The sequence below is a fragment of the Hemiscyllium ocellatum genome, chromosome 35, assembly GCF_020745735.1.
Source record: "Hemiscyllium ocellatum isolate sHemOce1 chromosome 35, sHemOce1.pat.X.cur, whole genome shotgun sequence".
Taxonomy (NCBI): domain Eukaryota; kingdom Metazoa; phylum Chordata; class Chondrichthyes; order Orectolobiformes; family Hemiscylliidae; genus Hemiscyllium; species Hemiscyllium ocellatum.
This window is the reverse complement of record NC_083435.1, coordinates 13,390,006-13,534,184: the sequence shown is the minus strand read 5'-3', so window position 1 is coordinate 13,534,184 and position 144,179 is coordinate 13,390,006. Positions and strand designations below refer to the sequence as shown.

Genomic DNA, 144,179 nt, shown 5'->3' with positions numbered 1-144,179 from the left:
AAGTATCCTGTTTTGTTATGGTTTCATCAGGTCATTGGTTATTCTACATGACAGATATCAAGTTGTTGCACCAGCACCACCATTTATTGCCAAGTTGGAATGTGGGAATCATTACCTATGCCAGCATTTATTACCCCTCTGCTATCCAAAGTTGCCTTGGAGAGGTGGCAGTGTGCCTCCCTTTTGGCAAATAAGTGGTTTGCTAGGTTGTTGGGGTAGGCTATTAAAGGTCGAGAACATTGTCATTCTACTTTCAGGGAGCTATGGACTTGAACCCCAAGATCCCTCTGTACATTAGCGCTGTTCAGGGTACTGCCATTAATTGCATATCTTTCCTTCACATTTGATCTCCCTAGGCACAACACTTCATACTTAGATGGATTAACCTCCATCTGCTATTTCTCTGCCCACATCTGCAACTGTGTCCTTTGACTACATTCTACATAATCCACAACCCAACTGATCTTTGTATTATTTGCAAAATTAATAACTCACTCGTCTACATTTTCATCCAACTCATATGTATATCACAAACAACAGACGTCCCAGTGTAGGTACCCGCAGAACACCACGAGTCACAGACCTTCAGCCTGAAAAAACAACCTTCCACTACTAACCTATACCTTCCATAGGCAAACTAATTCTGAATCCACGTAACCAAGTCACAGCAGATCCCGTGCATCTTAATTTTCTACATGAGCCTATCATCAGGAACCTTGTCGAAAGTCTTACTAAAATCCATGTAGACAACATCCACTGCTCTACCCTCATCGATCACTTTTGTCATGTTCCTGATAAATTAAAATCAGGTTAGTAAAACATGACCTGCTCTGCAGAAAGCCATGCTGACTACCCCGAATTAAGCCATACTTTTCCAAATGTATGCAAATCCTGTCTCTAAGAAATCTCTCCACCAGCTTCTCAACCACAGATGTGAGGCTCACTGGTCTATAATTTCCTGCAATTTCTCTATTTCCCTTCTTTAATAGAGGAACAACATTGGCCACTCACCAGTTCTTTTGGACCTCTCCAGTGACTGGTGAGGATGCAAAGATCTTGGTCAAGGTCCCAGTAATTTCCTCTCTTGCGTCTCTCACTTACTTGAGGTGGATACCATCGGGCCGTGTGGACTTATCCATCTCGATGCGCTTCAATAGAACTAACACTACTTCTTTCTTGATCTCAAAATGCCCTAGCATATTAGCATGCTCCACATAAATGTCACTCCCCTCCATATACTTCTTCTGGGTGCAAATCACTCATTTAGGATCTCACCGACATCTTCTGCCTCTAAGTGTAAGTGCCCTGTTTTATCCTAAGTGATCCTACCTCCTCCCAACAGTTATCCTTTTGTTTTTAATGTATATTTGGAATACCTTGGGATTATGTTTAATCCTACTTGCTGAGGTTATTTTATGGCCCCTTCTTGCTCTCCTAATCCCCTGCTTCAGTTGTTTCCTGCTTTCTTTATACCCTGTTTTCCACATGAGCCCTGACTGCTTTTAACTTCTTGAACCTGACCTATGCTTTTTTTTCCCTTTTCAATAAATTCACCACCTCCCTCGTTTATCCAAGAATCCCTCACCTTGCCATCCATGTCATCCTTACTGAAACATGCCAGTCTTGAACTCTTAGCAACAGGTCTTTAATTGATTCCCACATTTCAAATGTGTGCTTGTTTAATAACAGCTCCTCCCAATTAACATTCCCTAGTTCCTGCCAAATACTGATGTAACTTGCTCTTTCTCAAGTTAGTATATTGCTACATGGTTCTGAATTATTCTTAGCTACCATAAAACTTAAGAAGATGCTGTTTCCAAAACTCTCCCCCACTGAAAGGTAGGTCATCTGATCAGGATTATTAACAGTACAAGGTTCAGTATGCTCCCTCCGCCACGTCTCTCCACCCCGCTTCCCCAAGTTGGACTATCCACATACTGTTTCAAGAAACCCTCTTGGATGCACTGCCCCGTCCTAGCCTCTTACTCGAAGAGAGTCCAAGTCAGTATTGGGGAAGTTATATTCAACCACGCTGACAAATCTGTTTTTATTGCATCTTTCCAAAATCTGCCTCCATATTTGTTCCTCAATATCTTGGTGCTGTTGGTCGGAGGTGGGGGGGTGGGGGGGGGGAGGTGGTTGGGGAGGTTGGAGGGACAGGGATACGGCGGGGGCTTATAGTATAATCCTATCAGAGTGATCATACCCATCTTATTTTTGACCTCTACCCATACTGCCTAAGTCGATGAACCCTCCAGTATGTCCTTTTTGAACGTAGATGCAACATTCTCCCTAATTAGTAAAGCAAATATTCCAACTCTTTTACCTTCCTCATTATCTTGTCTAAAACATCAAACGCTGAAACGTTGAGCATCCAACCCTTGCCTTTATCTCAACCAAGTCTCTCTCATAGTCCCATGTACTAATCCAGGTTGGAGGCTCATCTTCTCTACCTATAATACTCTTGCATTGAAATAAACACATTTCAACCCGTTAGTACCATCGTGTTCATTGACCTGACTCTGCTTTTCCTTTCTTTCTGATGTACTGATCGTAACATGTACCATCTTCTCAATCCCTGCATTTGTTGACATCTGCTGTAGTTCCCAACCCCCGCCACACTGTTTAAACCCTCCCGCATAGCACTAGCGAACCTCCCTGCGAGGGTATTGGCTCCCCTCTAGTAGGTACAACCTGTCCCTCTTGTGCAGGTCACCTCTGCCTCAGAAGCGGTCCCAATGATCCAAGAACGTGAAATCCTGCTCCTTGAACCAGCTCCTTATCCACATATTCATCACTATCTTACTGTCCCTTGCCTCAGAAGCACTTGGAGATAATTACCCTTGTGTTCCTGCTTTTCCGCCTCTTTCCTAACTCCCTGTACTCACTCCGTAGCACCCCAACCCTCTTTCTATCTATGTCGTTGGTACCGATGTGCACAACAACCTGTGCACAATGTGCACAGCTGCTCATCCTCCAAGTTTCCATTTATATGTTTCTTTTGGGGTGGGAGAGGCACAGGGTTCAAGAGTGGATCAATCTCCAGTGAAAGTGACAAATTTACCAATTACTGTGACTCTTGTGCCTTCTCCGGTTCCAAGCCCATAGTTCAAGACTTTGACCTGGCAGTAATAAGTTCCTGTATCGTTCAGTTTCATCCTGTTTATTGATATAGATGCTAGTTTCAAGTTGAGAAAGGCAGATTTGCCTGCTTCTTGGACACGTCCGATATATCCTGTGCAGTTGTTACAAACATTACTCATCTTGTAATCTTTGTACCACGTGTAGGCACCAACCAGCGTGTTTTCTGAATGGGTGGCATCCACACTAAATTTGCAGTGCAGATTCAATGTGTCACCTATGGCAACGTTAATCCAGGCCGGGGTTTGCTTGACTGTGACTTTGGAGTCAGTGATTCCTGGAAAGACAAGAACTCATGGATAATCACACCGTTTTACATTGTGTGTAGCAGCAGATAGCCTCAGTCAAAAAATTCTACTCTGAATGAAATAACAGCAACCCCGCGGGTAATGAAGATAGAAGCCGTTTGCTAAGTAATGAATAACAAATTTCACTTCCTGAGTTTCAACCATTATTGATGCCCTTTGATTTGCCGGCAGACATTGCCTGAACTACTGACTATTTCCAGTATTTTCGACCTTTTACTCAGATTTACGCACAATGAGAAACTTGGTTTTCTGCCCTAACTCGGGTCCATAAACATACTGGGGAATGGGGTTCCAACTGTCTTGATTTGTGGACACTAAACGAACAGTTTCCCTTTCACAGACAAACCAGTGGCTGCCTTAAAACAATTAAAGCTGCTTCTGTAAAATAGTCGTTCATCCACTTTGTTGCACAAAAAAGCGCTCATTTCACGCTTTAATCCTAATTAGTTTTTGCATTTATTTTGCAGCTTGAGTTATCGATGCCTCATGAATCACACTGGGCGGTAAGGGGTGCACCCTGATTTTCCATTCGCGAACTTGATCACAAGTGGTGCAGCTCTCGGAACGTTCCGATTCTCTGATCTATTTGAAGCATGTTGACTGGTTTGTTTTAAGTTTTTTTTTATTCTACTAACAATTAAATGAACCATACCGAATTGTATTTATATCGTGTCTTTATGTTAAGAAACTTCGAGATCGGCTTCAAAATAGGCTCAGATTATTTGCCAAGAAAATCGATCCGCAAATTGTGTAGCTGTGCAATTTGTCTCAGTGTCGGTGTGGACCGGGATGACACGAGTGACAGGAGTGTCACGGACCTGGATTTGATTCCAGTCTCAGATGTACGCACGTGCGCACTTTCTCCCCGGCTCGGCTTTCCTCCCAGGTTCCAGCAGCGTGCAACTTAGGTGAATTTGCTGTGCCGAGATTGTCTGTAGTGCTCAGGGATCTGCTGGCTAGATGGATTAGCCATGGTAAATACCATAGAGTCATAGAGATGTACAGCACAAAAACAGACCCTTCGCCCCACGAGATATATTAAATTAATCTGATCCCATTTGCCAGCAATTGACTCATGCGCCTTTAAACCTTCCCTGTTCATAAACCCATCCAAGTGCCTTTTAAATGTGTAAGTTGCACTAGTCTCCACCATTCCCTCTGGCAATTCATTCCAGACAGGTACCAGACAGTATGAAAGCATTGCCCCTGAGATCTCTTTCATACCTTTCTCTGCTAACCTTAAACCCTTTAGTTTTGGACAACATCCCACGTCCCCCTCCCCCCATCCTAGGAAAAATAATCGCCTTATCCATGCTACTTGATTTTATAAACTTTTATAAGGTCACCCTTCAGCCTCGATGCTCCAGGGAAAATAGCCCGAGCCAGGGTATAGTGAAGGGCTAGGTGTGGATGGGATGCTCTTCGGAGAATCGGCGCGGACTCGATGGGCTGAATAGCCTTCTCTCTTACTGTAGGAATTGAATGATTCTGTCCTGATTTCCTGAGCATTGATTGAACTAATAAATGGAAATGACGGCTATGGAACCGCGAAATCCTTGAAAGCAGAATGAACGGAGAAAACACTGGAAGAAGACAGCCAAGTTTACCAATGGGGGGGCACCGTCGGGGTTGGATTCTTCGTTAAAATGAGTCGTTTTAAAACTCGCACGATTTTCTATTAGACTCCCCGACGCTGGGGCACATTGCATTGCCACATCTCCTCTGGAGCAACCTGACCGCTCAGGATTTCAGGAAGTTTGGAAATGGCCAACTCCTGTCTCTTGTATAATCCTAATCCACGAGGGATTGGACGGTCACTGAGACAAATTACACAGGTATGCAATTAGCGGAGGGATTTTTTGAGCAATTAATCTGAATCTATTTTGATGCTGCTCGGAAGATTTCTTATCTTAAAAACACTATATACAAATAAATACAAATATATACTTAAATACAAATAAATTTGTTGGTTGCACCTTGTAGTACAGAATTAAAGATTTGCTTTATATGTGCGTGTATGTATAGGTTATATGTGTCTGCAAAACTGCATATATTATCTGTGTGCGTGTATGGATATGTGCGTTGGTGGGATTCCCTTCAAATATAAAAATGTCCATGATTGTGGATTACTCACTCGGGAACATCAGCAAGAGCCAAATGAATCGATTCCATATCATAGTCCCTCGGCTGCCTATTAATAACAAAAGAGTTTATTTTAAGAACATTTTAGCTGATATCCATTCTACATCGTCAAAAAAAATTTAGTGGTGTACCTAATCATTATCTTTTATTATCTTTATCTTACAACAATCGGGGAGAAAGAAAGATAAAAAGATAAGAATCCTACATAAACTTAAAAATCACACAACACCAGGTTATAGTCCAACAGGTTTAATTGGAAGCACTAGCTTTTGGAGCGCTGCTCCTGCTTCTAATTCACATGTTAGTAGAAAACACGGCAGAAAGTGCGTACACAGCAAGCACCCGCTAAAAGGGCTAATATTTGATTAGATTCCCTACAGTGTGGAAACAGGCCCTTCGGCCCAGCGACTCACACCGATCTCTGAAGAGTAAACCACCAGGACCAGCTTCTCTTTGACTCATGCACCTAACATTGTGGCAATTTAACATGGCCAATTCACCTGAAATGCACATTTTTGGGCTGCTGGAGGAAACCCACGCAGACACGGGGAGAACGTGCAAACTCCACACAGACAGTCACCCGAGGCTGGAATCGAACTCTGGGGCTGTGAGGCAGCAGTACTTACCACTGATCCACCGTGCCGCCTTTTTTCTTTTCCTGCTGCTTAAGGGAGAATTATTCCCCCAGGACACTGAGGGCTCTCAATTCGCTCTCCATCCCAATTGGCCACGCACACCTGAGAAAGCGGACAAAGGCCGTACTGGACATGAATCTGAATGAAGGCACCTCCGACAGCTCAAAACCCCTTACCACCTACACATGTCAGTGTGAATATTAGAGATTAAGCTTTGGATCGATACTTGGACCTTCAACCTTCCAACTCAAAGGTTTGTGTGTGTGTGTGTGTATGCAACTAACTGAGACACGGCTGACAGAGCCGTAGAAATTTTGCAGCACGAGAAAGATTTTGGGCCCATTGTATCCGCTCGTTGAAATTCAAGAATAAGCCACCGTAGTTAGTATTTCAAATTATCATAATAATAATCATTTTTAGCTTAGGTATAATAGAGCATTCCTGCATTAGATCTATCAAACGAAAGAATCTCGCCGCTCGGTCGAAATGACTGCTACATTGCTCACAGACTGAATGAAACAATACCTTCCGATGACAACTGCAGCACCATAACTTCAGTTGATCTCAAAGGTAGAATATTGATCACTCATTGATATAATTGTGACAGGTTCTTTCGACGTCATTTCCGGTTACAGTGTTTGTCCTGTTTACGCCTGCGCCGTTTTGGACAAGTTCGCGGTGCGTCAGTTTAATGAATGAATCCAAGCGTCGGGATGCCAACACAAATTCAAAGCCTGTGTGATCGTGGTCATCGTTTAGATCACGTGTTGTTATCGAAATTTGCTCTTGATCATTTCTGACCAGTTAAGAGTATCCCTATTTATGTCCCTATTTATTTTTGAGATGTAAGCAACATTTAGATTTCTGAGACATATACAATGTTCTAGTGCGTTACACACATCTTGTACCTGCTGCCTACATTTATTTAATATTATCACTTGTTCATTTATTCTTTCACCTTAAAATTATGCCCCCATGTCTTGAACTCCCCGACCCTATGGGAAATGACACCTGCCATTCACATTATCTGTACTCCTCATGATTTTATAGACCTCGTTAACATCAGCCTCCTATGCTCCAGGGACCTGGCAATGTGCTCTTTTACTGCAGCCACTGCGCCATCGCTTCCGCATCCACCACCCCCGAGCTGGAGACGGTCAAGCTGCGCGGATTCAGCACCTCCTCCGACTGACAGGTCCTGGCTCCGAATGAACACTCGGGATCCTGTCGCCACCCAAGATGGAGCGGGGATGGAGATACCGGGGACCCCAGCCTCTCGCAGGAGGGAGTCAGGAACCGGTCCCAGGGCAACCAAAGCAAAATAAAAACGTTACGGAACTGGAAAGACGGCAATGAAGCCGTTTGGATGCGGCAGAACCTGCCGCCCGAGCCCTGAGCCATGTTCAAGAGTCAAACGCTGCAACCCGCCGTTACCACTATCTTAGAAGCAATTCATTAATCCTCTTCAGTCGCACAACGCCAGTATCCTTTTTTGTAAGTCAAGATTATCCAGAAAATTCGGACATTAAAAGTTCTGTGTTTCTGTCACTTCAAATCTCTTTGAACCTTCAATGTTTAATTTCTTTTACAGGTGAAAATGATTTATCATTTTTAGATCCAGATTGGGTGACTTCACATTGAATTAAAATTGAGCATTGTCCGTTCAACTATCTGTTATGATCCCTTTATAACTTCATAACCCCAGCAAAATCCATAACAATATTTCTAGCAAACATTTGTACCATTGACAATTATTGGATACATGGCTTTCAATCCCATCGTCCAAGTTATTGATTAATGCAGTCAATGGTTGAAACTTAACACATTCCCTATCTCATTAATCTGAAGCTACTATCATGATTACTTCAGATAAATTACAGCATGCTTACAGCCAACAATGGTACAAAGCCTGATGGGGAAAATATGCAATATACCATGATCTGTACTTGTTGCTCTGCTCTGCCTCAGTTCTCCTTCCTTCTTATTGTTTTTGGGCTCCCCTGTGGAAACTACTATTTTTCCAATTGCCCCACAAATTGGCACCTTGTCCTTGTTTCTTTAGTTCAGAGGAGAAAATAACCATTGAAGATCATTGGAAGAAATGCGCTTGATGACTTTGATAGATTATTTCTTCGTCCAAGTACTCAAATTCTCGAGCATAATTTGTTACTAACCATTTCCTGTGCCTCTTACATGTCTCCCATCTTTTATTCCAGCAACCCACAACGTCTGGAAGTCAATTCATATTCAGCACCAAGAGACTATGGCAAGGACTGAATGACATGACAGGTTCTAAAAAGAGACAGTGCAAGATAGTAGACGACGCACATCCCTCCCAGATCGTCTCAATAACTTCGATGCTCGATCTGAGTAGAATTTCAGAGGAGAGATAACGCCTATTCTGACAAGTCCTGACGAACCTATCCCAACAGTCACTGCATCAGAGGTCAGATCAGTTTTCCTTTGTGTGAATCCAAGGAAAATGATGGGATCAGATGGAGTACCAGGCCATGCACTCAGAGCATGTGCAGATCAACTGGCAGAGGTCTTCTCAGACATCTTCAACCTCTCCCTGCAGCAGGCCACCGTTCCTGCCTGTTTCAAAAGGAACAACATCATCACTGTGTCTAAGAAGGCTCATGTAACATGCCTCAATGACTACTGCCCAGTCGTCCTAATTTCGGTGGTCATGAAGTGCTTTAAAAGGCTGGTCATGGCATTAATTAACTCCTGGCCTCCCCACTACTCTTGACTCACTCCAATTTGCTTATCGGACCAACATACCCACATCAGATGCCATTTCACTTGCCTTTCACTCCTCCCTAGAAAATCTTGACACCAAGAACAGCTACGTAAGAATCCGACTCATTCTCTACAGTTCAGCCTTCAACACTATTATCCCCTCGAGACTGATTACTAAACTTAGTGATTTCGGGCTAAGTCCCACTCACTGCAACTGGATCCTCAGTTTCCTGACCCACAAGCCACAATCAGTGCATATTGGGGACAATATTTCATCCTCACTAAATTTCAATACTGAAGCCCCCCATGGGTGCATACTCTGCCCCTACAGTACTCACTGTATACCCAAATACCAGACGAATGCCATTTACAACTTGCTGATGACACCACCACAATCGTTCGAATCTCAAATGATGATGAAACAGACAACAGACGGGAGGTGGAAGACATGGAAAAAAATGAGAACAGCATAGAATATAGAACATTACAGCGCAGTACAGGCCCTTCGGCCCTCGATGTTGCGTCGATCTGTCCTACCAATCTGAAGCCCATCTAACCTACACTATACTCATGTCCAATGACGACTTAAATGTACTTAAAGTTGGCGAATCTACTACCGTTGCAGGCAAAGCATTCCATACCCTTACTACTCTCTGAGTAAAGAAATGACCTCTGACATCTGTCCTATAGCTATCACCCCTAAATTTAAAGCTATGGCCCCTCATGCTCGCCGTCACCATATTTGGAAAAGGCTCCCCCTGTCCACCCTATCTAACCCTCTGATTATCTTATATGTCTCTATTAAGTCACCTCTCAACCTTCTTCTCTCCAACGAAAACAACCTCAAGTCCCTCAGCCTTTCCTAGTAAGACCTTCCCTCCATACCAGGCAACATCCTAGTAAATCTCCTTTGCACCCTTTCCAAAGCTTCCACGTCCTTCTTATAATGCGGTGACAAGAACTGCACACAATACGCCAATTGCAGCCGCACCAGAGTTTTGTACAGCTGTAGCATAACCTCATGGTTTCGGAACTCGATCCCTCTATTAATAAAAGCTAAAACACTGTCTGCCTTCTTAACAACCCTGTTAACCTGGGTGGCAACTTTTAAGGATCTGTGTACCTGGACACCGAGGTCTCTCTGCTCATCTACACTACCAAGAATCTTACCATTAGCCCAGTACTTTGCATTCCGGTTACTCCGACCAAAGTGAATCACCTCACACTTGTCCGCATTAAACTCCATTTGCCACCTCTCAGCCCAGCTCTGCAGCTTATCTATGTCTCTCTGTAACCTACAACATCCTTCGTCACTATCCACAACTCCACTGACCTTAGTGTCATCTGCAAATGTACTAACCCACCCTTCTACGCCCTCATCCAGGTGGTTTATAAAAATGACGAACAGCAGTGACCCAACACCGACCCTTGCGGTACACCACTAGTGACTGGACCCCAGGATGAACATTTCCCATCAATCACCACCCTCTTCCTTCTTTCAGCAAGCCAATTACTGATCCAAACTGCTATATCTCCCACAATCCCATTCCTCCACATTTTGTACAATTGCCTACTGTGGGAACCTTATCGAACGCCTTGCTGAAATCCATATGCACCACATCAACTGGTTTACTCTCATCTACCTGTTTGGTCACCTTCTCAAAGAACTCAATAAGGTTTGTGAGGCATGACCTACCCTTCACAAAACCTTGCTGACTATCCCTAATCTAGATTATCATAAATCCTATCGCTTAAACCCTTTTCTAACACTTTACCAACAATTGTAGTAAGGCTCACTGCTCTATAATTGCCAGAGTTGTCTCTACTCACCTTCTTGAAAAGTGGAACCACATTTGCTATCCTCCAGTCTTCTGGCACTATTCCTGTAGACAATGACGATTTAAAGATCAATGCCAAAGGCTCGACAATCTCCTCCCTGGCTTCCTAGAGGAACCTAGGATAAATCTCATCCGTCCCAGGAGACTTATCTTCACACTTTGTGGGATTTCTAATACCTCTTCCTTGTGAACCGCAATCCCACCTAGTCTAGTAGCCTGTATCTCAGTATTCTCTGCAATATTTGAACTTCCAGCTTTAACTCCTTATTTAACTTAAAACAAAGAAGGTCTTCACTGTGTAACTTTAACTTTACTTTATATGTTTTACTATAATTACTGCAATATTAAACTTTTAACGTCGTTCTTTCTTTCTACCTTGCTCTTAAGGTCTGTACCTAGGTACTTGTACGTTAGATAGCGTCTTGTACACTTTTCACTGTACTCCTGTACTTTTGTACTTGAGCACGCATGACAACAAAATTAAAAATCTTCTGCATTCTACTGAAGGCTGTTATACCTTCGAAATAAACAAGTCCATGATCAGCTCCACATCATGAGCTATGCTGTAAATAACGTCAGCATTTCCTATGAGTTTTCTCATGGCTGAAGATTCTGATGCAGAATTAGCCATCTTCTGGGCACAGCAGATATAGGAGCTTGGTGCAAAGTCACAATATGGTTGGTCTTCTTTTGGATATACGTCAGGCAGTGAGCTTGTCCTGAGGGTCACCATGCCCCAGGCGAGGAATGAGGTTGAGAAGGTTGAACACTCATGGTAACTCAGCCGGTGCTGGAATTAAACTCACTCTGTTGGCGTCTCTCACTCTCTCTGGCATTGCAAATCAGCCATTCAACCAACTGAGCACATTGAAGTTTATGAAACGTTTACAGGGTGTTACAGGGCAAACATTGGCTATTTCCTCTGGCTTCTGATTCTATAATCAGGGAATGCAGTCTCATAAAGAAAATAGTCAGGCTGAGATAAAGAAGGATCTCTTTACTTAGAGGATGGTGACTGTTTGGAATTTTCTACCCCAAAGTGACATGGAAGCTCAACCATTCAGCAGGTTCTGGATGCAAATCAATCAATTTATGGAGCCTAATGTTAGTATTAGATAAGGAGATATTGTTGGAAAGTGGCATTGAGGTAGATGCAAGCCATGATGTAATTGAATGATAGGTCAGGCTCGATGGGTTAAATGATCACCAGGGTGAAGTGTTAGGCAATGACCTTTACTCCATGATATCGTTAGAAGTGGAAACATTTGCAAATGATTGTACAGTGTTCTGCACCAATTGCAACTCCTCAGGTACCAAAGATATTCATGCCTAAATGCAGCAGGACCTGGACAATATCCAGGTTTGAACTGATAATTGGTTAATAATATTTGCCTCGTGAGTGACAGACAATGTCTTCCCAACAAGAAAGATTCTAACCATTGCACAATGAAATTCAATAGCAGTGCCATCTCTGAATCTCCGAATAGTAACATTCTGGTGTTGCCATTGACTTGATACTGAATCGCATTCCCATATGAACATGATGGCTGCAAGAGCAGGTCAGAGGCTAGGAGTCCTGCAACGAGTAATTCATCGACAGACTCCTTAAAGCTTATCTATCTTCGACAAAACACAAAATTGACATGTATTGGGATGCTCCCAACTTGCCTCAATGTGTCCAGCACCGTCAACACTCAAGAAGGTTGATACCGTGAGGAAAAAAAAATCAGCTCCCTTGATTGGTGCCTCATGGGCAAACATTTATTCCCTCTCCTAATAGCCCTAATAACAACTGCACATGATATCTACAACATGAACTGCAGAAATTCACTAATCTCCTTAGAGAGCACCTTCCCAACACATGACCACTACCATCTACAAGTAAAGGACAATAGATACGTGGGAATATCACCAACTGAAAGTTTCCCTCCAAACCACACACCATCCTGAATTGGAAATATGTCACAGTCCCTTCACTGTTGCTGAGTCAAAATCCTCGATATCTTTCCCTCATGGCAAAAAATTCATTCAATTCAATCCCAGTTTATCTTTTTTTGGTATTTGAACTTGAGGTCTTTGCTTCCTTGATAGTATAATCGCTGAACTATGCAATCAGCTATGCAACACGGGAAGACATGAATACACTCTTGCGTTCACTCCGGCGCTCAAATCTCCAGTCAAGCAAAAAGCATTGTGGATAATATTGTTCACTCGGCTTCAGTACCGCAACATTACCACCAGAGGTCACCACATTATCATTACTCCCGCTTATTTTGAGCCATTCTTTGACTGAGGCGGTTGGAAAACGGTATTTTTTATCGGGGTAAGAATGCTACCACACGATACACAATCTGCTAATGTTTTCATGGGGTGAGCGGGGTGGTGGTGAGGGGAGATGGGGAAATGGGGGAAATATGTGCTGCAGACGTTTCGTCCCCTGTCTACGTGACATCCTCAGTGCTTGGGAGCCTCCTGTGAAGCGCTTCTGTGATCTTTCCTCCGGCATTTGTAGTAGTTTCAATCTGCCGCTTCCGGTTGTTAGTTCCTGCTGTCCATTGTAGTGGTCGGTATATTGGGTCCAGGTCGATGTGCTTATAGATTGAATCTGTGGATGAGTGCCATGCCTCTAGGAATTCCCTGGCTGTTCTCCTGACCGACCACTGCAGCAGACAGCTGGAACTGACAACCGGAAGCGGCAGATTCAAACCACTACAAATGCCGGAGGAAAGATCACAGAAGCGCTTTGTAGGAGGCTCCCAAGCACTGAGGATGTTACCTAGACAGGGGACGAAACGTCTGCAAACAGAACCACAACAACGAGCATCCGAGCTACAAATCTTCTCACAAACTTTGAATGGGGGAAATAGTTAGAGATTCACAGATGCAGCATAGATGGATCGTCCTTCGATCAATCGAGTCTTTACCACCAAAAATACATTGTTAACTACACTAGTCCCATTTTCCACACATAGCCTTGATTGTAATGACAATTAATGGAAGTTAAAGTTTGGATAGACTTTAAATCAAGGAAAACGTATGTTTTGGGCATTGCCTTTCCTCAGATACAAGTAGCAACAGGGTTACCAGAAGACCCATAAGACATAGGAACAGAAATTAGGTCATTCGGCCCATCGAGACTGCTCTGACATTCAATCCTAGCTGATAAGCAGAACGGTGGCTCAGTGGTTAGCACTGTTACTTCACGCTATCAGGGTTCGATTCCAGCCTCGGGTGACTGCCTATGTGGGGTTGTACATTCTCTCCCCGTGTCTGCGCGGGTATATTCCGATTTCCACTCTCCCGCAGCTTGGGTGAATTGGCTGTGCTAAATTATCTACAGTGTTCAGGGATGTGTCGGTTGGGTTAGGGGTTAAATGGGGAATGGGCCTGGGTGGGTTACACCTCAGAGCGTCTGTGTGTATTTGTTGGGCTGAAGGGACTGTTTCCACATTGTAGGGTTTCTAAAGGTTTCATTTTCCTGTTTGCTCCATGTAACTTTGATACTCAAGAATCGGTCTTTCTCAGTTCTAAATATACTCAATGACCTGGCCTCCACCTCCTTCTGTGGCAATGATTTCCATAAATTCACCACTCTGGTTGAAGAAGCTTTTCTTTATCTTCATTCTATAAAGATCTTCCCTCCACTCCAGTTCGATCCCCCACTCCACTCCTCCCCCCCCCCGCTCCACCCCTCCCCCCACCCATCTTTTTAAACTTGATCGAGTGCAAACCTCGAGTCCTCAAAAGTTTCTCAAAGATAACCTTTTCATTCCTGAACTATTCTCATGAACCTCCCCTCAACATGCTTGAGGGCCAGTGCATCCTTCCTGAGAAGTGGGGCCCAAAACTGCACACAATACTGTACTCTAAGTATGGCTTGACCCCAGCCTTATCGAGCCTCAGAAGTGCATTCCTTTTTTTTTATTCAAGTCCTCTCAAAATAAATGCCATCATTGCATTTGCCTTCCTTTCTACTGACTCAAACTGCAAATTTACCTTGAGAGAATCCTAGATTAGAACTAAGTCTCTTTGCATTTCAGATTTCTGAATTTTCTCGTCATTTAGAAAATAGTCTATGCATCCTGCCAAAATGCATGACCTCACACTTTCCAACGTTGAACTCTATTTGCCACTTCTTTGCCCACTCTCCTAACCTATCCAAATCCTTCTGCAACCTCCTCGCCTCCTCAATGCTACCTGTTCCTTTAACCTATGTTTGCATTGTCTGCCAGCTTAGCCAGATGCCATCAGTTACTTAGCGATTATGAAAAACAGATATTATTGAATGGGTGCCCTTTTAGACACCACACTAGCGACTAACAAGAAAGGGGAAACATTTTTTAAAAACGCTGCATCAAATTATCATAAATTTCATGAAAGGACTATGTAAACAATACCAATAATTAATGTTGGAAGAGTATAAGGCGGCACGGTGGCAACCACTGTTACCTCACAGCCGCCAGAGATCCGGGTTCAATTCCCACCTCAGGCAACTGTCTGTGTGGAGTTTGCACGTTCTACCCGTGTCTGCAGGGGTTTCCTCCCACTGTCCAAAATTGTGCAGTTTAGGTGAATTGGCCGTGCTAAATTGCCCATAGTGTTAGGTGAACTGGTAAATGTTGGGGAATGGGTCTGGGCGGGTTGCTCTGCGGAGGGTCGGTGTGTACTTGCTGGGCCTGTTTCCACACTGTAAGTAATCTAATCTAATCAGATTCGTCTAAGTTTCGACTGAACGAGGGTATAAAGAAAGTGAAAGGGAATCAGATTCTTTCTGAGGCAACTCTTCTCGAGAATTGATTAGGGAGGCATTGCAGAAATGACTCCTTCTGTCGGTGACGTGATTGACTGCAAAATGGACGGAAAATGTTCATTCCACTATCCGTCCTCGACCCCCACCATTGTAGTTTCTGCACGTTCGCATTGATTTCATCCTGTATATCCTATACTATACTAAACTGCTGTGGCAGTAGAATTTTCTGGCCAAATATCTCTTTAAATTCCCTTCTTTTCACCGAGATAAGCAGCAGGGAGTCGACAGCACGTGGTTGTCATGCGTCAGCCAATCTATTCAACTGACCAGAAAACCGCATTCTGTTGTTAGTTGTGCACCACAGATGCACATTTCAAATAATAGCTAGGTGTTGTGAACTTAAAGCAAATGTCTCACTGGTGCTCACTCGACGGGTGATGCATTAACAAACTCAGTGTCCTGTAACTTCTAGTTGTCAAATTACCATAATCAAATTACCATTAACAAATCATCAAATGCAACCGACTGGCGAGTTGTTTGGGTCCTGCTATTGACTTTAACTGATAGACTGGAGCTGTTTGCTGGTTAACATCAACATGTTCATTATTCAACACAAATAGGTCATGGTGGTAGTGTTTTTAGACTGGTAGAGCTTAATATCTGACAGAAGCACCTCTTCCCACTTTGATGGGTAAAAAGCAAAATAAACCATTTCATGGTGGAAAAATCCCAGAATTTCTAAAAGGAAATTCTGATCCAATAGTGACCACGTGGCCACCTACCGATTTTTTTAAATGAAATCCATCTGATTCACTAATGTCCTTTAGGGAAGAAAATCTGTCACCTTTAGTTGGAGTCACCTCTCTGTGACTCCAGACTCAGAGAAATGTGATTGACACTTAACTGACCTCTGGACAATCAAGGATGGGCAATACATTGTGGCCCAGCCAATGGCACCCACGTCTCATGAGTGAATAAGGAAATATTTGTGTGAATCTTGTGCTATTAAAAGTAAAGTACCCTTCTAAATTCCTACCATGCAACCAATCTCAGCTTTTAAGGGGTGTAGGGCTAGGGGTTCATTAGCTCCAAAAAGATAAACCTTACCAAATATATCAACCTTATCAGTTGATATATTTGGTAAGAAAAATGTGGAAAGACAGTATTTACCAAAGATTTAAAAGGGTTGCAGTAGCTAAGAGAGTTAGAGCAGTTTGAAAACTTATTGCTCAACTTACAAAATCAAAGCATCAAAGAAGTACTGAACAAACTCAACAGCTCCGATAGTATCTGTACAGAGTGAAAGAGAATTAACATTTTGAGTCCACTATGACTCTTGTTGGGGAACACAAACAAAGGGAGTCCTGGTGGCTCAGCAGTGCTCTTGTTGGGACATGCAGCACTTGGTTCCCAGCCAGCCTTCAGAAAGTAACCTGCCGAGATAGGGTGATCTCTTTGGACAGTGAGCAGGCCACTCCAATAGCAGACCTTACCCTTCTCCATTGGAAAACAGACCCTACTGGCTTTTCAGTGAAAGAAGAGGCTTCCAGGCCTACTGGAACAGGCTGTGGAACTTTCAGAGAAATCAATGTATCAAGGAACCATCTGAATGTATTTTCCTTGACCCCACATGGTCGTCACTCCAACCCATCACTTCCATCTCTGCATGGGATGGAAAATCAGCTCATAAAATACAAATTAAAGAAGCTATGATAAACTTTTGTAGTACACTGCTCAGCCTTAAGTGCTATTTTGGATGAAACACTTTAAGAAGATTGGCAAGGCCTTAGAGAGAGGAAGCATGAAGGAGATGGAATTGCAGACATGGATGAGAGGTTTCATTTATGCAGAGCGACTGGAGAAGTCTGGATTCTTACCTTCAGCAGTGAAATTTAAGAAGAAATTTAATCAAGTTCATCAAAATCATGGATAGTTTTGGAAACTTAATCAGGAAAAAAAATATTCACAGTAGCAGATGGTAACAAGGCAAAAAATAGGTTGTCATGTTTCAGTGATGTGCAACACCATTAGAAGCAATGTGAAAAATCATGTCATAACAAGCCAAGTTTTAAGATCATGAATATTTGGTCCTCTACTTGGACATTCCCCTGTAGTGGGGCAGTCAGGATTGTATATATTACTTGAACTGAAGTCTAACAAGTGTCTTATACAAGTTCAGCATAACGTCCTCTATGCCCCTTTTAATAAAGCCTAAGATACTGCATACTTCATTTAGCACTCTCTCCACCTGTCCCGACGTATGCACATATACAGAGTCTAGATTAGAATGGTGCTGAAAAAGCACAGCAGTTCAGGCAGCATCCGAGGAGCAGTAAAATCTATGTTTCAGGCAAAAGCTCTTCATCAGGAATACAGGCAGAGAGCCTGAAGGGTGGAGAGATAAATGAGAGGAGGATGGGGGTGGGGAGAAAGTAGCATAGAGTACAATAGGTGAGTGGGGGAGGGGATGAAGGTGATAGGTCAGGGGGAGGGTGTGTGGAGTGGATAGGTGGAAAAGAAGATAGGCAGGTGGGACAAGTCATGGGGACAGTGTTGAGCTGGAGGTTTGGAACTGGGGGGAGGTGGAGGAAGAGGAAATGAGGAAATGAGGAAACTGATGAAGTCCACATTGATGACCTGGGTCAAAGTGTTCTGAGGCGGAAGATGAGGCATTCTTCCTCCAGGCGTCTGGTGGTGAGGGAGCGGCAGTGAAGGAGGCCCAGGACCTTCATGTCCTCAACAGAGTGAAAGGTGGAGTTGAAATGTTGGGCCATGGGGCGGTGTGGTTGATTGGTGTGGGTGTCCCAGAGATGTTCCCTAAAGCACTCTGCTAGGAGGTAGCCAGTCTCCCCATTGTAGAGGAGACCACATTGGGAGCAACGGATACAATAAATTTGTGTTGCAGACCTTTTGTCCCCTGTCTAGGTGACATCCTCAGTGCTTGGGAGCCTCCTGTGAAGCATTTCTGCGATGTTTCCTCTGGCATTTGTAGTGGTTTGAATCTGCTGCCATGGGTTGTCAGTTCCAGCTGTCCGCTGCAGGGGCCGGTATATTGGGTCCAGGTCGATGTGCTTATTGATTGAATCTGTGGATGAATGCCATGCCTCTAGGAATTCCCTGGCTGTTCTCTGTTTGGCTTGTCCTATAATTGTAGTGTTGTCTGGAAGTGGCAGATACAAATCACTATGAATGCTGGAGGAAACATCTCAGAAGTGCTTCACAGGAGGCTCCCAAGCACTGAGGATGTCTCCTAGACAGGGGACGAAACGTCTGCAACACAAATTCCCAGCTCGACGAACAGAGCCACAACAATGAACACCCGAGCTACAAATCTTCTCACAAACTTTGGATACAATAAATGATATTGGTGGATGTGCAGGCAAAACTTTGATGGATGTAGAAGGCTCCTTTAGGGCCTTGGACGGAAGTGAGGGAGGAGGTGTGGGTGCAGATTTTGCAATTCCTGCGGTGGCAGGGGAAGGTGCCAGTATGGGAGGGTGGGTTGTAGGGGGGCCGTGGACCTGACCAGGTAGTCAAGGAGGGAATGGTCTTTGCGGAAGGCGGAAAGGGGTGGGGAGGGAAATATATCCCTGGTGGAGGTGACGGAAAAATCAGCAGATGATTTGGTTTATGCGAAGATTTGTAGGGCGGAAGGTGAGCACCAGGGGCATTCTGTCCTTGTTACAGTTGGAGAGGTGGGGTCTAAGGGCAGAGGTGCGGGATGTGGAGGAAATATGTTGGAGGGCATCTTTAACCACGTGGGAAGGGAAATTGCGGTCTCTCACGAAAGAGGCCGTCTGGTGTATTCTGTGGTGGAACTGGTCCTCCTGGGAGTAGATACAGCAGAGGCGGAGGAATTTGGAATATGGGATGGCATTTTTGCAGGAGGTAGGGTGGGGAGAGTTGTAATCCAGGTAGCTGTGGGAGTCAGTGGGTTTGTAAAAAATGTTGGTGTCAAGTCAATCATCATTAATGGAGATGGAGAGGTCCAGGAAGGGGAGGGAGGTGTCAGAGATGGTCCAGGTAAATTTAAGGTCAGGGTGGAATGTGTTGGTGAAGTTGATGAATTGCTCAATCTCCTCACGGGAGCACGAGGTGGCACCAATACAGTCATCAATGTAGCGGAGGAAGAGGTAGGGAGTGGTGCTGGTGTAATTATGGAAAATGGACTGTTCTATGTAGCCATCAAAGAGACAGGCATAGCTGGGGCCCATACAGGTGCCCATGGCTACCCCTTTGGTCTGGAGGAAGTGGGTGTAATAAAGGGGGCACAGTGGTAGTCTGGTGCACTGACCTCTACACTTCCCCTTGACCATGACTCCAGCCCCATCACCAAACCATCATTTCCCAGACCATACAGAACCTCATCACCTCAGGCGATCTCCCACCCACAGCTTCCAACCTCATAGTCTGGGAACCCCGCACTGCCGGTTCTATCTCCTTCCCAAGATCCACAAGCCTGACCACCCTGGCCGACCAATTGTCTCAGCATGCTCCTGCCCCACTGAACACATTTTGACCTACCTCGACACTGTCCTATCCCCCGAGTCCAGGAACTCCCCACATACATTCGAGACACCACCCACACCCTCCACTTCCTTCAAGACTTTGTTTCCCCAGCCCCCATCTTCACCATGGATATCCAATCCGTCTACACCTCCATCCGCCATGACCAGGGCGTCCAAGCCCTCTCTTTCTTCCTCTCCCGACGTCCCCAGCAGTATCCTTCCACCGACACTCTCATTCGTCTGGCCGAACTGGTCCTCACCCTTAACAATTTCTCCTTCAAATCCTCCCACTTCCTCCAGACCAAAGAGGTAGCCATGGGCACCCGTATGGGCCCCAGCTATGCCTGTCTCTTTGTTGGCTACATAGAACAGTCCATCTTCCGTAATTACACCGGCACCACTCCCCACCTCTTCCTTGCTACATTGATGACTGCATCTCCATTAACGATGACCAATTTGACTCCGCCAATTTTTATAAACCGACCGACTCCCACAGCTATCTGGATTGCACCTCATCCCTCCCTACCTCCTGCAAAAATGCAATCCCTAATTCCCAATTCCTCCGCCTCTGCTGTATCTGCTCCCAGGAGAACCAGTTCCACCACAGAACACATCAGATGGCCTCCTTCATTAGAGACTGCAATTTCCCTTCCCACGTGGTTAAAGATGCCCTCCAATGCATCTCATCCACATCCTGCACCTCCGCCCTCAGATCCCCCCCCCCCCAACCGTAACAAGGACAGAATGCCCCTGGTGCTCACCTTCCATCCTTCCAACCTTCACATAAACTAAGTCATCCGCTGACATTTCCGCCACTTCCAAACGGACCCCATCACCAGGGATATATTTCCCTCCCCACCCCTTTCCACCTTCCGCAAAGACCGTTTCCTCCGTGACTACCTGGTCAGATCCACGTCCCTTACAACCCATCCTCCCATCCTGGCACCTTCCCCTGCCACTGCAGGAATTGCAAAACCTGTGCCCACACCTCCTCCCTCACTTCCGTCCAAGGTCCTAAAGGAGCCTTCCACATCTATCAAAGTTTTACCTGCACATCCACATCATTTATTGTATCCGTTGCTCCCAATGCGGTCTCCTCTGCATTGGGGACACTGAATGCCTCCTAGCAGAGCACTTTAAGGAACATCTCTGGGGCACCCACACCAATCAACCACACTGCCCAGTGGCCCAAAATTTCAACTCCCCCTCCCACTCTGCCGAGGACATGGAGGTCCTGGGCCTCCTTCACTGCTGCTCCCTCACCACCAGACACCTGGAGGAAGAATGCCTCATCTTTCACCTCGGAACACTTCAACCCCAGGACGTCAATGTGGACTTCAACTGTTTCCTCATTTCTCTTTCCCCCACCTCTCCTCAGCACTGTCCCCATGACTTGTCCTACCTGCCTATCTTCTTTTCCACCTATCCACTTCACACACCCCCGACCTATCACCTTCATTCTCGCCCCCACTCACCTATTGTACTCTATGCTACTTTCTCCCCATCCCCACCCTCCTCTCATTTATCTCTCCACCCTTCAGGCTCTCTGCCTGTATTCCTGATGAAGGGCTTTTGCCCAAAACGTCGATTTTATTGCTCTTCGGATGCTGCGTGAACTGCTGTGCTTCTCCAGCACCATTCTAATCTAGATTCTGGTTTCCAGCATCTGCAGTCATTGTTTTTACCTTATGCACATATACATAAGTCTCTTTATTCCTATAATTCCTTAAGAGTTTTACTCTATATTGTTTGCATTATCACTGTATGTTGTTACAACTGAAGTGTCACCTCACCCTTCACCTGACTGAAATTCATTAGTTACCTAACCAGCTCCTCCATCAACTTGTCAATTGCACATTTACGGTTCTAGATTAAGAATACATTTCAGATTTAGATTTCACCTTTAACTTCTATGATGACTGTAAATTGATGTGGAATCACTGGAGGGAGATTGGATTACAGCATGTCATAGACTCATATATTCATACAGCATGGATAGAGACTATTCAGTCCAACTCGTCTATGCTGACCAAGGTTTTCAAATGATATTAGTCCCATTTGCGTGAGTTTGGCTGATATCCTTATAAATCTTTCACATTCACATACCTGTTGAAAATGTCTTTTAAATGGTGTAACTGTGCCTGCATCTACCACTTCCTCAGGCAGTTCATTCCGTATGCAAACGACCATTGTGTGAAAAGGTTGCCCCTCAAGTCTTATTTAGATCTTTCTCCTTCCACCTTAAAGATATATCCTCTAGTCTTTAACTTTCCTACCATAGGTAAAAGGCCTTTGCTATTCATCTTATCTATGCCTCTCATAATTTTATAAACATCTATAAGGTCACCAAGAAAGCAAGTATGTTTCCATTTCTAGATGACTACACAATTTAATCTTCAAGTTTCTTTATGTATGACTTCCCTATTCATTATTTTGAGTGCATTCTGAAAGATTTCACTTCTCTGTGCACCAAAGTGCACAGAATTCTTAACATCAACTCAGCTTTTCCTGCTTCCATTAAAGTAGGACACAAAGTATCTTTTTAAACTTTAAACTTTTTAAAGCCTGAAGTTGTCCATGCACTCACAAGTGAAAATTTCCAACACTACAGAGTTTGCTCACGCTTCAGTGGGTTGCAAACTCACCTCTGAGTCTGACAGTTCTGGATGCAGTGTGCCACTTCTGAGACTTGAAGTTGCTCAGTGTTGCATAACCATGGATATTCTCTTTAGAATTATATTTTAAATTGCTGCTCAGTTTGGCACTTTGTATAGACATAAATATCCACCAGTATGCTTTTGAAGAAGAGCCAAGATCGTTTGTGTCCTTATGTCCTGGCATGTTTTCAAACCCCAAACACCAAAGAATAATGACTTAGTAATTTATCACATTTGTGTGTATGTGTGTGAGTGCGTGTTGGGGGAGGTGGCTTGGGGGGGGGGGAGGTATGCTGTGGGAGTGGGGGAGGAGTTGGGTGCTCTCCAGCGTGTACCTCGGGTCCCTGCAAATGTTGCTGAACAATCACATGTTACAAAAACAAACCATAAAGGTTATTCACTTGCACAAATGTACTATTAACATTAACCTCTTTTTACAAATTAATTGACAAGGCTCATCTGTAATTTCTGGAACATATCACCGGTCAGTTATAAAGTCATAGAGCCAGAAGGAGGTACAGCACGGAAACAGACCCTTCGGTCCAAATCATCCCTGCCAATCAGATGCCCCAGTTCAATCTAGTCCCACCTGCCAGCACCCGATCCATATCTCTCCAAACCGTATACCCATTCAAATGCCTTTTAAATGTTGTAATTGTACCAGCCTCCACCACTTCCTCTGGCAGCTCATTCCATACATGTACCACCCCCTGCATGAAAAGTTGCCTCTTAGGTTTCTTTTATATCTTGCCCCTCTCACCCTAAACAAATGCTCTCTAGTTCTGGTCTCCCCCACCCCAAGGAAGAGACTTTGTCAATTTATCCTATCCGTGCCCCTCATGATTTTACAAACATCTATAAGGTCATCCCTCAGCCTCCAACACTACAGTGAAAACAGCCTCAGCCTATTCAACCTCTCCCTATAGCTCAACTCCTTCAACTCTGGCAACATCCTTGTAAATCTTTTCTGAACCCTTTCAAGATTTGCAACGTCCTTATAATAGGAAGGAGACCCGCAATTGCAAACAATATTCCAACAGTGGCCTAACCAATGTCCTATGCAGCCGCAACATGTTCTCCTAACTCCTGTACTCAATACTCTGACTGATAAAGGAAAGCGTACCAAACACCTGCTTCACTATCCTATCTACCTGCGATTCTACTTTCAATGAGCGATGAACCTGCACTCCAAGGTCTCTTTGTTCAGCAACACTCCCCATGACCTTACCATTAAGTGTATAAGTCCTGCTAAGCTATGCTTTCCCAAAATGCAGCACCTCGCATTTATCTAACTGTAACTCCATCTGCCACTTCTCACCCTTTGGACCATTTGATCAAGATCCCGTTGTAATCTGAGGTAACCTTCTTCGCTGTCCGCTACACCTCCAATTTTGGTGTCATCTGCAAACTTGCTAACTATACTTCTTATGGTCACCCAGTCAAACAAAAGAAGTTTTTTTTTCAGGTAGTGCATGTTTTGGGTCCGGTTTGCACTGCCTGGACATGGGGTGGAGGCAGATTCAATCAAGGCGTTCAAGGGATCTATTTGATGATTATATCAACAGAAATAATGTGCAGGTTTACTTGGGAAGGATAGCACTAAATCATGGTTTTCATTTGGAGAATCAGGGAGAAAGGACCATGGGCAGATTGACCTTCTTCTGCACTGGAACAGCCTTATTCTGGGATCATGTGTTGGGCCAGGTAAAGATAGAGGAATGTATTGTGGACCATTGATTCATTATTGAGATTGGTGTTCAATGCATTCTTTCTTTGGTTGGACTTAGAAGCCACAGAGTAATGGACAAATTTGGGCCCCTGACACTAGTGCACTGACTTTACAATTGTACCCACCATTTGAACAGAGTGAATCTGGTTGTGAAAGAATATGTTCCCAAGTTGACTTGCTCTTTACGGGGGACACTTCTCCTCTATGTTGAACAACTAATATTGAAAACGCACACAGGTTTCAATATCTCTGTGCAGCGGAACTGATTAAAGACCACATTTTGTTTTGACATGGCTAAGCAAAACAGGATCCTCATAAACACCAATAAAGGGGGGGGGGGGGGGCTAAACCCATCTCAGTGAAGTGACAGCAACACATCGTTGACACGATGAACACGTTAGCGACTCATGTCGAGCAGTTGTACCTTTACACCTGAGATCGCAACCCACCTGTTCTACCTGTCTGACGAAGTTGTTGGGAAATGTCTATTTTAACCTGAGCTGTTGCCAATACTTCGCCACTGGAGTGTTTTAACTAAATCGATATTTATATTGATTCCCAACAACCCATTTTTCCTGATTCTTATACCATGATCTCTCTCTCTCTCTCTCTCTCTCCCTCTCTCCGTCACAAATTTCCCATTCTTGTGCACCCTGAACTCAATGTTTGGCTTTCAACTCGTTCTCCCCCAGATTATTGCTGTTGGAAGCAAGTTTCTACCAAATACCTTGGGAACTGACAGTTATGGCTTTTTTCTCTTGTTCTGTTGCTTCTGCCTTCCCTTCATCCCGAACTACAGCTTTGAAAATACCAATCCTCCAAATCGTTAAATTTCGCCTAATTTTCTCTAATATTTCAACCCTGGCAAGTGCTCCACGTTGTTTACCCCAAGATCCCTTGCAAACGTTGCTGACTAGCCACACTTTGTAAGACCAAATCCCAAAGGCTGTATACAGTTGACTTGAATGTACTGTCAACGCCAACCCCTCACTTTACAAACCTACAAATGCCACGCTTTTGCGGTTCTGGTGTATTGTTTTTATTTGGGGGGGGGGGGGGGGAAGGAGGTGGGGATCGGTAGACTAAACGGTTGGTTTGCAATGTACAATTACACCGTGAGTTCAGTTCCCTTACCGACTCGGTTTACCGTGGGGATTCCACTTTTTCATCCTCACCCCTGACGTGAGGCGTGGTGACCATCTCTCTCTCTCTCTCAGAGCTCTTGACTTTGACTTTGCTTTTGGTTTTCAAATGCTTTTAAGGTTTATTTTCAATACCTCCCTTCTGATTTTCACTTCCCTCTTTCCGCGCTGGTGCTCAGAAACAATCTAGGTTCACCGAAGGTAAGTTGGTTTGTGCAGAGCATATAGGAGGCCAACTTTTCATCTAGGTTCGTATTAATCTTAATAATCGGAACAACCTGGAGATTCTAGGTGAGGTAAAAGGTAAAGAGAGGATTGGTGGTGCTTTAACCTGAGGGCCACCACAACACAGGCGGAGGGTGTGGGTGGGCAAGGAGTTTGATACCGTTCTCCTGGGAGGAGGCGAGAGAAACATTCATTGAAGTGTTTAAAATGATGACACGTTAGACCGAGTAAATAGGGAGAAAATGTTCCCACTCTTTGAAAAATGGAGAGCAAGAAAGCAATTTTTTTTTAAAAAAGTAAAAGTGGAGGAAGTAAAAACATTATAAAGAAATCAATTTTCATGCAGCGAGTAGTTAGGGTCTATCTGAGAGTGTAATGGAGTGCACTTGGAGCAGAGGAGGGACCTCACTGAGCTGGAGTTACTTTAATCAATCTGTTTAATGATATGATAACAAACCTCTGGAGCAGGTGGGACTTGAACCCCGGTCTCCTAGTTCGGAGGTAGGGACATTACCATGAAAAGTTTTCATGATTGACAGTCAGTTATCGTGACCTCAGCCAGGCTGAATTGAAGTGAACCCACACTGTCAGCATCACCCTTCATCGCAAACCCCGGTATCCAAGCAAACTGAGCTCACCAATCCCCTCAATACCTACTGGAATGCATGAACAGTAACGATTAGATTCCCTACAGTGTGGAAACAGTTCCTCTGGCCCAACAAGTCCACACCGACCCTCCGAAGAGTAACCCACCCAGACCCAATTCCATCTGACTGACGCATCTAACGCTATGGGCAATTTAGTATGACCAATTCAGCTGACCTGCACGTTTTTGGACTGTGGGAGGAAACCCACGCAGACACGGGAAGAATGTGCAAACTCCACACAGACAGTCACCCGAGGCTGGACTCGATCCCGGGGCCCTGGAGCAATGAGGTAGCAGTGCTAACCACTGAACCACGAACAATAATTTTGACTAGTTTATTAACGCTCTCAGAGTATTCGGTGATGCCTGTGTGATAATCAAATCCTAATCCGTCCTCATTGTTTATCGCTCGGATCACATTGGGGGGATGAATACGTCTGGCCTGTTTGGGATTAAACCAAACGCCGCTTGGTTTTATTTCCATTCCGGCCAGCATCAGCATTATGTGCCACTCCGCTTTCCTGTAGATGACATGCGAGTTCTTATTACCGTGCAGAGCAAGAAACAAGATGCAAACCGTTCTAAGGTGGATGTTGCTGAATGTCATGACCGTTTCCCTACAGACAGGTGAGTCTCTGCCCTGCTATTATCGCGTATGTACATGTGGGGCTTTAATACGGGCGAAAGGACAAACTAAAAGCGAAAGAATGAACGTGGTGAATGCTGTGAATCAGAGACCCAAAAAACCCCAGAAATTGCTGGAAAAACTCCGCAGGTCTGGCAGCATCTGTGGAGAGAAATCAGAGTTAACGTTTCGGGTGCAGTTCTGAGGTAGGGTCACTTGACCCGAACCGCCAACTCTGATTTCTCTCCGCAGACGCTGCCAGACCTGCGGAGCTTTTCCAGCAATTTCTGTTTTTGTTTCTGAAGGGACAATCTGTTACCTTCGAGGAGAGCTGCTTCTTATTAAGCAGTTCTAAGCCATCGAGGATGACTTCCTTCCACTCCGGTGTTGTGAGCCCTGAGGTGACTAAAGTACCCAATATTAGAGCAAACAAAAAACACTGAAGCTACTGGAAAAACTCAGCAGGCCTGATCGCATCTGTCAGAGTTATCTGCCAGTTTTGAGGAAGGGTCTTCGGCCCCGAAAAGTGGGATTCTCTCCACAAATGCTGCCAGACCTGCTGAGGTTTTCCGGCAACTTCTGCTTTTGTTTCTGCTTTGCAGCATCCACAGTTCTTTTGGTTTTTGTCCAATACTGGACCCTGGGGTGATTGCTGAACCAAGTTAACGGTTAATCAAGTCACAACGTGTGTAGGAGAGAAAATGTTTTGATTAATACTGTGGAGTGATACATTTTGGTGAGAAGAGGGTTGAGAGGCATCACTAAGTGAAGTCTACAAGAGGGTGCACATGTGCATGTGTCATTAAAAATGGCAAGACAGTTTGAGTGTGGCTAGCGTAGCAAACAGTACCCGAGGCCTTTTTAATGCAATAAGGGCAATTGCAAAGAAGTTATGTAGAAGGTGGATAAGACACTGGTTCAGCCTCAGCTGGAGTGTTATAAGTTAGGGAGGACGTGAAACCCTTAGAGAGAGTTCAGAAGTATACAAAACAGTTCCAGGGATGAGGAATTTCAGTTACGAAGGTAGATTGGAGAAGCCAGAACTGTCCTCTTTGGAGAAAGAAAGGCAGAGGGAAGAATTGATTGACGTGTTTAAACTCATGAGATGTTGGGAAGAGTAACTAGGGAGAAAGTGTTGCCATTCGTGGAAAGATGGAGAATAAGAACGCAAGAGTTAAAGCAATTAGTAAAAGAAGCAAAAGTATTATAAAGAAAGGAATTTTCCTGCAGTGAGTAGTTAGGGTGTAGAGTAAACTGCCTGAGAGTGTAATGGAGTACAGTTGGAGCAGAGACGGGACTTGATTGAGTTGCTTTAATCAACCTGTTTAAAAATACTATTACACACTTCTGGAGCAGGTGCGACTTGAACCTGGGTCTCTGGCTCAAAGGTAGGGACTACCGTACCACTGAAGTTTCTCCTGATGTGTTATAAGAGTATGAGGGTGGTGAGAGGGTGTAGGAGTAGCAGTTATTAACCCCTTAGGTTAATGGTGAAGAACCAGGGGATATTATTTTATGGTGAAGGATGTGACGTTTCGAAGGGATTTGAAGCAAAACGTTTTAACCCAGAGGGTGGTGGGAATCTGAAATGCATTCCTTTGGCGGTTAGCTGCGGCAGGAAACCACGTAACCTTTAAAATGCATTTGTTTGAGCAATGGAAATACCATAACATTCAAGGTTGTGGGCCAAGTACTGGAACATGGGATTACTATAGATTTAGAAATTTGGTTGTCGGGTACAGCGTTAATGGGGCGAAGAGCCTCTTCTTTACTGAGTGATTCTAGCATTCCAGAGAAATTAACCAGCGGGGTTAGACTGCTATCGAAAAGGGAACAACGGGCATGCTTATGGGGAGAAGGCAGAAAATAGAACACGGAGTTGCAAATATGGGGAGCTGGTGCAGAAGTGATTACAAATCACAGAACAGTCCGGATGCAGAAGGAGGCCGTTCGACCCTGCATTGTATCTGCACCATCTATCCTATAAGCCTCGTCACTTTCTACCTTCCCCCTTAATCTTGTGCATAGTTGCCATTTAAACAAATATCTATCGATCTATCAAATGCCTTAATTAAACCTGCCATCTTCACACTTCCAGCCAGTGGACGTGAGACTCAAACACTCATTCTGTGAAAAAACTTTGCACTGTCACGGTTCTGGAACTGTTTTTGTAGATGTGTTCCGCAATCCTTCCAATGCATTCTCGTCCTTCCTGTAGTTTGGTGCCCAAAACTGTATACAATACCTCAACTGAGACTTAAAAATGCATACGTCCATTACGGGCCATATGATACTTTCATACAGAGTTACAATTCTATTATGAACAGTTTTATCATAAACTGAAACAGTGTGGTTGAGGTCATTTGGCCCACGGTTCCTCCGGTGGCTCTTTGAAAGAGTTGTTTGATTCCCTACAGTGTGAAAACAGGCCCTTCGGCCCAACAAGTCCACACCGACCCACGGAAGAGTAACCCATCCAGACCCATTCCCCTCTGACTTGCACTACGGGCAATTTAGCTTGGTCAATTCACCTAACCTGCAGTTCTTTGGGAGGAAACCGGAGCAAACGCACGCAGACAGGGGGAGAATGTGCAAACACCACACAGTTGCCAAAGGCGGGAATTGAACCTGGGTCAATTAACCATTTCGCCACCGTTCCACCCTGCTGCTGTCTTCCTACGTTCATTTAACTGATTTTTTTGCAAGTTTTTAGCCAATTATTCTTATGGGGAGCTGTATTCTTATTGCTAACTGGTGAATTCCAGGTTTCATATGTTATGTATATTAACCATTCTCATTTTAGAAAATTCTGAGGATAGCCACGAAAGATTAATTTCAGTAGTTCTGGAAATAACCAAACCCTTGGACTCCTAACAGAATTTTTAAAATGCAAATACAAAAATACTGTGGAGATCTGAAATTGAAAATAACACAAATTGCTGGAAATATTCAGCAGCTCTTGTGACATGATCTGGGAAATAATCAGACTTCAGGATGAAACCTAATTTGGGAGATCATATCCCTCATTTTTGTAGTTAATTAACATTGTGGTTTCTCACTGAAACATGTTGCCATGTATCTGCAGATATTATTTCGAACAACAATCATCTTTTTACACTAATGAAAAATAAAAGGCACAGCTAGCTAGGACGATTTTAATTCTAACACCAAAACAAAGATTCAATCTGTTTTCCAAAGTCATTGTTGCACAGACTCAATCCCAGAGATATGCCGTTCCTATCTCAGATTTTCAAAATATTACTTAATTCACAGCAAATGGAGAAATGTGAATTTGCCGATTTTGGCAGGAAGAATAAAAAAGTAGCATACTATTTAAATAGGAAGGGTTTGCAAAACTCACAGGCTCACAGTGATATTGGCACCCGATACATGAATCACCAAAAACTACTTTGCACATATAGCGAGTAATTAGCAAGACGTTTGGAATTTTTTTTTCTGGAGGGGAATGAAATATAAGAGTTAGGAAATCTGACTATGGAGGCTATTGATGAGGTCACATCTGGCACATTATGTACAATTTCCATCTTGGGCTCTGGGCATCACTGGCAAGCTTGGCATTTGTTCAAGGTTTGTGCTTGTTGCCAAACCCAAATTAAATTTGCTAGGCTATTTCAGAGAGCACATCCAGCCCCACCCACCCCCCCCCCCCCCTATTTTTCTTTCCACCCTCGAGGCTTCCAGCCACATTCCTGATGAAGGGCTTTTGCCTGAACTTCGATTTTCCTGCTCCTTAGATGCTATCTGACCTGCTGTGCTTTTCTAGCGCCACATTCTTGACTCCATTTCAGAAGGCAGTGTAGAGTCAACAGAATTGCTTTGGATCTGGAGTCAGATTTCCTTCCCTAAAACATATTAGTTTTACAAACATTTCAGATACTTCAACAGTCACCATTATTCAAAAGAATTAATAATGTTTGGATTGCTTTTATTAACGATGTGTTGAACCCATGTTCCAGGAGCATTACCTTGCACCTTTGGATTACTAATCCAGTAAGCATTTTTAAATGTAGCCTATTATCCTAATGTTATGGCACATAGCTAGAGCTGGTGAGACTTGACCCTGGTCTCTCAGTTTTGGGGAAAATAGAGTACCACTGCACCACAAGAGGCCCCAACCCAATGAGCTTTACATTTAAATGAAAAGTCTCTCAACCTTCTAATTAACTGATACTTCACACTCAAATATATAGGGGCACTGTTTATTCTTTATTGGCATGCGAGCATAATTGGCAGAACTGACATTTATTTCTGAATCTTAATAACACCAGAGAGACTGATGATTGGACATCATTTTTAATAAGCTATGCTTCTGGTGCTGTTTAGGACAGAGTTCCAGAATTTTGACCTATTAACAGTAAGGAAGAGTGATATAGTGCCAAGTCAGAAAGATGTTTCTCTTGGGAGGGAACGTGTGGTTTTCCTATACCTTGCAGCCACTATCCTTCTATCTGATAGAGATCACAGGTTTGGAATTTGATGTTAAAGGAGACTTAGCGAGGTACAGCAGTGCATTTTGTAGATGGTTATTTCTGCTGCCACTTTGTAATGTCACAGAGAGCTTGAATATTGAAGCTTGGATGGGGTGCCAAACTATCTGTCTGCTTTGTCTGGGCTGATGTCTGAATCCTGAAATGTTGAAACTGTAACTGTTTGAGCATGTGAACAGACTTGAATCGCAGACCTCTCCTATATCCCACATGTTAGAGGAAGGCTTTGGGGAATCTAGAAGTTAAGTTGTTGTTTCAAACAGATGTGAATGTTGGGAATTCTCCATCTCAGAGAGGAGTGGATGCTGAGCCATTGAATATGAAAGAAATTGATCAAAGTTTGGATATCTTAGGATTGAATTTCTTGAGAATTATTCTGAAGGTGTTCTTGAGGTAGAAAATCATCCATTATTTTAGTTACTGGTAGAGCAAGCTCCAAGTACTGACTGCTACTGATCATGTGTCCTTATGAAATTGCTCCATTGTACTCCAGACAACGTGCTGATGAGAGAAGTCAAAGTGTTGCAGTCTCCAAATGTTCATGTGACAGAAGGTGAATCTGTGCAGCTGAACTGCACCTTTGACGAGCTGAACGCTGTTGGACGAATTGTTTGGAGGCGTGCCATTGAAAACATGGAAATTTCGAACAGTAATCCTTTCTATAAGAGACGGCTGGAGAAGTCGGGGGCTGAGTTATTTCTCCAGGGCAAGGCTTTCATTAAACTCAACAGAGTATTGAAATTGGACTCGGATTTTTACTACTGTGAAGTGGAACTCCCGGCAATTGGGAGAGGCAACGGGACCGCAACGCACCTTGTTGTAACTGACAGTAAGTAAACAACAAGGATTGATTTTAAGAGATTTTTTTCCCAATATCCTGGCATTTTCATAGCTTATGTTCAAGCTATTCCCCCGATTGCATGCGGGCATCATCAATTATATTCGTGGATTTTGATCAGTTTTGGCAAGTTGCAGGGACAAAAGTAAATCCAATAAGAACCATATCTACCCGGTGGAGAATTAATAGCTCATCCTGTTGTTCTTGCTCTAACTGATACCATGGGTATCCATTCCCCTACTGTGCTCATTCATCCGTGCTGAGTCCTCAGCTGCACAACTTGTGACATTTCTCCATGGAAACCCTCTCCCTATTGTCATCCCTTCTGCCCCCGGGGGTTCTCTATTCCTTCAATTCTGGACTCTTATGCAAACCATCATTTATAGAAAAAGGACTAAAGAACAAGACAGCATGGTAGCAAGTCCTTCAAACCACTAACCCTTGATTTGACACATAATAATGTACTAAATTGAAAACCTTTTCCCTTAGTGTGGTCCACTTTCCTGTATTCCTTGCTTATTCAAATATCTGTCAAGATACCTTTTAAATATCACAATTGTACCTGCTTCTACCACGTTCTCTGTCAACGTCCAAGCACTTACCACCCTCTGTGTTAAAGAAAAACTTGCCTCTCACATCTCCTTTCTACTATCCTCCTTCTACCATCAACCTATGCCCCTCAGTAATTGACATTTCTATCCTCTTTCATTGCAACATTCAGGATCCTGCCTTCAGCTCCAAAGCTCTGGAAACTACTGTCTAAACTTCTCCCTCCATCTAGACCCCATTCACCCTCTTAATGCCCCAGGTCTTTACTATTGTATCTTGCATGAAGTGTTTTATGAGATTGTTGATGCATTGGTTTTAATTTTCCAGAATTTCCAATATTCCAGATAGATTCAACTGGATAGAACAGGGAAAATATAACTCATTTAATCAAAGAGAGAGACAGAGAGAGAGAGAGTCAGAAAACATGAACTACAGGTCAGTTAGTTAACATGTGTCACAGGAAAGATGGTAAAAGTTATCACTAAATATATTATAGCAGTACATTTTGAAAAACGCAAAGTAATCAGACAGAGTTAACATGATTTTGTAAAAAAGAAACCATTTCTCACCAACTTATTATCTTATTTGTGTTGTCAATAAAAGAGAACTGATGGATTTTTAATGCTTATCTTTCCAGAAGGCATTTCAGAAGGCATCACATCAAAGATTATTGCGGAAATGAAAAGCATAGTGACATGGATAGCAGTTTGGCTAGCTAACAGGAAAGAGTAGGCATAAATGGGTCACTTTTCAAAAGTGTGCACCAGGGGTTAGTGCTGTGCTCTCATATTTTTATAAATTATCCAAATGACTTGGACAAAGGGACTGAAGGTATCTTAACCAAATTTGTTGAAAACGCAAAACTATGCCAGAAAATAAGTCATGAAGAGGACACAAAGGAGGTTACAAAGTGATGTAGAGAGCTTAAGAAGTTGGACAAAAATATGACGGATGGATTATAATGTGGAAAAAAATATGAAATTGTTCAGTTTGACAGCAAGAACATTGTAGAAGTGCATCATCCAAACTGTGAGAATTTACAGAGTTTTGAGATGCGTTGGGATCTGGATGTCTGGTGTATGACTCACATTATGTTAGTATGTGAGGAAAGCAAGTAACAGGAAAGCTAATAGTATATTGTTATGTATTGATAAGGGAATCTAATGCTTAAATAGGAAAATAATGTTTCTGTTATCCATGACACAGCTGGAGTTACGTGTCCTTTTTTAAGAAAGGGTGTAAATATTTTGGATACTGTTCAGAGAAGATTTGCTTGACTAATACGTGTAATAGGCAAAAGTGAGGACTACAGATGCTGGAAACGAGAGTTTAGATCAGAGTGGTGCTGGAAAAGCACAGCAGGTCAGGCAGCATGCGAGGAGCAGGAAAATCGATGTTTCAGGTAAAAGCCCTTCATCAGGAATAGAGGCAGCAAGCCTCCAGGGTGGAGAGGTAAATGGGGGTGGGGGGAGCTGGGGAGAAGGTAGCAAAGAGTACAATAGGTGAATGGGGGTGGGAATGGAGGTCATAGCTCAGAGAGAAGGGTGGGTTAAGGTAGCAAAGAGTATAATGGGTGAATGGGGGTGGGGATAGAAATGATAGGTCAGAGGGGAGGGTGGGGGGAGGTAGCAAAGAATATAGTAAGTGATTGGGGGTGGGGATGGAGGTGATAGGTAAGAGAGGAGGGTGGAGCAGATAGGTGGGAAGGGAGGTTGGCAGGTAGGACAGGTCATGAGGACAGTGCTGAGCTGGAAGGTTGGAACTGAGGTAAGGTGGGTAGAGGGGAAATGAGGAAACTGATGAAGTCCACATTGATGCCCTGGGGGTTGAAGTGTTCTGAGGCATAAGATGAGGCATTCTTCCTCCAGGCGTCGGGTGGTGAGGGAGCAGCAGTGGAGGAGGCCTAGGACCTGCATGTCCTTGGCAGGTCGGAGGGGGAGTTGAAATGTTGGGCTACGGGATGTCCCAGAGATGTTCCAGAAAGTGCTCTGCGAGGAGATGCCCAGTCTCCCCAGTGTAGAGGAGACCACATTGAGAACAACGGATACAATAATTGACATTGGTGAACGTGCAGGTGAAACTTTGATGGTTGTGGAAGGCTCCTTTGGGGTCTTGAATGGTGGTGAGGGAGGAGGTGTGGGCGCAGGTTTTGCAATTCCTGCGGTGGCAGGGGAAGGTGCCAGGATGGGAGGGTGGGTTGTAGGGGGGCGTGGATCTGATCAGGTAGTCATGGAGGGAACGGTCTTTGCGGAAGGTGGAAAGGGGTGGGGAGGGAAATATATCCCTGGTGGTGGGGTCCGTTTGGAAGTGGCGGAAATATCAGCGGATGACTTAGTTTATGCGAAGGTTGGAAGGGTGGAGGGCGAGCACCAGGGGCGTTCTGTCCTTGTTACAGTTGGAGGGAGGGGTCTGAGGGCGGAGATGCAGGATGTGGATGAGATGCATTGGAGGGCATCTTTAACCACGTGGGAAGGGAAATTGCAGTCTCTAATGAAGGAGGCCATCTGATGTGTTCTGTGGTGGAACTGGTCCTCCTGGAAGCAGATACAGCAGAGGCGGAGAAATTGGGAATAAGGGATTGCATGTTTGCAGGAGGGGGTGGGATGAGGTGTAATCCAGATAGCTGTGGGAGTCGGTGGGTTTATAAAAATTGGCAGAGTCAAGTTGGTCATCATTAATGGAGATGGAGAGGTCCAGGAAGGGGAGGGAGGTGTCAGAAATGGTCCAGTTAAATTTAAGGTCAGGGTGGGATGTGTTGGTGAAGTTGATGAATTTCTCAACCTCCTCGCGGGAGCCCGAGGTGGTGCCAAGGCAGTCATCAATGTAGCAAGGAAGAGGTGGGGAGTGGTGCCAGTGTAATTACAGAAGATGGACTGTTCCATGTAGCCAACAAAGAGACAGGCATAGCTGGGGCCCATACGGGTGCCCATGGCTACCTCTTTGGTCTGGAGGAAGTGGGAGGATTTGAAGGAGAAATTGTTAAGGGTGAGGACCAGTTCGGCCAGACGAATGAGAGTGTCGGTGGAATGATACTGCTGGGGACGTCGGGAGAGGAAGAAAGAGAGGGCTTGGAGGCCCTGGTCATGGCGGATGGAGGTGTAGAGGGATTGGATATCCATGGTGAAGATGAGGCGTTGGGGGCTGGGGAAACAAAGTCTTGGAGGAAGTGGAGGGTGTGGGTGGTGTCTCGAATGTATGTGGGGAGTTCCTGGACTAGGGGGGATAGGACAGTGTCGAGGTAGGTCAAAATGTGTTCAATGGGGTTTATAACCATCTAGAATAGAATAATCTGATCAGGGACAGTCAGCACAGTTTTGTGACGGGTAGGTCGTGCCTAATGAATCTTATTGAGTTTTTTGACAAAGTGACTAAACAGGTAGATGAGAGTAAACCGGTTGATGTGGTGTATATGGATTTCAGCAAGGCATTCAATAAGGTTCCCCACAGTAGACTATTATAGAAAATGCGGAGGAATGGGATTGTGGGAGACATAGCAGTTTGGATCAGTAATTGGCTTTCTGAAAGAAAACAGAGGGTTGTAATTGATGGAACATGTTAATCTTGGTGTCCAGTTACTAGCGGCATACCGCAAGGGTCTGTGTTGGGTCCACTGCTGTTCATCATTTATAAAACCGTGCTGACTGTCCCTGATCAGATTATTCTTTTCTAGATGGTGATAAATCCTATCTCTTATAACCTTTTCCAACACATTACCAACAATTGAAGTGAGACTCACTGATCTATAATTACCAGGGTTGTCTCTACTATCCTTTTTGAACAATGGAACCACATTTGCTATCCTCCAGTCCTCAGGCACTATTCCTGTAGACAATGATGATTTGAAGATCAATGCCAAAGGCTCAGCAATCTCTTCCCTTGCTTCCCAAAGGATCCTAGGATAGATCCCATCCGGCCCAGGGGACTTGTCTATTTTCACACTCTGCAGTATTTCTAATACCATTTCCTTGTGAACCTCAATCTCTTCTAGTCTAGATGCAAGTATCTCTGTATCTTTCACGCCAACATTTTCATTTTCTATAGTGAACACTGTCGAAAAATATTTATTTAGTGCTTCCCCTATCTCCTCTGACTCCACACACAGCTTCCCACTATTATCCTTGATTGGCCCTAAAATTTAACCCTCGTCATTCTTTTATTCCTGACATACCTATGGAAAGCCTTAGGGTTAACCCTGATCCTATCTGCCAACAACTTCTTATGTCTCCTCCTGGCTCTTCTGAGCTCTCTTTTTAGGTCTTTCCTGACTTCCTTGTAACCCTCAAGCACCCTAACTGAGTTTTCAAGGTCTGATTGGAAACAGAAATAGAAACGGATGGGAAAGCTCAGCAGGTCTTGTAGCATCTGTGGAGAGAAATCAGTGTTAACATTTTTGAGTCCAGTGACCTTCCCTCACAACTGGTCTGACTGGGATATCTGTTTGTGGACAACAAGGACTGAAGGGTCTGCTTCCATGCTGTGTGACTCTATATAGGATCCCGGAGGAGCTTTGACAGGGGATACATGGAGAGCGGGTCTGGAGAGGAGAATCATGAACTTGGCGTCACTGTTTTCAAGTTAAAGGTTCACCCATTTATGAAAGTGAGGAGGAGAATTTGCTTCTTTTTAACAGTGGGACTTGAGTCTTCTCAGAAGGTGTCAAATCTGAGTCCTTGAATCATTTTAAGGCAGGAGTGGACATGCTATTGAAAAGCTGCAGGCTGAAAGGTTAACAGCAATAGTTAGAGATGTGGTGTAATCAGACCAGCCATAGCCTTATTGATTGTTGGAACAGGTTCAAATGGCTGAGTAGCCTACCGCTGCTCCTAATTTGAACAGTCCTCTGTCAATTACTCATTCTATTTGACCAAGCTTTCGATACCCTTTTCTAATAACCCCTTCTAATGCCCTTCCTCAATTTTCTATGTTAATGCTACTATTAATTGCCTTAGGACATACAAAATGCTATACAAATGCAAGATGTTCTTCTTGTTGGTAAAGTGCTGTAAGGGACATTAAAGCACTAAGTCCTCTCTCTCCACTCCCTATCCCTATGACCCCCAAGTGACTGATGTCCAAACTGAGCAATGACTTGCACTTTCCCACTGAATAAGGGAGTGGGGATCATATGTAATCAAATACTGCAGCCTGGATTTCTACTGGGATTCAAGTGAGAAAATAGTTGTTTATAAATGTCACTGTGTTTTTAAATATATTTTGATTCAAGAACTTTACTAATAAATCTGAAAGTGATCAGAAATCTTATCTCCACTCCAATCCATATCTCTAACTTTATAGTTTAATGTCAGTAATGATCTTGGCCCAAAGTTAGTTGCAATGAGTTACTTACCTGTTCAATTGCCTGGACAGTTTCAAAGCTGTACTGGGATGTTGCTCTCTGATACCTTCATGTGTCATGTTGTTGTTACAAGTCATCACCTCCAAAGACACATGCAACATGTGGAAAAGGGAGAGATGTTCCCTCCTGCATTCACCAAATGCAAGAATGACAAATTTCAAATGATCGAAGTCCTGCTTGTGCTCATAGCTACACGACCAACCAATTTAAAACTATCAGATAAGTTTCTAACAGGCTCATTTACCTTTACTAAGTACCATATGCATTCACACACTGGGACCTAATTTCTGATCAAAAAATGTTCAAGTTGCACCTTTTTTAAAATTGTCAGAGAGTTTGAAGAACCTACATTTCCCCCTTGCTTTCTGCATGGAACATTCTCAACCAATCAGAGTCGATTGACAGATAATCAGCTCCTTTTTCTTCTGTGGTATAAATTATTGTGATAGCTTGAAATTTGGAAATCTTTCATTAGTCCTATTGAGTTCAAGATAAAACATTTTGGCAACCTTTCCTCTTTTTTTCAGCCATCTGCAAGTCCTCTCCTATGAGTGACTGTTCAGAAATTGAATAGTTTAATTGAGATCTTGTGGCTAACCGACAGTGGGCTTTGAGGTGGGGGGGGGAGCGGGAGTTTAAAATTTTATTCTAACCCACCAGTCAGGGATATAAGTTTCCACTTTGTTGAATTACTGAACTTGAGGTAATTGCATTGATTGAATGTTACTGGAAACTTTAGCTGTATTTAGTTTATTCCTTCAGGAATATTTAACAAGCTGTATTGAGTTCATAGACACTGCAATATTTACTAGCATGCTGTTGTGAATTATCTTAAGAATGTCTAACTTGATTTTATTGGAATACTACATGTACACCATCATTCTCCCATTGCCTTTTCCGAAATGCTTCAGGTTGCTATGTAAATTGCTCAATCATGCATAGTGAAATGAAACATCTTTGTTGTCCTTCACCAGAAAATAGAGCTGATCGTCCTCTATTGAACTTCGGTCAATTATTTTCACTGATGCTGGGACTCCTGGGATTATTCACTCTTGTGATCATTGTCTTACTCTCTCGACTATACTGTCAGCATAAAGGTATGGTGAAATGCAGAAGCAGTTATATGTTTTCTGCTATTTCTGATAACTATAATTGTACAGTTGTGGCGAGCTTGGTGTACATTATTGTGAGTTACATTTATTTACATATGTATTTACAATAACTTAAAAACTGTAATTAGCAGAGAGACATAAGAAAGTGTCTTAAATTTCCCTAATTTTATGAACTTTCCTTTTAATTTAGCTTTATCAAGGCTAAAAGAGTAAGTATGGAATGTTTCAGTTTTCACTACAAATTGGCTTTTACAACATAGCAATATGCAATCTGTAATTGTCTTCAACATAATCTTGTCTTGCAGGTCACACATAGTCACACGGATGAAAGGAAATGACTGTTTATACGGTAATTTTTTTTAAGTCCGTTTCTTATACTCAGACAATTTTCTGGTGAAATGTTGAACCTGCTGTTTTTTTTGGACTAATTTAACTTTGCTGCTATGTTGCACTTCATAGTGGTGCTTAAATATCTATTCTATAAATAGCTGTTTCACATGGGTGTGAAATTACTTATGAACAGTCTGTAAAATTACAATCTCACCTGAAAGAAAACCCTTCATTGTCCTTGATCTAGGGCAATAAAATGAACTCTTGCCTCTGTCTCAGAATGTTCAGGTTGCATGTCCCACTCCTTAAAGTGAAGGAAAAAACCTGAGGATGGCACTTCCCTTAATTCTGAGCTGTTTAAGATACTGTCTTCCAGACACTATCTGAAACCAATGCTGAGTTGGCCTGCTCAGTTGGGCATAAAAGACCCTATGGTGATGCAGTTAGGGGGTTCTTGCTGATATGCTGTCCAGATCTCTAGCTCAGCCATTTCCATGGTCACCACATCCTCTGTCGCTGAACTACAGCATGCAGACAAATGCTTGCACTCACTCCAAGCCAACATTAACACAGGAACATGTACAGCAGCACAGCCCTTATACTAAACGTTCATAAGTTACTCAACTAACCTGTCCCTGGTTATCAAAATGTGGCACTGGACAACATGGAGTAGTCTCCATAACTTGGGAGCCAACTGTCAACTAGGTCAGACATCAATAATGTTCAACAAAATCTTCACTGTCTCAGTGCAGTACTTGCTCACTTGAGAAAGACAGTGTTTGAAGACCAGAACCCCCATAACTGGCAACAAGCTTATTGTCTGCAGAGCAGTAGCAATACCTGCCCTCCTATATGGCTCAGAAATGTGGCCTGCGCCCAACAGGAATGTCAAAACCCTGGAGAGTTACAACCAAAACTGCCTCAGCAATATTCTGCAAATCCATTAAAAGGACTGGCAGACCATTTTTAAAACATTCATTCATGGGGTGTGGGCACCATTGGTAGGCCAGCATTTATTGCCCATTCTTAGGTTAAGAGTCAACCAACTTGCTGTGGGACTGGAGTCACATGTAGGTTCGAATGGCAATTTCCTTCCCTAAAGGACCTTAGCAAACCAGATGGGTTTTTCCCAACAATCAACAATGGATTTATGGTCAACATTAGACTCTCCCTTCCAGATATTGATTGAATTAAAATTCCACTATCTGCTGTGGTGGGATTCGAACCCAGATCCCCAGAACATTACCTGGGTCCCAGGATTAACAGTCCAGCGATAGTAGCACTAGGCCATTGCTTCCCCGAATGTCAACATTTGTGTTGAGTCCCATATTTGCAGCATCGAAGCTTTGACAAGCCATGATCTGCTCTGCTGGGCGGCCACACCATCTGTGAATCTGACATGAGGCTCCCGAAGAAGAATTCGACTTGGACCTTCAGTGTGACAACTGATCCCCAGGAAGGCAGAAGAAATGCTTCAAGGGTACCCTGAATGCCTCCCTGAAGAAGTGCAGAATCCCATTGGTGCAGTGGAAAGTCATGCTCAAGACATAAGAAGTGGAAGGAAAGCATCTGGGAAGGGTCCACATGCCTGAAGTCTCATCACTGATGGCAAGCTGAGGTCAAGCATTGACGGAGAAAGGAATTCTAACATGCCCCCCAACCAGCCTCTATCCCCCCTATGGCAGAGACCGAGTCATGCTGTGGACTCTTCAGTCACCTGAGAGGTCATTTATAGCAGGAAGGCAGGTTTCCTTGACCATAGGGGACTGCCTAAGAAGAAGAAGAAGAAAAAGAATAAGGCGGGCCATTTCAGATCCATCTATCACAGTGCTGTATTTAGGAGTAACTGTTGTGGTTCTGTTCGCCGAGCTGGAAGTTTTTGTTGCAAACGTTTCGTCCCCTGGCTAGGAGACATCATCAGTGCTCTGGAGCCTCCTGCGAAGTGCTTCTTTGATGTTTCTTCCGGTATTTATAGTGGTCTGTCCTTGCCGCTTCCGGGTGTCAGTTTCAGCTGTCTGCTGTAGTGGTTGGTATATTGGGTCCAGGTCGATGTGTTTGTTGATGGAGTTTGTGGATGAATGCCATGCCTCTAGGAATTCCCTGGCTGTTCTCTGTCTGGCTTGCCCTATGATAGTAGTGTTTTCCCAGTCGAATTCATGTTGCTTGTTGTCTGAGTGTGTGGCTACTAGGATAAGCTGGTCGTGTCATTTCATGGCTAGTTGATGTTCATGTATGCGGATTGTTAGCTGTCTTCCTGTTTGTCCTATATAGTGTTTTGGCCACAACCTTGTGGCCACAACCAAAAGGACTAGCCACACTACCATACATCAGGAGCGTTTCAGAACTGACAGCCAGACTACTGCGACCCTTAGGACTCATAACGGCACACAAACCAACAGCCACGCTCAGACAACAACTTACTAGAACAAAGGAGCCAATACCCAACATGAGCAAAACTAATGTAGTTTACAAAATACCATGCAAGGACTGCACAAAACACTACACAGGACAAACAGGAAGACAGCTAACAATCCGCATACATGAACATCAACTAGCCACGAAACGACACGACCAGCTATCCCTAGTAGCCACACACTCAGACAACAAGCAACATGAATTCGACTGGGAAAACACTACTATCATAGGGCAAGCCAGACAGAGAACAGCCAGGGAATTCCTAGAGGCATGGCATTCATCCACAAACTCCATCAACAAACACATCGACCTGGACCCAATATACCAACCACTACAGCGGACAGCTGAAACTGACACCCAGAAGCGGCAAGGACAGACCACTATAAATACCGGAAGAAACATCAAAGAAGCACTTCGCAGGAGGCTCCAGAGCACTGATGATGTCTCCTAGCCAGGGGACGAAACGTTTGCAACAAAAACTTCCAGCTCGGCGAACAGAACCACAACAACGAGCACCCGAGCTACAAATCTTTGCACAAACCTTAGGAGTAACTGCATCAACTGTCCACTGTGTTCCCTACACTATGATGTTGACTACACTTCAAAGCAATGATGTCCTGGGAATCACATTTTCACATCAAGGGTGTTGGAACCTTGTCCTCGCAAAAAACCCGAATGGGGAAATTGAAAATTCAAAATTGAATTGGACAGATTTTTCTTTGTCAAGTGTGGCCATGCAGGTAAGTCGACAGAGCAGCCATGGTCTAGCTGAATGGGGGAGCAGGATAAAGGGGCTGAATGGTCTCCTCCTAGTCCATAGCCTGGGTGACTTGGAAAAATTATGGGGTTGGTGATTCTCAATATGTACCTGGACAGTGTGAAAGGAACGTTGTGCAGAGAATTCTGAACTGTCTGCTTAAATTCCATGTAAGAGGAATGTTCATTTGCATGAAGTATAATTGCAAAGTGAGCACTCCGAGAAATGTATCCAACCCCAGTGCCAGTATCCTTATGACAGGAATGAAGGAGGGGTTGAGGAGAGGAAGTGGAAAGTGTGCTCAGTTGTTTGAGGGCAAAGATAACTAATTTGCATTTTGTAACTGTGCATCCCTGTCTGTTTCTATTTCAGACGAAATTGAAGCTCAGGTAAGAACATTTTAAAATTGTTATTTGAAATAATGTTACAGACTTACTTACTCGGACCAGTTGAACAATTTTTTTGCCTCTGAGTAGCAAGGTCCTTGCCTTAATACTTTCAGCTATCAAATAGGTGTATTTTAAATCCACAAATGTAATGTGATCAGAATTTATTGCTTGCGTCTTAGTGTCTTTAGTGTGAAGCCTCTTTAGTTGACAGCATTCAAAGTGATGCAAGTATGTCCAAAGGACTGTGGATGAGGGAATACTTGGATTTTGACCCAGCGATAGAACTGCATTATAGGACGGAGAGCAACTTGGAATGGGACTTGTGGTGATAGTGTTCTCTTGTGTCTGCTGTCCTTTTTTTAAAAAAGTTGCCAGAGATTTGAAAGATACTGCTAACAGGAAATTGTGGCATCTGCAGTAATTTTCTCCAACATTGTGGTTATGGGAACTTGATGGGTTGCTGCATCTTATAACTGGTATGCACAGCTGCCACTGTGCCTGTGATGAAAGGAATGAATGCCTTCGGTAGTGAATGGTGTGCCAATCAAGCAGGTTTCTTTGTATGGATGGTCAGCACTTTTTGAGCGTTGTTGGGATTCCCTCATCTGGGAAAATGAGTGGTTTTCCATCACATTCCTGACCTGTGTCTTGCACATGGTGGACAGACTTTGGAGAGTCAGGAATGACCACAGAATGCCCAGCCTCTGATGTGCTCTGGCAACCACAGCATTTATGTAGTTGGCACCGTTCAGTTTCTTGACAATGACAACTCCCCAGAATGTTGACTGCGGAGGATTCAGGGACGGGAACAGCACTGAATATGAAGGGGAGATGGATGTATCACCTTTTGTTAGCGATGGTCACTATCCAAAAATTGTGTAGTGTGAACACTATTTAAATCTGAATGTTGTCCAGATCTTGTTGCATATGGACGTGGAACACTTCAATATTTGAGGACCTTCGAATGTTACTTAGCATTGTGTAATCAATTCTTGGCAGTGTGGAGGGACAGCGGGATTTTGGTGTTCAGGTGACATAGATCACTTAAAATTGCCATCCAGGTGGACAGGGTTGTTAAGAAAGCATGTGGTGTTTTGCTTTCATTAACAGGGGGATTGAGTTGAAGAGCTGTGAGACCTTGTTGCAGCTCTCTAAAACTTTGGTTAGATCGCACTTGGGATACTGTGTCCAGGTCTGGTCGCCCTATTATAGGAAAGATGTGGATGCTTTGGAGAGGGTTCAGAGGAGGTTTACCAGGATGCTGCCTGGAATGGAGGGCTTATATTACAAAGAGAGGTTGACTGAGCTCAGACTTTTTTCATTGGAAAAAAGAAGGAAAAGAGGGGACCTAATTGAGGTGTACAAGATAATGAGAGGCATAGATAGAGTTGATAGCCTGAGACTTTTTCCCAGGGCAGAAATTGTTAACACAAGGGGTCATAGTTTTAAGCTGTTTGGCGGAAAGTATAAAGGGGATGTCAGAGGCGGGTTCTTTACGCAGAGAGTTGTGAGAGCATGGAATGCATTGCCAGCAGCAGTTGTGGAAGTGAAGTCATTGGGGATATTTAAGAGACTGCTGGACATGCATATGGTCACAGAAATTTGAGGGTTCGTACATTAGGTTTACCTTACATGAGGATCAGTGGTCGGTACAACATTGTGGGCTGAAGGGCCTGTTCTGTGCTGTATTGTTGTATGTTCTATGATCCATGTTCTAACAGTGAACTTCCCTATTTCTGATCATATATTGGAAAATTGATCTGTAATACAGTGGCTTTGGTCCAGAACACTATGTTGAGGAGCTCAGGCAGCAGTTGCCATGGGTTAGAAGATAATTGAAAACAACCACAAACTATGATTCCTACTAGTAATAAGTTTCCCTCCTGAATAGCATGGGTTTCAGTTTTTCTGAGGCTCTTTGAGGTTTCTGTGAGTGTTTCTAAAGATTGACTGTGCCTGGAGGATCATCAATTCTATGAAAAACACTCTTCAGTCTACTTGAAACTTGTTGGTCTTCCAGAGCAGGGAGTTGACCTTGACCGAGTTTTGAAGACTGGCACATTCCAAGGTCCAGGGCTGCATGCTGATAGATGCAATCCAGCTTGGCGTAGCTGCTGCCAAAGCATCATGGGAAAGAACACCACCTAAGGTGCTTCTTCTGAAGTTAAATAGGGCTGCATTAAGTTATCTGACCCTCCCAGTACCTTAGTAAATGGTATCTTGCATAAATAAGAAATACCCTAGGTTTTGTTTGACCTCCTTGCAAAGACTGTAGAGTGGCTATGTTTGTATATAAAGATTTTTTTTATAAATGGAGTCTACTTTTGAAAATTAATAAAACATTCTTCCTAGGAAATATCTACAGGTCCAAGGCACGAGACAGTTCTGCCATTCAAAAGCCAAATCTCCTGTGTACCTGTGTACAGCACAGTGCTGAGTGCTGGTACAGAAACCACCTCTTCAAGTCAACATGTCTCCTATGGCCAAGCCATCTTTCATTAGGATTCCAAGAACTATTGAAAAAACTGCACGAGGGCTCCACGAGGAATGACCAAAGTGGTAAAGTGCATGACATGAAGTCAGTTTGTATCTAAGAAGTCTTCTCAGGTTCTCTAACACATCTCAGTCAGATCAGAAACTGATATTAAAGATTGCCCTTGATAAACATTCTCCTTTCAATGTTTCTAGCGTTTGTTATGATGGTGATTTTTTTTTGTTAATGAACTTATGTTTAAACAATTGTGAAAATTGTTCTGTTTGAAAATCTGCAAATTTTTCAAGAATGGACACTTTGGATTATGCTGGAACACTTGACTTACATTTGCTCTGGATGTAAGTTTGCTCACTGAGCTGGAAGGCTCATTTTCAGATGTTTCATCACCATATGAGGTAACATCGTTAGTGAGCCTCTGGTGAAGCACTGGTGTTGGTGATCCATTTTCTATTTATGTGTTTAGGTTTCTTTGGGTGGGTGATGTCATAACTGATTCTTTTTCTCAGAGGATGGTAGATGGGGTTCACATCAATGTGTTTATTGATAGAGTTTCAGTTGGATATCATGCTTCAAGGAATCCTCATGTGTGTCTCTGTTTGGCTTGTCCTAGAATGGATGTGCTGTCCCAGTCAAAGTGGTGTCCTTCTTCGTCTTATGTAAGGATACTAGTGATAGTGGGTCATGTCCTTTTGTGGCAAGTTGATGCTCATGTATCTTGGTGGCTAGTTTTCTACCTGTGTGTCTGATGTAGTGTTTATTACAGTCCTTGCAAGGTATTTTGCAAGTTATATCCGTTTTGCTTGTCGTTAGTAGAGAGTCTTTTAAGTCCATTAGCTGCTGTTTTAGTGCGTTGGTAGTTTTGTGGGCTACCATGATGCCAAGAGATCTGAGTAATCTGGAAGTCATTTCCGAGGTGTCTGTGATGTAGAGCAAAATGGCTAGGGTTTCTGGGCACGTTGTGTTTGCTTGTTTGGGTTTGTTGCTGAGGAATCAGCAGACTGTGTTTATTGGCTACCTATTCTTCTGTTCTTCACAATTCCTTAGTGCTGCAGTTTGTGGTGGCTCATTGAAATAATGTCCTATTGCAGCTTCATTTTTTAGTGTTGGAATGATTGCTTCTGTAGTTAAGTGTTTTGTCTGTGTGTGTTGTTTTCCTGTAGACACTGGTTTGAAGTTTCCCATTGACTGTTTGCTTTAATGTGACATCTAGGAATGGCATTTTGTTATGGTTCTCCTCCTCTTTTGTGAATTGTATGCCAGTGAAGATATTATCGAGGGTATTGTAGGTTTCCTCTAATTTGATTTTTTTGGTGATGTCAAAGGTGGCATCCACGTAGCGGATCCAAGTTTGGGTTGGATGGTGGGGAGAGCTGCTTTTTCTCAATCTTAGCATGACTACTTCTGCTAGGAACCTAATATTGGTGATCCCATGGGTGTTTCATTGATTTCTTTATAGGTCTTGTTATTGAATGTGAAGTGGGTGGTAAGGCACAGGTCCACTAGCTTGACAATGTTACTTTTGCTGATGAAGTTGATGCTGGTTGTTGTTTGTGCCTTTGGTTCGTTTAGTAATGTAGTCAGTGTTTCTTTGGCCAGGTTGACGTTAATGGGTGTGAACAGAGCTGTTACATCAAAGGGGACCATTATTTCATCCTCTTCTATCTTGGTGTCTTTAATAATGTTCAGGAATTCTTGGTTGGAGTGAATGGAGTGGCGTGAGCCCTCTACTATGTGCTTTAGTCTTTTGTGGACTTCCTTGACTCGTCTGTATGCTGGTTCCGCTCCGTTGGGCCAACTGTAAGCCAACACCGAGACCATTTGTGGAGGAATCGCACATCAGCTCCTGATCTCACGTGGGATCAAAACTTAGAAAATGATAGCTGCTTCTTCACTTCCCTGAAGGTTAAATTCTGGTTACGAGGCAATGTCCAAGGCTGAGTCTCTCTCAGTTGCAAATGTAAGGGTGCCAAGATGGAGGTCATGGTACGTAAGAACTTTCCATAATAGTTCACCAATTGAAAAAAGACCTAAGCTCCTAACTACTTTTGACCATCCTCACTTCTTCTTCCAAATGTTGTAAAATGGTTTTGTTCACTCTGTAGTCTAGTAGGTCATTTAGGGATGCTAGGAACAAACATGTTTCTTCTCAGGTGTACACGTGCCTTGGAGAAATGTCTAAGTTCTCTACATGCTCTTTATTGGTTGTCCCTGTTATTAGCATATAATAACAGGGTTTCCTGACACAATATGTCGACAGGCCAACAAGAGGGGAGGCTATATTGGATTTGGTTCTAGGTAATGAACCAGGCCAGGTGTTAGACTTGGAGGTAGGTGAGCACTTCGGGGACAGTGACCACAACTCGGTGACTTTTACTTTAGTGATGGAGAGGGATAATCGTGCGCAGCAGGGCAAGAGCTATAGCTGGGGGCAGGGAAATTATGATGCAGTGAGGCATGACTTAGGTTGTGTGGATTGGAAAAACAGGCTTCAGGAGAAGAACACTAATGAGATGTGGGGATTGTTCAAGGAGCAGCTACTGCGTGTCCTCGATAGGTATGTACCAGTCAGGCATGGTGTAAAGGGCCTTGTGAGGCAGCCGTGGTTTAGTAAGGAATTGGAGTCCCTTGTGAAAGGGAAGAAGGCGGCATATGTAAAGATGAGGCGTGAAGGTTCAGTAGGGGCGATTGAGAGTTATAAGGTAGCCAGGAAGGAGCTAAAGAGGGAGCTAAGAAAAGCGAGAAGGGGACATGAAAAGTCTTTAGCTGGTAGGATTAGGGAAAACCCAAAGGCTTTCTATAGGTGTGTCAAGAATAAAAGGATGACTAGGGTAGGTATCGGTCCAGTCAAGGATAGTAGTGGGAAGTTGTGTGTGGAGGCGGAGGAGATTGGAGAGACATTAAATCAGTACTTTTCATCAGTATTCACTCAGGAACAGGACACTGTTGCTGATGTGAATATGGAATCACAAATAATTAGAATGGATGCCCTGGAAATATGCAGGGAAGAGGTTTTGGGAATATTGGAAAGGATGAATATAGATAAGTCTCCTGGGCCTGATGGCATTTACCCCAGGATCCTATGGGAAGCTAGGGAGGAGATAGCAGAGCCATTGGCCTGGATTTTTATGTCGTCATTGTCAACGGGAATAGTACCAGAGGACTGGAGGATAGCGAATGTGGTCCCATTGTTCAAGAAAGGGAGTAGGGATAGCCCTAGTAACTATAGGCCAGTGAGTCTGACTTCAGTGGTGGGCAAAGTCTTAGAGAGAATGGTAAGGGATAAGATTTATGAACATCTGGGTAGGAATAACGTGATCAGGGATAGCCAGCATGGTTTTGTGAAGGGCAGGTCGTGCCTCACAAACCTTATTGAGTTCTTTGAGAAGGTGACTATGGAAGTGGATGAGGGTAAAGCAGTAGATGTTGTGTATATGGATTTTAGTAAGGCGTTCGATAAGGTTCCCCATGGTAGGCTAATGCTAAAACTTCGGAGGTATGGCATTGAGGATACATTAGAGGTTTGGATTAGGAATTGGCTGGCTGGAAGGAGACAGAGGGTAGTAGTTGATGGATTATGTTCATCTTGGAGCGCAGTTACTAGCGGTGTACCACAAGGATCTGTTTTGGGACCATTGCTTTTTGTTATCTTTATAAATGATCTAGAGGAAGGACTTGAAAGCTGGGTAAGCAAGTTTGCGGATGACACGAAAGTCGGTGGAGTTGTGGATAGTGAGGAAGGAAGTGGTAGGTTACAGCGGGATATAGATAAGTTGCAGAGCTGGGCGGAAATGTGGCAAATGGAATTCAATGTAGCTAAGTGCGAAGTCGTTCACTTTGGTAGGAATAACAAGATGTTGGATTACTGGGCTAATGGTAGGCTACTTGGTAGTGTGGATGAGCAGAGGGATCTTGGTGTCTATGTACACAGATCTCTGAAAGTTGCCACCCAGGTAAATAGTGCTGTGAGGAAGGCATATGGTGTACTGGGCTTTATTGGCAGAGGAATTGAGTTCCGGAGTCCTGAGGTCATGTTGCAGTTGTATAAGACTCTGGTGAGGCCTCATCTGGAGTATTGTGTGCAGTTTTGGTCGCCATACTATAGGAAGGATGTGGAAGCTTTAGAACGAGTGCAGAGGAGGTTTACCAGGATGTTGCCTGGAATGGTAGGAAAATCTTATGAGGAAAGGCTGAGGCACTTGGGGCTGTTCTCATTGGAGAAGAGAAGGTTTAGGGGAGATCTGATAGAAGTGTATAAGATGATTAGGGGTTTAGATAGGGTAGATACTAAGAACCTTTTACCGCTAATGGAGTCAGGTGTTACTAGGGGACATAGCTTTAAATTAAGGGGTGGTAGGTATAGGACAGATGTTAGGGGTAGATTCTTCACACAGCGGGTTGTGAGTTCATGGAATGCCCTGCCCGTATCAGTGGTGAACTCTCCTTCTTTATGTTCATTTAAGCGGGCATTGGATAGGCATTTGGAAGTTATTGGGCTAGTATAGGTTAGGTAGGACTCGGTCGGCGCAACATCGAGGGCCGAAGGGCCTGTACTGCGCTGTATCCTTCTATGTTCTATGTTCTATATCATCTAGATAAATAGTGACCTGGGGTAGATCTTGTACAATGTTCTCCATTGTCCACTAAAAAAAATTGCATAGGCTGATGATACGCCAAATGGCAGTCTTGTATATTAATACAATCCCTTATAGGTCTTAATTTTAGCATACTTCAGGGAATCCTCAATTTACCAGAATTGCATGTACACGTGGCTCATGTCTAGCTTTGTGAAGGACAGTCCCCTCCCCACCAACTTTGCATATATGTCCTCGATGAAAGGGATTGGTTATTTATCCAGCAGCAAGAAGCAGTTTACCAATTGTTTAAAATCGCCCACGGAGGTGAACTGAGCTGTCAGGCTTTACAGTCAGTATGACCCATACTGTCCATTCCATACACTGTACTGGTTTGGTGATTCTTTTACTTTCCAGTTTCCTGATTCCTGCCTCTAATTTTGGTCGTAAGGCAAATGGCACTGGATAGTCCTTGCAAAACCATGGAATTGCTTCCTGGCCAATGCAGGCTTCTGTGATAGTTCCTGGACCTTCCTGAAAAACTTACAGGTTTTTAATTAAGATTTCAGACGAGCAGCTATATCCTGCTCAAAAGATGTTAGGCTAATCAAGATGGATCTCTCTCAACCAATTTGGCCCCAACAGGCCTGTGTCTGAGCCTTTTACTATAACTAGTGGTAACTGAATCAGATGCTTCTCATATGAGACTGGAACTGAAATCGTACCTTTAATCTACAAAGGTTCCCCTGTATAAGTTCGTAGTCTAGCCGCAGTCTTACATAAACTTAAATGCTGAAGTCAAGAGTGAATTTTGTTAAAGACTGGTTCTGCAATCACTGATACAGCCCTGTTGGTATCAACCTCCAATAGAACTGGGTGACCGTTTAGCTAGGTATTTGTTTTGATTGGCTCTGATTTGAATGTTGGTAAACTACCTAACTGTTCCAAGCCAGATATAGGTGTGCTTTCCAGGGTGTGCATTCTCCTGGTTGCTGGCATGTGAGTTATCGTTCTCAATCTCGGTCTAGTGGGACTCTTTCACTCTTTCAGGCCTCCTAGGCATCTATTTAAGGAAAATTAGCAATTGCTTTAAAATACATGTGGAATCCACAATTGTTTTTAATGAATATTTGTAGCTTTTATAAACAGTTTGCATCAACTGTAAATGCATTTATTGCAATTGTGAATGACAGATAATAGTTGTTATGTGACCTGATGACTCTTGGCCTGTATAGATCAGTGTTGTAGATGGCAAAGGAGTCCCGCACACAAAAGAGCATTACAGCAGAAAGGAGAACACAGAGAAGCACAAGGAGCTTAAAACAGCTCATAAAGGACTGAAATCCACAAGCAAGGTTACCGTAGACATGGAAAATTTGACAATTCCATTTTTTTCTTTGGTTTTGCCAGCCTGGATCCTGAAGAAGATGTTAACCATTTGGCTGAGGCTCGGCTTTGTTTTGGGGTTTTGCTGTGGGCTGACCTACAATCCATATGTTCATGATATGTCCTGAGTGAGGCTATGCAACTAACTTCAGTCAAGTGGTGTCCCCCAAGCGCAGTCACCTGGCAAGGGTGTCCACTTCTCCTGGCATACCCTGTAACTCATATGCTCCAGTTGCAATATTTTTGAATCACAAAGTCAGTTGTAGTCAGGAGTGTGATGCTGGAAAAGCACAGCAGGTCAGGCAGCATCCAAGGAGCAGGAGAATCGATGTTTTGGGCAAGAGTCATGAAGGGCTCTTGCCCAAAACCTCGATTCTCCTGCTCCTCACATGCTGCCTGACTTGCTGGGGCTCTTGCTTGAAATATTGATTCTCCTGCTCCTCAGATATTGCCTGACCTGCTGTGTTTTTCCAGCACCCCACTCTTGACTCTGATCACCAGCATCTGCAGTCCTCACTTTCTCCAAAGTCAGTTGTAGTGCCTGTTTGAAGTCCAGTTGGGTTTCAGAGAGTAGCTAGCAGCTTTTGCATGGTTATATGAATAATCCCACAATCTCTCAGAATTTCATGAAGGGTCAAACCAAAGTCATGTACCTCTGCCAGTCATCATAACCTCATCAAAAACCCTGACACAGATTCCCCTAGCTCTTGAATTGCCGAGTAAATGAGAGGAGGCTTGGGGGTCATAATATTCCTTAACTGAATCCGTCAACTCTTGACAGTTTGTAGTATCCAGTGTCTCAGGAAATGTTGGGTTCCGAATAACTGAAAAAGCTGTGGGCCCGCAAGCTGTCAAGAGAATTATTTGTTGCTTTTCATATGCCCTAATGGCATTTGCCTGGGAAAAAAAAAACATTCTTTCCGCAAACTGGGCCCAGTTTTTGACAGTAGGATTGAATGAGTCAAGCTTCCCAAAAGATGGCATGATGCCAGAAATGCTTTCTCCAACTCAAAGATGACTGTTGTGAACAATTGCTTCAGGAGCATTTTTTGTTCCTCTCTTATTTCCATTGAAATAGCTCCAGAGACGCTGGTATCCCATCACAAAGTCACCCTTTATTTAAATGTGTACAAAATTTGACACTGGTCTGGCTTCCGCAGAACCAGCTCTCAGCGTGAACAGAACTCCTGATGAAGGGCTTTTGCCCGAAACGTTGAATTCGCTGCTTCATGGATGCTGCCTGAACTGCTGTGCTCTTCCAGCACCACTAATCCAGAACTCCTGATATGCCTGTCTATGTATAATACAAGCAATTATGCTCTGAACCATATCGGGAACCTAAACCAAAATCATGAGATTCACTAGAAGGCCCATGAATGTGGAAATCTCCAACTTTTCACAGAACTTATTTTAACACCAGTCAAAATAAATGTAAGTAAAGCATGAATTAACTGGCAAATAACAGCCAGTGCAAACTACAAATTACCCATGGAGTTGTGGATACAACAAACACTATCTTGTGAGACCACAAACCTTTGTACCACATCTGTCTTTTCAGCTTGATTTCTGGAATGCAGGATCTTACACTTTTCTCAATTCGGATTTCGTCCTTGAGTCACCTGCGATGTTGCTCCAATCCAGCAGAATCACCTAACGATAGTTGTCTCTCTAATGTAGGTTCACATCAATCCTGACAATGCATATTTCCCCCAGGGACCTCTTTACTGGATCCCCTTTAATAAACATCACAACCCAATCTGGTTGGCTTTGGTAAAACCAAAGAAAGCAATGGAATGGTCAAATTTTAGATCTCCATTGTAGATTTAAATTTTAGATCTCTTGCTTTTGGATTTCAGTCCTTTTTTTGACTGTTTTACACACAGCTCTTTGTGTTCTCCTTTCTGCTGCAATGCTCTTTTGTCTGCAGGACTTGTTTGTCATCTCCAATATTGATCTATCTGATTGGTACTATTTCCAGGTCAAGAGTCATCAGGTCACAAAATTAGTATTTCTTGTCATTCTCAATTGCAATCAATGCATTTGCAGTTAATGCAAACTGTTTATAAAAGCTACAAATATCTATTAAAAACAATTGTGTATTCCACACGCATTTTAAAGCAATTATTAATTTTTCATAACTAGATGCCTGGTAGTACAGAACTTAAAAAATGCTCAAAAGAGACCAGGAGCTGAAGCTTTTTGTTTTGTACTCCTCCGAACTAAGATGCAAGGAACCAGTCTGAAGAAAAGAGACATTGTTTGAAACAGTGTGATAAAAGAGGGTTGTCCATTTGTTTGTGCGCATGATAATTGACATGGAGATAGGCAAGAACAATTGACCATCTATCTTTATTCTCCAACAGGCAGGTAAATTCTGATTGGCCAGACTGTTGCCATGGTATTGCAGCAGTTTGGCTGTCTTAATGATCCTTGTTTTGCAAAAGGGTCAATGTATATACAAATTCCTTTATCGACAGAAAACAAGGCCTTGAGTATTTATGTTTTAGCCTCTGGCATGTAGAAATCTATATCACTGCTGACTCAACTGATGTTTTAAATTTTATTTTGGTGTAACTCAGAACCATTCTTTTTTTCAAATTTGTTTTTTGTTTCCTGGTTCTAATAATGAAAAGTTACAACTTCTTGTCTCCCTTCAGCAATGATCAATCTTCCTTGCTATATTACTTTTGGCTGAGCCATTATCTTAATTTGGAGAGATTAGATTTCCAACAGTGTGGTAACAGGCCCTTCGACCCAACAAGTCCACACCAACCCTCCAAAGAGTAACCCACCCAGGCCGATTTCCCTCTGACTAATGCACCTCACACTATGTACAATTTAGCATGGCCAATTTACCTGACCTGCACATCTTTGGACTGTGGGAGGAAATCAGAGTACCCAGACATGGGGAGAATGTGCAAACTCCATGCAAACATAGATCCAAGGCTGGAATTGAACCGGGAACTCTAGTGCTGTGAGGCAGCAGTGCTAAGCACTGAGCCACCATACCATGTAGAAGAGAACTCTTAGAATGATGCCATGGATGAGTGACTTCCGTTATATGGAGACATTGAAGAAACTGTGGTTGTTCTCTTGACAGCCAGAAAGGTTGAGTAGTGCATACTCAACTGTAGATTTGTGGTGCATAGAATAAACAAGGTGGAAAACTATTTCTAGTGGCAGAAAGGTCACTAATTAGAAGTCACAGGTTTAAAATTGATGCAAAGGGTGACAGGAGATGTTTGTTTTAATGTGAATTATTGAAATATAGGATGCAATGCATGAAATGGAATATAAAAGTTGCTTCAAAAGAGATTTGGACAGATATTTGAAGGACAGAAACATTTATAGGGTTGTGGTAAACATAGGGAGTGAAATTTATTTTGATAACTTTGAGAGTAGAGTCACAGATAGACAGGATAGTGAAGGCATTTGGTATGCTTACATTTATTGGTCAGCGCATTGAGAATGGGAATTGGGAGGTCATGTCGCAGCTGTGCAGCCCTGTGATTACTTTTGGAATAATGCGTGCAGTTCTGGTCTCACTACCATTGGAAGGATATTGTGAAACTTGTAAAATATTTTCTGAACCTTTGAAAGATGTTTCCAGGATTGGACGTTATGACCTATAGGGAGAGGCTGAATAGGCTGGTGTTATTTTACCTGGAGCATTGGAGGCTGAAGGGTGACCTTATAAGGTTATAAAAATATGAGGGGCATGGATAGAGTCTTTTGCCTAGGGTAGGGGAGTCCAAAACTAGATGGTATAGATTTAAGTTGAGAGGGGAAAGATTTAAAAGGGACCTAAACGCCAACCTTTTCATGCAGAGTGTGGTGCACGTGTGGAACTAGCTACCAGAGGAAGTTGTGGAGGCTGGTACAATTACAACATTTAAAAGGTATTTGAATGGCTACATGAATAGGAATGGTTTAGAGGGATGTAGGCTAAATGCTGGCAAATGGGACTATATTAATTTCTGATATCTGGTCGACATGGATGATGGCTTCATAATTGGACCAGGTTAACAGGCCCAAACAGGGAGTCATATTCTAAAAGATTCTTCTAGCTGTCTTTGTTACAACCACTACACCTTCCAGAATTGATTGTAATACAGTGAAGTAGTAATTACATTTCAAAAGAATTTGATTGGGTCTAAAACAGTTTGAGACATGTGGTGATCATGCAAGTTTTCAAATAAATATAAGCTTTCCATTGCTTTTCCAAAGTAATTAGTATTTGTTGTTGCTACATTGTTTTGCTCAGTGTCTAACACACATGTTGGAATCAGTAAGTTGAGGATTTAAGTCTAAAGCCTTAAATCTCGAATAACACCACAGTGGAACATAGAACATAGGAGCAAGAGAAGGCCGCTCAGCCTCTGACTCTGCTCTGATATTCAATAAAGTCATAGCTGATCTAGCTGTGATCACAACCATTATTTCCTGTCTACCCCCAACAAGATTAATTCACCCGCATATCAAAAATCTATCAAACTCAGCCTTGATTTTTTTTTATCCCAGCCTCGAGTGTTTTGTTGGGAAGAGAATTCTAAGCACTACCAATGCTGTTTAATAAATAAACTTTGCTAATCTCTGTTTTAAAAATAAAATCCCATTTATTTTTAAATTGTGTCCTCTAGTTCTATTGTCTCTTACAAGAGGAAACGTCTTACTGCAATCCATCCTACATATTCCCTTCAGAATTTTATGCATTTCAATAAGTTATATACTATCAACCAATTCTTAATCATTGTTAAATGGAGACATTGTCTTGCACTCATCAGGATGTGGATACAAGTAACTAGATTTGGAAAAGGAATCTTAACGTAAGAAGAGTTCTAATTGGTTCTGCTATCATTGATAAGGAGATATAATTTAAATCATGAAGTGTTATTCTTTCTTCTCAGGACAGACAGGCAGACTAATGATTTGATTATAGATTTAACTTGTGATCCATGACTACAGTGCAATTATATGAGACTTCTTTAATTCTTCAGCAAGTTGAATCCTTACACACAAAGATCCTTCCACATCTTTGTGAATTCTTAGAAATGTACCTTAAGACTTCTTCTGCACACTACTGAACATCTGAACAAGAATTTACAATGGCATAGGCAAGATACTGGAGGGAAATTGGCCTTTTGTGAATTTCAAACAGCCAGCTTTCTTCTGGCATTTTTGAAACATTAATAGAATGATTCTCTGACGTTCAGGCAGGAACAGATTTTCATTCCAGAACAAATATAAAGGTAACAGGGAGACAAGAAAACTGAAAACTAATTCAAGCAGAAGAACTTCCTAGATTTGCCATAAATTTTAAACAAAAAGGTAATGGAGTAAATAACAAGACTGAAAGGAAAAACATTTTGTTGAACTGTGTTTTCACCTCAGGATATCAAACTAAATTGGTAAGGATATTACATATGCATTTATCCCATCTTGCAACACTCTGTTGCCTTCAAATTGGAAATTTTAGTGTCATTAATTTAATATGCAAATTTGAAAATCATTACCCTAGTACCCATCTTTTGTAAGTTTGCAATTGGAAGTCTTGAATTCTACATTTTAAAAGGAAAATTAATGTGTTATAAGCAGTTCAGAAAAGATTCCCAACTGATACCCACAATAAGGCATTTATCTCAGGGAGGAGAAAGTGAGGTCTGCAGATGCTGGAGATCAGAACTGAAAATGTGTTGCTGGAAAAGCGCAGCAGGTCAGGCAGCATCCAAGGAACAGGAGATTCGACGTTTCAGGCATAAGCCCGATTCCTGAAGGGCTTATGCCCGAAACGTCAAATCTCCTGTTCCTTGGATGCTGCCTGACCTGCTGCACTTTTCCAGCAACACATTTTCAGCATTTATCTCATGGAGACATACTTTACAGTTTTGGTATGTTTCCACTGGAGGTGAGAAGAACAAGAGGCAATCTTATTGAAAGATACAAAATCCTTAGAGGCTGGACATAGTGGATACTGAATGGATGATTAATCATAAAAAAGATTAGAATAAGACAACACAATGTTCCGTAAGAAAGGTCCCACTCAAGATATTGCTGAGGATATTTTCCTTTTGTGATGGTTGAGAGTCTGTGGATACTTCCCCAGAGTGTGGTGAAGGTCATTAAATATTTTTAAACTTCCTCATTAGGCAGGAATCAGAGGGTACCCTGTATAGACAAGAAAGTGGAGTTGAAATCAGCCAAACTCTAAATGGATGGCAGACTAGTCCTGAGCAGCCAACTGGCCTATTCTTGTTCCTAATTCATATATTAACAGTCACAAAGGACTGATTGACTGATCACTTGGGTATATACCAACAAATCAGATGGAGTGAACTTAGACTAATAAAGACTTGTACATGGTGAACTAATATCAGTAGTTTGCTACTCAATTTAATAACGGAACTGGACCAAATAAAGGCAGACCTTATGATAAAGTTATAGGCCATAACTGGAGTACTGCTGTCAGTTCTGGAATGCATCTGACATCATTAAGGCTTTACTGGGTTTGAAGAGATTTCCATAAAGGTTTGTGGGGATAATTGTAATGACAATTTGGGAAGACAAGGCTTACAGCGCCTTGAAAACTGGGAAGATATGCATTTTGGATGCAAGAAATTTGATAATTTGAATTTTCTTTTTCTCTGATGATCAGAGTCTAAAACTAGGGGGCATAATAGGGGGCCTTCAATAGTGCCAAGATATTCTGGAAATAGATCAGAATAAAGGACTCCATACCAATGCATGAAAACTTGGAGCACTCTCTGTAAGAAGCTGGTGAGGCTCAGAGACAATAAGAATATCACAACTGAAATATTTAGCATATGAAGTGAAAGTAAGTTACCCCAGGGGAGGAAGGAAGGCTCAAGTGTCAAAATTAGTTTTGCCAAACACACAAAGCTAACCGAAAGGGGACAATAATATTCAATACACACTGGACACTTGAGGCAGATTCTCATTTTTATTAAATCAGAAGAGTTGCTTACAAAGGAGACACTGTACAAAAGCTGAATTTCAGGCATCAGAATAAAAGCACCAAGTGATCTGACTCTTCTTCCATTCCCAATCCGGGGCGAGAGGAGGTAACACACTGGAAGTGGATTAGGCTGCATGAAAGTCAGGGGTGTGGATAAACTAAATTGATATATTGGAGTGCTATTCACTAAACTACAGGTAGTGCACAGACCTTGGCTGGAGAAAGGGGAGTGGATTGAAGAGGGGAGACAGAGGACACACACACTCTCTCTAAATCACAATGGGTATGCAGTTTAAACCAAGACAGCTGTTGGGAGCTCTGCAATTGGCTAAATTGACTCATTCTTATTAAGGATTGGGGAACCATAGATGAGCCATGGTTTCCACTCAAGCTCAACTTGCAGGAAACACCAAGTGTGGGGCTCCCTGTACATCTGCCAGGCATTCAATATACACCGGCTTTGACCTGACTGCCCAAGAAAATGGCCACTTAAGGTTGTGGCACGAAAGTGAAGTTCCCAGGGAGTCCCTTCCTTGGTGGTCTGATACACAACATGGCGGAAGTTCTGTAGAACTGTGGCTACAACTATTTTCTTTGCAAAAACAAAAGGAAAGGGCTCCATTTATACTGTAAAGTTCAATTTCTCAGCACGTAGTTTAAAAATCCGTATTTAAAAGTGAAGAGAAGAATATTTTCAATTAGGTGTTGTCCAGATTCTGGTTTTACCTCATTCTGCAGCATTACGACATGCGCTGTTTGTCCGCATTAATCCTATCAAAAGGAACTCTCCTCGGATTTTAATTACTTTGTCGGCAATTAAAACAAAATAAAACTCCCCGTTTGTTTTAGGAACCCAAGAGGAGCAAGGTAGGTGAAAGTGTGCTTCTATAATATTATTTTGAACTCTAGGCGGTGCTATTGTTGCACAAAAATGGCAGGCAGATATAGACTTGTTTCCCCCCCAAAAAAGTCCTTTTAAAAGCCAAATTGAAGCCCTCTTTGCTCGCGGGGTAATGGTAGTTTTCAAATTGGCTACTGAGTGTAAAGCAGGCATTGTCGGTTCCCGGAACTGCCCCATTATTTGCGCGCCCGTTTGAAGTTAAATACTCAATAGGGGCAAAAAAAATTTGCAACGCTATTTAAAAAGTTAATTGCTTCTCTCCACTGGAAGCGTAAATCTCTCTTGCCCCTCATCTTGTTATGGATGCGGACGGATCCGGATACCTTTAGCGATGGATCCATCCCTGTTAAAATAAATCGGTGTTCAAATAATGAGGTGCATAAAAACACACAACTGATCAGCAAAGGTGCTCCCGACATGAACTAAGCTCGAGATCTTCCTCTTAGCTCTGGTTTTGAGAAAATCTTTTAAAAATTCCAAAGGCACAAATTGACGTAAGGTGACAATCCCCAGTTATGTATTTTTTTTGTTGCATCAATTATATTAACCATCTGGTGAACGATTAATACTTTTTTTTAAAAAAAGGAAGGCTGTTTCTCAATAATGTTCTAAAACAGTAGAGGACGATACTGTAAAGCATTCCTCAGTTTATTTCGATACTGGATTAAGCCAGAGTGGGTTTGACCACAGCTGGGTTGGGGATGACTCCTAGTTTGAGGAATTTGACATTTTGTCTCTTCCTCCTCACATATTTATTTCAGATTTCGCCCAGTCAGTTGCAGGCGAGAAAATGAATAACAATTTTTTTTTTAAAGAAAAAGGCAGACCCGATGGCTACGTTGTTCTCGGAGAAACCAACAGTCGAGAGAAAACTAGGGTGGGAGAGAAGGGGGTGGAATAGACAAGATGGAAGTCTGGTCGAGGATGTGTTGCACAGGATGAGAGTCAAACACCTCTCAAAGTAAAGATTCGTCAGTAATCGAACAACCCTGGAAAAAGCACACGCGAGGAAATCGAATCGCGGAAGGAAGGCAGGGTTTCAGGAATTGTTCTGAGAGGGTGATTAATCCCTATTTGAGGCACTGGGTTGGACCCGGAGGCAAGAAAATGCTCCTCAGATTAGAGCTGTATTAATACCGATGTTTCACCCCTAGGTGGCGTGGGTAGACCCACCGTCATGAACAGCAGCTTTGCTCTGCATGTCGAGCCCTGTTTACATTGAAGATGAGGACTTGGTCTCTAGCCCCATGGAAGAATTCCACCTCACTTCTGGGATTGAGTTGAGGCGGGTTGTCCCTGATGCAAAAATTCCAGTACATGCCTCGCATATCCGTCGATTCAGAGTCGTTTCTATTGTATTCCACCATGGAATTTAAGGCAGTTGTGGATTAAGCACCACTCCCCTTCCATTGCCCCACAACTTCCCCCTCCCTCACACCACACACCCTCCCATGTTGACTCTAATATTCAAACTTCTTATTGATTAAAATGGAACAGGAGCTCAGGGATGCTCCCAGTTTAGCCACTTCCGTGCAGGACGCTGGAATCAATGTGTAGTCTGGAAGCTTCTTGAAGACCTGGAAATAAAGATGGGAGGGGAAAAAAATCCTTATTATCAAAAACAGAAATGCAATGCCCATTTGCAAGAGCAGAACTCCCTGACAAACTAATTCCCCTCAGCATTCTTTAAGTACCTGTTAGATTACTCAGAATGTCCAAAGAATACACAACAGAAGCAATGTGTAAATTTTGACACTGAGCTCTTTAAGTCACCCTCTGTATGTGGGTAATGTCATTATTTACTGCCCATATCCAATTCTGCTCAGAAAAGGTGGTAGTGAGTTATATTTTTGAACCCCCATGTGTTTAGACTGGTGCAGGAACACCCACAGAACTGGCAGGGAGGGAATGCTTGAATTTTGACTCAGTGACAATGGAAGGACAGTGATATAAGTCCAGGTATTGCTTGCAGAGCAATTTGCAGGTACTGCTGGTATTCCCATACTACGCACTTCTAAGTAATGAGATGTCAAGACATCACAATGGCTCAGTGGCCAGCACTGCTGCCTCATAGCGCCAGGAACCGGGTTTTGATTCCATCCTCGGGTGACTATCTGTGTGGGTTCCCACTGGGTGCTCCAGTTTCCTCCCACAGTCCAAAAATGTGCAGTTTCGGTAGATTGGCCATGCTAAATTGCTTGTGGTGTCCAGGGATGTTTAGGTTAGGTGCATTAGCCATGAGAGGGTAGGGGGATAGGTCTGGGGGGGGGGGGGGGGGAATGCTGTTCAGAAAAATCAGTGTGGCCTCGTTGGGTCAAAGGGCCTATTTCCACACTGTAGGGATTCTATGTAAAAGGATTCTAAAAATGTAGTAGTACATGCAGGCTTTAAAATAAGATGATGAAATGAGAGGCTGGAAGAATGGAGGGAATCTCACAATTTAATGCCTCTGCAGTTGAAGGCCATCAATGGTGGAGAGTAGGAAGTCAGATGTAAAGAGGTCAGAATTGGAGGAGCACAGAGATTTTGGTGGGTAATAGGGCTGGAGGACTTTACAGTGATACAGAGAAGCAAGACCAGGTGAGAACTTAAAAAATGCAAGCGATGCTGGACAAGGAGCTAAAATAGGTTAGAGGCCTAGGAATGGTGGGTGAACAGGACTTGGTCAGAGTTACATTCCAGGCAACAGAGTTTTGAATAAGCTGAAGTTTACATTCCTTGTGGTTCCTTCCTCACAGTTGAAAATAGAAAGACAACCCATTCAAGTCCATTCAATAACTATTTCAAATATTTCAGATTTGTTCTGATGATGCTGCACTAATCGCTCTGCCTGGAGGGGAAGGGAGTCCCATTTTACAAATGTCTGACAGTCAGATTCGGTAAAGCATCGAGCCCCGATGAGTGAAAGAACCCCCACCCATATTTCACATGAGGTACAAAAAGCAGAAGACAGCGTTCAGCAGAGGAGGAGGAGACTCAGCTCCCTGCTCAGCAGCCCAGAGCTAAAGGACATTCCTGGCATACGTTCCTCAGTCAGACCGACCATACGCTCAGCCTCCTGACAGGAGGTGTTAGTATTGCAGAGATCATATACACACGTCAACATCAGAAATCTGTGGGCTCAAGTCTCACTCAAGACTGAAGTGTCAAACATACAGGTTTATAAAATCATGAAGGGCATGGATTGAGTGAATAGCCAAGGTCTTTTTCCCAGGGTAGGGACTCCAAAACTAGAGGGCAAAGGGACAACTTTTTCACACAAATGGTGGTGCGTTTATGGAATGAGCTGCCAGAGGAGGTGTTGGAGGCTGGTACAATTACAGCATTTAAAAGGCATCTGGATGTGTAGATGAATAGGAAGGGTTTAGAGCAGGGGTGGGAACCTATGGCCGCCTAGGCCGTTGTGTGTGGCCTTTTGAATGAATGCAAACTTTGCAGAATAAATCTTTTATGTTTTATTAATATGGTTTTTTCGTCCTTTATTATTTTTATTTTAATCTTAAAATGAATGTATTTAGAATACCAGAGAGTAAAAGAAAATTCAACAAAATAATCCTCACAGACTGACCGCTACAATTAAAAAATTGGTAAGTCATAAGGGCTATTTCAACATCTGCTATGCTCATGATTTAGTTATAATGCGACTCTAGAATGTACACTATCTTCCCTGCCTGACTGGTGCCACTTTTCAACCACTTATTGCGGTGAATCTACATTCTCCTACTTAACCAAAATTGAGACGCCCTTAAGGTCACAAATGATGGATACCCATCTAGAGGGTCAGCTAAAACTGCAGATCTCCATGCTGCAACCAAATATTCAAATGCTTTCCTACAAAAAGCAGTCACAACAAACTCATTAAAAAGTTATTTAACTTTAAAAAAAGGAAACAAAATGTTAATTATAAAGTTAGTTAGTACATAGTAGTTAGATTTTTACAAAATAATGTGAATTTTGAAGAATATATAATTGAAGTTTCTTGGATGCGGCCTTATTAAATTACAACTAACATAACGCGGTCTTCCAACATGAAAAGGTTCCCCACCTCTGGGTTAGAGAGATATGGAGCAAATATTGCAAATGGGACTAGATGAATTTAGGATATCTGGTCATTATGGATGAGTTGGACCAAGGGGTCTGTTTCTGTGCTGTATATCTCTATGAATTTATGATACGGCCAGCGGCATTGTGAGGGAATGCTGCGCTGTCAGAGGTACTGCCTTTTGGATGAGGCTTGGCAGAAAGGCCTTATCTGCCAAATCAGCAGAAAACTCTCAGTACTCTCTTGAAGAACGGGGGTTCACCCTACCACCCTATATTTTCCCTCAGTCAACATCACTAAATTTAAAAAAAAAACATGGACCCAGATATTTACCTATTGCAGTTGGGAATCCTATTTTGCATGAATTGGCTGCTGCATTTCCTGATAGTATTTTACAGTGAATTATGCTTTGGGACTGAGGCTGAAAGCATTTGCTCTATATACTTTCAAAGAATGTGGTAGCAATGAAGACCATTCAACTCAGCCCAACTGTGCTTGCTTCTTGCAAGAACCCTATTCAATTTAATCTCCCATGCTGGCTTTCACACACCCAATACACTTTCCCATTCCCAACCATAAGATTCAACCATCTTCAAATATATATATCCAATTATGTATTGGGGTGGCAGTGACTCAGTGGTTAGCATTGCTGCCTCACATCACCAGGGATACCTCCTTCTGTGCTCTCGATCCCATGATTCTAACCAATCAAACTCAAGGGAAAGCAAATCATCCTGGATTCTGGAGGACTACTCTAAGAGAGGGACTGCTCTCTGAAGAAATTTCTACTAGTTTCCCCTTTCATTCTTTTTCAGAATTATTTAAATTCAGTTACCTCTGAGGTAGTTCATCCTTACTTGCACGATGAGAAACCTTTGCCTTTGAGTACATCTTATCAAGTCTTCCCCCACCCCAAACTCTTTGACTTCTTGCCTTTAGCCTGTTACTATTCCGAATAGATTGACCATTAAGTAATCTGGGCCAGGGTTAATACTGCTGCACAAGAAAACCCAGGAATGTTCAAATCCACTGTGCTGAGATTTTTCTGCTGTGTTCACCTCTGCCCTTGAGACAAAAGCTCCTTAAAAAGTAACTAAAGCTGCCAGCATCTTTTACACGTATACCCTCAGTTCCCATTCATCGCTGCTCATTCTACAGAGCCAAGGGCAAAATGACAGCCAACTTGCTTTTGTGTGTTTTAAAACAAAACCAAGCTCAATGTAGATCGATCCAACCATCAAAATCAGGCCGGGGCGGGGTGAGAGAAGCAAAAAAGAAAGACTTTAAAAATCTGATCACATACCCCAGTAGTTCAGAGTCTCAAGAACAAACCAAGGTTGCTTAGTCCATTCACACATCAACAAAAAAAAAGACATCTGGTTGGGCATATGAATAGGAAGGGTTTTGAAGCCAAATGCTGACCAGGTCAGTTTAAGATATTTGTTTGGCACGGACAAGTGGGACCATAGAGTCTGTTTCTGTGCTGTATGACTCTAAAAAACAAAATGGTCACCGGGGTTAGATTGGGCCCCGTTTCCTTAGCGACGGTCCTCAGCAGCAGGGCAATGATCCGACAGGCCTGGCAGTAATGTCAGCACATGCTCCTTCTATGTGTAGGCAATTCTCAGGTCTATAATTTGCTTAGGCAACTGTCACTTAACAATTAAAAGTGCTCCCATGGGCCCTTTTTTTAAAAAAAAGAAAAGCAGCTGTTTGATTTACCTACTTTAAATGGCATCAGGATAAATGTAAGACATCAGCTGGTTCCAGGCACTTTCACTAACACAAGAATCAGGGTGGGAAGTGAAAGGAGACTCTGAGTGCAGAGTAAACTCAATAGATCATATATTGTAATAAACTTCACAAGGCAAGGAGGAGTTAAAGCACCGAGGTAACTGGGTGGGCGGTGGCAGTGGGGATGCTTCATTGAGTCAGATACAATCAATCCTTTCACTACAAGGCCTCTTCAGAAAGAGTTCAAATCAAAATACAGCCGGAGGAAGAGAGGAAAACACAATTACAGAGAAGGGGCAGAGAGAGAGGGAGAGAGACAGTGAAAAAGAGGGTAAATTAGAGAGAGAGAGAGAGAGAGAGAGAGAGAGAAACTAGGGTGGGGTTGGAGACAGAGAGAAAGCACAAGCAAAAGAGGAACACAGGCAAAGTGCGGGGGGTGGGGGAGAGAGAGGGAGAGAGAAAAAAAGAACAACACACACATAAAAAGGGAAAGAGTAAGTGGAACACAGAGCACAAACCAGGGACAGAGAAAGAGAGAGAGGAGAGAAAGTGGTACACGAAGAGAGATAGAAGGAGAGAGATGGAGAAAGAAAAGAGAAAATGTGGAGATGGTCATATATGAAAACAATGGAAAAAAATGTAATACTGGGAAATGAACATGCTGGAGCTCTATTTTGAACTACAGGCGACAAATTGGACCAGTATGTGTCACTTGTTAGTTTTTCTGTGTTTTGCAGACAGAGGAAGGGTGGGAGACAGAAACACAGAGACAGACGGGTTGGGTGAGATGGGGAGCGGGGGTCGTTGGGGAGTGGGTGAAAGCAAAGCAGGGAGCTCGAGACAGAGAGAGAGAGAGAGAGAGACAACTGACGTGTCTGCACCATGTTTCCGCACTGCTTTCAAACATCTGTGAAGTATTAAACCAATGTGCAGACACGTTGCAGCTGTGGTGCTAATTCAATGCCGCCTCAGTCACAGAATGTAGTGAAGTTCTTTTTCAGCATAAAATTAACAGTTTTCAGAATATGCACAGCCCGTCCCTCACGTCACCAGACCCAGAAGAATAGTGGCTAGAAGCTCTTTAAAGGTAAGCTTGGAGCAGAGGCATTGTTAAGCAATGTTAAATTAGCCTACTTTCTCCCCCCTGAAATAGGCCCCCCCCCCCATCCCTTTCCTTGCAGTACTGCTCTCCTCCCACCAGGGGCTGACATTGGACCCAGGAGCTGGTGTAAACATGAACAATTTTTAAAGGGAAATGCGAACTGGCAACTGACCTGTTTTAAAGGGCCTCCTCATGGAATCAAAAGCTGTTCATTTCCAACTGTTTGCACGTTTTAGATTTTAACACTGAAGGATCCCCTCCTGCCAGGACACTCCCTCCCCCCTCCCCATCAAACTCTGGGCCGTGACCCAATAAAACAAGACACGAAAAATAGAAGACCTTGGAACTTTCCGGAAACTCATCCGCTGTCCGGTGGACCAAGGCATTGCATTTGTTGCCAACGCGTGCATAGATGCAGTTGGCCGCAGCGTCATCTGGTACGCTCAGTTTGTCGTACTGATAGTCCGTTAGCTGCTCCATCGCCTGAGGGCAGAAAGAGGAAAACAACGAGCATTAGAGCACATGTTCTGAAAACCACAGGCCCCCGTGTCAGTAACCACCCACCTCACACTGAGTACCGTGATAGTCACACACTCAATAACAGACAGATACAAAGCGATTCGCCCAGGCTGTGCCCATTCTGCACCTGGGTCTCTGTAAAGGAAGCTCCGTTCTGTATCTAACCGGTTCAGTGCCAGGTAGAGTTTGACAGGGTCACAGTTCCCTCTACCCTTTTAAACTGAAATTAAAACTCATTCTTCTCTTTTAAACTGAAACTACACTAAAAGACTGAAGCGACTGGGCTTGTATACCCTTGAGTTAAGAAGACTGAGAGGAGATCTGATTGAGGCATATAAGATTATGAAAGGATTGGACACTCTGGCAGCAGGAAACATGTTTCCCCTGATGGGTGAGTGCCGAACCAGAGGAACACAGCTTAAAAATACGGGGTAGACCATTTAGGACAGAGATGAGGAGAAACTTCTTCACCCAGAGAGTGGTGGCTGTGTGGAATGCTCTGCCCCAGAGGGCAGTGGAGGCCCAGTCTCTGGATTCATTTAAGAATGAGTTGGATAGAGCTCTCAAAGATAGTGGAATCAAGGGTTATGGAGATAAGGAAGGAAGAGGATACTAATTAGGTATGATCAGCCATGATCATATTGAATGGCGGTGCAGGCTCGAAGGGCTGAATGGTCGACTCCTGCACCTGTTGTCTATTGTCCTCTGTACTGTTCCCATCAAACATTCCCAGAACAGGGTCAGCATGGGGTTAGATACAGAGTAAAGCTCCTCTGTACTGTCCCCAGCAAACACTCCCAGAACAGGACAGCACAGGGTTTGATACAGTGTGAAGCTCTGTCTATACTGTCCCTATCAAGCACTCCCACGATAGGCACAGCACGGATTCGATACAAAGTAAAGCTCTCTCTGCTCTTTTAAACTGAAAATTAAGATTCATCAATGCTGTCCTCGCCCAAACACTCCCAGGAGAGGTACAGTACAAGTTAAATACAGAATGAAGCTTCCCTCTACACTGTCACAAACACTGGCTGGTATTTGATAGCTAGTCACAGGAACTGCACCTCCAGCTCACTGGAAGGACCAACAGTATTGGTGCCATCAGGAAATACGTTTTAATGCAGTCACTCATCATGATCGTGAATACATTGCAGTGACTGAGATGGAAGCAGATACAGCTGAGCTTTCAGAAGGGAACTGAATAAGTATCTGGAAGTGATAACATTGTCAGAGCCACAGGGAAAAGGCACGGAGTGGAACTGCATGAATTGCTCTTTCAAAGAGCCAGCATGGACATAGTGTACCAATGGTTTCCATATGAAGGCTGCAAACAATGGTTTTGTTTCCCTTTATTCTTCCATGGGATGTGTGGCTAGGCCAGCATTTGTTGTCAATCATAATTACCCTTGAACCGAGTGGCTTGTTGGGCCATTTCAGAGCATAGATAAAATTCTGGCACGTGTAGGCCAGAGCAGGTAAGGATGGAAGATTTACTTAGACTCACCGAGTCATAGAGATGTACAGCATGGAAACAGACCCTTCTGTCCAACCCGTCCATGCCGACAAGATATCCCAACCCAACCTAGTCCCACCAGCCAGCATCTGGCTCATATCCCTCCAAACCCTTCCTGTTGATATACCCATCCAAATGCCTTTTAAATGTTGCAATTATATTAGCCTCCACCACTTCCTCTGGCAGCCCATTCCACACACGCACCACCCTCTGCATGAAAACAGTTGCCCCTTAGGTCTCTTTTATATCTTTCCCTTCTCACCCTAAACCTCTACCCTGTAGTTCTAGACTCCCCACCCCAGGAAAAAGACCCCCTTTTCTATTTACCCTATCAATGCCCCTTATGATTTTATAAACCTCTCTAAGGTCATCCCTCAGCGTCTGACACTCCAGGGAAAACAGCCCCAGCCTATCCAACTTCTCCCTATAGCTCAGATCCTCCAACCCTGGCAACATCCTTGTAAATAGTTTCTGAACACTTTCAAGTTTCACAATATCTTTCCGATAGGAAGGAGACCAGAATTGCTTGCAATATTCCAAAAGTGGCCAAACCAATGTTCTGTACAGCCGCAACATAACCTCCCAACTTCTGTACTCAATGCTCTAACCAAGAAAGGAAAGCATACCAAATGCCTTCTTCACTTTCCTATCTACCTGCGACTCCACTTTCAAGGAGCTATGAACCTGAACTCCAAGGTCTTTTTGTTCAGCAACACTTTCAAGGACCTAATCATTAAGTGTATAAGTCCTGTTAAGATTTGCTTTCCCAAAATGCAGCACCTCTCATTTATCGAAAATAAATGCATCTGCCACTCCTCAGCCCATTGGCCCATCTGATCAAGACCCCATTGTAATCTGAGGTGATCTTCTTCAATATCCACTACATCTCCAATTTTGGTGTCATCTGCAAACTTACTAACTATACTGCTTGAGCTCACATCCAATGATGAAAAGTAGTGGACTCAGCACCAATCCTTGTGGCACTCCACTAGTCACAGGCCTCCAGTCTGAAAAACAACCCTCTACGACCACCCTCTTTCTTCTACCTTTGATCCAGCTCTGTATCCAAATGGCTAGTTCTCCCTGTATTCCATGAGATCTAACCTTTCTAACCAGTCTCCCATGGGGAACCTTGTTGAACACCTTACTGAAGTCCATATAGATAATGTCTACTGATCTGCCCTCATCAATCATCTTTGTTACTTCTTCAAAAAAAATTCAATCAAGTTTGTGAGACATGATTTCCCACACACAAAGCCATGCTGACTATCCATTAGTCCTTGCCTTTCCAAATACATGTACATCCTGTCCCTCAGGATTCCCTCCAACAACTTGCCCACCACTGATGTCAGGTTCACTGGTCTATAGTTCCCTGGCTTGTTCTTACCACCCTTCTTAAATAGTAGCACCACAGGAGCCAATCTCCAGTCTTCCGGCACCTCACCTGTGACTATCGATGATACAAGTATCTCAGCAAAAGGCCCAGCAATCACTTCCCTAGCTTCCCATATCTAGGGTACACCTGATCAGGTCCTGGGGATTTATCCACTTTTATGCATTTCAGGACATCCAGAACTTCCTTCTCTGTAATATGGACATTTTCCAAGATGTCACCATGTATTTCTCTACATTCTGCACCTTCCTTGTCCTTTTCCACAGTAAATACAGATGCAAGATACTCGTTTAGTATCTCCTGCAGCTCCACACAAAGGCCGCCTTGCTGTTCTTTGAGGGACCTTATTCTCTCTCTTGTTACCTTTTTGTCTTTAATGTATTTGTAAAAACCCTTTGGATTCTCATTAATTCTATTTACCGAAGCTCTCTCATGTCCCCTTTTTGTCCTTTTGATCTCCCTCTTAAGTATACTCCTACTGGCTTTATACTCTTCTAAGAATTCCCTCGATCTATCTTGTCTAGACCTGACATATGCTTCCTCCTTTTTCTGAACCAAGCCCTCAATTTCTTTAGTCACCCAGCATTCCCTGTACCTACCAGCATTTCCTTTCACCCTGACAGGAATATACTGTCTCTGATTCTTGTTATCTCATTTCTGAAGGCTTCCCATTTTCCAGCTGTCCCTTTACCTGTGAACATCTGCCCTCAGTCAGCTTTTGAGTGTTCTTGCCTAATACCATCAAAATTGACCCCTCTCCAATTTAGAATATCAACTTTGAGATCTGGCCTATCCTTTTCCATCACTACATTAAAAACTAATAGAATTATGGCCACTGGCCCCAAAGTGCTCCCCCACTGACACCTCAGTCATCTGCCATCCCTTATTTCCCAAGAATAAGTCATTTTGCACCTTCTCCTATAGAGGAATATATATATATATATATATATATATATATATATATATATAGGAGGAGTATACTTAAGCATCCAGATGCTTAAAAACCATCTGGATGGGTATATGAATAGGAAGGGTTTGGAGGGATATGGGCCAGGTGCTGGCAGGCGAGACTAGATTGGGTTGGGATATCTGGTTGACATGGATGAGTTGGACCAAAGAGTCTGTTGCCACGTTGTCCCAGTCTCTGTTTGGAAAATTAAAATTCCCTACCATAACCATCTTGTTATTCCCTCAAGAGCATTTGTGTATCACATGGCTTTTACAACAGCTGACAATGATCAACATTATTGCTGCTAGCTTTATATTAATTTGTTGGCTATATCAACTGATTTTGAATTCCAACAGCTGCTGGATTTGAACCTGTGTCCAAAAGACCACTAACTTGGGCCGCAGGAGTGCTATTCCAGTGATATCACCACGACGCCACTGTCTTCCCAAGTTAACCATATCCAGCCCTGTTCTGGGATAAAGTCCCAATCCTGGACATTATCCAGTTAGTCTTACTGTAAAAGCACAGGAGAAGGGGGAGATGATGTATGGCTTGGCCAAGATACAAAACCAGAGAAATGTTACAGCACAGGAAGAAGTCGTGTGGCCCATTTCATGGCCAAAAACAAAACTAGCCACCATCTCATCTCTCAGTATCTGGACTGAAGCCTTGCAAGCCACAGCATATATATTCCTGCTTCTGTCTGTGCCACCAAACCAGGCAGTGACGTTCAGACTGAATTAAAATGATTTTTCCACATATCCTGTCTAATTATATTACTTATTTTAAAAACAGATCCCTACAGTGTGGAAACAGGGCCATCTGGTCTAACAAGTCCACATTGACCCTCCAAAAAGAATGCCACCCAGACCCATTGTCCTAACCTGTTACTCTGCATCTCCCCTGACTAATGCACCTAACGTACACATCCTTGAACCCTATAGGCAATTTAGCATGGCTAATCCATCTAAGCTGCACATCTTTGGATTGTAGGAGGAAACCAGAGGAGATTCAACAGACAGTCACTCGAGGTTGGAATCGGTTCCCTGGCACTGTGAGGCAACAGTGCTAACCACTGAACCACCATGCTGCCTGATCCCCTTAAATTCCTGGTATTGAGCTGTCTTTAAGGGAAGAATCTCTTCCTGTCTACTCCATCTAGAGCCCGGACATATTGGATCATCTCAGACAAGGGGAGCTAACTGGGGAAAACGGGAGGCCAAATGAGATGTTTGGAGAATCCAGCAGTTGTGCATAAAGAGGAGCACCTTACCTTGATGACCTTTTGAGCAACTTCACTGTTCCCTATGATAATGGTGCTGGGTCCACCCATGCTGCAGAAACTCTTCAAATGATGGGGCTCAGGAATGTGCACAACGGACACCGTAAAATCCTAGACAGAAAAGAAGGAACAATCCATTGGTGCAGACCTACCTTCTCCAAACAAGAGATGCATCCATAACAATCAGCCCAGCCCCTAAAACCTACTTCCTCTCTGGACACAAGCTGAGGTCAATTAGAAACTTCCCGGGTATTAAGCCACCAGGGGGAGCAATGCAAAGTAAAGGGGAATATTCTCTTGAGAATACAGGAGCAGAGGGAGCTGACTGTGTACATGTTTAGGTCATTAAAGGTGGAAGGACAGATGGAGATAGCAGTCAATTATGCACACAGTATTCTGGGCTTCATTAATATGGGAGCAGAGTACAAGAGTTGCAAGGTTATGTAAAACAACTGAACATTGTTTAAACATGGACTGGAGTACTGTCTATATTTCCAGGCATCACACTTTGGAAAGGATGGAGGAAAAGTGCAGAAGAGGTTTACTGCAATGGTTCCAGGGATGAGGCATGTTAGTAATGTGGAAAATGGGAGAAGGCTGGAAAATGGGAGAAGCATCCATAGAACATTTTGGCCATAAAGACCATAACACGACCATAATGACCAAGTGGTCACGGGAAAGGACAAAGACGGGGTCAGATATAAAAATTTTGAAATGGGTTTGCGGGAGCCAGTAAGACAATAAGACAGGATCTGGTGAAAGTGGATTGGGGCGGAGAAAAATTCACATCAGAGCAGTGGGAGTCCAGCTTGTTCCCGTAAAAGATGAAGAGTTGGACCAAAAATTCCAAACAATCTTGGATGTTTTGGGATGTACAGGATTGGATAAGGATACGAAGGGAAGCTTATGAGTCCTCAGAACACCAGATGCCCCAGAGGCATATGCGAATTGAAGGGGGGTTTACTTTAAAAAGAAAACTAGGAAAGCAAAGATGGGGCGTGAAAAGGATTAGCAGGTAAAATAAAAGGAAACCTGGAGCATTTTAAAGCAACCTCTGGACCAGGAGGGACATCAACCTTCTAGCCCAGCAGTAGGGACATTGCCACTGCACCACAACAGCTCCCATTTTAGAAGCATATTAGTGACAGGAAGATGACCAGTGAAAGAGTGGGGTATATTAGGGACTCAACTGGCAAGTGGATGGAGCAAGAAGGCATAGCGAGATTTAAAATGGTACTTTACATTCATAATCCCAATAAAGAAACCTGTTAGTATAGATATCAGGGAAGAGATAGATCTGATAGATCTGAACAAAATTACAAGGGAGGAGGTATTATCGGATTTAACAACATTAAAATTGGAGAAGTCCCCAGGTGCAGATGAGATGCAGCTGAGACTGCTTTGGGAGGAGATTGCAAGGACCCTGACATTAATTTTCAAATCCTCTCTGGATATGGGAGAGGTGCTAGAGGACTAGAGGACAGTTAACTTGGAACCTTTATTCAAGAAGGGTAGTAGAGATAAACCAGGGAATTACTTGACCAGTGAGTTTAACATTATTAATCTTCACTTGAAAAGGCAAGAATTAATCCTAATGTAAAACTCTATGACTTTATGATTCTAACTTAGGACTGCTCTCCCTGGAGAGGAGAAGGATGAGAGGGCATCTGACAGAAGGTTTCAAACTCACGAGGATCTGGATAGAATAGATAGGAATAAATGGTTTCCACTTGTAAAAAGATCGAGAACCAGAGGTCACGGTTTTAGACCGTTTTGCAAAAGAAGCAAACAAGATGCGAGAAAAACACATTTTAACAAATAGTAGTGGCTTAGTTCAGGAAGGTACACTGCCTGGAATTGTGGTGGAAGCAGATTCAAGAGGGCAATGGATGATTATTTAAGCTTTTATTGGTCAGTGTTTTGAGGATGGAGTTTGGGAGGTCATGTTGCAGCTATATAAGAGATTGGTTCGGCCACTTTTGGAATACTATGTTCAATTCTGGTCCCTCCGCTATCAGAAGGATGTTGTGAAACTTGAAAGGATTCAGAAAAGAGTTACAAGGATATTGCCAGGAATGGAAGGCTTGAGCTATAGGGAGAGGCTGAATAGGCTGTGACTGTTTTCCCTGGAGTGTCAGAGGCTGAGGGGTGACATTATGGAGGTTTATAACGTCATGAGGGGCATGGATAACGTGAATAGCCAAAGCCTTTTTCCCTGGATAGGGAAGTCTAAAACTAGGGGGCATAAGTTTAAGGTGAGAGGGGAAAGATTTTAAAAAAGACCAAAGGAGCAACTTTTTCTCAAAGCGGGTCGTGTGTGTATGGAATCAGCTGCCAGAGGAAGTGGTGGAGGCTAGTACAGTTACAATATCTAAAGTTTGGAGCAGCAACCTGACTCACTGTGTTAGCACTGCCGCCTCACAGCACCAAGGGCATGGGTTCAATTCCAGCCTCAGGCAACTGTCTGTGCGGGTTTCCTCTGGGTGCTCTGGTTTCCTCCCACAGTTCAGAAATATGTAGATTAAGTGGATGGACCATGCTCAGGTTCCCATAGTGTCTCCAGGAACCTGGAAGGTAGGTGGATTAGCCATGGGAAATGCAGGGTTACAGGAACAGGCTAGGGGGCTGAGTCCAGAGAGCTAGTGTGGACTTGTTGGGCTGAATGGCCTATTTCCACACTTTATGGATTCTATGAAAAGATATCTGGATGGGTATGTGAAAAGAAAGAGAAGAGAGAGATATAGACCACATGCTGACAAATGGCACTGGATTAATTTAGGATATCTGGTTGGCATGGACGATTTAGATTGAAGGGTCTGTTTCCGTGCTGTGTAATTCTAGAACTCTAAACCTCTTAATTGAAACAAAATTTACAGGGAACAGGCAGGAGATCGCAGATAAGCCAAAAATGCTCACAGAGCTAGTACAGACACAATGGGCTGAATGGGCCTCCTTCTATAGCGTAACAATTCACTACTTGTCAACAGAATCGATTATTTGAAAAACCGACATTTAATCATTAAAACAGGCTAATTTTTTTGTAATGGGAGTTTGGTGGACATGGTCAGCTTTACATCTGATTAGCAAGCTGAAAATTCACTTTTTACACCACTTTTCCACTAAACCAACAACTATCTCAATGTTTAACCTGAGGTGTGCACTATTTCCAGGCTTCAAGGCCAATTTAAGCTCCTCACCCCACATTTGCATGTTATCTTCAAAAAAACCTCATTACAATAGAACTGGACTGTCCACTTCACATTCACATGCCGGCTCTTGACAACAGATGCCTGCAACAACAGAGAGCATTTGACCACAATCTAACTCACCTTGAATGCTTCCGCCACATACTCCGCTCCTTTGTGATTGGTCCACTTGGAGATCCCAACAAAGAACTCGCGGCCTGAAACCAAGAAGGGGAGAGGGAGGATAAGAGGGTGAATACCGAGCATTGTGGTGGCTGGGTGGTAACGCCACTAGCTAAGAAATCCAGAGGACCCCAGGCTAATGCAGGCTGAAAACCTGATCACTGCAGCTGGTGGAATGTAAGTACTATTTTAACAAAATAACTAATTTATCATTGATTGTCATAAAAGCTACCTGGGTCAGTAATATCCTTTATTAAAGGCTAATTTCTACCCTGATCAGGTCTGGACTCCATGAGACTCCAGACCCATAGCAACGTGTTTGATTCTTAAGCCCCTCCCCCCCAAACTGAAGTGGTTCGACAAGCCACTCAGTTCAAGGGCACAAGTGCTGGCTTTTCCAGTGACAGCCACATGAAAGTACCACTTTAAAAGCAATTACACAGCACAGAAGTGAGAGCAGCAGCATGTACTGCCAGAGTGAACCAGAGCAATGATGAGCTCAGATGTTATTTTACACACTGCGATAAGATGACCTGCAAAGTGTGACCTGAAGGCAGGATGGAAGCAGATACAACAGCTATGTTCAAAATGCAATAAAATGAAGCAGACACATTGGTGGATCAATTGGCAAAGAGTTGTGGTGTGTAACTCACTCTTAGTGAGGTGGCATAGGGTACGTGGAATGAACTTCCAGAGGAAGTGGTGGATGTGGTCTAGTTATAATATTTAAAAGGCATTACGATAAGTACTATACATGAACAAGAACTGATTGGAGGGATATGGGCCAAGCGCAGGGGGCAGGTGGGACTTGTTTAATTTGGGATTATGATCAGTAGAGTCTAGTTAGACTTTCTGTCTTATATGACTGTATAACTTGCCTGGATGAGTGCAGTTCTAGCAACACTCAGGATGCTTCAATACCATCCAGGACAACATCTATCCACCAACATTCAGTCCCTTCACCAATGCCACACACCAGCAACAGCATGTACCATGTACAAGGTGCACTTTAGCAACTCACCAATGTTCCTTTCACAGCACCTTCCAAATGTGTGGCCTCTACCTACTTGAAAGCAGCAGATACGTGGGGATAGCACCATTTGCAAGTTTCCTTACAAGCCATGCACCATCTTGGTTCAAAAGTGCATTACCATTCCCTCACAGTTAAAATCCTATAACCCTGCTCTAACACTTACACCACATAGTCTGCTGTGGTTCCAGAAGGCAGCTGATTGCCACCTCCAAGGGCAAGTAGAGGTGGTTTACAAATGCCGACCTTGCCAGTAATGCTCCTCCCATGAAATATTTGAGAGAACAATCATTGCTACCCTTAACTCAGCAGCAAGGCTTACACAAGACTTGGCAGAACTGTCAGGTTGACATCTAACTTCGCCAACCTCACAGACGAAGAAAGCAAAACCAATTTCAGGGAGATTACCTCTCCTACAGAGGGAACAGGCACGTGTCCTGAGCTCGTCCTGACCCTCATGAAGAAGCAGTTTCACAGATACATTCATGCTGTCAGCACTTCACACTAACCACTTCCTCATTCTAAACAGAGTCCAAAATAGAACCATTACAAAACCAAAATAGCCTTAGCTTAAATGTGTCACTTCCTGCATGAGCAGCAGATGGGAGAGGTACAGAGACTTGGGGTGGGGTTGGGGGGGGGCTTAAGTGCAAGCTGGGGAGAGGTTTGCTACCTGCAGGATCCAAAATGTAGAACATCCAGTACAAGGCTCCTCAAGTCTCAAATGGAACAAAACCTTCTGTGTGGCCTACCACAGTACTCTCAATCCAGTGCTCCCTCATTTTAATAATTTCCGACAGGGCACAAGATAGTTTGCAATGTGCAGAAATGCCAAACTGGGTCACTTGGAGATTGGGACCAAAGTAGTACAGAATGAGTAGTGTACACGAAGGTTTCTTCTGGACTTGCTCTGGGAAAGGTCACAGTGAGAAAGTGTTCAATACTCCAGAGCACACATTCTTTGCTGGATGTTGGGAGGAACACCACAAAGGTGGAAGGGAACTAGACTAGAACACAGTAGGCTGCTAAGTGCAATTATTTTAAACAAAATTGGTGTTAAAGTTGAAGCAGCAACTTGAGTTTTAAACTGAATGAAGGAGGCACTGATATTTTCCTGTATTGGATCTCTGTCGAGTAGAGTGTCCAAGCAAGATTGAGTTGAGGAGGAGAACTTTCCCATCATTGAACTATTGAGTTTACCTGTCTATAGTGAAAAGGTAGACAATTGGTGGTGTGAATGATCAGATCAGCCATTCATCTCATTGAGTAGCAGAGCCGATGTAATGGACTGAATGGCTTACTTTTACTACTACATCTTCTGATATGAACATGAGCAGATAGTGCAAAATCACATTTATCACATCCAAGTGAATGCTGCTGTGAGAAAATGAAAATATGGATGTGTCCAGTTCAGGGCACCACACTTTAGGATGGATAAGTGAAAGCCTTAGAGAGGGTGCAGAAAAAAAAACACCAGAATGGTTCTCGGGGTGAGGGACTTCAGTCTTACAGACAGATTGCAAATATTGGGAGGCAATGTGACAGAGATGGGCGGGCAGCACGGTGGCACAGTGGTTAGCACTGCTGCCTCACAGCGCCAGAGACCTGGGATCAATTCCCGCCTTGGGCAACTGTCTGGAGTTTGCACATTCTCTCCATGTCTGTGTGGGTTTCCTCCGGGTGCTCCGGTTTCCTCCCACAGTCCAAAACTTTGCAGGTTAGGTGAATTAGCCATGCTAAATTGCCCATAGTGTTAGGTGAAGGGGTAAATGTAGGGGAATGGGTCTGAGTGGGTTGCTCTTCGGAGAGTCGGTGTGGACTCGTTGGGCCGAAGGGCCTGTTTTCACACTGTAAGTAATCTAATCTAATCTAGATATTCAAATTCATGAAAGGTCAGGCAGAGCAGATCGAGAGATACTGTACCAGTTAGTAGACGAAGTGAAAAACAAGAAAGTATCAATTTAAAGCAGTGGGAACAGAAAATGCTGGAGAAATTCAGCAGGTCTAGCAGCATTTGTGGAGAGTCCAATGACATTTATTTCTCCAGTATCAGAGTATATTGCTTATATATTATCAAATCAAAGCAATTGATTTGGATGCGAATGTAATGGGTATACTGAGTAAGTTTGCAGATGACACCAAAATTGCAGATGTAGTGGACAGCAGAGAAGGTTATCTCAGAGTACATCAGATCGGCCAATGGGCTGAGGAGTGGCAGATAGAGTTTAATTTAGAAAAATGTGAGGTGCTGTATTTTGGAAAGGCAAATCACCATCTTAACGGTGACATCCTGGGGAGTGTTGCTGAACAAAGAGACCCTGCAGTGCAGGTTCATAGTCATTGAAAGTAGAGTGAAGGTGGCTTTTGGTATGCTTTCCTTTATTGGTCAGAGCATCCAGTGTAGGAGTTGGGAGATCATTTTGCGGCTGTACAGGACATTGGCTCGGCTATTTTTGGAATATTGTGTGCAGCTGTGGTCTCCCTCCTATTGGAAGAATGTTGTGAAACAGAAAAGATTTACAAAGGATGTTGCCAGGGTTGGAGGGTTGAATAGACTGGGGCTGTTTTCCCTGGAGTGTCAGAGGCTGAGGGGTGACCTTATAGGGGTTTATAAAATCACGAGAGGCTTGGATAAGGGAAATAGACAAGATATTTTCCCTGGGGCATAGGTGAGAGGGGAAAAAAATTTAAAGGGATCTAAGGGGCGACTTTTTCATGCACAGGGTGGTGCATGTATGGAATGAGTTGCCAGAGGAAGTGGTGGATGCCCGTATAATTACAGCATTTAAAAAGCTATCTGCATGGGTATATGAATAGGAAGAGTTTAGAGAGATATGGGCCAAGTGCTGGCGAATAGGACTAGATTAATTTAGGATATCTGGTCAGCAAGGATGAGTTGGACTGTTCCCGTGAAGGATCTGTTTCTATGACTCTATAATTGGTTCTTATAAAGGTGATGCAAGGGTAATCTTACATTTGAAGCAAATTATTAGGATCCCGGATTTGCTGCCCGATTGTGTTGTGGAAGAAGACCGAGTGTCAACTCTTTCAAAAGGAAATTGAATAATTACTGGAAGAAAATAAGATTTCCAAGTCTATAGGAAAAGCAAGGGATTGGGACCAGTAACTTGCACAGTGAAGAACCCGCACAGGAACAATGGGCTGAGTGGCCTTTCTTTTCATTATTCAGTCATGGGACATGGGCATTACTGGCTGCTCAGCATTTATTGCCTGTCCCCAGTTGCCCTTGAGAAGGTGGTGGTGAGTTGCATTCTTGAAATGCTGCAATCCCTGTGCGGTAGGTATACTCACAATGCCCTTAGGGAGAGAATTCAGGATTTTGATCAGCCACAGTGGAGGAATGGTGACAGTTTTCCAAATCTGGATTGTGAGTGGTTTGGATGGGTGCTTGCAGTTGGTTGTGCTCCTGTGTTTCTGCTGCCCTTCTCCTTCTAGATGATGGTGGTCGTGGGGTAGAAAGGTGCTGCTTTTGGATCTTTGAATTTCTGCAGTGCACCTTATGGATAGTACAGATACTGCTGCTACTGAGTATCATTGTTGGAGGGAGTATATGATTGTGGATGTGGTACCAATCAAGCAGGTGGTTTGTCCTAGATAGTGTCAAGCTTTGTAAGTCTTGTTGGAGCTGCATCATCCAGGCAAGAAGGGCCATCACACTCCTGACTTGTGCTTTGTAGATGATGGACAGGCTCTGGGGAGTCAGGAGGTGAGCTACAGCATTCTCTGCTTTTGACCTGCTCTTATAGTCCGCAAGTCCAGTTGAGTTTTTAGTCAATGGTAACCCCCCCCGAATGTTGATGGTGGGGTATTCAGGGATGGTAACACTAGTGAACGTCAAGGGGTAGTGGTTAGATTATCTCTTATTGGAGATGGTCATTGCCTAGTATTTGTGTGGCACAAATGTTACTTGTTACTTGTCAGTCGAAACTTGGATAATGTCCTTGTCGTGTTGAAAATGGACTGTTTCAGTATCTAAAGAGTCATGAATGGTGCTGAATATTGTGCAATCATCAGCGAACATTCTCACTCTGGCCTTATGATGGAGGGAAGGCTATTGATGAAACAGATAAACATGATTGGGCCTAGGACTAAGGAACTCCTGCAGAGATGCCTTGGAACTGAGATGACTGACCTCCAGCAATACTGAGATCTGTGCTATAGCCATTCTATGGATGAGCTTCACTCATTCCCTTGTAGTTGAACAGCCAGTTCACACTCAAGGCATGGGTCCAGACACAGGAGATTGGGCAGGCAATGCTAGAGAGCTACTGGAGCCTGGAAACGAAGTCCCAAATCAGCAGTTATAGAGTCAGAGATATACAACATGGAAACAGACCCTTCGATCCAACCCGTCCATGCCAACCAGATATCCCAACCCAATCTAGTCCCACCTGCCAGCACCTGGCCCATATCCCTCCAAACCCTTTCTATTCATATACCCATCCAAATGCCTCTTAAATGTTGCAATTGTACCAGCCTCCACCACTTCCTCTGGCAGCTCATTCCATACACGTACCATCCTCTGTGTGAAAAAGTTGCCCCGTAGGTCTCTTTTTTTTATTAGATTAGATTAGATTATTTACAGTGTGGAAACAGGCCCTTCGGCCCAACAGGTCCACACCGACCTACCAAAGTGCAACCCACCCAGACCCATTCCCCTACATTTAGCCCTTCACCTATCACTACGGGCAATTTAGCATGGCTAATTCACCTAACCTGCACAGTTTTGGACTGTGGGAGGAAACCGGAGCACCCGGAGGAAACCCACGCAGACATGGGGAGAATGTGCAAACTCCACACATTCAGTCACTTGAGGCGGGAATTGAACCCGGGTCTCTGGCGCTGTGAAGCAGCAGTGCTAACCCGCCATCTTTCCCCTCTCACCCTAAACCTATGCCCTCTAGTTCTGGAGTCCCCGACTCCAAGGAAAAGACTTTGTTTATTCACCCTATCCATGCCCCTCATTATTTTGTAAACCTCTGTAAGATCACCCCTCAGCCTCCGACGCTCCAGAGAAAACAGCCCTAGCCTGTTCAGCCTCTCCCTATAGCTCAAATCTTCCAACCCTGGCAACATCCTTGTAAATTAAGCAAATCCATCATGGGTGATGTGACCACAAGTGTGTGAGTGAAAACTCACATAACAGGGTTTCTGGCAGTGGTGCAGAAGTAGTTGTCAGGAGCTGGTGGGAGAGAAAATATAACCGACATTTATACAAGATAATGAGTCACTAGCCAGAGACCTTTCCCTGGGCAGGATTGACTGGTACAAGGGGTCATAGTTTGAAGGAAGAAGGGTATGAAGGGAGACGTCAGAGGTAGGTTCTTTATGCAGAGAGTTGTGAATGCATGGAATGCGTTGCCAGCTGTGGTCTTGGAAGCAGAGTCATTAGGGACATTTAAGCGACTGCTGGATGAATATCAGTGAGTTGCGGGGTGCGAAGGTTATTATATTTTACATTAGGATTAAACCTCGGCACAACATCATGGGCCGAAGGGCCTGTTCTGTGCTGTATTTTTCTATGTTCTATTCACCTGTGAAGAAGACATCGCTGCCATCAAGCGTGGCTTTCTCATCCGTCACTTCGAACACACGCAGCTTCAGCTCTTCCAGAACTTTCTTCACCGTCGCCACCTGCGATACAAAAAGCTGTTGTTCAAACTAACCTCACACTTAAAAAAAACCTACCAATAACAGCTGAACTACCCTCTTCCCAAGCAGTGTGTGCTGTTCCAGTTGAACGCAGAGCTGCATCTACAATCTCAATGCCCGTCAGGATCGGTTTACAAAGAACAGTCTCCATTTAGAATTGTTACACAGCACAGCAAACGACCAATCTGCCAGTTGAGCCTACACTAGTTCTCAGCAAGATCAAAGTACTACGGTGTTTCGATTTACAAAATTCTTACTAAATGTGGATAGGATATATCCCCTTGGCTGGTGACTCTGGCTTCCCCTAGCTCTAATGTGACAATAAAAGGGCAGGCCATTTAAGACAGAGAGGAGGAGGCATTTTGTCTATTCAGAGGGAGCCAAATCTTTGGAATTCTTGACCTGAGGACTGTAGAAGCTCATTCATTGAGAATGCTCAAGACCAAAATCAATAGATCCTCTGGAGGGAGAGAGAGAGATAGATATATATATATGATGTTATGATGTCAAGGATATGGGATTCGCAGGGAAAAATAGCAAAGAGGTGGAAAATCAGATGGAGCAGAGTCAACATGTTGTTAAAGCATTTCTCCAAGTAGGCAGCCACAATAATCCATGCAACCAAAGGAGGATTCAGTACCCAGTCTGTGTTACACCACAATCATCTTTGGGAAAGAATATTAAGCTAAAACCTAATTTGCCCTCCTTTCTCAAAGGAGTGGATCCCCGGATCTCTATTCTGAAGCAATGCAGCAGACTGCCCTTTTCAGATCTGGCTGGTGTTTATGTATGAGCCAACATGAAAAGATAATGATATAGGCATTTCCTCAATGCTCTTTTTGGGACCTTGCTGTGAACAAATTGGATTCTGTACATTTTTCCATTGCAATAGTGAACAATTGCCACAAAATTACATGGAAAATAATCTACTGGCTGCAGAAGTCTTGGGATGGTGAAAGATGCCACAGAACCATCGTATTGTATTCAGGATGTGCTCATTGACAACAAACTGAGCTTGCCCCCAAGAGAAAACTCAAAAATATAAATAGAGTCACAGAATCGTTCAGCACAGAAACAGACCCTTTGGTCCAAATCACCCATGCTGACTACATATCCTAAATTAATGTGGTTGTATTTTCCAGCATTTAGCCCATATCCCTCTAAACCCTTCCTACTCATACGCCCAACCAGATGTTTAAGTGTTGTGATTGTACCAGCTTCCATCACTTTCTCTGGAAGCTCATTCCACATATATACCACCCTCTGCATGAAAATGTTGCTCTTTAGGTCCCTTTTAAATCTTTCCCCTCTCATCTTAAACCTATGCCCCCTAGTTTTGGACTCTCCTATCCTGGGAAAAATACCTTGGCCCTTCACCCTATCCCTTCCCTTCATGATTCATATAAAGTCATCCCTCGGCTTTCAAAGCTCCAAGGAAAATAGCCCCAGGCTATTCAGCCTCTCCCGATAGCTCAAACTCTTCAACCCTGGCAACACCCTTGTAAATCTTTTCCGAACCCTTTCAAGTTTCACAACATTTTCTCATAGCAGGGAGACAAGGATTGAATGCAATATTCCAAAAGTGGCTTTACTAATGTCCTGTACAGCCGTAACATAACATTCCAACTCCCATGCTCAATACACTGACCAGTAAAGGCAAGCTTACCAAATGCCTTCTCCACTACCCTGTCTACCTTTCAAGTAACTATGAACCTGCACCCAAGGTCATTTTTACTCAGCCACACTCCCCGGGACCTTATCATTAAGTCCCACCCTGAACTGCCTTACCAAAATACCGCAACCTACTTTTACCTAAAATCAACTCCATCTGCCACTCTCCTTAACCCATCAGCTCATCTGATCAAGGTCCCTTTGTACTCTGAGGTAACCTTCTTCACTATCGACATCACCACCAATTTTGGTGTTATTTGCAAACTTACTAACCATTCCTCTTACACTCGTATCCAAATCGTTTATATAAATGACAAAAAGCAGCACCTGTACCCAGCACCGATCCTTGTGGCATACCACTGGTTACAGGCCTTCAGTCCAAGATTGACCCTCTAACACTATCCTCTGCCACCTACCTTCAAGCCAATTTTGTATGCAAATGACTAGCTCTCCCTGGATTCCATGTGATCTAATTTTGTTAATCCGTTCTAAATGTAGAATCTTGTCTAATGCTTTGCTGAAGTTCATATTGACCACGTCTACTATTCTGCTTTTATCAATCTTCTTCATCACTTCTTCAAAAATCTGAAATCAAATTAGAGAGAGACAACCCCCAAGCACAAAGCCATCCCTCATTGGTCTTTGCCTTTCGAAATACATGTAAAGATTAGAGTGGTGCTGGAAAAGCACAGTAGGTCAGGCAGCACCCAAGGAGTTGGAAAAAAAAATTGACGTTTCGGGCAAAAGCCCTTCATTTGCCTGAAACGTCAATTTTTCCTGCTCCTCGGATGCTGCCTGACCTGCTGTGCTTTTCCTAAACCACAGTCATCTTGACTCTGATCTTCAGCATCTGCAGTACCCACCTTCACCAAACACATGTAAATCCTGTCCCTCAGGATCCCCTCAAACAACTTGCCCACCACTGACATCAGGCTCACCGGTCTTTAGAACCATCGTATTGTATTCAGGATGTGCTCATTGACAACAAATTGAGCTTTCCCCCCAAGAGAAAACTGGCTTTTCTCTTACCACCTTTCTTAAATAACGGAACCATATTAGCCAACCTCCAGAATTTCGGCACTTTGTTTGTGGCTACCAATGACATAAATATCTCAACAATGGGCTCAGTAATCACTTGCCTCGCTTCCTATAAAGTTCTGGGATACATCTGATCAGATTCCAGCTTTATGCATTTTATGATGTCCAGCATCTCCTCATCTGGACATCTTTCAAGATATCACCATCTATTTCATCGAGTTCTCTAGCTTCCATGTCCTTAACAGTGAAATATTTATTTCCTATCTCACCCATCTCCTGTGCTTCCACACATACAAAGCCTTATTGATCTTTAAAGGGGCCCTATTCCCTCTCTCTAGTTATTCCTTTGTCCCTAACATATTTGTCGAAACCCTTTGGATACTCTTTAACCCTATCCGCATTTTGCCCTCCTATTTTCCCTCGACTTATACTCCTACTGCCCTTATATTCCTCGAGGGATTCACTTGATTCCAGCTGTTTACACCTACCATGTGCATCCTTCTTTTTCTTGACCAGAGCCTCAATTTCTCCAGTCATTCAGCATTTCATACACCTACCAGTCTTGCCCTCCACCCAAACAGGAATATATTACCTCTGGACTTTTGTTATCTCATTTTTGAAGGCCATCCACTTTCCAACCATCCCTTTACTTATGAGTAGCCTCTCCCAATCAATGTTTGAAAGTTCTTGCCTAATACCATTAAAATTGGCCTTACTCCAAGTAGGAACTTCAACTTTTAGATCAGATCTATCTTTTTCCATAGCTACTTTAAAACTAATAGAATTATGATCACTGGCCCCAAAGTGCTCCCCCAGCTGACACCTCAGTCACTTGCATTGCCTTATTTTCGAAGAGAAGGTCAAGTTTTGCTCCTTCTCTAGTAGGTACATCCACATACTGAATAAGAAACTTTTCTTGTACACACTTAACAAATTCCTCTCCATCCAAGCCCTTAACACTCTGACAGTCCAGTCTATGTTTGTGTCACAAAACTGTTTTTTTTTCTAAAAGCTGTTCCTTGATTTTTTTCAGAGCGGTAATAAAAAACTAGGCTCTGATCAGAATGATTTGGTACAGAGATGAAAAGGATTTTGAGAGGCCTTTTGTTTATATGTTAACAGATGGGACTTCAGGCCGTAGTGTTCATGTTTTAGAAGTGACCTGTAGAATGAAAGAAGAGTGGTCAGCTCTCTAGCTGAGTGGAGCTGAGCAGTTTAGTTCAGTCCAGAACTGGTTGAGAGTTCAACAGTGAGCTGTGTGGAAACTCTGTCTTCTGCCCTTCTAACTTCAGCTGGTAAGTATCTGACCATTTTTTATATTGTGTTTTAAAGGGGGTTTATTGGGACTGTTGTGTATATTCGGAACAGCATACTTAGTTTTGTTTGGATAGACTGAGTTTTGAAGGGGTTCTTTATTCTGTTCTTTATGTTTCATTGTGTAATTTTGTGAAGAAATTGTTTGTCTGTTTTAAACCTGGTATTCAACCTTGCTAACCTAATCCAGGTAATTTTCACTGAAACAAATTGCAAAGTTATGGTCTAGGCTGCCTGCTTAAGAATGTTTTGAATGGTCTGGCCTAGTCCATAACAATTGGAAAGTTAAAATCCCCTCCCACTAAAACCTAAACCCCTCATTCTTACAGATGTTGAGTTCTCCTTACAAATTTGCTTCTGAATTTCCCACTGAATACTGGGGACCTATAGTACAATCCCAATATGTGATCATCCCTTTCTTATTTCTCAGTTCCACCCAAATAATGTCACTCGACGTACTTTCTGCAATATCTTCCCCAAGTACAGCCATAATGCTATCCCTGACCAAAAACGCTACTCCCCCTTCTCTCTCGCCCCCCTTTCTATCCTTCCTTTAGCATCTGTACCCTGGAACGTACCTCATTCCCTACCTTGACGTTTTGATCCTTTTCTCAGTTGTATCATCCTCAGACTTATCACTTTTCTCACTATCCCTTTGCGTTCCCGTACGCCCCACAATTAGTTTAAAGCCTCCCAAATAGCAAAGCAAATTCCCCCATCAGGATATTGGTCCGCTTTCAGTTCAGGTGCAGTCTATCCTTCTTAAAACAGGTTACTTCTACCCCAGAAGAGATTTCAAATGATCCAAAAATGCAAATCCTTGCCCCATGCACCAGCGCCTCAGCCACGCATTCATCTGCTCTGTCCTTCTATTCCTACCTTCACCAGCACGTGGCACAGGGTGTAATCCAAATAATTAGTGCAGGAGTAAGCCATTCAGCCCCTTTAGTCTACTGCATCATTCAATAGTTTCATTGTTTAGGAAATTATGGGAATTACTGGCTGGACCAGTTTTTGCTGCCCATTCCTAGTTCCCCTTAAGAATATGGTAGTAAGCTGCCTTCTTCTCCCATTGCAGTCCATTTGGTGCTACTATACCCACTATGGCAACAGAGTGGGAGTTCCACTCTCTGGCTGATCTGATCACATTTGACCCAGCCTGGAATACATTCAATCATCCAGCTTCCACTGTTCACTTGGAAAGAGAGTTCCCAAGGTTAACAACCATCAGAAAAGAAATTCCTGACTATCTTAAATTGAAGATCTATTATTGTCAAACTGCTCCTCCTAATTTCACATTCCCTCACAGGAAGAAATAATCCCCTCTCGGTATCCAACCTGTCAAGCTCCTCAAAATCCTGGGTTAAGGGGAGCTGGTCGCAAAATGTCAACGGACCAGTGATCCAGAAACTCAGGCTAAAGCGTGGAGATATCAGTTCACATCACACTGTGGCAGATGGAAAAACTTGAAATTTCTGGAATAAATAGCTACCTAATTGCAACCACATAGCTATTGTTAATTGTCGTAAAAATGCATCTGGTTCACAAATGTCCTTTAGGGAAAGAAAGCTATAATCTTTACCCAGCCTGGTGTATATGTAATATAAAAGCCAAATATTGCAGATACTGGAAATATGAAATAAAATAAAATCTTGGGGTCTATGTACATAGATCTTTGAAAGTTGCCACTCGGGTGGATAGAGCTTGTAAGAAGGCCTATGGTGTATTAGCGTTCATTAGCAGAGAGGTTGAATTCAAGAGTCGTGAAGTGATGTTGCAGCTGTACAGGACTTTGGTTAGGCCACATTTGGAGTACTGTGTGCAGTTCTGGTTGCCTCACTTTAGGAAAGATGTGGAAGCTTTGGAGAGGGTGCAGAGAAGATTTACCAGGATGTTGCCTGGAATGGAGAATAGGTCATACGAGGACAGGTTGAGAGTTCTCAGCTTTTTCTCGTTGGAACGGTGAAGGATGAGGGGTGACTTGAAAGAGGATTATAAGATGATCAGAGGAATAGATAGAGTAGACAGTCAGAAACTTTTTCCCCGGGTACAACAGAGTATTACATGGGGACATAAATTTAAGGTGAAGGGTGGAAGGTATAGGGGAGATGTCAGGGGTGGGTTCTTTACCCAGAGAGTGGTGGGGGCATGGAATGCACTGCCCATGGCAGTGGTAGAGTCAGAATCATTGACGACCTTTAAGCAGCAATTGGATAGGTACATGGATGGGTGCTTAATCTAGGATAGATGTTCGGCACAACATCGTGGGCCGAAGGGCCTGTTCTGTGCTGTATTGTTCTATGTTCTATGTTCTAAAACTAAGTACTGGAGAAACTCAGCAAGTCTCAGCAGCCTCTGTGAAGAGACAGAGTAAACATTTCAAGTCCAATGTGACTCTTCAAAAGAGTAATATGGTTGGCTTTTTGTTAGGGATGGGCTGGCCTATCCAACAATATTCACATCCAATATTTTTTTTTAAATTCTGTATGCTTCAGGAAAATTGCCTCTCGTTCATCCAAGCTCTAATAAACATAGGCCCAATCTTTCCTCAGAAGACAATCTCTTCATCCAGGTTTCAGTCCCGTGAACTTTCTCAAGTTTGATTCAAATGCAAATATTTTTCAACTTACGTAAGGAAACTAAACCACACACAGTCAAAAATCACACAACACCAGGTTATAGTCCAACAGGTAAACGAACACACCATACCCTCAGCATGGTCTCACCCACACCCTGCACGTTTGTGGCAAGAATTTTACTCTCATCCTCTGTCCCAACCACAAGAAAGGTTAACAAAGTGTCAATTATGTATTGTTTTACTCAGCCACCTTTTGTGAAATCTCAGATAAAATTGAAGTGAAATTGACACTGGGAGGAGCTGACCTCCTTCAATCGTGGCTCAGTGGTTAGCATTGCTGCCTCACAGCACCAGGGTCCCAGGTTTGATTCCACCCTTGGGCGACTGTCCATGTGGAGTTTGCACATTCTCCCCTTGTCTATGTGGGTTTCCTCCGGGTGCTCCGGTTTCCTCCCACAGTCCAAAGATGTGCAGGTCAGGTGATTTGGCTATGATAAATTGTCCATTGTTGTTAGATGCATTAGTCGGTGGTTGGGGGGGGCAGTGGGCTACTCTTCAGAGGGTTGGTGTGGACTTGTTGGGCCGAAGGGCCTGTTTCCACACTGTAGGGAATCTAATCTAAACATGCCCTGTCCCACCCTCAGTTTCAAGTATACAGCAGCTACCACTGCCATAACATCTAACAGAGTACAGAGATGTGAATAAGTGGAGATTTGAAAGATAAGACGACAAAGGCAATCCTGCCTCAGTTCAGGCCAGTGGTTACCAAGGCGACCAGATAGATGGCAGCGTGAACTGAAGTCAGCATGAAGTCAATGACTTCCAGCATCACAGGCCAGCTGGCCTGGAACCTGAGACCTTAAAAGCTCAGCCATCAGCAGCTGTTACATGGCACTGAGCTTCACTGCTGTGTAATACATTCACAAGGTGACTGACAGGCTTAATCGTCAAGTTGGGCCCAGGAGTCCAATTCTGAGCACCATACACTTTGGAAAGGATGACAAGACCTTGGAGAGAATACACAGGAGATTTATTGGAATGCCATTGAGGACGAGGGATGTCTGTTCTGTGAAAACCAAGACGGCCATGAGTTTTGTCGTAAGTTTAACATCAGTACAAAAATTGCTGTTTTATTTGTCTCCTCAGAATGAAGAAAGTGGAGGTTTGACAGGGCTTCAAAAATCATAAATCATTTTTGATGAACAATAAACAAAGAGAAACTTACAGAAGACCCTGTAAAGAGAGGGCCTAGATTTAAGGTAATCCGAAACAGCAGAGGCGAAGTGACACAAGCTCTTTAAACACAGCTAATTTTTAAAATAAATTCTGGAATTCACAACCTGAAGAGGCCAACAGAAGCAGGGGAGTAACAACTTTTAAAAAGGGAATTTGACAAATACTTGAAGAACCGTATGAATCAGCCCCTCATTCCTGCTCCACCATTCGATAAGACTAGATTAGATTCCCTACAGGGAATCCTGTGTGCTTTAACTTCTATGATTCACAGGACACAGTGAACAAAGTGTGCCGGGTCCCAAATCTTTAATCTACTACCTGCTGCGTTGCAGGATTTAAGAGAACCCTAATCATTATCCAAGGGTCCCTGCTGGGAAGTACCAGGAACAGTTAAGAACCATGTCAAACTTGGAGAGACCATGATTAGGCTGTGGCTTCAATGATCCTGACCCCTAAGCCAAGTCTGGAAATAACTCTTCGATGCCCTCCTGTTAAACTGTTCTGTGAATAAACCATGAGGCATTGAATTAAAGCCTACACACCCCCTCTAACACAGAGAATCTCCATTCTCGCTGTTTGACGAAATGTGGGAAGTTCATCTTCAGCATAATTTGCCAACATTTAATTCCTTAACTGATCTGACTGAACAGCAGATTAACTTTCTCCCTGTTCAGTGGGTTGCCACGTTTCACGCCAGCAACTTCAGAAAATGTGCTTTATTGTCTATAAAGTGCTTTGGGACATCCAGGCAGATCTGGAGGCAGAGATACATAGCAGACACACACACACACACACACACACACACTCACTATGTATGGAGCACATGCTCTCACACACACACACACACACACTATATATGACACACACACACACACACACACACACACACACAAAATGTATGGCTGTGAAAAAGATATGCATATAGCACTATATATAAAATGTAGGCTTTCTACTTTAAAAAGTAGGCTCCTTCCTGGAGGGAAAATGCTGGCTCCAAGTTCACTCGTCTACGGTGGCAAAAGTCAGCCCACTTCCATTACCAATTATAGTTCTATTGGAAAATAAAGCAAGAAACATCTTTGTTTATGAGACATAAAAGAACAGGCAGCTGATGGACAGTATTTCAGGGCAGCATGGGTTGATTACCTTCTGCTCACCTCTTCCCCTCCCCCACCCTGAACACCAGCACCACTCACCACACTGCACCAGGTGGCAAGAGTAGAGAAAACAGAAAGCCCAGGCAGTTCAAGTGTGTTGAGAGAAATTTACAGCACTGAAGGAGGAGAACGTCATTCATCCTCGAGTGCCCATGCTGGCTAAAAAAAGAGCTACTAAACCTTATGTTTTGTTCCACCTCCTGGTGTGTAGCTCTGTAGGTAATGGCATAGGCACTTCAAGTGCAGATCCAAATGCATTTTAAATGGGTGAAGCATTTCTGTCTCCACCATCCTTTCGTGCAATGCATTTCTGCATCCCACTGCTATCTGGTTGAAACAAATCTAGACTTCTCGTCAATCTACATTCTCAGTTGCAATATTCAATCTACTATTCGTAATAATCCACGGATAATGACTAGGATTAAAGCTCAATTAAATCTCTATTCAGCCTCCTCTGCTCCAATGGAAGTAACCCAATTATTCCAACATTTCCTTGTGACCAAAGTTCCACATTTCTAGCAATAACCTCTAAATCCTACATATGGAGAAAGTGGATACTAGTCATTCCTGACCATCTCAGCAATATGGCATCCCAACAGTGTGGAAGCAGGACATTTGGCCCATCTAATCCACACTGACCCTCCAAACAGCATTCCACTCAGACTCACCTCATCCCTAAGACCCTGCATTACCCATAGCTAATCCACCTAACCTAAACATCCATGGGCACTGTGGGCAATTTAGTATGGCCAATCTACTTTGGACCATGGAGGAAACTGGAGCACACGGAGGAAACCCAAACAGACGCGGGGAGAACGGGCAAACTCCACACAGTCACCCAAGGGTGGAATTGAAGTGGTCCCTAATGCTGTGAGGCAGCAGTGCTAACCACTGAGCCACTGTGTCTCCTTCTGTCTGCAAATTTCATCCATTCTGCCAATCAACCAACTAATATCAGTAAACCTCATAAAATGTCTGAAGCACAATGTAATCTAATCAGTGAAACAATGAGGAGGACAATGTGACACTGTGACCTGGAGAGACCTACTGGAAACAACTTGGTAATCAGAAAAGCTCAACTGTGTACCCTTTTTGCCCCCCCGTCACGCGGTTGAATCTTCCACTTACCATGGGACTCGATGGGATCTTGCTTTTCTCACTAGTCTGTCATTTTGAACCTTTCCAAAAGCCTTGCCACAATTTACACAATCTATGAGACCAACGCATTATCTTCATCAATCTTCCTGGCTACGATCTCAGAACAATTCAGTCAGACACTGTACTAATTCACGTTGTCTGTTTTTGAATGATCTGTGCCTTTCTAAATGGCGATTTATGCTTTCCCTGAATTCTTTCCAAGAAGTGTCCCACACAACTGCATGTTTACTTTTCTGACTTGGCTTTATATGGGACCTTATCGAAAGCTTCTCACTAAAAACAACCCACATGCACTAAAAACATCTTCACCCACTCAAACAAAAATGTCAAACAAGTTAGGTGGAGATGACAGGCTCTTAACAATCCATTGTGACGACAAACTTGATCACTCTGTACTTGCCTAATCGACTACTAACGCTCATTTCAGAATGCTTTCCAACAATTTTCCCAACAGATGTTAGGTAGACTGGCCTGCAATTGTTTGATCAGTGTCTTTCTACATTTTTAAAGAACAAAAGGCTGTGCTTCAGTGTTCAATGTTTGCGATGCATGGAGTTTGAAAAATGCTTGCTAGAGCATCTATTACCTCCGCTCCTTAAATTACCATTCATCCAGTCTGGTGTTTTATCCATCTTTCAAAGTAGCCAAACCCCTCAACATTGCCTAAGAACAGAATCACTACAGATTGGAAGCAGGCCATTTGGCCCATCAAGTCCACACCGACTCACTGAAGAGCACCTCACGTAGACCCACCCTATTCCTGTATTCCTGCATTTCTCCTGGCTAACACACCTAACCTGCACATCCCTGGATACTATGGGAAATTTACCACAGCCAATCCAACTAACATCTTTGGACTGTGTAAGGAAAATCACACAGACACATGAAGAATGTGCAAACTCCACACAGTTTTTCAGTTCCTTGATTCACTTAGGATAATCTCAGAATCCCTTCAGCGTGGCAAAAGGCCATTCAGCCCATCATGTCCACACCAGGTCTCTGGAGAGCAGCCCATGGAGACTCACTCCCCTAGCCTCTCCCCGTAACCCTGCATTTCCCATGGTTAATCCACCTAGCCTACACATCCATGGACACTATGGGCAATTTAGTATAGCCAATCTATTTAACTTGCACATCTTTGGACTGCAAGAGGAAACCAAATCACCCATCCAAAACCCATGTAGCAACAGAGAGAACATGCAAACTCCACATAGACAGTCACCGAAGGCTGGGATTGAACCAGAGTTCCTGTCACTGTGAGGCAGCAGTGCTAACCACTGAACCACTGTGTTGCCCTGTGTCAGCAACTGAGCGGATGTTTATTGTCCATTTGATGTTCCAGGTTCTCTGTAAGAGACAGCCACTGCAGCAGCTCAAGCGACAAAAGCCTTCAGAGACATCAACCTATAATTCTAGGATAATATGAATCCCTACAGTGTGGAAATAGGCCCTTCGACCCTCTGAAGAGTATCCCACCCAAACCCATTCCTCTACCCTATTACTCTACATTTATCTGTGACTAATGCGCTAACCTACACATCTCCGAAAAACTATGCGCAATTTAGTATGGCCAATTCACCCTAACCTGCACATCTTTGGATTACTCCAGTGATCTGATCATATCTGGGACAGTTTAATTCTAAACATGTTGGAAGTAATATTACAAACTTTGACATAAGTTGCAATCACCATGTGGGACAGATAGAAAATATCACAAGATGACATTTATTTATTTCAGTTCTATTCAGTTCCAGCATTCCAAGATTTCTTCCCTTCAAATATGACATATAAACCATATTCTTGTTTCTCACTTTTCCATTGTCCTGTAATGTGCAGCCTCAGGTTTCACACTTTCAGCTCAACCATACAGACTGAGTAAAACTTCTCAACTCATCACCCATGTAAGGCCTTAAGCAGAACAATATAGGAAATAGTACAGCTTCTGCAGCATCTCTGTCCACAAAGCAGGATGAGCGTGGTGCCCAGTGTGGGGTTACCAAAGGCAGTAGTTGTTCACAGCCTGTGTGAATGGAGCTCAGAAATAGATCAGCCATCATATAACAAGAGTAAAAGCCTAAAGTGCTGAACGGCCAAATCCTGTTCCTATCTTCCCATTAAATAAAAAAAAACCCTACCCCTCGTAATACACAAAGCAAACCTTCGGAAGGTTGCCAGATATGTCAGAAGGTTCAAGTTATCATGAGAAGCTGGATCAGCTGGGCCTTTTTACACTGGAGGCATAGGAGGTTGAGAGGTGCCCTTATCGAGATTTATAAAATCATGAAGGGTATAAATAGGGTGAGTGGTAGGGGTTCTTTCCCTAGAACGGGTGATTTCAAAACTATAGGGCATATTTTTAAGGTGAGAGGGGAGAGATTTAAAAGTACATAAGGAGCACTTTTTATTTTGCATCGAGGGCAGTTTGCATGTGGAGTGAATTTCCTGAGGAAGTGGCGGATGTGGAATCAGTTACAACATTTAAAAGACACAGGTTAAAAACATGGATAGGAAAGTTTGGGCCAGGAGCAGCCAGGTGGGACTAGTTTAGTCTGGGATTATGCTCAGCATGGACTGACTGGACCAAAGGGCCTGTTTCCGTTCTGTATGACTCCATGACTGTATGAGCAGGAAAGGGTTAAACAGCACATAATCCCCTAGCCTCCTTAAATCATGTTAACTTGTTCCTTGAACTTTAACTTTGAGCAATGATTTTCGGGGGGCGGGGGGTAAGTTTTACAATTTACAAGAAGCTTTAATGATATAGACAGAAGGAGGCCATTTAGCTACTCCCTCATAGATGCCCTGCCACTCGGTGAGGTCATGGCCATTCTGTGATTAAAGTTCAGACACACTTAGAAAAGGATATCAGGCTTGCAAGAGTTACACAAGGGGATCATAGTGGAACCTTCAATGATCAGCATTGGATGGTGAAGCATCTTAAGTTCTCATGCAAGGCCATTTCACTTCAGCACAGCTAGGTACAATCATAGATTCCCTAGAGCTTGGAAAGAGGCCATAGAGTTTGCACTAACCCTCCAAACAGCACCCCACCCCATCCCATTCCTGCAACCCCACATTCCCATGGCCAATCCAACCTAACCTGCGCATCTTTGGACTGTGGGAGGAAACCGGAGCAGCCGGGGGAAACCCATGCAAAAGCAGGGAGAACGTGCAAACTCCACAAGGACAGCCGCCCGAGGCTGGAATCAAACATTATGATCATGAGTGGTCATCTAACTCCATAGCCTGTTTCTCCCACACTTCCCCAACATCCACCCATGTCACATCCAACCCCCTAATATCTGGTATTGGGGGCGAGGAGGTGTTGGATGGAGTTAGGTGGCAGGGGTGGTGTTGGACACAGTTGGGGGAGGTGATGGGGTGGGGAGGTGTTGGATGGAGGCGGGGGGTTGTGTTGGAACAGGATTGGGGGGAGGGGGGCGTGGGGTTGGCTGCTGCAGTCTCCTGAATGGGGGGCAGACTTTTAAAACTCCGAGCCCCAGAGGAAAGGCATTTAATTGATTAACCGAATAACCAATTATTCAAATGAAATAGTGCCCGTCCATCACGTTCAGATAATCGAGGATCCCCTGTAACCCTGAAAGGACAGACTGGTTTCTTGAAGAAACACAATGGACCCACGCAGATGAGGATGACTCTCTTCCAGTCTCAGGGTAAGTCCACAGGTGGCCTGACAGTCAGCAGGCTCTGTTACTGGGGCAGGCGGTTGTTCCGGGAAGGAGTGATGGGCATTGGTGGTGCTTCTTTTGCTGTTTTCACCTGGCTTTCATTACCCTGCACCCCCCACACCCCACCCACTTCACCTTCCCCACCCCAATGGCAGGCCTTGAGGCACTCGACCCCTTCTCAGATGCTCCTCCTCCACTTCGGATAGTCCTGGGCCAGGTGTCGGTGGGAATGCCAGTGAGGCCTTGAGGTTATCCCGGAAACTTCCTCCATCCACCTGGTGCCCACCTGCCATTTTGGAGCTGGGAACAAACATGGCAGTGCCAAAGTTGAGCGTCATCTTCCAATCGCAGATTACCCCTTAGACGTCACAGTGCAGAAATCACCCGGGCCATTCAGCCCAAGCTCTCTATACGTTCCCTGTACGCCTCAGACCGGCAGCCCAACCCCCCTCCCAAAACAAGAATTCCACCCAGCTCAGTGCCAGACATCCACTGGAAAATAACCAGCGGACAAAGAAGGAATTTTACTTCCTTTTATGTTTCTCTCGTTGCAGTGTTTGGGAATGAATCATTTAATTCTCAAGAACTTTAAATGACCAGTTATTCCAGTTCTGTCAAGGCTGCAAATTTAAGAATAATCGCATTTAAATCTTTATCACTCCCTTCACATAAATGCCAGCGTTTTGTTTGAGTTAAAAATGTGGTAACAAGGCTGGCAGGGCTGGGATACATGCCCTTAGAAATATCATCGGTTTTTATATATTAATCATTAATTTAAACCATACGGAGTTAATTCAGAATTAAACAAACAGAATTAGGCCCAGCTTTCCCAGAGCATTGGACTGGAAGTCAGAAAAGTGACACCACCTTAATATTAGATCAGCAGACAAGTCACAGCAGCCTCCACCCTCCAGCAAAGGGAATGGTCAGAAATCTGCACCTTTACCTGAACTCTGCAAACTAATGCAGACTCAAGAGACACTAAGTGTCCCAGGTACCAGCACTCAGTCCCTAGACAATGTATCTATCTCATTGTGCTCATTCTGTTTTGTGTGTGTCTGTCTGTTTCAGTGTCTAATCAGTCTTCTCTCTCTCTCTTTCCATCTGGGTCTGGGTGTGTCTAACATCACCAGAAAATGAGAGGTTGAGACCACACCATTTCCCCAAGGGAAGGCTTGCTGTTTATCAGCTGACACTCGACGTAAAGCAGCTGCTCACATTTAATTCACTCACAGATGCCTAAGTCAACAAATAATATGCAGACAATGGAAAGCAGGAGGAAACTTGGCACACTGCAGAGAGTACATTTAAACTGCAACCCTCATGTATGCACAGAACAGCAGCTAGCCAGGCACTGGCTGTCTCTCTCTCTCTCTCTCTCTCAACCCTCTATTTTAAAATAAGGAGCAGCATAGGTCATTAAGCTATGAACTCTTTTGTGCTATCCCAGCCCTGAGTGGCGTTTTTGCATTACTGTTCACATTGAAAATAAGAGTCATTATACTGTCTTTCACTTTAGCTTGCTCTGTCTCAGAACCCAGTACCACTTCAGAAAGTCTCACCACAAGCATCCACCAACTGGCACCCTTACAGCACCCTTCACACCAACAGGAAGTCATAAAAAGACTTTAGGAAGTGGAGAAACTGCTGTGTAAAGGAACACAATTCTTCGAGAGCCACCAGTTGGCAAAAGTACGTACAGAAAAGGAACCAGAGAAAGGAATGTTGGGTGATCTCAAGGCTGAGGACCGCTTCCATCTCCTGGAAGCACCTGCCCAATGTGTGGTGGGAGACGCACCTCAAGGATCGGCCCATCAACAACAACGGCCATGACTAGTGAGTTTCCAAGGTGGACAATCACATGAGTTGGTGAGCAATTGCTGATGAAGATCATCCTCAGCCTCCTCCAGTGCCGCAGTGATTCAGACCACAACAACACCGTATCTTGCGCCTGGGCAGCCTACAGCCCAGACGGACTCAGCATTGAGTTTTGTCCAATTTCAAATAACCTTCCCACCCAAAACCTGACTCCCATGCCAGCCCCGCGCCCCCTCTCTTCCTCCCACCGACCCTTCCTTCCAGCCACCAACCGGATTCATTCTTCCCATCCACCAACCAGGTCATACCCACCACCTGTGTTCACCTGTCAGTACCTCACTACTCCAACCCTCTCCCCACCCAGAACCCTTCCACCCCCCCCCCTCTTTATCTGCAGCTCCCCCTAACTTCCACCTCCACATCCTTTCCTGCAGAAGGGTTATACCGAAACCTCGACTTCCCACTTCCTGGCTTGCTGTGCTCTTCCAACCTCCTGCTTGTCTACAATGAAGATGGCACAGCAAGATCCCAGAAAAGTTATGAGGACAAGCTCATACCATTCCCTAATCCGCATTTCTTTTTTCCAAATGACTGATTTATGTATCTGGCTGAGGGAGCAGATCGCACCTTCTAACAACATCATTCCCCACTCTCACTACAAGCACCTAGCGCCTCCGCAGCACCCCCCCCCCCACCCCCCACCCCCTTTCATGTGGAGGACTGGTCCTCAGGCAGTGCAGCATTGAGTCAGTGCTGCATTGGAATGTGATTAGACCCACAAAACAGTGAGGCAGAAAGACAGGCCTTTCACCACCCAGCGAGCACGAATCAGGAGAGCATTTAATCTGAGGCTCAAGGCCTCTGGTCAGGTGATACTTTAGGGCAGCACAGTGTCTCAGGGGTTAGCAATCTGCCCTCACAGCACCAGGGAACCAGGTTCAAGTCCGCCCTCAGGTGACTGTCTGTGTGGAATTTGCAAGCACCCCCAGTGTCTGCATGGGTTTCCTCCCACAGTCCACTCAATATACCTCACCCTGACCCCTTTACCTTCCAACCCACCCTCTCTCTCTCTCAGCCCTCAGCAAGACCCTTCACTCGACCCCCTTCAACTCAATACTCCTCACGAGCCCCAAAGAACCCTCCTCCACTATCTCCACCGTGTCCCCATCCTGTTGTATGAAGACAGATCTCAGGATTCGTTGGGCAGGAACCTAGCAGTCACTTTTCCCTGACCTGCCTATGTTTTGCTCCTGTTGAGGACTCTGGGCTCAGAGTGAAACCAAGTCGGTCAATGAGCACAAGAAGAGGTGGCTATGTGTAACATCACCCCTCCCCCACCTTTCAGGGATTTAGAAAACACGACCTCAACACAAAATACATCTGTATTTGGTGTTGACGGGCCGACTGTCTGGACAGTCGGCTTTTTAAAGTCATGCTTCCCAAGTCAAGTGAGGAGAGTTTCAGCACATCAGCCTTTAAATCACAGCCTCTCCAATTAATGTCAGGGCCCAAACACCAAGACAAAGCACCAGCCCATTAGCCTCGTCATACAATAGGCAGTACAGTTACATACAATAGGCAGTACAGTTACTGTACAAGGTCAGCCTTCTGCTTTCATTGTAGAAAAGAATAGTACAGCCTCGTTCTAACTTCCACATTCCAACAGCTCCAGCAGATTAAATCGCCACAGCACACTGGAACCCTCTCAGGAAAGAATACTGGGGGAAGAAATATCTGAAAAATAGACCTCGTGTCAGACAGTCTCTGCAAAACTGTGAAAAATGCAAAAGCCAATAGGTGTGGAAACCCAGAACCGCTGGGATCTCTCAGTGACTTGAAAGTGTTCCGAAAAGGTTTACAAGGATGGTGCCAGGGTTGGAGGGTTTGAGCTACAGGGAGAGGCTGAATAGACCAGGGCTAGTTTCCCTGGAGTGTTGGATGCTGAGTGGGGCACCTTACAGAAGATTATAAAATCATGAGGGAGAATGGATAGGGTGAATAGGCGAAGTCTTTTCCCCAGGGTAGGGAAGTCTCAAACTACAGGGTAGAAGTTTAAGATGAGAGGGGAAGGACTTAAAGAGAACCTGACAGGCAACATTTTCACACAGAGGATGGCGCGTGTATGGAATGAGCTGCCAAAGGAAGTGGTGGAGGCTGGTACAATTACAACATTTAAAAGGCATCTGGATGGGTACATGAATAGGAAGGATTTGAAGGGATATTGGCCAAATGCTGGCAAATGGGACCAGGTTAATTTAGGATATCTGGTTGGCATGGACGAGTTGGACCGAAGGGTCTGTTTCTGTACTCTATATCTCTATGACGCTATGATTCTCTCAGTTGCTGCCTGCAAGTCTTTTGAGCATCTTCCCATTTTATTATAGACCAATACTTTGAGATGTTAGTGACCTGTAGCCTCTGGATTATTGGTCTTTGAGAGTGGAATGAACAGTCATTAGCCTACACCTTAAAAATATTCAAATTACACCTTGTTGGCTTTCAAAATTTATACTTGTTTCGCGTTCTGTCAGTTTACTCCACAACACCCACTGGTCTCCCTTACTGACCAATCTTGACTTTTTCCAATGCCATTACATTCCAAAAAGACAGATACACTATTCCAAAACAACTTCAAAAACATTGATGCTGCTTTCTCTCCCCCAATGCTGCCAGACCCGCTGAGTTTCTCCAGCAATTTCTGTTTTCGTTTCAGATTTCCAGCCTCCGCAATTCTTTGTTTTAGTCTAGTGATACATTATTCTCTTGCCCTTGTATGGTAAAGATGAGGGGCTTGGTATGAAGAGCAGGTCCTGAGGCAATGTTGCAGTGGTGTGAATTCTAGGGAACACAAGTAAGCGTAACAGTATCCTTACCAAGCATAAAACTAAAATCACACCCAACCATCGCCCAGCTCTCTCCCATGCCTCAAGAAAAATTACGTTGAGCTTCATTGTTATGCATTAGCACTAAATGCTGGATTTTTACCGATCTGGTAACCACCTGGCAGAACACTGCTGCTCACAGAATGGTTACGGCAGAGGTTGCCACTTGACCCGTCATGCCCATTCGTGCTCCCTGCAAGAGCAACTGGGCCAGTGCCAACCGCACCACAGTCGCCTGCCATTTTAATTGTTCTCTTCACTCCCACGGTGACCTCCATCTTTCTCACTGTTCCCGTCGGGCTCGACTATAAAAGGTGGGTCCAAAGATGTGCAGGTTAGGTGGATGGGAATTACTGGGTTCCAGAGATAGAGCAGGACGGTGTGCCTGGGTGGGATACTCTTCGAAGGGTCGGTGTGGACTCAATAGGCAAAATGGCCTGCTTCCACACAGCAGAGGTTCTACGATTCTAAAACCTGATCATTTCACCTTTCACAGTCTCCAAACACCGAATTCAATTTCACTTTAAAACACACCGTGCCCAGTTTGTTGTACATTTTTTGGGGTATTGAGTTCAGACAGAGATTGTTGCTGATAATTTTACTTTGCCATTTAAACTTTTATTTTATTAAATTCATACATGAGATATCACTGGCTAGACTAGCATTTCTAGCTCATCCCTAGTCACCCAGAGAGAGGTTCAGTGAACCACATGGCTGTGGGTCTGGACCTGTAATTCAGCCATATCTGGCCTGGTCATTAGTGAAACAGATGGGCTTCTCCAACAGATGAAAAAAGAGTTGCAAGGTCACCATTAGACTAGCGTTTTATTCCAGATTTTGTTTATTATTGAATTCAAATTTCATTATTTGCCATAGTGGGATTCAAACCCATATTTTAGCCGAGAAATTACCAATCTAGTGACATTACCCCTCATTTAGTTCCTTTATGTTTCTTATTACTGGCTCCTTTATGCCTTGCACTATCATTCTCTCTGCCATTTAGACTTTCCTGTCTTCTACCAGGTTGTTCCAGTCCCGCTGCCATCTCCTTCATTTGGCGGAACCGACACGGAGCCACAAATTCTATTTATACAAGTCATAATGCAGTTTTTTTTTAAAAAAGCAGTTCACTGTGCTTTTAAGGAAAGATGACAAAATCTAACACCAAGTCTTCAGATGTAAACTGACAGATCTAACATTTTAACCATCACCCTGTTGACAGCACTCTTGAGACGTGACATCATCAGTTTAAGGCTTTGGGCTTAATTACAAAAAGCAAGACAGAATGCAGCACCGGTGGAATGCTGCACTGTCGGCAGTGCCATCATTCCGATGAGACACTAAACTGAGCCTTACCTGCCTGCTTAGGTGTCTGCAACATAACTCATGGTACTACTTTGAGGTGGAGATTCCCTTGGTTCCATGTCAAAAGCAAATTAGTTGATCGTGGAAGACTGCTGTGTGCATACTGGCTGCTGCATTCCCTGAGTTATAACAGTAACTGAAACACAAGGGCCTTAAAGTGTTAACATTCAGAAGAGTCCGAGTTACACCACCCACTGGCTTGATGTCAGAGCAGATGACCTTGCATGGAGTCGAAAATTTACTGAGATGTAGTACATGGTTTACAAGAGGACAGAAAGCTAGTTTCTGTTAACACACAGGAGACTCTGTAATCTCTGCTAATTAGACCCGACGGGTGAATTGTCCCCTTCACAATCCTTACAGCAGTGGCTATGTTTAAAAATAACAAAGCATTTCTCTGGTTGTAAAATGCTTTGAGACATCTATGCAAAATAAACTTTTTCTCCCCCCCCCCCCCCCACCTTTCATAAAACCTGGTGAAGAGATAAGTCCAAGGAAGACAGGGTGGATGGTAAAATAATTCAAAAACCTAAGGGCATGGAGCAGAGTGATACAAGAATTGGAAGGGGTGCAGGACAAATCTAGAGGAGAATGTGAATTTTAAGAGGAAAAGAAAAGACATTAGTGGAGTGAAGGATAAAATTCAGTCCAAACGGGCTTTTAAAAAGGCAACATGACCACAAGAAACATCTAGTTTAACCAAACCAAAAGCAGCATATCGTCAGCAAGATAAAGAAAGTGGCAATGAAAGGAAAACGAATCTTCCCATTGAAAGTGCCAACAAATTTAAGGCGGAATCTGAGGCACGTTATAGGACTTACAGCCAGCAGGCAAACAAAGAGCTTCTCCCAGCAGTCTAACCGAGCTTGACCACATCTCCAGAGATTAACACGTTGCCTCCCCGAACAACAATTGTGCAGCTGGCATCTCGCCAAGTCCTGCTCCAATAGAATCAGGCTCAAATTAATCAGAGAAACAAAACAGAGAAAGCTTCAGATGTTGGTAGCCCAAACCCAAGCAGAAAAACCGGAATCACACCTCTGGGCTGTCACTGTCTGTGAGAGTAGGGTTAATGCTGCAAGCCAACAGCGTTTCGTTTGAAATTGACGTGAGGTTATGATTTTTTCTTTTTTAACAATGTGCGTGTCGCTGGCTGGGCCGGTATTTAATGGTCATCCCGAACTCCCCTCAAGGTGATAGTGTGCTGCCTGTTCGAACTGATGCAGTCCTAGGGACATGTAGAAGGGTGTGGGGCAGGGAGTTACAGGATACTGACACAGCAACAGTGAAGGGTCCAAGTCAGGATGGAAAGGAACATGCAGGCAGTGGTGGTCCCATGCACCTGCTGCCCCTGTCCTTCCAGGTGATAGCAGACTTGGTTTCAGGAGTCATTGGTCAGGTTTCCAATGCATCTTGGAGATGGTACAGATCACCGCCACTGCGTGGGCGGCACGGTAGCACAGTGGTTAGCACTGCTGCCTCACAGCGCCGGACACCCGGGTTCAATTCCTGACTCAGGCGACTGACTGTGTGGAGTTTGCACATTCTCCCTGTGTCTGCGTGGATTTCCTCCAGGTGCTCCGGTTTCCTCCCATAGTCACAAAAGATGTGCAGGTTAGGTGAATTGGCCAGGATAAATTGCCCGTAGTGTTAGGTAAAGGGGTAAATGTATGGATATGGGTGGGTTGCGCTTCGGTGGGTCGGTGTAAACTTGTTGGGCCAAAGGGCCTGTTTCCACACTGTAAGTAATCTAATCTAATCTACGTGACGGTGCTGAAGGAAGTAAGTGTTGAAGGTGTTGGGTGTGGTGTCAATCAATCAAGCTGCTTGGCCCTGGGTGTCATCGAGCTTCAAGTTGTTTTGCAGCTGCACTCATGCAAGTCACGTGGGGAGTATTCTATCACACTCCTGACTTGTGCATTAGAGATGTGGACAGGCTTTGGGGAGTCAGGAAGTGAGTTACACATTTCAGAGTTTCCAACTTCTGACCTCCTACTGTGGCTATTTACCATGGATTCGGGTTTCGATTCCAGTCAGTGGTAACAGCCCTCACTCCTAATGAGTAATTTCAAACCTCTAGTGCCCTGTCAGCTCTGCTGTGTTTCCATTTTGAAGAATGGGCTACTTCGCCCACAATTAATAACATTTAACCCCCAGCCAGCATCATTAAACACACATATCACCCGACCCGTTTCTCTCATTGCTGTTTGTGGGATCTTGCTGTGCACAATTTGGCCGCTGCATTTCTTGCACCGAAAGCACGACAAAGTACTTCAGTGTTCAATGCAAGTCTGGACTTCTCTCTTCTTAGAATTTTCTTTCCTAGACTGAAGGAAGGGGGGAGCACTGGCAACTTCAGCTAACAGAGTTGCCAGGGACCCAGGTTCAATTCAACCCTCAGGCAACTGTCCGTGTGGAGTCTGCACATTCTCCCTGCGTCGGTGTGGGCTTCCTCTGGGTGCTCCAGTTTCCTGCCACAGTTGCAAAGATGCGCAGGTTTGGTGGATTGACAATGCTAAATTGCCCATACTGTCCAGGGACTATACAGGCTTGGTGGGTTAGTCATGGGACATGCAGGGTTACAGGGATTGATGGAGGGGAGGGGTGGGGGGTGGAAGGTTGTCTTGATGGAATACTGTTGGAAAGGCCACTGAAGACTTGATGGGCTTAAGGGCCTGCTTCCAATCTGTAGGGAATCTATGATTTCCCATGGAGACAATGCTTTAGAACGGTGCTCAACAATCCGGGGATGATGACCCTTCCTGCTCCACCAATACTACCAACTCTAAACCAATTGCATCAAGATGTTTTCTCAAGTCTTGGTATTAACATGCAATGATGCCTGGGTAATGCTTCACCACCAATGCTGTGAAAACATGCAAAAGATCATTTAAACTTGGGAAGAAGATCAATGCAAGGGTTAACGTCTTGCCCTTCTATGCCACCAGGAGGATAGTGACTGGAGAAGGTCTGCACATCAAGGGAGCAGAAGCAAAATTTAATAACCGTCCCCAAGGAACACAACTGATGGCTTTCCAAGCTCTTTCAAGAGCCAAACAATCTGTCAATCTCCTACCATCGGGGATCGTGCTTCAACAAGCTAACCATTCACTCAACGTGTCTGTGGTGGCCGAGAAACAGAATATACTGTGCTGGCTTTGCTGAGACTACTTCAAAGCTTTACAAAGATAATTCATAGTCTCCAAGGATTTAAGGAAGGTTACAAGGAAATCTTCAACAAACCAGAGTTATACTGGGTTCCTTCACATTTACGAGGTCAAGGATGATTTGATCAATATTTCAATGTAAAGACAATCAGATAATTTCTCTCCAAATACCCTATTCTCACTGGAGAGAGCAAAGGATACAGGGATTGGGGGAGGTGGGGTTAATTTATAAAAGGCAGTCAGACCTTGCTGGACAAAATTGGGAAACATTTTTACAGACAAAGGGCGATGGAATTGTGGCACTCCTACGAAAATGGTAACTGCTTGACATTGAGTAAAGGAACAGGAGAGTCCCAGGATTGAGCTCCAGCTTGGAATCAAAGCAAGGCAGCTGAAGGAAGAAAATTACAGCCAGCCTTAGAGCAGGCGGATTTTGGAATGGAGACAGTATTCCCATTCCCATTCCAAATCCCAGCTCAGAAACTTTGTTTTTAATTCTTACACAGATTTTAAATGCAGCAAACACTTTCAGCTCGGCGAACAGAACCACAACAACGGACACCCGAGCTACAAATCTTCTGCAGCAAAATCTTCCAGCTCGGCGAACAGAACCACAACATCTTACACAGATTGCAGACGCCCATCCCTACTTGCCATTGAACGGAATGCCTTTCCAGTCAAGCACATTGCTGTGGACTTGGAGTCACATATCAGCCAGCTCAGGTATTGATGGCAGATTTCTCTCTCTAAAGGGCATTTGATGAGGTTTTACAACAATAGGCAGCAATTACGTGGTTTTCATTAGACCTGTGTTTAAGTCTAGATTTCACATGATTCAAATGTCACCTTCTGCCATAGTGGGATACAAACCCATGTCCCCGGGGCATTGGCCCAGGACTGGCTTACTACACGAGTAACTTTATCCCTGGGCCACTTTCTGTTGGAAAAGGTAGGGCCCACTGTGATATTAGCATCTCTCCTCTCCAGCGATTTTTACAAACTCTGCAGAAGCAATGGGCTTTCTGGATTCAGAGCTTTATATTCAGTGTGAGAATGAGAATCAACCTCTACACTCGACGATTACTGTGTATGTTTGTGGCTTGGGGGATGGGGAGGGGTGGGGATGGTTTTAGCATTCATTCAATCAGCCATCCCTGCCTTCAGAAAGATTGCCTGCATCAAAAGCAGTTAAGGACTTTGCTGGCAAGGCTTTTGCATGGGTCTGCAAAAAGGGCGGGATCGTACCTATTCAACTAGATAGGTAGTCTATGCTACCAGAGGGAGGAATCATTATGGGCTGGACTTTTAGCTGCTGGTTAGGGGGTGGACAGGACATGGATAGGTATGCAATTTGGCACAGTGATTGACAGGTAGCCACTCACTCAATTTATGCAATGAATGTTGAGGCCTGTCAAGCAGGTTAATGTCCAGCTCCCAAGCTGGCTGCTGGGGTGGCAGTCTCCTGACAGTAGACTTGGAGCACCATGTGGGTTGAGAATACCCAGACCACAACCGCCTAGCTATGGAAGTGTGACTGTAGTTACAAAGGGACTCCTGTTCTCAACCTGCCTGTTCCCACCTCAGGCAACTGTCTGTGTGGAGTTCGCACGTTCTCCCCGTGTCTGCGTGGGTTTCCTCCGGGTGTTCCGGTTTCCCCCCCACAGTCCAAAGATGTGCAGGTCAGGTGAATTGGCCATGTTAAATTGCCCGTAGTGTTAGGTAAGGGGTAAATGTAGGGGTATGGGTGGGTTGCGCTTCGGCGGATCGGTGTGGACTTGTTGGGCTGAAGGGCCTGTTTCCACACTGTAAGTAATCTAAAAAAAACTTTCACTTTGTAAGGAATTGGGAAAAGAGCATCCTTTGACTGGAAGACGACCAACGGTGTCAGTCATATAATGAGAAGTCATGTGGCCATGATATCTTGGGTGGCACAATGGCTCAGTGGTTAGCACTGCTGCCTCACAGCACTAGCAACAGGGTTCAATCCCTGCTTTGGGTGACTGTCTGTGTGGAGTTTGCACGTTCTCCCTGTGTCTGCGCGGATTTCCTCCGAGTGCTCCAGATTCCTCCCACAGTCCAAAGATGTGCAGGTTAGGTGAATTGACCATGCTAAATTGCCCATGGTGTTTAGAGTTGTGTAGGTTTGGGGATTAGGTAGGGATAAATATAGGATAGTAGGGGAATGGGTCTGGGTGGGTTACTCTTCAGAGGGTCAGTGTGGACTTGTTGGTCTGAAGGGAATTCTACTTAAAAAAAAACTTCTATAATTGTCTGTGTGGAGATTGCATGTTCTCTCAGTGACTGCGAGGGTTTCCCCTCGGGTGCTACGGTTTTGTCCCAGAGTCCAAAGATGTGCAGGATAGGTGGGTCAGTCTTGCTAAATTAGCTGTAGTGTCGAGGGATGTGCAGGCAAGGTGTTGGTAAATATGGAGGCTGGATGCCAGTCAGGGGATTGGTGCAGATTTGATGGGCCAAATGGCCTTTTTCCACACTTTGGTGATTCTGTGAGCACTAAATGCAAGTATTAAAACTCGAACATCAACAGCCACCTGCTACAAAGACTCTGAGTAGAGACTGATGGAATGACTGGACCAGACAGCAGTAATGCAATGATCTATATTGTGTACATTAGACTGTCCATTAAAAAATGTTTGTTAGAACTCCTGAGAGCCAGACAACAGTCACCCTTAGATAAGGCAGAGTCAACTTGCTGCAGACTCAGAGTGAGGACAAGTCCAGTCTCAGAGAGCAGCTTCGACAACGCACAACAGAATGCCAACACCCAGGCCTCAGCATAGGCAGCATCCGGGAGGATTTAACAACATGCGGCCTGATCCGTGGTGTTGGTGCCATTCATGGAGGACGCTCAATCCAGTGTCCCTGAATGAAGGGCAAGGCCCACCCTCTGGCCATCACATCATGGAGTCATAGAGATATACAGGGTACAGCATGGAAACAGACCCTTCAGTCCAATTTTTATACGCCTATCAGATATCCTAAATTAATCTAGTCCCATTTGCCAGCATTTGGCCCATATCCATATAAACCCTCCCTATTCATATATTCATCCAGATGCATTTTAAATGTTGTAATTGTACTAGCCTCCACCAACGCCTCTGGCAGCTCATTCCATGCATACACTGCATTCTGTTTGAAAAAGTTGCTGCTCAAGTCCTTTTTATATCTTTTGCCTCTCACCTTAAGCCTGTACCCTCTAGTTTTGGACTCTCCTACACTGGAAAAAATTTTTTTGTCTGTTTACCTATCCACGTCCCTCATGGTTTTATAGACCTCTGCAAAGGTCACCCCTGAGCCTCCGACACTCCAGGGAAAAACACCCCCAACCCTTTCAGCCCCTCCTTGTAGCTCAAACCCTCCAAATCCGGCAACATCCTTTTAAATCTTCTTTGCACCCTTTCAGGGTCAGCGTACACAGAATTAATTCTCTCTCTCTCTCTCACCCCCCCCCCCACCCCCATCCCCACCTTCCAACATCACCCTCAACCCTGTTAAAATCAATCTTTTACATAGGTTTAAGCAGAAGCCCTGGCGCTCTAATCGAGATTGTGCAGGCAGCATGCACGTGGCCACTTCCTTTTGTCGCATCACAAAGTTTGAATAAATTAATCTGTCCATCCCTCCACTGCCCTCCCCCCCATCACAGCTGCTTTTCAAGTCAGCATTCCTCAATGGCTGTGGACTACAAGATGGTAGAAAATCTGGGGGAGAACAAATCCTGGAAAATTACTCCATGACAAAATATTGACAGTGCCAGTTATTAAACCTGATGCGGGCAGTTACAGAAGCCCTTCCTTTAAAGCACCATTTTGAGCACAAAAAGTGTCTGAACTGAGCTCATGCTAGGGCCAGACCTGATTCAAAACCAACAGAGAGAGAGAGAGAGAGAGAGAGAGAGAGAAAGGGTGAGCGAGAGAGAGAGAGAAAGAGACAGACCCTGAAACAAAGCATTGTACATAGAGTTTAAAAGTTTTCACAACAACTGAGGACTCAGAGTTTGAATGGTGATGCTGGGCATGGTGTTAGGGTTGGAGAATTGATAATATCTATTCACGACAGAGAGAGGAGAGTGAGAGAGAGACAGCTTCACAATAACTAGCAATGTCACTTGATGCTAAAATCAACGCATGCATCACATAAGCTGCAGCTGTTCCACGCTGACCAGCAGAGAGAGTGTGAGAAACAGCAATCTGTCTGAGAACACAGTGAGAGGATAGCAGAGTGGTACTGCCAATGGGATACTAATCCAGACGCCCAGGTTAATGCTGTGGATGCATAGGCTCAAATCTCACAGCAAAGCAGCAGCAGCTCACAGTGACGATGAAAATATCACCAACTATCATAAAACTCCATCTGGTTCATTGACGTACTTTAGGGTGGGAAATCTGCTACCAGACAATAGTCAATCTGCTGCCCTCATTAGGTCTGGCTTACAGATAACTCCAGCAATGTGGTCAACTCTGACCTGTCCTCTTAAAATTGCCAGAGCAAGCCACTCAATCCAAAGGAAATTATAAACAAATGCTGCCATAAAACCTTGAGACATAGGAACAGAATTAGGCCATTCAGCCCATTGAGTCTGTTCCATCATTCAATGAGAATCCTCAAAAGACAATTGTGGACGGCACGGTGGCACAGTGGTTAGCACTGCTGCCTCACAGGTTCAATTCCCACCTCAGGCAACTGATTGTGTGGAGTTTGCACGTTCTCCCCGTGTCTGCGTGGGTTTCCTCCCACGGTCCAAAAACGTGCAGTTTAGGTGAATTGGCCATGCTAAATTGCCCGTAGTGTTAAGTGTAGGGGAATGGGTCTGGGTGGGTTGCGCTTCGGCGGGTTGGTGTGGATTTGTTGGGCCGAAGGGCCTGTTTCCACACTGTAAGTAATCTAATCTAATCAACACCATTGCCTCTCCACCACCTTGATTCCCCTACTGATTAAAATCTGCCTATCTCAGCCTTGAATATACTTAATGACCTGTCCTCAACAACCTTCCGCAGATCCACTAACCTCATAAGAAATTCTTCCTCATCTCTGTCTTAAAATGTGTGTTCTCTTATTCTGGGATGATGCCCTTTGGCCCTGGACTCTCCCATAAAGAGAAACATCTTTTGCGCATCTACCCTGTCAAATACCCCAAGAATTTTAAGCTTCAATACGGTCTCTCATTTTTTAAACCTCAATGAGTACAGGCACAACCTAGTCAACTGACTCCTCATAGAAACAGTCACACCATACCTTCACTGGACTGCCTCCAATGGCAGTATATCTTTCCTTAGATAAAGGACCCAAAACAGTTCACAGTATTCCAGCTGTGCCCTTTCCAGCAATACCCAAATTACCAAACAAAAGAGAAGTTCAACAAATGGCAAGACCCAAGCAACTACACATGGTTGAAAGGCAATACATTGGCTTACAGCTGCCTCATGGTGCCAGGGACCCCGGCTTGATTCCAGCCTTGGGTGGCATGCCTGTGTGGAGATTGCACATTTTCCCAGTGTCTGCGTGGGTTTCCTCCAGGTACTCCGTTTCCAGTGAAAAGACACACAGTTTAGGTGGGAAAAAGATTCTGACTGTCAACCCCGAGTTGAAATGTCTAATACCAAGGGGCATGCTTTTAAGTTGAGAGGGGGAAAGTTTAAAAGAAATGTGAGGGGCAAGTTAGTTTTTTTGCACAAGAGTGATAGACGTCTGGAATGTGCTAGGAGCGGTGTTGGAGGATGCAGATATGATAGGGGCGTTTAAGGGACCTTAGATAAGCACATGAATATGCAAGGAAGGGAGGGATATGACCCAAGGATAGGCAGAAGAGATTAGTTTAACTTTGAACTGTTCCTGTGCTGTACTATTCTGTGTTCTACGTAAATGAGTTTTCTCAACAGAATTCAATAATGGTTTTACAATCACCCTTTGGCTAACATCATAATTCCAGTTTTGAACTAAATTGAAATTTCATCTTTGAGATGTTATCTCCCCCAGTGCTTAGCCCCTGAGGTTCCTAACAATAGTCCTCTACACCACCACTTCATTTGGTCAATATGATATTGGAAAGAGGGGTGAAGAAAGGGCACCTTGAGGGACAGCCATGCATCACCTCTTTCAGTCTTTTTTGGTCTCCTATTGGTTTAGGATGAAACCTCCAGGAACAGGTTTAATCACATTTGTCAACCCTTTTGCAAAGCATTAATAAAACAGCCAATTACCCAGGTAATGAGTTTTTCAGTCAAGAATCTGAAAACCACACACACATACCTCTTGCAACCAACTTCCAATCATTTCTTTTCAAAAGCCAGCACAGCGTTATTTATTAAAAAAAAACAACTTCAAAACAAGTTTTCATTACATTAATCCTCATGAGCTCAAATATTTTTGCCAGTGATTGCTTGCAGCAGTTCCACGGAGGTGAACCTTGGAAGACCCCAGGGCATTCCTGGAGATTTACTGGCAACATTGCATTGGTGCCAGATGTGAAGGGCATGTACGGCCAGTGAATCAGGAGCAGAGGCAAATGTTTGAAACGGAAGAATTTAAAAAGGGCAACCCTCCGTCGCGCTGATGGCTGATGTGACAATTTTAAGTAATGACTGCACAAACTCAGAAACTTCAGTCTCCAGTTACAGTTAGGTAGTTATGAAAGTACACTAGGCGAATCAGTCCCTCGGTAAAAAAAACCCCTGCAGTCTGGCTTGTGAGGGAAGTGACCGGGGACCCCCAAAAAACGGTTTTAAAAAAACCACAGGCAGATGTCAGGAGGCAGCTTATGAACAATAAGGCAAAGGATTTCAGGCCCGGTTGACGTTGCCACGACTACCGACCGGCAAATTGGTAAATGTTAATGCTTCACAATTGAGTCACTGAAGGAAAACCAGCCCCAGGGTAGCAGATCTCAAGGGAATGCGAGATTTAAATGGATTGGAGTGCTTCTTAAAGGGGGGAGAACAGGACAAATGAGAACCAATCTTACTAAGTGGAAATACTTAACCAGGAGAGCGACTGGAGTGTCTCTCAGCGGTAAATAATTAAATATTTTAAAAATAACATGACGTTTGACTGTAAAGCAATGATGCATTACACTCAACTCACGGCTGGTGCTCCCCACCCAATCTCTCCAATGAACAAATCACTTTCTTATATTAAAAAAAATGACACCTCTCACTGGAGATAACTCACAGGAGATAACCAGCAGTAACAAATTGCTCCCAATCACCTCTCCACCCAAGATCTGGAGACAAGGATCTTCAAGGCCGCAAGAACAACTAAAAATCCCTCGAATTTTGGTGGCCGTCTTTGATGGTCAAAGATCACAGGGACCTATATGCTAAATGACCTGGTGGGAGCAGATAACCATAGAGGCGTTTAAGGGACGTTTAGATGAGTATTTGAATAAATGGGAGGATGTGAACCAAGAGCAGGCAGAAGGGATCATACAGTGTGGAAGCAGGCCATTTGGCCCATCCATTGGTGGGTGGCACAATGGTACTGTGGTTAGCACTGCTACCTCACAGTGCCAGAGACCCGGGTTCAATTCCCGACTCAGGTGGCTGACTGTGTGGAGTTTGCACATTCTCCCCGTGTCTGTGTGAGTTTCCTCCGGGTGCTCCAGTTTCCTCCCATTGTCCAAAGATGTGCAGGTCAGGTGAATTGGCCATGCTAAAGTGCCCTGAGTTAAATGTAGTGGTATGGGTGGGTTCCGCTTAGGCGGGTCGGTGTGGACTCGTTGGGCCGAAGGGCCTGTTTCCACACTGTAAGTAATCTAATCCAGTGGAGTCGCAGGTAGATAGGATAGTGAAGAGGGCATTTGGTATGCTTTCCTTTATTGGTCAGAGTATTGAGTACAGGAGTTAGGAAGTCATGTTGTGGCTGTACAGGACATTGGTTAGGCCACTTTTGGAATATTGTGTGTCATTCTGATCTCCCTCCTTTAGAAAGGATGATGTGAAACTTGAAAGGTTCTCTCCTACTTGAAAGGGTTCAGAAAATGTTTACAAAAGATATTCAGAAAAGATGTTGTAAGGGTTGGAGGGTTTGAGCTATAGGGAGAAGTTGAATGTGCTGGGACTGTTTTTTCTGGAGCATGGGAGGCTGAGGTGTGACATTACAGAGGTTTATAAAATAATGAGGGCATGGATAGGGTAAATAGGCATGGTCTTTTCCTTGGGGTTGGGGGGAGTCCAGAACTAGAGGGCATAGTTTAAGGTGAGAGGTGATAGGTTTAAAAGAAACCTAAGGGGCACCATTTTCTCACAAAGTGTGATACGTGTGTGGAATGAGTTGACAGAGGAAGTGGTGGAGGCTGGTTCAATTACAACATTTAAAGAGGCATCTGGATGGGTGCATGAATAGGAAAGGTTTAGAGGAATATGGGCCAAGTCTGCAAGTGGGACTAGATTAGGTAGGGATATCTGGTCAACATGGACGGGATGAACCAAAGGGTCTGTTTCTGTACTGTACATCTCTACGACGGTCAGTCCACATCAAAGAGCATCCCACCCAGGTCCATCCCATTTCCTTTGGTCAATCCACTTCACCTGCACATCTTATGACTGTGGGAGGAAACCAGAACACCAGAGGAAGCCCAGGCAGACATGGGGGAACATGGAAACTTCACACAGTCACCCGAGGTAGAATTGAACCGAGGTCCCTGGTGCTGTGAGGCAGCAATGCTAACCACTGAGCCGCTGGATAAGTTTAAACAGTCACATTCGGCACAACATCATAGGCCGAAGGGCCCGTTCCTGTCCTGTGCAGTTCTATGTTCTATGAAATTGCTTTAGATTTGAAAACATCTCACCTTCTTTTTCAACTCCCTCCATGGCCTCTCTACATGTTTACAGTGACCTCAAATCAAACAGACCTTCTGAGATTGTGAAAAGAGCTTGTGCAAATCAAACATCCTCCAACTTGCTGGGAAGGACTTCTGGAAGTCATCATTCAAAGGATGACCTAAGGTAATTTGACTTTGGGGTCCAATTCACAATTATTGCATTTTAATGGTAAGTATGTGAAAATATAACCCAGAGGATGATAGGATCATCTAATGCTCTAGTCCATGAAATGACTTATTTAAAAAAATGTGACCAGCACCAAATACAACTAAACTGCTCTAGGAGTTAAATCTAATCTGGTGTTTTGTAAGTTTGGGAGATTCCATTTGATCACACAAAGAGTGATAGGAGTTGGTGTGGACCGTGAAGGCGGTTTTCAGGTGGTGGTTGGTGGGAAGGGTAGTGGTGTTAGGTATCCAGTGATGTTTCCTCAGGTTCAGTACTCTAAAGGCTGCTGTTTGTGAAATACCTTGTGCAAAGTAGGAGTGAGGTCGGGGGAGAAGTTTGGTGTTAGTTACAACTTCAAATATTTTGGATGATGCAAAAGGTTGGAATTATTTGTGGGCAGCACGGTGGCTCAGTGGTCAGTACTGCTGCCTCACAGCGCCAGAGACCTGGGTTTGATTCCAGCCTTGGGTGACTGTCTGTGCGGAGTTCGCACATTCTCCCCACGTCTGCGTTGTTTTTGTCCAGGTGCTCCGCTTTCCTCCCACTGTCCAAAGATGTGCTGGTTAGGTGGATTAGCCATGCTAAATTGTCCATAGTGCCCAGGGATGTGCAGGCATTAGCCATGGGAAATGCAGGGATGGGGAAGGTGGATGGGATGCTCTTTGGAGGGTTGGTGCGAACTCAAAAGGGCTGAATGGCCTGCTTCCACACTTTGAGATTCTATGATAACATGCATCAGGAAAGACAGTAACAGGCTTCAAGGGGAGAGGGAAGCAGCAAGTAATACACAGTGGAGGAAATGTGAGGAGCATAGGGAGAGAGAATACAAGCTCACTGGCACAATTCCGAAAAACACGCAACCAAAGTCACCTCTAGGTTTCAGCCTGCAGAAAATCTTGCAGTTTGCACAGAGGTCAGGTTCTGTGAAGTTGCAAAAATGCTTGAAAAGGGCTAATGGACATCAAAGTAAATCTAGAAGGCAAATAGGATGCAAAAACTGAAAATCTGGGATTATTTTGTCCGCAGATCTCCCAAGCACCAGTCCAGATTATCATCAACAACAGGTGTTTTATTTTCTGTGGTTTTGGTTGCGAACTGTTGTGGGAAAGGGACTGTTTACAAAAAAAAAGCAAGGATCATGGAAAGGATTGATGCATTTTGTTTTGGAGCAAAATCTATTGTTGTAAGTGGCGTTTCCTTGTCGACAAATTAGCAAGAGGGGTATATACAAAGTGGGACTCTCCGTGAAAAAGTAGCTGATTGGACTGTGGAGTGGTCAGTTGTCAGTGAGAAAGGCCTTCTGCCTGGCAACAACTATGTGATTGGCTCGTAGGGGAACAGCTGGTGGTAATGAAGAATATAACCAGAAGATTTCAAAAGTGGAATGGTCACAGAGCTGTACAGCATGGAAACAGACCCTTTAGTCCAACTCATCTGTATTGACCAGATATCCTAATTTTATCTAGTCCCATTTACAGCCTTTGGCCATGTCCTTCTAAACCCATCTTGTTCATACATCTGTCCAGATGCCTTTATACATTGTAATGGCCCCAGCCTCCACCACTTTCTCTAGCAGCACATTCCAGACATGCGCCACCCTCTGCATGAAAAAGTTGCTCCTTTTATATCTTTCCCCTCTCACCTTAAACCCATGGCCCCTTATTTCGTACTTCCTCACTCCAGGGAAGACTTTGGTTATTTACCCTATCTATGCCCCTCATGATTTTATAAACTTCTGTAAAGGTCACCTCTCAGCCTCCAGTGCTCCAGGGAAAACAGCCCCTTCCCTCTTCAGCCTCTCTCTATAGCTCAAACCCTTCACCCTGGCAATATCCTTGTAAATGTTTCTGAACCCTTTCAAGTTTCACAAAATCCTTTCGATAGCAGGGAAACCAGGTTTCTCTCTCTCGCTCTCTCTCTCTCTCTCTCTCATGCAACATAAAAAGTACCTAAAGCCTGAAGATAGGTCATTAATTTTCTCAGTATTGCTGTGAGCTGTGGCTTTTAACCAGGGACCAGAGACTTTACAATTTCTGAACCAGTCAGTCTACACCTCCTGCAAGAAAGTGAGAAATTCCTGGGGAAGAGAGAGAGATTGATGAACAGCAAATCCTGACCAGGCATAGAATCATCTCAGTGAACCCTGAGGACAGGGGCTGTTGAACTGCCTTCATAGCTTTCGTTCAACTCATAACACTAATGTTTTTATCTCTGTATGTGTATAGGAGGAGTTTTATAAAGGGATTGGAATTTTATCAAGAAAAGTTATATGACAATGGTTCATAATTGTTTACTTCTAACTAGAATCTGTTTCTTTGTAATGGATGTAAATTCTGTTTAACTACAGAAATCTGGTCTGTGCTTCCTATTAATGTGGATCTAAAAGACAGGTAAATTGGAGCTATTTGTGAACTTCTAGAAAATATTTAAACATAGGACGTAATTTTTATCTTTCCACTCCAGTGAGGTGTGATACAGGTAAGAACATGCAGATTTCTGAATGTTTTATGAGCTACAGCAACAAGTACAAAGCCAGGATGTTGAAGAAATAATGCTAAGTAATCAAAAGGAGGAGTAGAAATAAATACTTCTATTTATAATTGTTTTCTATAATACATATTTTGACTTGGATGAGGAAATTGTGAAGGATGTGGCCAAAAGACTGCGTAAAAGGGAGAAGTTGTCTCTCGCTGTTTCTCTCTACAGTAAAAATTATCTAAACTCATGAAGAAAGACATTTTCCCACAAATGCACAGTAGTCAAGTTTGCAGATAACACAAAAATGCAAATGGACAATATGACACAAACACTTTGCAGAGAAACATAGACAAGTCAAGCAAGTACGAAAAAAAAAACTTGGTCAGGTGGACTATAATATGGGAAAGTGTGAGATTGTGCACTTTGACAAGAATAGAAGAGCTGAATATTATTACAACAGAAACCGACAGCACAGAGGGAATTGAGAGTCCTTGTGTATAAATTGCCAAAAGATAGCATCCAAGCTCAGAGGTAACTGGGAAGGCAAATGGAATATTGGCCTTTGTTTCAAAGGAAACGACGTTGAAAAACATGCAGTTCTCACGAGTTCAAATAAACACTTCTACGTATATCCTAAATGTACAGAATACTGTTCATTGTATTATAACACTCTGGCATAGTTGTTCTTCTCAGATCTAGACTGCATGCCTGACTGTTGATTTTAGGATTCCAAATTACACATTTCATTACTGTGTTCAAAGCTGCTGAGAGGCTGCAGGGATCTACTTGAAGAATTGTAGGGATTCATACAACTGTGGATAGACCAGAGAAAATGGGATTATGCTCCTGAGGTGGTGAACAGGCTGTTAAACTTGTGCGGGATTGGATGGAGAAAACAAAGAGAAGCTGTTCCTAATGGCTGAAGGGTCAGCAACCAGATTTAAAGTGTTTGGGAACAAGTATCTTAGGATTGGATTTCACAGAGGAGAACAGGAAGCAAGGTCAGAGAGAGAGAAACGAATTGGAAAAAGTACAGACTGGATGGGCTGAATTGCGTCCTTCTGTGTTAAGTGAAAGGAAGTCAGAGACATCAGCAGCATTAGCAACACAAAAGCTTAGGTGACCAAAAGCACCATCCGCTAGTTTTGCCTGCATTCAATTGACCAGAAATGTCAGCAGTGACAGAGATTAAAATAAACTAATGGAAATCAAACTCCTACCTAAGAATAGTGATTCAACATGCATACTTTCTTCAAATGTAGAGTTTAAAGAGCACTCAGTACGTTCTGGTCATGTGCATGCCTGCATTCATAGGGTTTTATTTCAATACATGGTTTGTGGTTCAACCCATTCAAAACAGTCACAGAGACCTGAAGATGCTTCCTGCAATCCTCACATAGAGTCGTGGAGATGTACAGCATGGAAACAGACGCTTCAGTCTACCTCACCCATGCTGACCAGATATCCTAAGCTAATCTAGTCCCATTTGCCAGCACATGGCCCAGATCCCTCTAAACCTTTCCAATTCATATACCCATCCAGATGCCTTTTAAATGTTGCAATTGTACCAGCCTCCACCACTTCCTCTGCCAGCTCATTCCCTACATGCACCACCCTCTGCATGAAAAGGTTGACCCCTTAGGTCCCTTTTAAATCTTTCCCTCTCACCCTGAACCTTATGCCCTCTGTGTCTGGTAGCAGTATCTGTGCAGTTTCTCAGCCCACCAGTCCTCAAATCCCCTCTTCCTTGTGCAACTGGCATGGGGCCCTCACAGTTATTCACATCACCCACCGCTTCCTCCATGTCAATAAACCCTTAAAAAATGTATATGAAAGGACATTCTATTTGTGTACGCAAGCGTAAATACTGTGCTCAATGAAACAAGGGCTGAATACTTCTGGCACACTTCCAGGAAACTCCTGAATGCTGAAACTGGCGGTCCAACCCTTTGCCCAGCATTGTGATGGCGCTCTGACCCATATAATATCTCTTCCATTTATAATAACTCTTCCATACACAGATATAATGGAGGTCTCAACAGGCTAAATGTGTTGGAGATGGGAGAATTTAGAACTCGAGGTCACCACTGAATGATAAGGGGCCACTCCTTTAAAACACAAATGGAGGAAAAGAAAATTCTCCACCTCATTGGGCATTGAGAATCTACAGAACCGCCTTAGGGCAGATTAGATTACTTACAGTGTGGAAACAGGCCCTTCAGCCCAACAAGTCCACACCGACTCTCCGAAGAGCAACCCATCCAGACCCATTCCCCTACATTTACCGCTTTACCTAACACTACGGGCAATTTAGCATGGCCAATTCACCTAACCTACACATTTTTGGACTGCGGGAGGAAACCAGAGCACCTGGAGGAAACCCACGCAGACACAGGGAGAACGTGCAAACTCCACGCAGACAGTTGCCTGAGGCAGGAATTGAACCCAGGTCTCTGGTGCTGTGAAGCAGCAGTGCTAAGCACTGTGCCACCGTGCCACCCACAGTCTTCCTCAAGAGGTGACGGAAACAGACACTTTGAATCTTTTTAAGGCAGAGATATTCTCAGTAAGGAAGCGGGTGAAAGGTTATGGAGGGGCGCGATAGTGAGGGTGGAGACAGGCATAAAGTGTAATATACAATAGACGATTGGTGCAGGCGGAGGCCATTCAGCCCTTCGAGCCTGCACCACCATTCAATATGATCATGGCTGATCATCCTTAATCAGTATCCTGTTCCTGCCTTATCTCCATAACCCTTGATTCCACTATACTTGAGAGCTCTAATCAATTCTTTCTTAAATGAATCCAGAGACTGGGCCTCCACTGCCCTCTGGGGCAGAGCATTCCACACAGCCACCACTCTCTGGAAGAAGAAGTTTCTCTTCATATCTGTCCTAAATGGTCTACCCCGTATCAGCTAAGATCTTATAGAATTGGGGAGCTGTGGGGTGTAGGCTCAAGGAGTCAAAAGTCTGGAAAAGCACAGCAGGTCCGGCAGCATTCCCAGGAGCAGAAGAGTTGATGTTTAAGTCATTGGCCCTTCATCAGGAATCAGGGAGCCAAGTGGACGACACTTGTTCCAATTCATAAGTCACGTTACTACACCTATCTCAGGAGGGTTGCAGTGACCAAGGACCACCTATCAGCCTTGCACATGCGACATAAAAATAAACCTCCCCTTTCCAGATGTGCGTGTTTACTTGCAGCACAGGACTTTAACTCCACAGAGTGGCAACACCTTTAAAAGACAAAATAAAGCCCAAGACACTTTGCAAGAGCATTATAAAACAATGCACAGATTCCAAGCCACCCCAAGAGAGATATTAGGTTTGGTCAAAAGGGTAGATTTTAATGTAGAATCTTAAAAATAGGAATGCAAGGTGGAGAGGTGCCAGGAGATAATTTCAGAGCTTGCAAACTTGGCCATTGTGCATTTGTGGGGAAAATGAGTTTCTTCATGCTTCAAGGTGACCAAGTGGAGGAGTGACAAGGACCGCAAAGAAAGAGGCCAGAATTGTGAGGTGTACTGCTGTCTTGGAAGAGAGCACAGCTATGGGAAGATCCTGGTCCTCACAAATCGCATCAGGGGCCAATCTCTGTCTCTCGCTCTCTCCCAGCATCTCTGTAGGTGCCCAGTCCTCAGGTCAAGAAAGTTACAATTTGCCAGAATTCCTTGCTTCAGTGCATTGGAAGACAGCTGCGAAATTCATTCAAGCTCATCTAGAAGGGCCTGCCACAGTTAAATAAACTGGTCGTTAGTCAACAGTGGAAAATGGCCATGTGATTGGAGGTGGGGTGCACCGAAGGCAGACCGCACATTCGGAGGAGGTCACAGCACCTTTGGGATGGAGTGGAATGGAGGAGGAATGGGGGAGTTATAAAAAAAACTCTATAATTCAAATGTTTGATCTGGAAGATGGAATTTCCTACAGTGTAGCATTCCCTCTATCCTGCACTGGGCCCTGGGAGTTGAACGCCTGAATTCAGGGGGTTAGTGGTTAGCCTCACAGTGCCAGGGATCTGGGTTTGATTCCATCTTCGGGCGGCTGTGTGGGGTTTACATGCTTTCTCCATGTCTGCATGGGTTGCATGGGGTGCTCTGGCTTCTTCCCACAGCCCCAAAATATGCAGATTAGGTGGACTTGCCAAGCTAAATTGCCCCATAGTGTCTGGGGATGTGCAGGCCATGGGAAATGTAGGGTTACAGATATAGGGTAGAGGCAAGGGTCAGTGCAGACTCAAGGGGACAAATGGCCTGCTTCCACACTGTAGGGATTCTATGCAGACAGAGAGAGAGAGAGAGAGAGAGAGAGAGAGAGAGCGCGCGAGACAGGGAGGGAGGGAGAGAGAGACAGGGAGACAGGGAGGGGGGAGGGAGAGAGAGAGAGAGACGGGTAGGGGGGAGGGAGGGAGAGAGAGAGAAGGGGAGAGAGACAGACAGACAGACAGAGGGAGGAGGGAGAGAGAGAGACAGGGAGGGGGAGACAGAGATAGGGAGGGGAGGGGGGGGAGAGAGAGAGAGAGAGAGAGAGAGAGAGAGAGAGAGAGAGAGAGAGAGAGAGAGAGAAAGAAAGAAAGGAAAAGAGAGAAAGAAAGTATAGAGAGAGAGAGAGAGAGACAGACAGACAGAGACAGAGAGAAAGACAGAGAGACAACGACTGACACTCCAGCCTGGGCTGTCGAATGTGTCTCATTATCCCTATAACCTTTCATGTAACCCTCACTATGTTAGGTGAAACACCACAGCAGCAGCTTGTATTTAACTGTAATCAACAGCTTTTCACAATGAAACTCGCTCCTAAGCTGGTTCCTAGGAGTGTTGTCAGACTGAATATGATGAAAAAAAACAAAACTGTTGGACAAACTCAGCAGTCTGAGTTTGGCGGCACGGTGGCACAGTGGTTAGCACTGCTGCCTCACAGCGCCTGAGACCCGGGTTCAATTCCCGACTCAGGCAACTAACTGTGTGGAGTTTGCACGTTCTCCCCGTGTCTGCGTGGGTTTCCTCTGGGTGCTCCGGTTTCCTCCCACAGTCCAAAGATGTGTGGGTCAGGTGAATCAGCCATGCTAAATTGCCCGTAGTGTTAGGTAAGGGGTAAATGTAGGGGTATGGGTGGGTTGCGCTTCGGCAGGTCGGTGTGGACTTGTTGGGCCGAAGGGCCTGTTTCCACACTGTAAGTCTAATCTAATCTAATCTACCAGCCTCTGAGGGAAGAAAGCAGAGTTAGTATTGAGTCTGGTGACTTTTCCTCAGAATTGTTAGCAGCCAGGGAGACGTGGTATTTACAGCGAAGTCAAAGGGGGTCGCGAGAAGGAGAGAGAGATGAGTGGATAGGTGGAGATGGAGCCCAGAGAGATAGAGAGTTGTGAAACAAGGAAATAATGGATAGCAGGCCTGCACGGAAGAAAAGCTGAATAAGTAATAATAAGAGTAGGAGTAGGAGAAAACGGGTGAGTTGTATTGAATACAACCCATATAGTTCGATAATGGGCAGGGGAGTATGTGAGAAGGGCTAACTGCTCAAATCAACCCATGTCATAACAGGTGATTATTGGATTTGAGAGATTAAAAATCATGGAAGGATGGAATCAGATTACAAAGTTATTGAACTGGATGTTGAGTCCTAGAGGCTATAGGATTCCCAAGCGGATAATGAAGCATAGTTCTTTGAGCTTGTGCTAAGCCATATAGGTTAGGTCAATGACCAACAGCTCATTGAAAGAGGTAGGGTTTTCAGAATCATCTTAAAACAGATCCCGACCAAAAGATCTCACAACGTACCAATACAAAGATGACGAGTGGAGCACTTATACCCAATGTCAATAGACAATAGGTGCAGGAGTAGGCCATTCTGCCCTTCGAGCCAGCACCACCATTCATTATGATCAAGGCTGATCATCCTCAATCAGTATCCTGTTCCTGCCTTATTCCCATAACCCTTGATTCCACTATCCTTAAGAGCTTATCCAACTCTTCCTTGAAAGTATCCAGCGACTTGGCCTCCACATCCTTCTGGGGCAGAGCATTCCATACACCCACCACTCTCTGGGTGAAGAAGTTTCTCCTCAACTCTGCTCTAAGTGGCCTACCCCTTATTTTTAAACTGTGTCCTCTGGTTCAGGACTCACCCATCAGCGGAAACATGCTTCCTGCCTCCAGGGTGTCCAATCCTTTAATAATCTTATACGTCTTGATCAGACCCCCTCTCAGCCTTCTAAACTCAAGTGTATACAAGCCCGGTCACTCCATCTTTCAGCGTAAGATAGTTCCACCATTCCGGGAATTGACCTCGTGAACCTATGCTGCACTCCCTCAATAGCCAGAATGTCTTTCCTCAAATTTAGAAACCAAAACTACACACAATATTCCAGGTGTGGTCTCACCAGGGCCCTGTACAGCTGCAGAAGGACCTCTTTGCTTCCATACTCAATTCCTCTTGTTATGAAGGCCAGCATGCTATTAGCTTTCTTCACTACCTGCTGTACTTGCACGCTTGCTTTCTTTGACTGATGTACAAGAACACATTGATCTTGTTGTACTGCCCCTTTACCTAACTTGACTCCATTTAGGTAGTAATCTGCCTTCCTGTTCTTGCCACCAAAGTGGATAACCACATATTTATCCACATTAAACTGCATCTGCCATGCATTTGTCCACTCACCTACCCTGTCCAGGTCACCCTGTATTCTCCTAACATCCTCCTCACATTTCACCCTGCCACCCAGCTTTGTGTTATCAGCAAATTGGCTAATGTTACTTTTAATACCTTTATCTATATCATTAATGTACATTGTAAAAAGCTGCAGTCCCAGCACTGATCCCTGCGGCACACCACTGATCACCGCCTGTCATTCCAAAAGGGAGCTGTTTATCACTACTCTTTGTTTCCTGTCAGCCAACCAATTTTCAATCCATGCAAGTATTTTGCCCCTAATACCATGTGCCCTAATTTTGCTCACTAACCTTCTATCAAAGGCCTGAAGAAGGGCTTATGCCCAAAACGTCGATTCTCCTGCTCCTCGGATGCTGCCCTGCCTGCTGCGCTTTTCCAGCACACACTTTTCAACTCCTTTATATTTTTGGTCAGTTTACTTTCGTTCCTTATTTTTTCTTTGTGTATTTCCTTTTTAGTTATCCTCTGTGTTCTTTAAAAGCTTCCCAGTCCTCTGATTTCCCACTCTTCTTTGCTATGTTATACTTTTTCCCTTTTGTCTTTATATGGTCCTTAACTTCCCTCGCCATCCACGGCTACCCCTGCCTCCCCTTAGGATCTTTCTTCCTTTTTGGAATGAACAGATCCCGCATCTTTTACATTATACCCAGAAATACCTGCCATTGTTGTTCCACTGCCATCCCTGCTAGGGTATTGCGCCATTGAACTTTGGCCAGTTCCTCCCTCAGAGCTCCATAGTTCCACTTATTCAACTGAAATATTGTCATTTCCAATTCTACCCTCTCCCTTTCAAACTGTAACGAGATTTAGACAGTAATTGTCCCTCAGTCAAAAACAGTCACCGTCACACTGGCATTAGTGTGCATTTACTGCAGATTAGTTTTGCCACATTGCAACAAAGCAGCTCATGGATTGTCCAGCACTACCAAGAAATCCAGGAGCCGGGAAGAGCGCTATGTAAATGCAGGTTTCTGCTGCCATTGCGGAAGGGCTCATCACTTTGCAGGGAGAATGCTGGATGGGCCAACATCACACAGTCCTCGTGGGTCTGGAGGGCTGTGACCTCAGCACATGATGATCTCAAACGTTTTCAATTCGCTTTGCCCCCTGGATGGTTCTGCATTTTGAAGAGCAGCTGCCTGGAATATTCCATGACCAGAGAATCAACAACAACTAAAATTACTGAGCAAACAAATCTAAACGTCCGACCTGAAACACAGCAGAGCCTGGATCACAAGTTGCCTGTTGCAAACGCGGATTGAGCCACTCCCACCCAAACCTGCCAACATCACTGTCTGTGCACTGTACGTTCAAAGATTCACTCATTCAGCATTGAGCGGCTGAAGCATCCTCTACCTTTAGTGACTGCATGCAGCATCAAACTAAGACATCCCACCGGTTTGGCTCCCTCCAATTACCAAGGCAAACAAGGGCCTACAAATCAAGGCTTTCTCCAATTACAGTATATGCTAACAAGATCTATCACATCTCCCAGTTTATTAAAACAGAAGGTTAAGTTTGTGGTTCATAAGAACCAGAGCCAGGAGTAGGCGATTCAGCCTAAATAGTTTGCTTCACCATTTAACACCATCATGGCTGACCTCATTAGAGTCTCAACTCCACTTTCAAATCTGCTCACCGCAACCCTTTAGCAGACGAGCAGGAAGCTGGAAGAACAGAGCAAGCCAGGCAGCATTGGGAGGTGAAGTAAAAAAGTATGGTGCTGGAAAGTGTGGGCGGCACGGTGGCACAGTGGTTAGCACTGCTGCCTCACAGCGCCTGAGACCCGGGTTCAATTCCCGACTCAGGCGACTGACTGTGTGGAGTTTGCACGTTCTCCTCGTGTCTGCGTGGGTTTCCTCCGGGTGCTCCGGTTTCCTCCCACAGTCCAAAGATGTGCGGGTCAGGTGAATTGGCCATGCTAAATTGCCCGTAGTGTTAGGTAAGGGGTAAATGTAAGGGTATGGGTGGGTTGCGCTTCGGCGGGTCGGTGTGGACTTGTTGGGCCGAAGGGCCTGCTTCCACACTGTAAGTAATCTAATCTAAAGTAATCTAATCTAAAAAAGCACAGCAGGTCAGACTGCATCCGAACAGCAAGAGAGTCGACGTTCTGGGCATGAGCCCCTCATCAGGAATTCATTGACTTTCCTACTCCTCGGATGCTGCCTGACCTGCCGTGCTTTTCCAGGGCCATACTTTTCAACTTTGATCTCCAGCGTCTGCAGTCCTCCCTTTCTCCTGAAGGAGAGATCCTGAAGAAGAGTTATACCCAAAACGTTGACTTCACCACCTCCTCATGATGCCTGGCTTGCTGTGTTCTTCCAACCTCCTACTTGTCCACTTTGGATTCCAGCATCTGCAGTTTTTTTTTGTCTCTCAACATAACCCTTTAAGCCATTACGGTACTAATGAAAAATCTGCCTACCTCCTCCTTAAATTTATTCAATGTCCTGGTGTCTACCACATTCTGGGAGGGTGAACTCCACAGATTTACAACCTTTCAAGAAAAGAGATTCCTCCTCATCTTTGTTTTAAATCTACTACCCCTTAGTCTAAAGCTAGGGAATCTCGTTCTAAATTGTCTCATGGGTGGGATGTTTCCTCCACCTCTACATTGTCAATTGCCTTTAGCATCGTACATACCTCAATTAGATCTTCCCTCGTTTTTATGAACCTTATTGAGTATAGGCCAAAATTGTTCAATCTCTCTTCATAAGGCAAGCTTTTTGTTGCTTCTATCCTGTAGGAATTCATTTGGTCCATCAAGTCCACCCCGATCAGCATCCCACCATTCCCTATAACCCTGCATTTCCCATGGCTAATCCACCTAACCTGCGCATCTTTGGATGGTGGGAAGAAGCCAGAGCACCCAGAGGGAACCCATACAGACAAAAATGTGCAAACTCCATCCAGTTGCCCAAAGGTAGAATTGAACCCAGGTACCCAGTATTGGGAGGTAGCAGCACTACCCACTGAGCCACCATATCTTCTACCCTCTAGAACTCTCGTGAACCTTTTCTGAACTGTTTCCAGTCCCTTTTTTTTGACAATGTGAATTGTTCTCTTTTTATACATTAACTGCACATTTTCACTCTCACATTCTCAATAAACTATCCTACAAATCCTGCAGGCACCATACCAACCTCAGCAGCACAAACTCTCACCATACATACTTTTATAGTTAGTTTGTTAGACCCTGGAAAAGTAGTGACTCTGTCTCGGCATCAGCTATATATAACATCACGTTAACACTTACTGCACACAGACTGATAGCGTAATGCACACTTCCACGGTGCTACATTGCAACAGCACCTTGACTGTAGAGTCAAACTTCACAGAAACAGTTCCCTCGGCTCAACTCGTCCATGCTGTCTATTTCCTAAACCGAAGTAGTCCCATTTGCCCCATATCCATAGAATCCATACCGAACAGAAACAGGCCATTCGGCCCATTGAATCTGCACAGACTCTCTGAAGAGCATCCCACCCAGCACTCTACCTTATCCCCATGAGTCCACATTTTTCATAGCTAATCCACCTAGCCTTCACATCCCTGGATACTACGGACAATTTAGCATGGCCAATGCAGCTAAACTGCACGTCTGTGGACTGTGGGAGGAAACCTGAGCACCCGGCGAAAACCCGCACGGATGTGGGGAGAATGTGCAAACTCCACACAGACAGTCACCCAAATGAGGGACTGAACCTTGGCAATGGCGCTGTGCCACTCCTGACTATCCCTCTGAACTCTTCCTATTCATGCACATGTCCAAATATCTTTTAAATGTTGTAACTGTACCCGTCCCTAACACTTCCTCTGGCATCCCATACACGCAGCACCCTCTTAAGTCTAGGTACCTTTTAAATCTTTCCTCTCTCATTCTTAACTTATACTCTCTAGTTTTGGACTTCCCCACCCTGGGGAAAAGACCTTGGCTATTCACCCTGTCATGCCCTTTATGATTATATAAGCCTCTATAATGTCATCTCTCAGCCTCTAACACAGCTGAGAAAAATAGCCCCAGCCTATCAGCCCCTCCTTATAACTCAAACCCTCCAGTCTCAGTAATGTTTTTTTTGCACTCTTTCCCATTTAATAACACCCTTCTGATTGCAGTGTGATTGGCACAGTGACCAGTACATCTGGCTCTACACCAGTATTACTAGTTTCTCAATCTGGTTTATTGAATGGTCTCTAATCACAAAGCACACTGTTTGTCATTGTATTTTTCTGTCCCGTCTGGAAGGGGACGTTGAGTTAAAATGAAAAATTGTGGGCAGACAAGGGACTATTAGAAAACCCAGTCACTGGAATTTTCTGTCTTGCTGTAGGGAGATGAGGAAACATATTTGTTGTTTCCTGATCTAATTGCTGACAGGATTTCCAGAAGGCAAGTAAGATTTCAAAAGTACATTGAATTAAATTTAATAAATTTCATTAAAGATGTTTGCGCTGCTTTGCAGGCTAAAAAACAAAATAATGGAAAAGGCGTTTTCAGAATCTTTAAAAAAGAGAAAGAAAGATTTTGTGAGGATTTCCACAGGGTAGAGCATTAATTCAACAGGAATCTGTCCAAAAGTAGGCCCCATTTCAGCAGGAAAAGAGGATGCTGGCTCTCAAGAATGTTTTTTTTGCAACCAGATGCTGAGCATTTCCAACTTGTCAGTCTTCCAACGCTCCACACAAACCCTTTCACCAAACACTTGCCGAGGTCACAGAGGTCAAGGTAAAAGTTCAAACCAAATCAATAAAGACTTCAGTTCTGCTCTCAGGAGGGAGGTGGATGGGCAGCCAGATGTTGTTCCTTCAAATTTCGAACGGGTTGTGCAGGAAGGTATTTTCACTTGGGGGGGCGGAAGAGAGAGGGAAGGGGAGGGGTAGTCCAAGGACGTCGCTATTAAATATAGACACAACTAGCCCTCACAAATGGAATTGCAACCATGTGGAACATTTGAGCTGAATAATATAGACACGTTTCGGGGGGGGAGCCCAGGAGGGAGACAGAAATAGAAGGAACATGTTGATAAGTGGAGATAATGTGGGGTAACAATGCAAACATTGGCATGGACCAGACGGGTCAAGTGGTCTGCTCTCATGCTGTAAATCTTCTGCGCAACACCACATGAAAATTCCTTCTGCAGGATCTGTCATGGGCTCATAAATCCACATTACGCCACAGGAGATGGAGATTTAAGCCTTAAACAGGAATCTCATGCCTGAACCGATGGTTTTTAATTCTTCCCTCTTAAACAAAAAAAAAGGGGTACATTTGTGTCCTCGCTGTCTGGCCTTTAAACATGTCAATGGATAGAATATTGTCTCATGACCCACTTTTCCACCCTGTTCCAACAATGCCGAACAGTTTCCTAGGTGTCAAGACTACCTTGACCACTTTTTTTAGCTGCTTAGATTAGAATGTTGAATTTCCACTGGAGCACCCCGAATGAACTGGGTGGTCCGAGGTCAAACCGATTTCTGCTGCAGGCACAGATTGCAGTCCATACACTCAAAATTCCGACCATCTGCTTAACCAATGCTAGATCGGAGCCAGGCACCGAACGACAGTGAAATAATCTGAAGCTGCACTCCTGAATCCTGGGTGGAGGAAGAAAAAGACAGAGACCCTTGAGTGTACACAAAGTCTGTCTTTATGGGAGTGCGTCTGCCATCAACTCCGATCTTGCAAGAGAAACAATTTCAGGCGGAATTGCATTATTCAGGCACAAGTGAAATGAAAAGCTTTCATTCAAGACTTGTCACAGCGAGAGGACAGAGTGGCTCCCTGAATCTCTCACAGGACTGCATACAATGAAACCCTTTTGCGCTGTCTTCCTTTCCCATTGACAGATTGTGAAATGCAAAGATTCCCTTCATCTTCTCACTATTAAATTAACAGAACACACACAGGCATCTGGCCCAAGGAACCTACGCTGCACCGTCAATTCCATTGACATACTCTTTTCCCCTTCGAGTGCATTGACTTTCCTCTCTGAGGAAACCCACCATCAATTCAATGAAATTGATTGGGCATGGAAACAAATAAATTTGCAAATTTAGGGAATTAGAGCTGGTGAAATGAGCGCGATTGGTCTACAGATAGCAGGGATGGATGGGCCAAATAGCCTTCTTCTATACCACTAAATCACACTGTTGATCTAACACCACGCTGTTTGGTAGCAATTTCTACATCATTAGGTGAGGAAATGTATCCTGAACTCATGATTAGTGATAATCTTGCAGTTTTGTTCCATATTTTAGCTTCCTTGGGGCTCCGCTGTTCTTAATAATCCTACCCGAACAATCAGCTATTTCTGGTGATTAAAGCTGCTGGCCCTGTGCTAGAGTGGGAATGATGTCTCAAAAGTGGACACCTCCGCCCCATAGCTGTATTTGCCTTTTCTGTCCAGGCCCATTTGCCTTCAACAATGTCTACGGACACAAACCTGGGCATTTTGCCACGTCAGTGTGTTTGCACACTGCTCCTCCCATTCTCAAGTGAATCATTCTGTTGATCAAACACTCGTTTCATTAATAATGCCAGAATATCCAACCACAGAGATATTCTGCAGAAGCCACGCCTAAGGAGCACCATTCCAAACAAAGCATCCACATTTGCAAATTACACACACACACACACACACACACACACTCCCCGATGACAAACCAAGACAAGATCAGAAAAACGAAAAACTGCATGGAAGTTATAAGAATGAGTCAAGTTAACCAGTGGGCATGCAAGCTCTGAGGAACAGCAGGAGGCCATTCAGCCCCTCAAGCCTGTTCCACCTTTCTTGAGTAATGGCGATCTTTATCCATCTTGGCTGTATGACCCATCCCCATGACCCTTGGCTGGCACCATCTGCTGGTCTCAGATTTATTAATTATGACGATATCAATTTTATTGATGTTTTGTTCTGTATTTTCTAAGAACGGTTCAACAAATTCTCTCCAAAGTGGCGCTATTTGCAATCTCGACCAAGGTGACAACTAGCTACTGAAGTTAGCTTGCAGATATTAAGCTCAAACTGTGCACATCTGAATGAAGATCAAAAGCTTCCATTGTAGTGTTCAATTTATTGCATTGATTCAGTGACAAGCAGTTTTATATTGCAAGCTTTCTTTTGTTGTTGGACAAAAGCTAACAGGATCAGAGAGGCATTCACAAAATCTAAAAGTAGTCCTACAGCACATGGACTGCAGCGGTTTAAGAAGGCAGGTTATTACTACCTTCTCAAGGGCAACTAGGAACTGGCAATAGATGGTAAGCAGTCAGCGATGCCCACATCCCAGGAGTGAACTTAATAAAAAGATATTCAAGCTTAAAAAGCAGGAAACCTCTAATGCAAGACCATTAGCTGTCACAAAATCAAGGAGGTCATGACTTTAAATCCTCAATTACCCCTGTTAGTCCAGGCTCCTTAATAACACACAGTGACCCCTGCCAGTCAAAGTATGCTTGTGAACTTTGCACTTTGACCCTCACTAGGCAAAGAGTAGTAAGGATTACAGAGAACACCAAGACAGTTAGATTGATTGAACACAGAGGTCTGTATGATCTAAGTGAACAATGGGTTGAATGGACCTACTTCTATAACCATACCAATGATAATAGCTCCTTACCAACCTACAGAAAACAGCATTCATTGAAATGTCCTTTTATGTAGAATAGCATCCTACTTTCTTCAGAAGCTGTAGTCACTGAGAAGCAGATGTCATGTAACAGCCAATGAGGAGCGTGCGTGTGCAAAAGATTGATTTTTAAAGAGTGATTGAAATGATGGGCAGTCTGGTAGTTTCTTTTATCAATCACTGACATCACTGACAAGTCTAGCACACTCCATACAAATCAGCACAAGCCAAACAGTCAACAAGAAATCAACTGACCTTCAAAGTGGAAACTATAAAAAAATGCTGCCAAATTACTTTTTAAGCTGCTCTCAACTCAACCCTCCCTGCCCCAGACCTCAGAGTCCACCCCTGTACTCACTCATCACAACCAGCTACCAGTCCAGCAATATGAAATTTTGAAACACGTTGTGGTTTTTCAGATTGCACCATGGCCTCACTCCTTCACATATCTCATAGCCTTCTCCAGCACCACACCCCTCCAACATCTCTAAGCATCAGTAATTTCATCCATCCACCATTGGTGACCAAGGTAATGCCACCAAACGCAATCAACCTCACCCTGTCCTGCTACATCCAAAACTCAAGCTCCTCCTTTAAGCAAGTAAAAAATGAGGTCTGCAGATGCTGGAGATCACAGCTGCAAATGTGTTGCTGGTCAAAGCACAGCAGGCCAGGCAGCATCTCAGGAATAGAGAATTCGACGTTTCGAGCATAAGCCCTTCATCAGGAATCCTTTAAGCAGCCCCTTAGCATCAATTCTCCACCAAATTCCTGCTGAATTGCTTCAACATGTGTTGATGTAGCTCCATGTTATGTAAGCTGATAACACACTAGTGGAACTTTAACTGCAATCAGATACAAACTACGCGTAGGCGATATGCTTCTTAATTCAAAATTCCTGCAGCTTATCAACTAGGTAATAGGGAGAAGAAAATAATTTTTAGCAACTCTCCTCCCATCCCACATTACCATCACTTGCCTGCACCTACCTATGATCCAGCTCTGTAATGATTCTATTGCACTTTAATAAGCTACATCAAGTTCACAATACCGCATTGTGTGGCTGAAAGAGGAGACCATTGCTCCTCTACAATCAACCCTAAGCTTTAATCGTACCATAAGTCGATCACTCTGTTCTGAAGATACAGATACCCACAAATGCAGCTTCTCAAAACTATTTTGCTTTTCTTTAGCAGCACGCCTTGCCTCTGTACCATTGGTGTCACAGCCGCCACATGTAACAATGTAACTCAGTCTGTTCATACACATAGTTGCATTCAGGCATGTCACTGATATCAGTGCACTGTGAACATTGTCAAGTGGAAATTGATTATACAAATGAAGTGACACCTCCATTTGACCTGCCTCTTCCAAATCCCCACCGAACCAAGTCAATGCATATTCAAACAAAAACGACAGGAAGGCAAATGGAGTGGACGCAAATACCCAGAATTTGAGGGGGCAGGGTTGGATTACCAGCTACCAGCGGATTCCTCTGGATATAGAAGTGTATAATAAATACTCCCCTATATTCTTGGAATGATTTTAAAAGAAAATTCAGTTTGTCTCAGAAACCTGTTGTGCTTTAAATCATAAAAATAAAAAAAACTTGAGCACAAGCTGTTTTTCAGAAGTTATTGTTTACCTCCAACTGAACAAAAAGTTTCATCTGTTGGTTGGCAATAGCAGTAAAGCATGCAAACTTAGAAATTAGGAGCAGGAGTAGGCCATTTGGCCCCTCAAGCCTGCTCTATCAATGAATAAGGTTATGAATAATGTCGATTGGAGGTCTCTACTTCACTCACTTGCCTTCCCTCTAATCCTTGCAGCACAAATATGTACCAGTTCGCTTGCATATTTCATTTTACTTGAAAGAAAGGGACATAAACTCTATTTAAAACTCTGCATTAGAACTTAATTTTAAAAGAAATGCAGAGAAGATGTTCAATTACAACTTGCAAAAGAGAACGATCATCAAAAGAGGAAATTGTTTAAAATGCCACTGGGCAGGCTCTGTGGAAGTAGCTGAGTTGTTCTTGCAGAGAGCTGGCCAAAGCCGATGGGCTGAATGGTCTCCGTCTGTGGGGGTAACCATTTGATGATTGAGTGGTAATGAGAAAGTGATGTTTGCACAGGTGTTTAGCTAACTGGGTCCCCTAGAGTGGAACTAGAGCAGTTATGGAAGTTGCTCGCTGACTCAACATTTTAGCTTAGTGAAATAAAAACAAAGAACTGTGGGTACTGAAGATCTGAAATAAAAACAAAATGCCACAGAAACTCAGCAGTATCTGAGGAGAGATAGGCAGAGTGAACGTTTTGAGCCGAGTGACTCATCATCAGAACATTCTAGAGATGTTTCACTCTGTTCTCTCTCCCCACAAAAGCTGCCAGACCTGCTGTGTTTTTCCAGCACTTTCTGTTTTTGAATTAGCTCAGTGAGTTCAGCTCAGAAGAATAACAAAACGTTTTGCAGCAAGTGACTTCAAGCAGAAATAGTGAAGGGGCACAAGGTAGGGAAGAGAGATTGTGGCACAGTGAGCTGCCTATAGCAAGAAGCTCAGGGCTCGACTCCCACACCAGAATGTGGTAACCAATGGAGGCAGGTTCATGCATTTTTTAAAATTTACTTCTGATATGGGCATCATTGGCTGGGCCAACATTTATTGACCCTTGCTAGATGCCCTGATCAGAGAACTCAAGATCAAGATGATTGAAGTAAGCAGGTTGAAAGATCTGCCTCAATAGAAGGTGAAGCAACACTTTACATTGGATGGGCTGGACAGTGTAGGTGGTTAAAAGCTTTTCCAGAAACAAGACGGCATTGGTTTGAAGTGATGCGCAAACAGAGGAAGGGTAACATGAGAAAAAATTTTTTTCACACAGTGAGGAGTTAGGATGTGGAATGCACTGCTTGGAAATGTGGTGGAGGCAGGTTCAAAGGAGGCATTCTCAAGGGAATTGGATGATTATTTGGATAGAAATGGAGTACAGGGATATTCGGGGTGGGGGGTACACACAGGAGATTAATGCTAGTTAATTGAACAACCAATTGTGAATCAGAGGAATGACAACTAAACTGGAATCCATGTGAGTGGGATGGATGGATGTAATGTTGAATAAACATGATTCCAATTCCATCAGTATGCACTCTATTACTGCTAGGGTTTAGATCAGAGTGCTGGAAAAGCACAGCAGATAAAGGTGTTCTTGCCCCAGGTGTCAGGTGATATGGGAATGGCGGTGGAAGAACGCCTCATCTTCCACCTCGGAACACTTCAACCCCAGGGCATCGATGTGGACTTCACCAGTTTCTTCATTTCCCCTCCCCCCACCTTACCTTAGTTCCAAACTTTCAGCTCAGCACCATCTTCATGACCTGTCCTACCCAATCTCCCTTCCCACCTATCGGCTCCACCCTCCCTCCCCTCTGACGTATCACCATCATCCCCACCCCCGTTCACCTATTGTACTCTTTGCTACCTTCTCCACCCTCCTCTCTGACCTATCACCTCCATCCCACCCATCCGCCTTCCCCTCCATTTATCTCTCCACCCTGGAGGCTTCCTGCCTCTATTCCTGATGAAGGGCTTTTGCCCGAAATGTCGATTTTCCTGCTCCTCGGATGCTGCCTGACCTGCTGTGCTTTTCCAGCACCACTCTGATCCAACCTCTGGTTTCCAGCATCTGCAGTCCTCACTTTTGCTCTATTACTGCTATACTGGCGTGAAAAATCGTTGAGATTTATCAATGTCTCCAGGACAAAAGCAAAAGAAAGGTTTTAAAAACAAAAAGTTGCCACATGCACTGGTTAAGATCTGGAATTATTCACAGCCAGAAGAGTTCCCCAGGGTTGTCAGTGTTATGCAGCCTGCCCAGCTACATCTGGCAGGACACCAAACATCTGCACAAGCACATTCCTTTTCTTTTGCAAGTCCTGAAAAATTTTCCAGCTAATCATCTCTGTCCTCCCACGCACCCAACAGAAAGTCACCACCTGTGGGAATCAGCAGGGAGAAAGGTCAGTGGAGGGGGACAGAACACGACAGGGATTCAGTAAATCGCACGCTGCAGAATTGCCTGGACGAGGAAACCTGTCATAACTGCACAAGTCTAATACCACACTAGTGCTCAATAACATGAAAGCCCGTCCTTCAAGTCTGGCTGATGTGCTAGTACTGAGAGATACTAGATTAAGATCGCTTATTCGCAAGAGTGGATGAGGAATTTCAATTACAAAGATCGATGGGAGCAGTTGGGAATAACGTCCTTGAGGAACAAAACATTCGAGGGGAAATTCAGAAATTTCTAATTACCAGCAGCATTCAGTATTATGGGAATGGGAAGAGTAACAGGCATTGCCAGAACATTCTCAATGGGCTGAAGGGCCTACTCAGAGTCCGAGAGCTTTACAACATGGAAACAGGCCCTTTGGTCCAACTCATCTCTGCCAACCAAATATCTTAAATTAATTTATCATCATCATGAATCCCAACAGTGTGGAAACAGGCCCTTCAACCCAACAAGTCCATACTGACTCTCTGAAGGGCATCCTAACTAGAGATACCCTACTACCCTATCCCTGTAACTCTGCATTTTCCATGGCTAATCCACCTAACCTCCACATCCCAGGACACTATGGGCAATTTACCATGGCCAATGCATCTTTGAACTGTGGGAGGAACCACAGCACCCAGTGGAAATCCACACAGACACAGGGGAGAACATACAAACTCCACACAGACAGTCACTCAAGGCTGCAACTGAACCTGGGTCCCTGTTGCTGTGAGGCAGCAGTGGCCACCATTAATCTAGTCCTGTTTGCCAGCATTAAACCCATATCCCTTTAAATCCTTCCTATGCAAGTACCCATTGAGATGCTTTTTAAACATTATAACTGCACTAGGTTCCACCACTTCCCCCTCTGCATGAAAGGGTTGCATCTTAGGTCCCTTTTAAACTTTGCCCCTCTCATGCTAAACCTATGCCCTCCAGTTCTGGACTCTCCCACTCTGGGGAAAAAGATCTTGGCCGGTCACTCAATCAGTGTATCTCATGATTTTATAAACCTCTATAAGGTCACACCTCAGCCTTTGACGCTGAAAATAGCCCTGGCCTGTTCAGCCTCCCCATTTTGCTCAAACTCTCCAACTCCAGCAACATCCTTGTAAATCTTTTCTGCACCTTTACAAGTTTAACAACATTCCTGATTACGGAATTTTGCCCGAAAAGTCGACTCTCCTGCTCCTTGGATGCTTCCTGACCTGCTATGCTTTTCCAGTACCACACTTTTTGACTCTGAACTCCAGCATCTGCAGTCCTCACTTTCTCCAACATCTTTCCTACAGCAGCCTTTTCTTATGCTCCTAGCTTTGACAAGGATGAGTAAAATCATGAGGCGAAGGGTCTTGGAAGAGTGGTGAGGGGAAATTGTTATAATAATTGGATGGTTAAAGTACCAGAGGGTACAGACTGAAGATGATTGTCAAAAGCAGCAAAGTCGACAGAAGATAAACATTTTCCAAATGGAACCTACCACCCAAGTGTGTGACAGAGGCATAGTCAATTGAGGATGAAGAAAATGTAAGGTCACAGGAAGCACGTTAGGTAATGACACAAGTTTGCATTGATCTGTTGGACAGCCAGTACAAATGTGATGGGCCAAACAGCCACCTTCTGTGCTGTTACATTTTGAAAAAGGAATTGCCTGAAAGGCAAAATAAAAAGTGTTCTGCACTCAGCCAAGCCCATGGAGATGTTCCTCACGGTGTTACACTGATCCAAATCCAGTTTAAACAAAGGTTGTTGACAGTAGAAACTGGGATTAGGCTTCCCCAACTCGGGATTAGGTTTAGCTTTGTTGCTTTACATAGTAGAGCAGTTGTCCAGTCTCTCTCTCTCTCTCTCTCTCTCTCAGACACAGACGACACTGACACAGACAAACAAGTAATACCTGCCTGGCTGAACTAATGGAATGATCAATGACACTGTAAAGATATCTCGAGCCAGCAGCTGGAGTGAAAAGAGAGAACGGACAAAATGGCACATCCCAGAAACACAGTTCACCCGAAACAGAACTAGCATGCCAGGTGTTGGGAATCACAGTTTGAAGACAGTGACTCGCCCTGTATTAACAAAATAATATGTCATGTTTCAAAATCACCCAAGCCTCAGGCTTGGCCTTAATGACTGTCGGAACAAATCAGTTTAACCTTTTGCAGGAGCAGAGCTACTTGTGTGGCAAGGGATGGAGGGAGGGAGGGGGGAACTGGAAGATGGGTGAGGATCAGATCAAGTAAAAAAAAGGAAGAAATGAAAGGCTAGAGCAGAATGGATGGGTAGTGGTAGTTGAGGGGGTATGGAGGTTAGTTTGGTGGGTGTGATTGGGGGAGGGAGGAGTTGGAGGGGGGAAATGGGGGAGTTGGGGAGGTGATTGGGGTAGGTGGGAGTTCGGAGTGGGATAAATGGGGGAGTTGGAGTACTGGGAAGGATGGTGGGGGTAAATGAAGGGAGGTTGGGAAAGGGGAAGAGATTTGAGAGAGGAGGGGAGAGAATTTGGGGAAGGGGATACTTTGGAGGAAGGGGAGAGTTTGGGAGGTGGAGGCGTTTGGGGAAAATTTTCAGGGAGGGGGAGAGATTTGGTGTGAGGTGTGTTTGGGGGAGCTTGGGGGCTTTGGGGAAAGGGGAGATGGGGAGGGGGAGTTTGGGGCAAAGGAAGTTGGGGGGATATTGTGGGAGACGAGAGTTTGTGAAGAAATTGGGGCAGGGGTTTGGGAGGAGATTGGGCAGAGATTGGGAGGATGAGATTTTTAGGGGGAAATTGGGGATGGGGAGATTGGGTTGGTGCAGTTTGGGGGTGGTTGGGGAAGGGAGTGGTTGGGGAGGGGGAGAGGTTGGGGAGGGGAGGGAGGGGGAGGGAGGGAGAGGTTGGGAAGAGATTGGGGAGGGGGGGAAGAGATTGGGGAGGGGGGGAAAGTTTGGAAGGAGAGCCAGTTGAGGAGTATGGAGGAATGGGGGGGGGGGGGGGGGGGGCGAGCAAAGGGTGAAGAGAGCAGTTGAGTGTGCTTCGGGGTCTGTTTTGGTTTGGGATACACAGCGGGCATCAGCAAAGTGCGGAAGCAGAGCCGGGGGAGGGAGTCCCTCCTGAACCGTCTCTCTCTCTCTCTCGCCCTTGTCTCTCACCTCTTTCCTCCTGTCCGGGTCTGCGGGGCGGGTCAGAAGAGCGGTGTCTCCTTGCACCACCACGGCGTCCTCCACACACAGGCTGAGGGGCAGCCCGGGCTGCTCGCTGGCCGGCAGCTCGATCACCTGCAGGCCCAGTTTCTGCCTCAGGATCCCGGTGTAAACGCCGAGCTGGCGGTGCAGTTTCGCAGCGTCCAGCCCGCAGCCCTCGCTCTCCTCCCCGTCCTTCACCCCCACTCCGGCCGGGATGCCCCTGACGATGGCGTGAGTGTACTTCCCGAACGAAGCCATGGCTCCCGGTGGACACTGTAACCTTTTCCCGGGAACTGGAGACCAGCAGATCAATCTGAATTCGACTTTTCGTTCAGTTGCTAAATTCCGGTCTTTATCGTCTCTACTAGTCCCTCGCTCCTGATATCCTGTCTAACTAATTCTGTGCCCGTTATGAAAGTACAATTACCCCAGTCCAACTCGCCTCCCGCTATATTCTTTTCCCTATATTCCCCCCTCTGTTCCTAACCTCTTTATTCCCGACTTGATTTGAACGTGGTTAAGAATCCCTTCCTCCCTCTCTCTCTCTCCCGTCCTTATAACCCTTATCTCGGAGTCCGCACTAACCCAGCACCGGCTGGTCATGTCATTCCCGCTCGAATTGTGTGTGGGTCCCGGACTCCTCGCACTGTTTTTTAAAAAAAAAATTCAAAACAAATCTGACTTTTTTTCTCCACCTCCCTCTTTTCCCCCCCCCCCCCTCCCCTGTTCCTCACGGCTGCCTCTTGTCAATTGGGCGATTTCGATGTATAATCTGATCTGATATCTCCTCTCCCCCAAGAGTAATCGGCGCTTGACCACGTACCGACCGCCCTGACAAATCTAAAACCTTTCACTCACAAATTCCCTCATGATCCGCCACGCACTCACTCACTCATGGTTACAGTAATCTTCACATCGGATCTGTAGAGTTCCCTTTTTGTACTCCCCACCCCGATTCTTTTTTTTCTCTCTATCGATTTTTGTCTTTATTCTCTCTCTCTCTTTGTCCCCTCTCTCTGGATCCCGCTCCGTTTACGGATGGATACTGTAGTCAATTTGGAAAGTGCTGTGTGTGTGTGTGTGTGCTAACGCCGCCGAGAGACAGAGATTTTAAACGTGACTCGATATATTAAAGCGTTTCCAACGGGCAGTGTTTACAAAGAGAGAGAGAGAGAGGAGGGGTAGCAAAGACAGGACCGAGACAGGGAGGGGAGAGGCGGAGCGGAGGGAAGGTGAAATGAGGTAACGGTTGGTTCCTCTCTTCCAAGATGTACCCAGTCGGTAACTCCCTACGCTGTCAAACCGGGGACGAAGTTTCATTGTAACACGTTTTAAGATACGCGGCCCCCTTTCAGTTCTGAGACCTTTACTCCCCCGGAAATAGTCTTGCTAGGCAGCTGGACTGATGCACAGCAAAATCCCACCAATAGCCAGGAACCCCACCCCCACCAGAGATTTCTTGATGAAAGGCTGATGTTCGAAATGTCCATTCTCCTCAGGATGCTGCCTGAGCCGCCGTGCTTTTCCAGCGTCGCACTCTCAACACTGCCCTCCGGGGGTGGGGAGGGGGGTGTGTGTGTCCCTCAACCTCCTCCTCCCCCCACCCAATCGCCGCCAACTCCACCACCGCGCGGCTTTTGGCCGTTCGGCGTGGCGCCTCCGGCAGTGCGGCGCTCCTGCGGGTGTGCACCGGGCTCGGTCACCGGTCTGGATCCCCTCGCGCTCTCAAGGTCCCTGCGGGGCCGGGGGGTTCATTGAGACTCGAACTCTCGGCCCTCCGGCTCAGTGCGACGCAAGAGAGCGGCAAACGAGGAGGGAGGGGGTGGGGAGGATTACAGGCAGCAAATTGCACCCCACCCCTTCATCAATTGACTTGAAACCTCGCTCCGCTAACGGCGCCAAAAGTGCCGCCTGGATGCAAGGAGAGAAAGTGTGGGGTGGACGGGAGGCCACCAAACAAAGGGAGGAAATCTTCAGGAATTCAAATAACACGGAGAGCATCCAACTTGGGATGGGGGAGGCAAGTAGGGTGGAGGGAGAGCATTCAGTTTTATAAGCCACAACGTCGCTGTGTTCAGAACCTGCTGCTCTCCTGCAGATTCAATCCTCCCCCCAGTGTGGCAGCACGAAACTTGAATTTCCCTCCAGGGAGGACGCTGCTTGGGTTAGAGAAGCCGCATCACATGTAACCACTGGTGGCGCCATTCCCCCACTGATACCTCCTTCCACATCTCTGCTCTTTCTTAATATTTTCCTAATCTACCTGTTCAAAGTTATAGGGTCATAGAGATGTACAGCACGGAAACAAACTCTTCCGTCCAACCCGTCCATGCTGACCAGATATCCCAACCCAATCTAGTCCCACCTGCCAGCGCCCGGCCCATATCCATCCTATTCATATACCCATCCAAATGCCTCTTAAATGTTACAATTGTACCAGCCTCCACTACATCCTCTGGCAACTCATTCCATACACGTACCACCCTCTGTGTGAAAAAGTTACCCCTTAGGTCTCTTTTATATCTTTCCCCTCTCACCCTAAACCTATGCCCTCTAGTTCTGGACTCCCCAACCCCAGGGAAAAGACTTTGTCTATTTATCCTAATAATTTTGTAAACCTCTATAAGGTCACCCCTCAGCCTCCGATGCCCCAGGGAAAACAGCCCCAGCCTGTTCAGCCTCTCCCTATAGCTCAGATCCTCCAACCCTGGCAACATCCTTGTAAATCTTTTCTGAGCCCTTTCAAGTTTCACAACATCTTTCTGATAGGAAGGAGACCAGAATTGCACGCAATATTCCAACAGTGGCCTAACCAGTGTCCTGTATAGCCGCAAAATGACACCCCAACTCCTGCACTCAGTACTCTGACCAAGAAAGGAAAGCATAACAAACGCCTTCTTCATTACCTGCGACTCCATTTTCAAGGAGCTATGGACTTGCACTTTGCTATTATACACCTCTGGAGCAGGTGGGGCTTGAACCCGGGCCTCCTAGCTCAGGGTTAGGGACATTACCACTGCCCCAGCTATCCAACACCCCAATACCTTCTTCCACTCAAACAGTCCTGACCCAAGGCATTCTCAGTTTGTCTTCTGTAGCTCTCACCATCTCTCTGTACCCTTCCATGGTATGGTTTTGTTTTCCTTGGGTTTGTCTGCACTTGTATTGAGAAGTAAGTCTGGAGATATTGGACTTTTTATCCCTGGAACACAGGAAAAGTTAAAGGGGAAATCTGATAGAGGTGTACCAGAGTACAGTGTAGTCAGACAAAAATAGTAGATTTACAGTTAGACAAAAAAATGCGCTGTCAACTGTTACCCCAAAAGGACTGTCAGTGTTGAAATAAATAGGGCATGAGGAAAGATTACAAATGAGGCCTCTCTTCTCTAGATTTTCAAATGTTATGGGTGAAATAACTCCTCAGAGGCAGGTATCCAGTCACCAAGTCACCCTTTATTTATACATTAAGCGACCTTGACTCTGGTGCTGGCTCTCCAGAGTCAGCTCTCGAATGTCAGAATTTCTGACGCTCCAGTTTTAAAATCTGTCAGCCAAGGCTCCATGATTGGAGCAGATTACAGCCCCAGGGAGCTTCTATTCTATGATGTCCAGCTTGCTGATTTTGTTACAATCACTACATTGCACCCCTTTGAGTCTGAGGACAGAGGCCGGTCCTTTTTCTTGGAGAGCCTCCAGGTCAGGTTCCTCCAAATCGGCATTCGATACAGCCGGCATGTAATGCACAGGAGCTGGCCTCTTGTGTTAGGGGTGCTTCAGTAGAATTTGACTCTATTCTTCCAGCAGCAGAGGTGTCAAGGTGGTTACGTCCATCATGTCCATCTCTGATTCAGAGGACTCGTCAATGCTTGTTGGAGAGGGTGAACACACAGGTTCTGGCAGCCTCTCTGACTGTCCTGAGAGCCAAGGCATGTTTTGCCCCAACACTGTATGCGAATTTGTGGCTTTCATGCGGACCACGTGCTTGTTCAGGACCGTTGCACCTGTCCAAACCTTATACACCATTAGTCCTTATGTCGACCACGCCATTTACCCAAGCGGGAACCATTTCTGAGATTCTTGCACCAAATTTCATCTCTGTATCAAATTGTCTCTCTCACTTGTGTCTTGTGTCTCTGACATTGTCATTGCTGACACTGTTTCCCAACCCCGCCCCAAAGTCTAGGAAGATGAGACTTAACCTGGTGCGGAGTCTTCTACCCATTAGCAACTCTGCTGTAGTTGCATGTAGGGTGGTCCAATAATCAAATAACAACCATGACAGTTTGGTATCTAGGAAGGCTGTTTCTTCAAGACAATTCCCATTTGACTTTAGGAAATACTCAAATTCACTGCTGGAAAGCGATGGAACAAGTGAGCAACACTTCGGGGATGTCATGTACTGAAAAAGATGCACACAGCTTTTCAATCATTGTCTCCATGTTTGGCAAAGGGACTGTATTGAAAAGTGTGGTGCTGGAAAAGCACAGCCAGTCAGGCAGCATCTGCAGAGTTGATGTGAGCATAGTGAACATTGAGCCCATGAAAGATTAGATTACTTACAGTGTGGAAACAGGCCCTTCGGCCCAACAAGTCCACACCGACCCGCCACCCACTCATACCCCTAACCTAACACTACGGGCAATTTAGCATGGCCAATTCACCTGACCCGCACATCTTTGGACTGTGGGAGGAAACCGGAGCACCCGGAGGAAACCCACACAGACACGGGGAGAACGTGCAAACTCCACACAGTCAGTCGCCTGAGTCAGGAATTGAACCCGGGTCTCAGGCGCTGTGAGACAGCAGTGCTAACCACTGTGCCACCGTGCCACCCACTAAAGTCCTGCATAGTAGATGAGCAACCTAGTACAAGGTTTACCGGGCCATTCCCATGTATGAGGGGGAGCTTCTGGCAGTAATCTTTGACCTTGTTGGCACTCTGGACACTGCCCCACCTGCACGGCTATGTCTGCATCCAGGCCTGGTACCATACACAACCTCTCACCAACATCTTCATTTTGGGCACCCCTGGATGGCTCTGGCAGAGTTCAGCCAGGGTCTGGTGGCGACCTTTGCTTCGGGCAATCACTCTTGCTTGCCATAACAATATCCTCTACTGTGAGCTGGTCTCTCTCTCTCTGGGTCCAAAGAAGGTTTCAATTCTCGTTGTGATGGCCATTTGGTTTCCCACATCAACAGTTGTTTCAGTTTTGACAGGAATGCGTCTTTATGCATCCAAAGTCTGATTTGTCAGCTGTGACTGGGAGCGTGCTCAGAAAATTTAATACCATTATAGACTCCTCCATTGCGGGTACCACCAGTTGTGTATCTGCCAATGGGAGGCAGCTCAATGTATCTGTATTCGCTACTCAGCCTCCCAGATGGGTGTTTGAACATGTAATTAAGAGCACTTAGTATTAAGGAACATGGCTGAATGTGGCCTGAAGCTGTGGGTGGCACTGCCTTGTCCGCTTTAAGCAGATCAGGTACGGGTTGTGGGCCCATTATTATCACAAATGTTTATCCATCAAAGGTATTGGTGGAAGTTCCTGACTCCAGATATGACCGCCAGTCTTTCTTTCTCTATCTGTGTGCATTAGTCAAAGTCCTGGATGCACACGCTATTGGGCATTCCTCCCTACTGGGTCATCTATGAATTAATACTACCCTGATGCAACATGGAGAAGCATTGTACGTCAACACCAGATCTTCCTTGAGATCATAGTGTGCAGACACCTTGGGCTTGTCTACGTGACCATTTCCAATGCCAGGATGGAGGCCAGATTATGTTTGAAATATCCGTAATAATTTACTGGCCCATGAAATGACCGAA

The 144,179-nt window shown here is 44.3% G+C and overlaps 1 protein-coding gene and 2 long non-coding RNA genes across 3 annotated transcripts; 1 reads left to right on the top strand and 2 right to left on the bottom strand.

Annotated features, from left to right (window-relative positions):
- Positions 1-3,307: 3,307 nt before the first annotated feature.
- On the bottom strand, positions 3,308-6,304 carry LOC132832433 (uncharacterized). The gene is made up of 3 exons (XR_009646937.1): positions 6,218-6,304; positions 5,584-5,640; positions 3,308-3,418 (listed from the first exon to the last, which is right to left on the bottom strand). It is a non-coding gene; the product is annotated as an uncharacterized LOC132832433 (long non-coding RNA).
- Positions 6,305-39,368: 33,064 nt separating this feature from the next.
- Positions 39,369-45,934, top strand: LOC132832911 (uncharacterized). Its single transcript, XR_009647002.1, has 5 exons — positions 39,369-39,436; positions 39,642-39,660; positions 39,757-39,800; positions 43,326-43,342; positions 45,695-45,934. It is a non-coding gene; the product is annotated as an uncharacterized LOC132832911 (long non-coding RNA).
- A 15,175-nt stretch (positions 45,935-61,109) lies between these two features.
- Positions 61,110-139,461, bottom strand: LOC132832717 (N(G),N(G)-dimethylarginine dimethylaminohydrolase 1-like). Its single transcript, XM_060850827.1, has 6 exons — positions 138,314-139,461; positions 82,155-82,254; positions 75,531-75,604; positions 72,193-72,312; positions 66,885-67,028; positions 61,110-61,244 (listed from the first exon to the last, which is right to left on the bottom strand). Exons 1-6 carry the CDS (start codon positions 138,602-138,604, stop codon positions 61,128-61,130), a joined length of 846 nt encoding a protein of 281 aa, XP_060706810.1. The 5' UTR covers positions 138,605-139,461; the 3' UTR covers positions 61,110-61,127.
- Between the last annotated feature and the right edge of the window lie 4,718 nt (positions 139,462-144,179).

Bases quoted from the DNA above. Each gene is read 5' to 3' on its own strand.
- LOC132832717 (XM_060850827.1), bottom strand. From the start codon at position 138,604: ATGGCTTCGTTCGGGAAGTACACTCACGCCATCGTCAGGGGCATCCCG. The intron at 82,255-138,313 runs GTGAGAGACAAG...TTTGTATCGCAG, and splicing joins ACCCGGACAGGAGGAAAGAG to GTGGCGACGGTGAAGAAAGT. The intron at 72,313-75,530 runs GTGAGTTAGATT...TTTTCTGTCTAG, and splicing joins ATGTGGCGGAAGCATTCAAG to GATTTTACGGTGTCCGTTGT.